Here is a 138,077-nt window from a genome sequence, read left to right as displayed (position 1 = left end):
GGTGTCTATTTGCTGCTGGGGTTTGTTTTCTCTCCCTCAGCCCATCCCATCACAGCCCAGCCTGGCCCAGCACGGCCCCGCAGTCTTTCTGTGAGGGTCTCTGTGTCTTCAGAAGGATGGTCTTCAAAGTGTTGGTCTTCAAAGTACCTTGCTCTTTCCACAGGTACCGCATGGCACCTCTTTACAGCTCTCCGGCCTCCTTCATACTCTGGGAAATGTCTCTTACAGCTTCACTGGCAATGTCCTTCTTTCAGTCTGGACGACCCCTACATGCACCACCTGAACCTGCAATACAACTGCCTGCATGACCCCCACCTTCAGGACTACCACAAGCGCAAGGACATCCTGCGGATGCTGAAGAAACAGGGCTGCAGCACCAGTGACAACAAGGTAGGTTTGGACATCAGGCTGATCAAGAACAGCCCTCTTCAAGCAGGGCTCCCACAGCCCCTGCTGCAGCCGCCTGCTGCTGCCAGAGGACAGAGACGTGCGCTGGTGTCTCTGGGAGCAGAAGCAGCGCCAACATCGCCCTGGCAAGCCCCAGTCCTGCCCTTCTCAGCCTGCCCCACGCTGCCTCTTCAGCCCTGGCTGGGGGGACATCAGTGGCCCCAACACCAGGGTATGGGGGGAGGGCTTGGGGGCAGCTCCTCTCCCACTGAGGTCAGGCTGTTTTGGGGAAGGCTGACAGCATGGCTTGACAGTTTCTGGGGGATTCTGTCCTCGTCCCTCCACAGGTGATTTGCACTGTGAAGGAGTTCAACGAGTGCAGGCAGTGCCTGACCAGGACCAAGCTGCAGTCGGAGCAGATCTTGGGGCGGCAAGAGGTAGGCAAAGCGTTGTGTTCAGGGCCATGGGACTGTGCAGGGCTGTGCTGCTGGGCTGGGTGCTGTGGTGTGGAAAGGACTCCACGGCTGGGAGCTGAGCCAGCGCAGGGCGCTGAGCTGGGCACGGGCAGCAGGGCCATGTGCAGGCACACCCCGTGCTGAGGGAAGCCCTTCTCTCCTGCCCTCGTGGCCTGGCTGAAGCAGAGTGCCGGCCTGGGCCCGCAGGAATCCTCAGCACGCAGGGGCTGAGTGCTTGTCCAGGCGCCATGACCCACAACCTGGTGTCACCTTTCTGGAAGGGCTTCTGCCACTTTTGGCCAAATTAAAGGATGGTCCCAAACTGTCAGGAACCACTGACACTTCCTGCAGGGCACAGCGGCAGCTGCAGCCTCAGAAACCTTCCTGCCCACCTCCACAGAAGAGCAAAGAGACCCCCCCTGAAATCAGGGAGATTCAGAAGAGTGAAAGCACCTTTAGACAAGGGCCAAACCCACTCCACAGCTGAGCTGGCTCAGAAAGATGCCAGCAGAGCCGCTGGCTCCCAGAGGAAGCCGGACAACACTGCCGATGGCCTCTTTAAAGCTGTCTTTGAGCAGCTGACCACAGCAGAAGGCCAGAAGCTCCAAGAGCTGGTTGAGACCATTGTGTACAAAGTGTTTGCGAGGCAGAAGGTTCCTTGGGACCAGCGTGTCAGTGTCTTAAGAAACACTGCTCAGGGGATCAGAGGAAGAGTTTTTGGCAGCTCTGTGAGAACAGAGCCTGCAGAGCCACCACTAGACCGCCAACAGGAAATAGAACTGGTGGCCAAGGAGCTTCCAGCGATGGTGTTGGAGATCTTGGGGGACCATCTGGAGTCCAAAGCTTCTGAGTCAGGGAGGGCAGCCAGGCAGAAGGAGCAGCTTGTTGATGGAGGAGCCACCCAAGCAGACACACCCAAGGAAGCTGAAACAGACAGAGGACGTTTACACGCTTGCCTTGACTATCTCACCATCCAAGTTGTCAAGAATATTCCCTGCCTCTAGAAATCCATGGTAGCTTCTCAGTTTGGAGGAGACTCCAGCTGTGACTACACCAAAATCCTGAAGCTTCCCAAGGGTAAGGTCTCCAGAGGACAGATGCCACCAGGATTCCCTGGAGCATCTGAAAAACAGAGCCAGGAAGAAAGCACGGGAGTAAAGCTGCCTGCCTTAGGAACACAGCTCCATGCAAAAGGGACAGGCTATGCCAAAACCATGGAGCCCGAGTATCCAGCAATGGTGAAGGGGAACTTGGTGAGAGAAAGGAATCCAGCAATCTCAGGCAACACTTGGGGCATAAGGACCATGGCAAATTGGATCGTTCAGTCTGTATTAGGGTGGGTTGTTCGGCATAGGCCTGCACCAACCTGCAGGCAGAATTTCCAATGGCCTGTCCCAAACCCAGCCACGTGCCAAGGCAGAGAGGAGAGCTGTGCTGCTGAGGACACTCTCCCCTCCTTGGACCCACAGTTTTCCCCACAGCCCATCCCTCCGGAGGGTCCAACGCCCCCTGCCCAGGACAGAGCACGGCACAGATCAGTGCACTCAAAGCTCGTCTGAGGCGAGCAAGGCGTGTGGCAGGAGAGCTGAAGGGCCTCTCGACAGCAAACTTCACACCCTTGTTCCATCAATAAAGAGTTTATCCATAAGGCCTTGCTTGTGCTTCCTCCAAACCAGGCCAAACTGCATCCACGCATTTTCCCTGTTCCCCCATCTCTCCCCCGCAGTCTGCTCCCACAACCTGCCCAGAAGCCCCCAGGATCTCCCAGGACCTCCCCAGAGCCACCCAGGACCCGACCATCTCCCCTCCTATATCTCCCACCCAGGACTCTGTACTACCCATCTGCCTCCCATATATCTCTTCCCAGCCTATCCAGGACTGCCTGAATCCCCTCAAGGAGTCCTCAGCTCCCTGTGCCTCTCATATCTCTCCTATGTCTCCCTTCCATGAGGCCCCCAGGACCCTGTACCCCCTGTATCCCCCCCCATTTCTCCAGCCATATCCCCACTCGGGACCCCATAGCTTCCTGTATTCCCTCATATTCCCCCCATATCTCCCCCTGTTTCCCCTACCAGACCCCTGAAGGACCCTCTCAGCCCCCTCCAGATAGCCAGAGATCCCCCGAGCCCTGCCCTAGGACTGCCCCAGGATGGCTTGTACCTGATGGTGGAGAGCCAGTGTCCCCCATATCTTCCCCCACAGAGCCCCCAGGATCCTCCCCAGATCCCCCCCGGCAGTGGAGTGCCACCCACCGAGGATGAGGGTGTGGGAGGGGGGTGGAAGACCATGGAGTAGCTGGTGGTGGGCAGGTGGAGGGCTTCCCCCTCCCCCAAGCCCCAACCACTCCCAAGGGCCCCCCCTCACAGCGGGAACTGGAACAGCTCTGAGGAGAAAACATCCTCAGATGTGCAGCCTGGGGAGGGGACCCCAAAATCAGGAAGGGACCCTGGACCCTAAGAAGTTGGGACCCCTAAAGCCCCCACCCAGATGAGAGGAGAAAATGGCCTGAGCTGTGTGGTCCCCGCCCAAAAATCAGGAGGGGCCCCAAAATCAGCCTCCCCAGCCCCCTCCACACCTCCGAAGATATAGAGCAAGTCGCCCACCAGCCACCCCAGCCCTCCCATATCTTCCCTATTCCAAATGTCCTCCAGCCCCCCCAGATCCCCTGAAGCTCTCCCAGCCCATTTAGCCCTGCCCAAAGTTCCCCAGAGCTCCCCTCAGACTCCCTGAAGCTCCTCCCCATCTCCAAACAAGGAGACCCAGTTGTCTCCCAGCCCTTCAAAAGCCCCCAACCACCCGTCCCCAAATTCCTCCAGCACCTCCAACCCCTCCAGCCCCGCCTCCATCCTGTAGAACCCCAAAACCTTCCCTAAACCCCCCTAGAACGCCCCTCAGGGCTCCTCCTGACCTCCAGTCATGTAGAGCTGCCAACCCCAGCCCCCCAGACGCCACCACCTTGCCCCCATTCTGAATTTTCCCTGACTCCCCCAAACTCCCCAGGCCCCCTTGTCTTGTAGCTGCCCCAAATCCCCCTAGGATTCACCCAGGACCCCCGAGCCCCCTCCCCACCTCCAAACACATAGAGCCATTCATCCACCAGTGCAGCAAGGGTTGGGGGGTCTCTGGGGAGGTTTTGGGGGTCTGGAGAAGGTGACATCACCTTCATCACCTTTATACAGTTACATCACCGAGATACATGCATATTCGTGTGTTTTGTACATTAGTCAAACATTCTTTTGAACTTTCTGAGGTTTCGGGAACTCCTTTGTTTGATTTCTTCACACTCCGGCTTGTCTGCATAACATCCTGGGTATCAGGTCAATATATTTTATTTCTTCTTGTGTCTCCATCCTGCTGTTTTACATCCTCTGTTAAGGATTTAGTGTGTCCTCCTTAAATGGAACATGGCATTCTCTAATTGTCCTCCGGTGCTCTGGTTTGTGTGACGGTTATCTTATCACTTGGACGGGTCGGTCAGTGGACGGCCTTACATTGTTCTTCTTAGTTACACAAAAGCCTTTTCTATTCTACAATACGTTCATCACACTCTTATTTCCATAACTGCTACACAGATATTATATTCATTACACTATTTCTATGAGCAATACAGTGCACACTTAAGCTGATAGATTCTATTATATTCACAAGCAGCTAAAAAGAGTTACAGTTGGTACTATTTCTAAATACTTATAATCACTGACCACATGCAAAAGCTAATACGTAAAGGTGAAAGCCAATATTATGTAGTCATTTTACACAGACTTTTGCTGCAATTTTGTTCAGGTTTAATAAACCTTTGGAATTTTAAAAGTGAGCATAATTTCTCACAAAGTTAATATTCAAAACCCTATTAAGTCTTTATTCTTCTTCCCTGAGAAGAAGTCCATGGCAATTAGTAAAGCTTTCTAAAATAAATTAATGGATTCAGCTGATTGCAATGATCATGGCTTGTGTGTCTTACAGAGGGCACATACTAAGGGGAACACGGATAGGCGGATCAGGAAGTCCCGAGTACCTCCCAAGTAGCTCAGCCAAAGGGGAAAGGGACTGAGGAGAAAATGCAGCCGGGAAAGGAGAAAAGAAGGCTGCTTGCTCCAGCTAATTGAGAGAGACCCTGATGGACTCCCTCCCTTTGTTCCAGCCAAGGGACTTTTACAGGACTCCTCTGTCTCCTTTGTGGACACGACCCTCGAGCCACGTGAATTTGACGCTCTGGGCGGTGGGGGGTGCTGGAACTCCACTACCTGGGCAGGGGGGAGAATAAACCAGCATAAACCAGTCCAGACTGGGGCAGCTGGGCAAAGTTCAGAGTCACAAGGGGCCACTGGCAGCGAGGCAGGGGAGCGGCGGCAGTGATGGGCAAGGGGAGGGCGGGGAGGAGTTCCGGCCTCAGCCCGACCCCCCTCAGTGAGTGACAACGGGGAAAAGTGCCCTCAGGGATTGGCTGGGAGGGTACGCAAAATGACCCCAAAAAGCCTCAAAACCTCCTCGAAATTTACACAAAACTGACCAAAATGGAATAAATTTGAATAAGTAGGAAATATTTAAGGCTATATTTTAGTTCCATTTAGACAATGGAGTGTGGGAAAGGCAGACTGTGCACTGAAACATGGCAAGACCAAGAAAAACCCCGAAGGCCCTTCAAGAATCCCTGAAAATTAAGTAAAATTGAGTAGAGGCATAATAAATATCAATAAATATAAATCGGTTAAAGCCATAATTAACATATCAGTATAAAAGGGGGACGTGTAATATGGGGCTTGGGGTGCTCAAATGCCTCAAGAAAGTACCAGGAAACCCCAAGCACCACATTCCCCTCATGCTTGGGCTGGCTGTTGAGCAGCTCAAGTAGAAGAGTCCTCCAGGAACTGAAGGGAGCAGCAGCCCTCGTGCTGAGGCACAGCCTGTGGAAAAAGGGCTCGGTGGCCCAAATGTGTGCTTTGGAAATCAGAGTTGGGTTCCTAAATCCCCTCGGAACTCTCTCTAACAGACCTGTGGTGGCTGAGGGATGTCCGTGGGAAGGCTTTGCCAGCCTTGAACTGGACCTGTTGATCATCTGAGCTCTGCTCTGTGTGGGAGCCTGTTCCCTTCCCCTTGCCCCAGGGCAGAGAGTTGGTGAGGGCTGGAGTTGGAGGCTGTGTCTGCCCCGAGAGCCGGTACCGTGGGGCTGCAGGTGCTCCTGCCAGCGTGGGCTTGTCTGAGCCGGGCCTTGTGCCTCTTTCAGGTGTCCCTGCTGCAGTCACAGCTGGCCCAAGACCGACAGGACCACCGGCAGAACTACACTGAGAGCTGTGCAAGGACCAGGCAGGAGCTGTCAGACCTTCAGCAGGAGCTGTCCTGCTCCTTTGCAGCTCTGCTCAAGGAGCCCAAAGCTGCTCTTGTGGAAGCAGACACTTGAAGCTGCATCGGTCTCTGAACCTTAACTTGGCAGTGACATCCAGGGGCTGTCCGTCTCTGGAGAGACAGGCCCTGCAGAAGGCAGGTGCAGCTCTTCTCTTCCACGCAGGATTTGTGCCCTGCTCAGAAGGCAATTCCTGTCAACTGGGGCACAAAATTCCTCCCTAGGTCACAGACGAACGCTATCGAAGATGAGGGCAAAAAATACCTGCCAAAGCTTTTACAAGCAGGCTCATTTAGTTCTTGAAGGTCTGTTCCTAGAGAGGAATCTCTGATGTAAGCAGCAAGACTTTTCTTCTGCCTAGAAAACCTAGTGATATATTGCCAAACAGAGAGCAGAGAAAAAAAATGCACCTGTGGTTGTCTCAGCATTCTTAATCACTTTTATGAGCCTTAAACACTGCAGCTCTTGGCATTTCTCTGTAGGAATTTGAAAAGCCCCTGAAACACCATTCTTCCTCCTCATGCGGCTGTTCTAAAGGCAAAGCTTTACTTTCATGAATATTTGTCAGCAGCAAGAACCTTTGCAGGCTTTTTCTTCCATCTCTCCTTTGTCAGGAAAGACAGAAGAATTCCTGTAACTCAGGAACCAAGCGCATCCCTAAAGAGCCTGCAGGTCTTGAGAACGCTGAGCCTTAAAACTGACACTGTCTGCACCAGCAACTTTGAACTCATGTTATGAGCCAGGTCCCTGCCCAGCTGCCCAACAGGGCTCTGGGGACACGGGGGAGGCAGGGCCCGTGCCAGTGGTATAAATAAATTTGTTTTAATAGGCCGGCTTAATAATAGTTCATCGTTTTAATGAGTTGTAATGAATTGCTAATTAATATAATTAATTGTTGGAATTGATGTAGTAAGTTACAAAGTTAAAGGTATTGTCGGTCAAGTGTGCGTGCATAGCTGTCAATCACGGAAAAGAGGGGTCGGAAAAGGTGTCAAGGCAAGAATCTTCTAGACGGGTTACATCATGGAGCGATGTCAGCAACTCAACCTATGACTGGGGGACTAACCAGCCAATAGTGCCTCAGAATTCCAGGATGATTGGCCAGGAATGCGCTGTCTTATGGAGCAACCAGCTACCAGGAGGTGGACCAATCAACAAGTGGATCAAAAGTGCACCAGTCTCGCACCTTTCAGAGACTTTAAAAACCCCTGGGTGCCGAGCACCCGGGTCTTTCTGCAGAATCAGTATCCACAGAAACTCCCTGTGTAGCACAGAGTTACTTGGATCTCTGACTTGCCCCTGAGGCCCTGGGCTTATCCTGGGGCCTCGTCTTCAGTTGTCTTTGTTTTTAATAAACAGGCCCAGGCCTTTTAAAATGTCTTGGCTCCAGTTCGCCTGCTTTTAACACCAGGACCGGCAGGAAGCTGGGATGGGGGGAGAGCCAGGGAGGGCCTCTCCAAGAGCCCCTGGAATGCTGGGCTATGGACCCTGGTAACCATCGCAAAAGCTGTGGAAAGTTGGGAGTTGGAGCCTGACAACTGTCACAAAGGCCATGGAATGTTGGGAGTTGGAGCCTGACAACTGTCACAAAGGCCATGGAATGTTGGGAGTTGGAGCCTGAGAACTGTCACAAAGGCCATGGAATGTTGGGAGTTGGAGCCTGACAACTGTCACAAAGGCCATGGAATGTTGGGGGTTGGAGCCCGAGAACTGTCACAAAGGCCATGGAATGTTGGGGCTTAGACCCTGGCGACAACCAACAGCTCCTGGCTATTGGGGTTTGGACCCTGGAGCTGTCAACAGCTCATGAGCTCTGGGGCTTGGACTTTGCAAAGGCCAAGGGCACGTGGATTGTGTGCTATTGACCCTGCAAAGGCCAAGAACCTTTGGATATTGGGGTTTAGACCCTGCAAAGGCCAAGGGCCTTTGGATATTGGGGTTTAGACCCTGCAAAGGCCAAGGGCCTTTGGATATTGGGGTTTAGACCCTGCTAAGGCCAAGGGCCTTTGGATATTGGGGTTTAGACCCTGCTAGGGCCAAGGGCCTTTGGGCATTGCTGTTTACTCTCTGCTCGTGCCAAGGGGAGGATGGAGACCCGGCGGGTGAGTGAGAAAGCCACTGCTCTCCTTGTGCCAAGCCCAGCAGGGACCTGGGAGGGCCTGGGCTGGGCCTCGGGGAACAGTTCCCTTTGGCAATAGCAAGGGATTAACAGTTGGCTGTTCCGGAGCTGGCAGCAGCTTTGGTGCTCGCTGTGGGGACAGGTGTGGGAGGGAATGGGTGGCTCCTGGCCATCCCAGAGCACAGCCACATCTCCTCCTCCATCCTTGTCCCACTGGAGGCTGTGGGCACAAACAAGGGAGCAGCTTTTCATTGCCTTCCCCTCACCCAAATTACAGCACAGCCTCAGTGCTTCCCAGAGTCCAGAATGAGTTTCTCCCAGACATCTCTGAAATGATCCCTAGTGGCCCAGAGGAGGTCACAAGCATGATAGGAAGATGCTCCAAGGGCTGGAGCACCAGTGGCAAGGGAAAAGGATGCAAGAGTTGGGGTTGTCCAGCCTGGAGAAGGTTCCAGGGTGACCTTAGAGCCCCTTCCAATGCATGAAAGGGCTGCATGAGAGCTGGAGATGGACTTAAGCCAGAGGCCTGCAGGGACAGGACAAATGACAAAAGCTTCCCACCAAGACAGGGCAGGGATGGATGGGATATTGGGAGGGAGTTCTGCCCTCTGAGGGTGCTGAGGCCCTGGCACCCAGGCTTGAGGTTTCCCAGAGAAGCTGTGGCTGCCCCTGGATCCCTGGGAGTGTTCAAGGCCAGACTGGCTGGGGCTCTGGGCAACTCCCCTTCTGGTGCTCTTAGAAGTGATGAAACACCTTCCAGCATGTTCATTTCTGCTGCTGTCAAACTACTGGGCTGAAAATATTCCCAAGGAGGGGAGGAAGAGCTCAGCTGGAATTGCTGTGCTCTGGGACAGGCTGGGAGGCACTCAGAGGCGACTGCCTCAGGGGCAGCCATGCAGTCTGAGTGTGCTCTTCCCCGTGCTCTTGCAGGGAGCTCAAGGGCTTTCTCAGCAGGGACGTTCCTCCGGAGCCCCTGAGGTGAGTAAAGTGTGCTGAGCTGGCTGGCATTTTGAAACTGGTTCTCCATGAATGGATGCTGGTTCTTGTGGGATCAGAAAAGAGGTATCTCAGTGCTGCTTTGGAATGGGAACAGAACACCTGACTAACAGCTGGATGTGGGCTTTCAGGCGCTGGTAGGCGACAGTGACAGCATGGCCAATTCCATCATCTGCACCGACAATCCTGGGAACATCCTCTCGACTCTGACATCCACTGATGAACAGCATCCTTTTGAATTGGTTCGGGAAGCTACAGAGAACTGGGGGCGCATGCAGCGGCATTTTGATCAAATGGAGGAGAGAACTCAGAGGATCAGAAGCCGCTGCCAGCTGATAGACTCTCTGCTAGAAGAAATCAGTAGGTGAGTCTTTCCTCCTCCTCCTCCTCCTCCTCCTGCATTCCAGAAACAATCTGCTTCCAGGCCGGGGAGTTCAGAGGAGTCCCTGGTGAAGAAGTCACCTGCCTACCATGTGTAGTCCTCAGTGTGGCCCTCGAGCATCGTCCTGTCTGGTTTTTCCATGCTCTTCTGTGACTCCCAAGGCTGTCTGGGAGCTGCAGAGCCATGTTGGAATAGGAGACTCCTTCTCGCCGTGCTGCTTCCCTGAATTCTGTTCTTTAAGTGCCCCTGCCCAGCCATAGCTTCTCACTGAAAGAAGGCAGCCTCTGGAGGATTTTCCTGGGAGGGAAAGAGCAAGGTCTTCCTTAGCCCACTGCCCCCAGCTCCATCCTGGAGAGCTGAAAATGGCATTGCTGACTCTTCAGGCCTCTTGATTCTTCTGACTGAGCCTTGTCTCTGCAGTGACTGTGCAAACCTTGAGAAGTCCAGGGAAATGCTGCTGCAATGCACTGGAATCCCGGAGACAGGAGCCTTGTGTCTGCATCTGAAGAACACCAAGCAGCGGAAGGAAGCATCAGCCCAGGCCGAACAGGCAGAGCAGCAGGACAGGATGGAGGTTGGTTTTGGAAATGAGACTGGTTTTCCCTTGAAAACTCGTCTTGCCCCTTCTTCTACACTGGAGGACTTGGCTGCACTCGAGGGAGAAGACCCATTGTTGCAGAGCGAGCTGGAAGTCAAGAGGCAGTCATTGGAGGAATTGCAGCTTCAGAGGGATCTGCTGCAGCAGGAGAGGGATGATGTTAGCACGGCTCTGAACACCTTATTGCTCGGCAGCACCTGTGGGAGGGGGAGTTGTGGCAGCCAGATCAGCCCAGATGCTGTTGCTGGCAGGAGAAGACGGGCACACTGCTGTGCACACCTGGCTCAAGACGGCACATGCGTTTATGAGCCAGGGATATGCGTGTTCATCAGCAAAGTGTTGCGTGCTTCTGCAAAATGTGTTGCTTTGGGCAGCCACAGAGCCTCTAAAACGGGGATCGGAGCTGGGGAAGGGTCTGGAGCACAGGTGTGACCAGGAGCAGCTGAGGGAGCTGGGGGGGCTCAGCCTGGAGAAAAGGAGGCTCAGGGGGCACCTTCTTGCCTTCTACAGCTCTCTGTGACAGGAAGCTGCAGCCAGGTGAGGGTCAGGCTCTGCTCCCAGGGAACAAGGGACAGGACAAGAGGAAACAGCCCCAAGCTGTGCCAGAGGAGGTTTAGATTGGGTGTTACAGGATAGCTGCAAGAGAAGGCTTTGTTTCTGATGGTCTCTGTCAGACAGTCTCAGTTCTGGGGAATGTGATAGGTTGGGCAAATGCACAGCAGACGTTCTGATTTGGCCACATCAGGCAGGCGTCCACAAGTCACAAAATGTCTGCTCAGCACAAGAGCCATTTCCCGGCGAGGCATCCTCTCCTTGCAGAGAGCTGCGTAGAATATGTGAGGAGGAGAAACTTAGACGAGAGTTTTGTTGTGGCAGGGGGAAATCCTGTATATTTCCCCTTGATTCAGCAAGCAAATTTGTTTTCACAAATCTTCCTGAAAATGTCCAGCAATGAAATATATCCAGATAATAATTGTGTTTCCCAAGTGGCAGTTGCAGAAGATGCAGTATTTTTGGGTGACAACACGGAGTTTGGAGTGGGGATGTTTGTTGGGAAGGAGCTGTCTGGTCCCAGGCAAGCCAGCAGGGCCTGACACAGCACTTCCAAGGTAACAGTGCCAGAGGCTTTTGGCAGCCCCGGCTATCAGAGCTGCATAGGGCAGATGCTGTGAAACTTTGAGCCCAGAGCACAGGTGCTCCTTGTCCTCTGGCTGCCTGTGAGGTGCCACTGGCTGGCTCTGCACAGGGCTCCCGAGGAAGGGCTCGAGCTGTACCTTGTCCCACTTCCAGGTTTCCCAGGAGCAAGATTCATCGAGCTGCTCTCTGGAGCAGCTGGGCCCGGAATCCTCTGGCCAAGGGCACGCACTGGCCCAGGTGTGCCGAGAGCAGGAGCTGCTGGGCCAGAAGGCTGACCTTGAGGGCCGACTGGCAGCCATGGAGTGGCTCCAACAAGACCTTTCCAGGCAGCTGGAGGAGACCAGGTAAAGGCAGGGAGCAGAACCTTTTCAGATCTATTTACATTCCATGGACAGAATATGGAAGAGTCCCAAGAACAAAAATATGCCACAATGTGAAGGTTCTTTTTCTGACACCTAAAGCCAGCAAAGCTCTCGTGAGCCTTGGGCTCCTGTTTGTGCTGCCGAGCACACTCCTGTGGGAAGTCCAAAGCAATCCACCCAGCCCTGAACTGAGTAGTAGGTAAACCATGCAGATGCTGAGTGAAACCTCAGGTTTCTCTTGGCTTTGGTTTCTTCTTCTGGGCATTGAACGTCCCTCATTCCTTAGCAAGTAGCTTGACATGATCCTGATCTTCAGAACTGAAGCTTCGTCTTCAGCATTCCAGGCTCCGACCTTGGCACGTTGGGGGTAGCACACTGCCATTCAGGGGGAAGCCAGAGGCTCCTGCTGAAAATCTTGAGGGCTTTCTGCTTCCAAGCACACTCTTGAGAAGTGTGGGACAGGCCCTAGAGCTGGCTGGAGAGCAGCAGGGAAAGCTCTTTGGAATTCTCAACAGCCTCTGGGGATTCTTGCTGATTGTTGATGGGCACCCAGCTGCCAAACCTGCCAACCTCCCTTTGGATGGTCCCTCTCACTCTGTAAAGAAGGACAAGTGCCTCGGGCTACTGCCTGCTTGCCCCGCAACACTAAAATAAAGGTGGCAAGTCTACTCCATGACCTTGCAAGAGTTTAAACTGCAGTCCCTGCATTCAGGTAGTTGTTGTTCAGACAAAAGGGTGTCCTGATTTTTTACAAGTGCTGCTATGAGATGACCATGAGATTTTACTGTGTCACGCAAAGTAGTTCTGAAGCCACATAAATACAGGGTGTCTGGAAGATGATGGACCTTTATGTCCATTATCAAGAGCATTAAAAAGTCAGCAGTCAGCAAGGACAAGAGTCTGTTGTGTCCCCCTGCAGAGAAGCTTGGAAGTGCTGATGAGAGAAGGGCTGTGAGCAGAGGCTGGGCTTTTGCTCGTCGCCCCAGCCTGTTTGGACACAGCTAGCCAGTGTCATAGGTCAGGATCAGCAACTGAAGGTTTGGCTGTTGAGGCCAAGTTGGGCTGGGCTGTCTGTGCTATGCCAGGCCATAGGGAAGGCCTGGGCAGTCCCTCAGAGGGCCCTGCTCTGCTGTTGAGATGGCACAAATGTGCCTTGCCTGGGCGAATTTCCACGTGGCCCATTTCCCATACTCAGGTGTGGGGATCTTGAGCCACGTCGTCCTGGAATACCCGGCTGTGGGTGTCTGGAGCAAGCAACTCATGTCTCTCCGTATGTGCAACTCATAGGTCAGCAAAGGAGAGCCTGGAATCCAGGCTGAGTGCTGCTCAGCAGCAGATATCTCAGCTGGAGACCACCAGGAACCATCTGGAGGCTCAAGTGCTCACAGTCACACAGGCCAAGGAGGTGATAGAAGGTGAGAACCTCGTGTGCTTTGTTTGTGGTGCTGCCCCTGCCTAGAGAACTAAGCACCCTGTAAAGCTGCCTCTGTCCACAGAGCTTCTGAGGAGTGGTGGGGCTGGTGGCACTGAAAGGGCCTGAGGTCAGTAAAGTCAGTAAAGACTCTGACTCTTGCTGTTGGTCGTGTTTGTAGGAGAAGTGAAGTGCCTGCAAGATGAGCTGGAAGCAGAGAGATCTCTCAGGAGGCAGGAACGGGAAGACACAGCTCAACAGCTCCTGCAGGCAGAGCAGCAGCATCACAAAGGCCTCAGGCTTCAGGGAACTGCTCAGCAACTGGAAATAAAGAAGCTCCTGCAAGACCTGGTAGGGGACAGTACACTTCTGGAGTGTCCAAGCCAGCCCTGTGGGTTGGTTTAGCACAAGCAGAGCCTGAGGGTGTGAAAGGGCAGCAATCCTCTGCCAAGGCCTCCCGCTGCTGGACCGGGCAGCAGAGGCAGCAGCTTGGACTTGGAGGTGCCTGAGAGCCCCCAGGATGGTGCTGGGACAGTAAATGCAGCCACAGCTTCAGTGAGGGCGTAAGAGGAGTTCCAGAGCAGGTTGGGCAGTGCCCACCCAAAGCGTGGCAGCCCAGGGCAGGATTGTCCCTGAGTCCCACCTGGCACGGAGCAGATGCCAGCGTGGAGCACTTGCCGGCATGGAGCAGATGCCAACAGTGCTGCTGGCTGCAGGCGTGGGAACTCGGTTCCTTTCTTGCTGTGCTTCCATGGTGGACAGAGGGATTAGCTTTGGGCTGGAAGCAAAGGGAACAGGCCCCTTGTCCCTGGTCCTTCAGTCCTTGTGACTGGGGTGTCAGGGAAGGGAAGGTGACACCTCCTTTTCTGAGCACTTGGACTCAACGCTTGGGAAGGTCTTTGCCAACAGAAGAGATTCCACGAGTCTGTGATTCTTGCACCTGCTGAGCCTCCTTTTGAATTCCATGACAGGACACGGTTTCTGGAGTGCTGTTGCCTTTTCCGGTTGGGGGTTGTGGGAGGGATGAAGCTTCACCTTTTTCAGCAGGGAGCTTGCCTGGGACTTCATCTTGCAAATTTCTCCTCCCCTCCTCAGGCAAGTGAGCGCGAAAGGCACCGTGCAGAGATGCAGGAGACGCTGGAGCAATGGGAAAAAGAGAAGGCAGAGAGAGAGCAGGAGCACAAGAAGGTGCTGTTTGAGATGAGGCAGAAAGATGCCACCCTGCTGGCCCAACAAGAAGAACTAAGGAGATTTGAAAATGCCAAGCGACAGGTAATGACTGAGAGAGGAGAACTGGTGTGATTTTTTGCAAGGCTGGAGCTGTGGGAGATGGCAGGACATGGGGCTGTGTGGAGCATGCCCTCCGTGTCTTCTACATTGAACTGGGGGAGGTGAAAGCTGAACGGGGCTGTCTTTGGGACCAGCAATGAGCCCTCTCATAGGAAGCCAGGCAGAAACATCAGCTATCAGCTGAGATCTTTGTGCTGCTCTTGTGCTCTGTTGTTCTAAGATGTACCTCAGGGTACCTTCGCTGTTCTCTTTCCGCTCCCCTTTTGGTGTGTACTGGTAGGTGTTCACAGCCAAAGTGAGTTTGTAGCTCTTTTCTTATGTGGAAACGGGGGGTGAGGGGGGTGCAGCAGCAACATTGACAAGAGAAAAATCTTTTTAAAGACTTGCTTGGAGTATTTCTGAACAGTAACCCAGAGATGTCTTCTGGGCTGTGTTTTAAGTCACTTCCTGGGAAGCTGTGTTGGCCCCGGGGCAGGCAGTGGCCCAGGGGAGCAGCAGCCGAGTGCTGTGAGAGCACGCGAGCCCATCAGTCTTTGCCTCTGCCACATGGATGCTGCAGGAGAAGTGTGAAGCCCTCTGCTCTTTCCTTCGGTGCAGGTGCTGCTGGAAGAGCAGAAGGAGAAGAGTGCTTTATCAGAGGCACTGCTCCAGACTCAGGGAGAGCTCAGCCGAGCCCACCAGCAGGTCCAGCAGCTCAGGCAGGAGGTGAAAGAGCTGCAAGAGAAGGGGCAGGTAAGTGTGAGTAGGCAGGCAACAGAGGGCAGGGCAGGGACAAGGGCACAAAAGGCAGCTCCTGGGACTGAGGAGGCAAGGGCTGCTTCAGGCCCTGGGAGCACAGAGCCTGGTAAGCTCCAGAGCTCAGCCCCAGGAAGGAAGGCTTGCAGTGGAAGCAGAGCTGGCTAGAGAAGCCAAAAGAAGCAGCTGAAGGAATGGGATTTTGAGGCAGCACGTGGAACAAGCTGAGCCTGAGGGCAGGTCCCAGGAAGTTGCTCTGCATTTTGTTGCCAGACCATCAAGGCAAATCTGCAAGCTGAGCTGCAGGAAGCTCGCAGTGAAGTCCAGGCAGTGCAGAGGAGGCACAAGGAAGAGCTACACGGCCTCAAAGAGGAAATGAATCTGCTCCTTGAGCAGAGGGAGGCTCTACAAAAGCAGGTGAGTGAAACAGCACTGGCATGGCAGCCATGCAGCGAGGGGTCTGTGGCCTTCTTGCTTTTCCATGGCAGAGCAGCAGCTGGTGGGGTGATCCCTGGGGCTGTCTCGGGCTCTGGGGGCTCCATGGCAGCTGCTCTGTAGGACACACAGTGCTCTGCTGAATCTCAGCTGCTGCTCTGGACAGCTGGGCTAGTCCTCTGGGCTGTTGGCCAGCAACCATCAGCATGGATTCCTGCTGGCCTCTCCTTGCCAGCCTTGGTTTGGGAGGTGCTTTTTCAGGTGCCCTTGGTGGTGGGCCTCTTAGAGACTGAAACAAGTTGTCCATATCCAGTGTGAATCTGGTGCTCTCAGGACAGGGAGAAATGGAAAGTCGTCCTTTGCCTTTCCTCTCAGCCTGTGCTGTGGCTGACAGTGACAAGCTGTGGCTGCAGCCCCTGACTGCTTTGTTCCCTTTGACTGGAGGTGGGAGAGTTGACATCTCAGCTGGCAGCCTCCCGAGAGTCCCGGGAAACGACTGTCCAGAGAGCCCAGCAAGAGGTGAGGGAGGCCCAGGAAGAGTCCAGGCAGAAGCTGTCGGAGGTTGAACACGTCCAGAAGATCCTGGAGGAGGCAGAAAATCTGAACAAGGAGCTGCAAGTGCATGTGGAGTCCTTGAAGAGGGAAAGGAATCGCTGGGAAGAAGTGGCTCAGCAAAATTCAGAATTGCAGGCTTCGGTGGATGTCCTAGAGAGTGAAAAAGCCAGGTAAATGAAAGCCTGTGGGACTCTGCATTGTGGTGAATGGATTCCCTCTTTGCCCTCTTTGCACCTGCCAGGGGCTCTGGCAGCATTTCCTAAGTGGCAGATTCTGAACTCTCCGTGCAGACACTTCTCCTTGTCTGGATGTTGTCTTTCATTTTCTTTACTTTTAAGACTTCAAACAGAGTTTTTCTGCAGAGAAAGGATTTGGGGGTAGCTCTTTCCCTCTAGGGGGTATTGTGTTTTTAGGTGGGTGTGTTGACACTGCCCGAGCTGCATTGTAAGGAGCTGGATACATCCATCAGCTCCACCTTGGGTCCTGTAACTTGAAGCCTCTGGGATGTGGATCAGCCTGGCCTCTGATGCTTTTTCTGGGCAGAACCATCTGAAGGCCCTGATTGCTGATCTAGGCCAGATTGCCCTCGGAGGCAGCCCAGCAACAAGAGCGGCTCTGTTGCATGGTTCCTCATAAAATGGGCCCCGGTGCCTGGAGGGCGTCTTCATTGCAAGACTTTGTTAGGTTTGTATTCACATTCCCACCTCAAAAAGAAGGTAGGGCATGTAGGCAGGAACTCCCTGTTCTTTTAGGGCCAAAAGCAGAGTAGGCACATGCTGGGCTTTGACTGCAGGGAGAACAAACAGCCAAGTTGTTTAGACAGACCTCATCAGACAGAGGAGTTTTTCCCTGAGGTGCTGCAAGTCCTGAGAGTTTATAAAATCTGATACCGTGTAGCAATGAGTTGCTTGCTTCCCTTCTAGGCTGATAGTGTCTCTGGAGGAGAAGAACCAGCGCCTCAGAACTCTGGAAAAACAGAACCTGCTGCTGAACAATCGCGTATCTCGGTTATTTTCTGCTCTTAAGCAGGCAGAGCAGCTCTGTTCTGAGCATAGAAGACAAAGGCAGGAGCTCAACACCCAGGTAAGCTGTGCAGTGGCATCCTCTTCTCCAGGGACACACAACAGCACCTTTGCCTTGGAGGCCCCAACCTCTTTCCCCTCCCAGCAGCACGCACAGCTGCCGTCTTCTGCCTGGGGCTGCTGCTGCACCCTGAGGCCGAGGCTGGATCTGCTGTCTGCTGCCCAAGTTTTGCACCGTTCTCTCCCGGCTCCCAGCAGGAAATCTGGGAGGGGAGCAGCAGCAGACTCCTCTGGAGCCTCTGTGTCCCTCAGTTAGCAGTGTTGTCCCAGACAGAGTTGGTGCCTGTGCCGGGCACTGAGCAATGTGGGGACACAGAGGTGGCTATGGCAGGCTGGGCAGGGCACTTCCAGCGCAGCCATCTCAGCTGCTGTTCAGAGCTGCAGCCTCAAGGATGCCCATTGCCTCCCTTTCCCTCTTTTCTCTACATTGGTCTCCTTTGGAATCCTTGCTTTTCTGCCTTTTGGTTTTGGCATGGTTTTTGCCTGAAATCATTTCTTCTTTGCTGCTCTCCCTGCGGCCCACTCTGCAGCCTCAGGAGCAGCCCTGTCCCTGAGGCTCTGTGCATCCATCTTCCAGATCCAGGCCAAGCTGCTGGCAGAGATAGAGCAGACAGCTCACCAGGCAACTCAAGAGAAGCAGCTGCTGGAAACTGAGGTGTCTGAGCTGCGTGTGAGGCTCCAGAGCTCTGAGGAAAGAGCAGAGGCCATGGCCATACAGTGTAAGGACGTGGAGCTGGAGCTGAGGAAGACACAGGCTCAGAGGGACCATCTCAGAGCCCACAATCAGGAGCTGCTGAAACAGCTGGAGCAAAGTGAGCAAGGTACAGCTTCTCCTCTCCCACTCACTGCCCCATCCTGCCTCACCTGCGGGGATCTCGCTGATGGCTCGCAGAGGAAAAGTGCCCAGAGATGGCAGAGGGGAAAAACAACCAGCAGGAGATTTATCCATCCAAGTGCCAGTGAAAGCTTTTTTTTGAGAAAGATGCTGTGGCTGGCAGTGCCATCCGGCTGTGCCATGGCTGATCCCGTGCACAGCTGGAGCCTTCCAGGTGCCGTGTCTGTGCTGAGGAGCTGTAGCTGGATGCTTTAGCTCGATTCCCCCAAACTCCAGGCCCTGCCAGAGCCTCCAGGCTACTGGCTTCTCTGGAGCAGAGCTGCACAGGCATCCCCTCTCCTTTGTCTCTCTTGGATTGCTCACTCTGCACAAGGCCTAGAGCAAACACACTTTCCCATCCCTCTGAACATTTCCCCTTTCATTCCTGCTTTTTTCTCTGCCTGCAAATTTCCTTCATTTCTGTCAGCTTTGGAGCCCTTGTGGGCTCAGGGCCTGACAAACTCAGGCAGGCAGAGAAGACACTGCTGTTGTCTCTGCAGGATGCACATCAGTTTGCCTTTGCTTTGCTTTTCCCCTTCTCCTTTCTCCTGTTCCTTCCCCCTCCCTGCTGCAGATTTGTGGGAGGCAGCAGTCAAGCACACCTCTCGAGAAACTGCCCTGGAGAAAGAGGCCTGTGAAAGGCAGGAAGAGGCTGTGACTCTTCGTCAGGAGGTGGCATCTCTGCAGAGGAAATTGGAGAGCCTGCAGAAGGAAAGGATGGATGTGCTGGTGAGATTGGCGGATGCCACAAAGGGCCATTTCCTAGCTGTGTTTGCACATTCAGTTAATAGTTCTAAGGAGCACCTTTTTCCAGTTAAACTTCTCCAACTGCGTTCTTCTGAATAAGGAGGAGAAGATGTTGTAGTCATGTCAAAGCCAGTTAATGCTGAGCCTGCTGATTTTCCTCCATGCTGGGCTTCTGTGCCCTAGAAGCTTTAGTCCTCAATGTCCACACTGCCTCTATGGACATTGCATGCTTTGGGGAATTCCTCGTGTCCAAACCCATGTCCAGATTCCTAAATATCTGGATCTGGAAGGAGGGGTGAGAAGACCAAGTTTGCTGTGAATAGAAAGGTGTTTGGCCTTGGCCATCTGAGAGCAGCCAGTGGGGAGAGAAGAGAGGAAAGCCAAGTGCTGATCCACACCAGGACGTGTGCCTGCAAGGGGAGAACTCGTCCTGAGTGGCAGCAGAGGATGACAGAGGGATCTGGCCATTGCTGCTCCAAGAGAGGGCAGTGGGGCTCTCGGGGATGGAGCCATGGAAACTCTACACAGCAGAGCTGGAAAACCACTGCTGTCAGCCCAAGCCCAGGGAAGGAAATGCTGGCGGTGTTTGCTCTTCCCTTCCTCCCTGATGGAGAGCACATCCTCGTGGCACTGCCTAAATCCTGCTTAGCATGGACTTGAAATCCTGGCTGCAGTTCTGGCAGCTCCTCCCCAGAGGAGCACTGGAGTGGGGCTGCAAGAGCTTGGGGAAGGGCAGAAAGGAAGCTGGGACAGGCTGAGGGAAGGAGCGGTATCAAGGGGGGAAGACCAGCAAAGGTCTGCAGCATCCCGAGGGGCAGAGAGAGAGGGGCAGCCAGTGCCTGCCCCTGCAGCAGGAGTCCAGATCTGGTCTGAAAAGCAAACCGAGGGGGCGAATGAGTGACCCTTTTTCTCCCTGTTTTGGCAGCATGGACAGGAATTGAACCAGCAGCACATGAGAGATGTGGAAGAGAAGAATGAAATGCATGCAGATGAGTTAAGATATCATAAGGAAAATACTCAAGAATGGGAAGTGGAGAGAGAAGGCGAGCAGGAAGAGTTGGAGCATGGGGCTGCTTCTTTGAAGAAATGGAGAGAGAACACCCAAGTACTGAGTGCTGCACTGAAGAAAAGTGAAATTGCCAAAGGGACTCTGATGAAACACTTGTACATCCTGATGGGAAAGTCTGGTATCCAGGCAGGCACTGGCATTGACCTTCAGTCCACTCCAGGGTCCCTGAATTATTCCAGTGCTGTTTCCCATGAAGAGGTGGGTCTCTATCCCTGTCAGTCCAGGCCTGCTTGGGTAAAGCAGCCCGGGCTGCAGCAGGCAGCCTTGTCTGTCTGCCTGGCTCCAGCCAGAGACCATTGACTGCCAGATTGTTTCCTGGCTCGCCCAGAAAGACTGCTCCAGCTCTGGAGCTTACTGTTCCAGTCTGCTCCAGGCCAAAAGCTAGGCATGGGGAGCTGCTTTTCCTGTGCCCATGCAACACATGGGGGTTTGGATTTGGTGTGGGAAGTAATGGAGCAGGTGAGCAGAGGGATGCACTAAACCCAGCTGAGTTTTGTACTGAGAGGGCTGAAGAGCAGCTGCACTGCTGGTGCTTCGAGGATGCTTCCTGAGATGGAGATTCCTGAGGGACAGCTTCTGTGGTGTTTGAAATATGGGCATCATCTCCTCTCTAAATACCCTGCAGGCTGTTGGAGCACAAGTGGAACAGCTGTTACGTGGCTCAGGGACCATCCTGGAATCCAAGCAACCAATTGCATCACTAGAAGAGGAGAAGAGAGAGAGGCCTGAATTAACCACTGAGCCCAGAAGTGGCGAGCGGGTAAATTGGGCTTTCACTGCCTCTGCCGAGCCTCAGGCTCCTCTGGAACTTGGCACGTTAGCCCAGGCAGTGCTTTGGAGACCTCTGCTTGTTTCCTTGCCTCTCCCTGTCCCTGCTGTGGGCACACCCTTTTGTTTGTCCTCTCTCTTGGGGCAGCCCATGGCTTTCACAAGGGCACCTTCACTCCGCTGCCTCCCTCCCTGGCCCTGTGTCCCCGCACACACACTGGCCTCTCTTGCACAGCCCCCAGCGAGAGCTTTTTGCCCCCAGTGTTGTCTAGTGCAATTCAGGGTCTCAGAGCAGAGATCTCCTTGCCATGATGTCCACAGGTCTTTTTGCTCCGTGTTTGCTGACAGGTTTCTGTGACCCTCTCTCCCATCCAACGTGCAGGTGGAACCTGAAAGGAGAAGAAACAGAACTTTTAGGAGAGTGTTCCCCCCAGATTGCTTTACGTTTCCTGTCCACAAGCCTGCCTATCGAAATCGTCGACTTCTACAACAGAAGACTCCTCCAGTAGCTCAGGGAAGCAGCAGCCCTCCTGCTGATGCACAGCCTGTGGAGAAAGGGGTCAGTGGCCCAAATTTGGAAATCAGAGTTGGGTTCCTAAATCCCGTGGGAACTCTCTCTAACAGACCTGTGGTGGCTGGGGGATGTCCGTGGGAAGGCTTTGCCAGCCTTGAACTGGACCTGTTGATCATCTGAGCTCTGCTCTGTGTGGGAGCCTTTTCCCTTCCCCTTGCCCCAGGGCAGAGAGTTGGTGAGGGCTGGAGTTGGAGGCTGTGTCTGCCCCGAGAGCCGGTACCGTGGGGCTGCAGGTGCTCCTGCCAGCGTGGGCTTGTCTGAGCCGGGCCTTGTGCCTCTTTCAGGTGTCCCTGCTGCAGTCACAGCTGGCCCAAGACCGACAGGACCACCTGGAGAGCTATGCAGGGAGCAGGCAGGAGACACAAGGTGCAGAAGGGACCTCCTTGCTTCCTGAACGACTCAGAGAGGAGCCAGGGTGCAGCTGGATGCAGTCTTAGACTTAGTCAGTAGTTTATGTTTAAAGGATAGTATAGGTGAAATTGAACCTTTACACAACTGTGTTCCATAGGATGAAAGATATATTTATAGAAAAATAAAGAGTTTATGATGATCATGATTAAACTAATAGATCTTTATCAGGGTTATTTACTACCCAGTACAGAGACCTATAACTTCCAGTATAGTGCATTATGTTTTGAAGCAACATTGTAGCAATTCTAGTCAAGCCAGCAAAACCAATTCTTGAAGATTGATGCTACTCACCCAAAGCAAGGACCACGGGCAAACATTTCTCTCAGCCTCAAGGCATGACCTTGAGAAGCATCCTCACTCCAGGGTGGAATCTGCAGAAGGGAGACATGTGACATGAACCACTTTGGTGAGAGCAGGAGAAACCTGCCATGTGTGGAGCTTTGTCATTTGTCCTTAGGAAACTGCAGCCTGATTATTCTCAGAGTCCCAGAATCTCAGGCCGGGGGAGGCTGGAAGCACCTCTGCAGGTCACCTTGCCCAGCCCCTGCTCCATCAGGGCCACCCAGAGCCAGCTGCCCAGGATGTGTCCAGGTGGCTTTTGAGTCTCTCCAGGGATGGAGACTCCACCACCTCCCTGGGCACCTGCACCAGTGCTCGGCCACCCTCCCAGTGCAGAAGTGCCTCCTGAGCTCAGAGAGCCCCTCCTGTGTGTCACTTGGTGCCCGAGGCCCCTGGAATGTCCCTGGCTCTGTCCCCTCTGCAGCCTCCCCCCGGGTATTTATCCCCAGGGATGAGATGCTCTGAGCCTGCTCTGCTCCAGGCTGGGCAGTGCCAGCTCTCTCAGCCTCTCCTCACGGCAGAGATGCTCCAGTCCCTCCGTCACCTTCATGGCCCTGTGCTGGACTCTGTCCAGTCTGTCCCTGTCTCCTGTACTGGGCAGCCCAGCTCTGGGCCCAGCACTCCAGGGCTGGCCTCACTGCTGTGGAGCAGAGGGAAAGGATCCCCTCCCTCCAGCAGCTGTGTCGCAGCTCCCGGTGCAGCCCAGGACGCTGTTCTGCATTGCTGCAGGAGCACATTGCTGGCCCGTGGGCATCCTGGTGTCCAGCAGGACCCTGCCAAACTTTCGTTTTTCAACCGGGTGGCCCCCAGCAGATACCGGTGCCTGTGGTTGTTCCTTCCCAAGGACAGGACTCAGCACCTGTCATAGAACTGTCACCCTTGTTGAACTGTCCCTCGGGATGGCAGCACTTCTCTCTGGCAGAGCAGCCACCGCTCCCGGTTTGTGGGAGGGCACCCCCTGGCCCCATCACCCAGTTTACTGACAAAGGTGTCAGCAAGGACTGGACTCAGCATTGTCCTCCAGGCTCCACCGCTAGACTTTGTGCCACTGATCTCCAGGGTTCCAAGAAGGTAGATTCTGTGCAAGGCGTCTTTGCTTGTATGCACAAATTCAGAAAGAATTGGCAGGATTTACAACAGGGATTTCTGCTCCATATCTTAAGTGGGAAAAAATGTAATGATCCATGCTCCCTCTCACTGGCAGTGGCTAAAGGAAAAGAGGTCCTGTTGTTGGTGACAGTGGAGGTCACCTGCAGAGGAACTGTGCCAGACTGGTGTGACATACAAGGTCAAGGGTTGAGGGCATAATTTAAAATAACTTAGCAAAGTGAAAAGCAGAATCACAACCCTGGGTGATAGGAGATCAAGTGAACCGGAAACTTCTGACCAACCTCATCTCAGAAAGGAGGGATGTGGAAGAAGAATCAAGTTATCCAGGGGGCGTGTACAGACATTGCTGTGGAAGCAGTTATGGAGTTAAGAGGAAGCCTGCCCTGCATCATGTGAGCAAGAATGCTGAGAAATGGGGAAGAAAGCTGATTACACACGATCTGAAAACTGGAAAGGCGTCCTGATTGTCAAGCCTGTAAACCTTGTGAGAAGAAGAACAAGCCGTCAAAAGGACGGATTTATTACAGGCCTGCAACCGCTTTTGAGCAAACTGCTGAGCACAGTTTCTCACAATAAAATGTATAAATAATGTCTTAACTTTGCAATAAACCCAATTCACTTGCTTCTAGCTTGTGTCTCTCACATTCATATGCCACAGCAGTAGGGAAGGGGGAGAATAGTTAGGGAGAATAGTTAGAATCTTAAGCCAGGCATACACCAGGTCTAAGGACTGGAGGAAGCTACGTCAGCTGTCCATTGTCTTCAGAAGAGCCTGGCCAGTGCAGGTGGTTCCTGAGAACTTCCTGAGAACTACAGCAGTCTTAAAGATGGGCACAAAGGAGGGTCTGAAGACCTACAGGCTAATCAGCTGCTTTGGAATCCCTGGGAAAGTGATGGAGCAAATCCTCCTGGACACCCTTTCAAGCAACTGAGAGAGAAGGGCATTGGGAACAGCCAGCACAGATTTAGCACAGGGACATGGTGCCTGGCCAACCTGAGCGACTCTGCAAATTACGGGAGACCAGGCATGGTGTTGCCCGACATTGCAAAACATTCAGCAGCCACGCAGTCCCCTTACAGCCCGACTGGTGAGATATGGACTGAGTGAATGGCCAAGGGAAAACCGCCCAAACCAGCGGGCTCAGTGCTGCTGGATCAGATGTATGAAGTGGCCAGGCTGTGGTGACACCACCCACTCCAGATCATCCCTGGAGCCAGCATTACTGTTGATTAATGACTAATATTTATATGCAGAGAATGTCTCCTCTAATCGAAGAAACTTTACAACAGGGGGTTTATTCCACCATGATCATACATATCACAAGGTAGTTCCTAGCTCATACATAAACATTACTTTTCATAGAACTATTTTACCCACCTCTGCCTCTTGCTGGAAGTCCCTTTATGGTCTTGGAGGGTCATCTAAAGAGGTCTCTGGTGGTCATATTCACAGTGAGCCCTCAAAACTGGAAGTGCCCTTGCCTTGAACTTCTCTTAGGGCATGCACTGTTGTTTCTTGTTACATAACTTTGCCACAAAACCCACTTGGGTGCCTTATAATCTGTTTTTCCACTGCTTCCAGCTCTGTTCAACATCCCGTCTGTCTACTTTTACATTCTTTTATCTCATTTGCTAGTTAGTCTTTAAGCTGTATTTTGCAACCAACACTTTCTGTTTTCCACGTTTTCTGTCACGGTGAGTGGCAGCAATGCGTCTTCCTGGCTGGAGCCACCCCCATTTCTGTGGTCCCTGCGGCTGACAGACATGCCACGCACTGATGTCATGTCCAGCCTCAGCTCAGCTCGCATCCCTTGCCCAGACAGGGGAGAACCACAGGCAGGAGAGGCAGAAGCCATGTGCTCAGGCTGCCCCGCCTTGAAGGCACAAGAGCCTCCAGCTTCTACCGGTCAAGGGTCAGGGCACCTGACAGTGAGCCTTCAGCACTGAGTGATGGCATCCCACTTCTGCAGCTTTGGCCCAGTCAGATGACCCTGTCTCCTCAGGAGCTGCCCTTTGACCTTGCCAGGGACCACTCAATGGACATGATGCCATGGCAGCTTGGCAACCCCTGGATTTGTCATCAACTATGGTGATGTTTCACCTCAGCATAGAATCCCCGACTGGTTTGGGCTGGAGAGACCTCAAAGCTCATCCTATTCCACCCCCCGCCATGGGCAGGGACACCTGCCACCAGACCAGGTTGCTCCAAGCCGCCTCCAACCTGGCCTCGGACACGTGCAGGGACGGGACAGCCACAGCTGCTCTGGGCAACCTGTGCCAGTGTCTTACCATCCCCACAGGGAAGAGTTTCTTCTAACCCTGCCCTCTGCCAGTGGAAAGCCATTCCCCTTGTCCTGGCGTTCCAAGCCCTTGTCCAAGGTCAGCCCTCAGCTCTCTTAGAGTCCCTTTAGGCATTGGAAATGTCTCTAAGGTCTGCCTGAAGCCTTCTCTTCTCCAGGCTGAACACTCCCAGCTCTCCCAGCTCGGCTCAGAGCAGAGGGGCTCCAGACCTTGGAGCATCTCTTTGGCCTCTCTGGACTCACTCCAGCAGCTCCACATCCTTCTGATGCTGGACCCGAGGGCTGGAGGCAGCTCTGCAGGTGGGGTCTCACCTGAGCAGGGCAGAGGTGCAGAATCCCCCTTGTCCCCTGCTGCCCACTCTGTGGGGCCAGCCCAGGACATGGGGCTTTCTGGGTGACAGCGCAAGGGGTTGGGGCACACTGGGACTTCTGTCCACCAACATGCCCCAGTCCTTCTGCTCAGAGCTGCTCTCAACCCCTGCCCTGCCCAGCCTGAGTCTGTGCTTGGGATTGCCCTGGCCCAGGGGCAGGCCATGTCCTTGGCCTCATACCAGCAGAGTCACACTGGGACTTTGGTGATGGTCTCTGGGCCTATGGCAATGACTCCAGCTCCTTGAAACTTTTAAGCTCCTCTTGCTGCTTCCCCTACCTCATGCTTTTCTTGAGAACCCCATGCTCCCTTTGGTACTGCCTCATCATCCTTGTCGCAGGTTTGCGTGGTCACATCCGGGTAGCAGGGGCCCGCAGGGTGACCCTCTATGAGAAGACACCAGAAGCTGCTCCCGTGTTGGGCAGAGCCGGCTCCAGAGGGCTCCAGGAGGGACCTGCCACTGGCTAAGGCTGAGCCAACCAGTGATGCTGGGAGGGCCTCTGGGATTAGGTACTAAAAAAGGGCTAAACACTGCTGTGCAACAACAGCTGGCAGGGAGGAAGAAGATGGGAGAGCAACAGTGGATTTTGACCCATAGCCCGTGTAGGTGAGCAGAGGAACAGATCCCCAGTGCAGCCCATGTGAGGAGCCCACAGCACAGCGGGTGGGGATGCCCTGAAGGGATCTGCAGCCTGGAAGGAGCCCACGCTCCAGCAGGTATTGTAAAGGCAGGCGAACCCAGTGGGAAGAATGATGATGTCTGACTCAGTTCAGAAGGCTGAACGATTTCTTTATTATAACTATGCTATAATACATTCATTGACTATATAAAGGAGGATACTAAAACTACATGCTACTTTCTCTAACACTACTAAATCTAACTAACCAACAGCTTGTGACCCTGTTCTCCAGAGTCCAGACACAGGTGGATCCGATTGGCATCAGGCCCAAACAATTCTGACCAGAATCCAATCCAGCAATCACCCCAGGTAAACAACTCTCCAAACACATTCCACAAGGAAAAACAAGGAGCAGAAATAGAAACTGTTTTCTCCTTCTCTCTCTCTGTGCACCTCTAAGAAAAATCCTGAGAGAGAGAGAAATGTGCTTGCCACAAGCGGGCTCCTGGCAGGGGCTATGCTCTGTGGAGAGGAGTCCATGCAGGAGCTGGCAGAACACTGGAGCAGGCTGTTCCTGAAGGACTGGACCCCAGGGAAAGGCACCTTGCTGGAGCAGTTCTTAGAGAACTGCAGCCCGTGGGAAGGACCCACATTGGGAAAGTTGGTGCAGGACTGTCTCCCATGGAGAGGGGAATCTATGAGGAGAAAGGAGCAGCAGAGACAAGTGTTATGAGCTGACAGCAATCCACGTTCCCCATCTTGCGCACTGCTCAAGGGGAGGAGGTAAAAGAGTTGGGAGTAAAGCTGAGTCTGGGAAGAAGGGAGGGTAGGGGGAGGTGGTTTTAGGTTTATTCTTAGTTCTCATTTTCCTACTCTGTTTAAGTGGTTATAAAATAAATTAATTTCCCCGAGGTGAGTCTGTTTTGACTGTGGCAGTAATTGGTGAGTGATCTCCCTGACCCGTGGGATTTTTATCACATTTTCTTCTCCTTTTCAGTCAAAGAGGGGAAGTAATGGAGTGGCTCAGTGAGCACCTGGCTAGCCAAAATTGACCAACCACAGTTCTCCAAACTCCTTCATCACCACCTCCACCTTCAACACCCATTGCCCATGACTTCTTCATGTCCCTGACTCCACTGTCAGTGAAGGGTCTTCCAGCATTGCAGCATTTATTTTGCACTTTATTTACTGCACACTCCAGACATGCCAATGGCACAGGCAACTCTGTGATGTCCAGTGCTCTGGGCCCGCGTCTGCCACCAGAACTCCCCTGCCAGGGCTGGACAGTCTGGAATTGGCTGTGGCAGGTCTGTGGCACGCCCACGGCAAGTCCACAACAGGTCCATGGTGGGTCTCTGATGGGCGCCTGATGGTCCTTTGGCCCAGGTGCCGTGCGCCTTGGTGGGGAGCTGTCACTTTCTGCCCACGTGGTCCTTCAGTGTTACCAGCACTTTTTGTGCCCGCTTCAGGACCTCCTCCTCATCCACGCTGGGGAAGGCCTCACTGGGGGTCATGGGAAAGGGATGGTAACTCGGGTACTGTGTGGCCTTGCCGTCCGTGCCACGGTCACACAACCACTGCACGTCCAGGACAAGGCCCCTCAGCTCCGGCTCCTCCGCCTCCAGCCTTTGGGCCGTACCCATCGGCCCCCTGTGGCCCGCAAAAGCTTCACCACGGCAAAGCACGGCCGCCACCAGTGCCTTCTCCAGGGCCTGGTGCACTTTGAAGGGCACCCAGTTGGGGCAGCAGTGCCGGATGTCATTGCGGGCTGCCTGCAGGTCACTCGTGGCCTGACACAGCCAACGCAGGGCCTCGGGGACGGATGGAGTCAGGGCCATGAGCTCCTCACTGCTCAGCCAGGAGCCACAGCCTCCCTGTCTGTGGTGCTGGGCAGCACTCACAGGTTTGTATTGGACCCACACCTTTGGCCCCCTGACACCATGCAGAGGCCTCAAGGCTGGCAGGCTGGGAGCCTTCCATGGATCAGCTTCAGCCTCCTCCTGCAGCCTTTTCTCTGGCTCTGGTGCAGCACCCACCAGGTCCACGTTGTTCGCCTCCAGAACCAAGGCCACGTCCTGTGGCTCCTGGCAGACCAGCATTTCACGCAGCACGGACAAAGCCTGTGCCTCCAGCTGCCCACCCAGGATGTTATTGATCTCCTGTGCCAGTGTCTCCACGACCCTCAGCTGCTGCCAGTTCAGCACCATCTCTGCATGCCGGATGTAGAGGAGCCGCTGGGCACCACCAGACGGGCACACATAGATAACTTGTGACTGGGAGCTGCCCTCCACCTTTGCCCCACTGTGCACCAGCACAGTGCAGATGTCCTTGCAGCACTGCACTTTCACCTGCTCCACTGCAAAGCCACCATCCCCCTCCATTCCCATCGTAGCCTTGGGGGTCTGCCACTGCAGCAGGGACTCCAGCCCCAGCCTAAACCACGGGGATACCAGCAGGGTCTGGAGACGCCTCTGCGCAGCGCACTGAGAGCCGTAATGACATGGCTGCGGACCACCCTCCTCCAGCTGCTTCTCTGTCACCTCTGAGAGTGCCCGCGGCCGCAGGTGCGGTGGCAGCCTTTGCAGCAGCCACCTGACATTACACCCAGACACTGGCAGCGCAGCCATGAGCACAAAGGTCTTCTCTAGGGCCCGAGCGGTCTCTGAGGGCACACAGTCATTGAAGCACAGTCTGTGGGATGGCTCCAGGCAGTCAGCAGTGCTCAGCAGGTACAGCTCAGCCACAGCAGAGCAATCGGGGGGCTCCGGTTCCTCCCGCAGCAGCTGGAAGAAATGCCGTGTGGCCAGCAGGACTGTCTTCTCCTGGCTACTGGAAAGGGTTCCACTGCCATGGCTCTCCTGGTAGATTTGGGCCAGGACACGGCTGTAGTGAGTCAGTGTGGGGACCAGGACGACACCAAGGTGTTGCAGGAGATCTCCAAAGGCAGCCACGTGGGGGTGAGGCGTGAGGAGGTAGGGGTAAAAGTCAGCCTCGTCTGGGAGTGATGTCACCACCTGCCGTGGCCTGGCCATGTCCCATGACTTGGCCAGCACCACGGGCAGCTCAGAGAGGTGCTCTGCGTCCACCTCCTTCAGACGGGTCTGCAGGAAGCTGTACATGCTATGGAGCACCCTGGCCCGTGTGCTTACCTGCAGTTCTGTCGAGCAGGCTGCCCTGCACACATGCTCCAGGTTGGCCACCACCAGGGCAGTGGGTATCTCTGCAAAGACTTCCATGGCCTCCAGGGACCGCTCCCCAAGTTCAAGGGATTCTGGCAGGATGGTGGCTGATGTCCACAGGAGCTCAGCCACATTTTTGCAGTAGGAAACGCTGCCTTTCAGAGCCACGGCCTTAGTGCAGTCTGTAAAAGGAGGGTGAAGGTTCATCAAGTTTGGGGGGATATCCAGTGGAGGCAGGAATTGGATTGAGGCAATTTTTCTCAGGAAATTTTCCTCAGGATTTTCCAACAGGATTGCAAGTTGCTTGAGCATCTCCTGCTGTCGCTCCAGCAGTTCTGCAGCATGGCATGTAGCCTGAGTGGCTTCACGCTCTATCTCCTCAGCCAGCGCCACAAAGTCCTCTACAGAGAGGCTGGTGCGGACACCTGCCTTAAGGAAGAAATCCACAATTACTATGCAGTTCGAAGGTAGCTTCTTAAAGAAAGATTTAGGCGCAAAGCGGTTTTGGAGCCGCATGTCATGGTAGAAGTAGGAGGCCAGGCGCAGTGTTCTGTGGGCATCTGGTATAAAGGTCGCCTTCCGAAATGCTGCCACAATGGCGTCCACGCTCTGAGTGGAACAGATGGGTCGCAGGACAAAGAACGAGCGTACAGCTTCCATGAGGTCTTGCTGTGTGAGCTGGGACAGCCGGGGAAGTACCACAGTCATGAAGAGCTCTTGGTCATCGGTGAACTCCCCCTTCAAACGCTTGGCCAGCCATTTGGGGTCCTGGCTTAGTGTGAGAAGCAGCATGCTTCTCCATGGAGGAGCTGCTCCAGTGCACGTGAATCCAGCTTTCCCTCCTGGACAAACCTTAGCAGGGCTGACACGTCCTGCTCCCCTAAATCCCCCCAGCAGAGATCAGCTCTTGTGTCTGCCAGATGGGCCACTACAGCCCTGGCATCTGTGACCTGCAGTGCCCTTGGCTTCAGGCAACAGTAGGCAAAACTCCAGGGCAGCAGGGACTGCTGGAGCACAGGGATGCCCAGTTTGTGCAGCACCTTTTCTACTTTAGAGTGACACTCAAAAAGAACCTTGGAGAGGGAGGATAGTGGCAGTAGGTGCTTTGAGTCTGTCTTACTCCCCTGAATAGGCAGCACTGCCGTATTCTGGAGATGATTCATGAACGACTTCATGTCCACATCTGAAGTCCTGGAGGGGACCATCCTGTCAAAGAAGGTCCACAGCCCCTCGAGCCACCTTTCTCCCTCTGTGGTCCACTCCAGCTGACCCAATACCTCCTGGATGAGTGGTGTGGCCTCTGGGAGGTCAAGCTCCTTCACAAAGCAAGGTGGCATCCATTCAGGAATACACTTCCCCAAACGCCTATCTCTTCCTGGGATGCTCCAGTGCACTGGTTTTGGCTGGGATAGAGTTAATTTTCTTCCCAGAAGTGTGTCCAGGGCTACATTCAGGATTTAGCATGAGAACAGTGTTGGTTGCACACTGATGTTTGAGTTGCAGCCCAGTCAAGGACTTTTCAGTGTCCCACGCTCTGCCAGCAAGGGGCAGCATGGCCAGGAGACCTGACCCCAACTGGCCAGAGGGATATTCTGGACCACAGAACCTCCTGCCCAGTACAGAAACTGGGAGGGGGTTGGCCAAAAGCCTCCCCCCCTCTGCCCCCCCCCCCCCCCCAGAAAGAAAACCCCCACAGCCCCCTTCCCGCAACCGGTTCGGGAAAAATTTCCTCAGAGAGAAGTGGAGAAAACCTGTTTATTTAACAGGCAAAGCACTGTCCCGTGCAAAAAAATGAACAATACCAGATGACAAAACTCATTTGCTGCTCTGAAGAGATGACAAATTCAGAAAGTCTCTCCTGTGGCTGCTCGCTCTGTTATCAGTCCCTCCGGCACTGGGAAAGGCTGCTGCCCAGAGTAGGCCACAAAGTGCGAGCTCTCGGTGCTCCCCGGGTCCTGGTCCAGAGCAGGTTCGAATGGTTCCAGGAAAAGGGAAAGAAAGAAAGACAGTCCAGGGAAAACTTCACTGCCTCAGCTAGCTAAACTAACTAAAAAGCAAAGGAGCGCTCTGTTCTGCTCCATTTGTGCCCAGACAACACAGTCAAGCAGAATGTGGAGGAGTGCGATCTGGTAACAAACTCCGTGCTTCGTCTTCTCCCCTCCTTTGCTCTCAGAACCAGTCTTGAAGGCACTGAATACAATATCCAGCATAAACAGAACAGACGACTGGGGATACAAGCATCATAACATCACCCTAGGACAGAAAGAGAAACAGCACAATGGACTACTTAAGACGAGACAAGGGGTCTTGAGAGAGTTATCCCACCAATTGGCAAGAACAAGCAATAGATAAGCTCTCGTGGCAGGGGAGATGCCCTGCCACACCAGGGAACCCTGCTGCACCTTGCCCGGTTTCTTACGGGCAGAGCCCAGCGGATGCACGGCCTGGGCTCTGCTCCAGCTCTCAGGCAGCCCTGTTGTTAAGGAAACTTCCCTGTCTGAGCATCCCCGAGGCACTCTGGCATTCACACTCCCATCACCAGACTGTTCCTGCGGGGACCAAATCCCCTTTGCAGTGGGTGGCTCAGGTGAGCCAAAGGGTGCCCCCATTGACTCCCTGCACTCCCCCCACTCTCACACAGTCAGGCCAGGTTTCCCACAGCAGAGTCTCACGTGTCTCATTCCAAAAAACAATTTATTTGCAGCACAGGAACACAGAAATAGCCCGAGCCGGTGCCTCCAGGGAGGGACCTCGAACCCCTGGGCTGTTACGCCTTCACGGTCAGAGCACATCAAAGTCTCAGCTCTTCCTCCCGAGGCTTGGCATCTGCCCTGTCTCTGAGCGGCCACTGTCTCTGGCTGTGCCACAGGTCCTTGGGCTCTTTGTCCTGCCAAGGGTCAGCAGGTCACGGGCTCTTCCCTTGGGCTCCTGCCAGCCAGAGCTCAGCCTGGAGCTGGCACTGCAGCTGCACCCCGAGCTACCTGCACCAGGTGTATTCCTCAGCACCTGTGCTTTGCAGCTGCCGAGGAACTGCACACAGGACCGCCCACTCGGCCTCCGGGACCGCACGCTGGAGCTGCTGGAGCTGCCTGAGCACTGCCCCAGCTGCGGGTGTGCGTGAACGCGCTGCGGGGCTCACGGCCCTCGTGGCTGAGCAGTTCACGTGGCCCAGGGAAGCTGGGGCACAGCCAATGCTGCTCCTCCCCTGGCCAAGCTGGAGAAGAGCTGCAGCTGGAGCGTGTGCCAGGAACTGCTTTGGGAGCAGAGGAACAGCGTCCCTGGGCTGCGCCCCTCGCTGTTTCCCAAGAGCCCCGTGGTGATCAATCACTGCACCTCCAACAGATTGCTCTGCCTGTCTCTTGCCTTTGTGCAAAGAGCGAGGCTGGCAGGGCTCTGTAGGGTGAAAGCTGCCCCAAGGAACCAGACAGGCTGGAGGAACGGGCGCCAGAGACCTCGCCACATCCAGCCAAGAAGGGGTAGGAACAGAGAGTGTCACCAAACAGGAAAAAGGGAACTTATCCAATACCAATTTGATGTGAATAAGCAGACACTTCTTTATTCAGGTGCTGGGAACACAGGGATAACTCCTCTGGAAGTGTGTTCCACTTAACAAACAAAACCCATCCATTTTATTTACTTTTTCTGCTGAATCATCATTATGTGCCTTCTTTTACATACTGCGCATACTATGCCCACTCTTAAATTTAACCTTTACATTGATTGGTTCTAAGAGTTAATAACTTCGCCAATATTCTAAACCAATCATTGCTCATCTCTCCTGAGGTCTACTGACTGGAATCCTTAATCTTAAAATCAAGATGGGAAGGATAGTGGGTTTCCAAGCAGTGTTACTGGTGAGCGTGACTGCAACAGAAGGGTCCAGTAACTTCCTGGGGAGGTTTCACCAGTTACATTCCAAACACAGCGCTCCTGACATTTCTATACCTTATACTTCACAACTGTCTACTTATAATCATAGTAACCCTTTTATATGATCTGATTATTTGATCAAAGCATTCATCACAAGAGCAGACAGGAACAGCAGAAGCCAGAGCAGGGGAGACTGGGAAGGTGGCAGAGAGGTGTCTGGGCTGAAGGGGATCCTGAGGAAAGGGGAGGAGAAGGCTTTCCCTCAGCCCGTGCTTCTCTTCTCTTTCTCAAAACATGACCAAGGAATCTCACGTTGCCAGGGATGGGCCAAATATCCAGTTTTCTGCAATTTCCCCAGCCGTTGCTGCTTGGCCATGACAGGGAAGAAGCCCTAAAAAGGGAAAGGAGGAAAAGCAGCCCCCAAACTGGGCATCTTTGGCGTGGCAATTCCTCCCATTCCTTCCTGTTGGTGAGGAAGCTTTGCCTGACAGAATGACACAACAGGGGAGGGGGGAAGGGGCCTGTGGACAGGAGCACCACAAGAGCTCTTGGAAGGAGCTGTGGAGCTCCATCTCACTGCTGGTGTCCTGCCAAAAGGCAGAGGCACTGCTGAGTGCACTGGGAATGACGGGGAGGAAAGCAGTGGGCTGATAGAGAGAGCTCAGCCGCTGAGCCTGGGGCTTGCGGGTCTGCTCTAGGCCTAAGGACCCTCAAGAGCCTCAGCTCCTTCTCCTGCACCTGCTGTGCAGGAGGATTCTTGAGCTACTGCCCAAGTGTCTGTGTCTTCACAGATTGGCCCCGGAACGCCACACCTGGGAGACTGAGCCACCGGGCTGATGGATTCTGACCTGCTGGACCTCCCACTCGGAGTCAAGATCTAGGTGAAGCCCAAGTCCAACTCTGTCTTCTGCAAGGGAAAGCTGGGGGAAAAGGTAAGGAAATAAAAGAGCGCAGAAAAGCTCTCCTCTTTCATGGGGTCCTCATCATGCACAGAAGTTCTTGTGGCCACCTCCTCTACAGCAGGAGCTGCAGCCCTACAGTCAGGCAGGGCTGGGCAGCAGAGGGAAGCTCCAGGCTGACACAGCCCTTGAGCCTGCCTAACCCGAGGAGACTGGTTTCATCCCCTCTCCACTGTCTGCATTTGAAGCACTGGGCCTGACCTTTTCAGCTGGAAGGTTCATTTGTGGGTGGGTCAGCAGTTCTTCCTGGTGGCCTAAGGTGTCTATTTGCTGCTGGGGTTTGTTTTCTCTCCCTCAGCCCATCCCATCACAGCCCAGCCTGGCCCAGCACGGCCCCGCAGTCTTTCTGTGAGGGTCTCTGTGTCTTCAGAAGGATGGTCTTCAAAGTGTTGGTCTTCAAAGTACCTTGCTCTTTCCACAGGTACCGCATGGCACCTCTTTACAGCTCTCCGGCCTCCTTCATACTCTGGGAAATGTCTCTTACAGCTTCACTGGCAATGTCCTTCTTTCAGTCTGGACGACCCCTACATGCACCACCTGAACCTGCAATACAACTGCCTGCATGACCCCCACCTTCAGGACTACCACAAGCGCAAGGACATCCTGCGGATGCTGAAGAAACAGGGCTGCAGCACCAGTGACAACAAGGTAGGTTTGGACATCAGGCTGATCAAGAACAGCCCTCTTCAAGCAGGGCTCCCACAGCCCCTGCTGCAGCCGCCTGCTGCTGCCAGAGGACAGAGACGTGCGCTGGTGTCTCTGGGAGCAGAAGCAGCGCCAACATCGCCCTGGCAAGCCCCAGTCCTGCCCTTCTCAGCCTGCCCCACGCTGCCTCTTCAGCCCTGGCTGGGGGGACATCAGTGGCCCCAACACCAGGGTATGGGGGGAGGGCTTGGGGGCAGCTCCTCTCCCACTGAGGTCAGGCTGTTTTGGGGAAGGCTGACAGCATGGCTTGACAGTTTCTGGGGGATTCTGTCCTCGTCCCTCCACAGGTGATTTGCACTGTGAAGGAGTTCAACGAGTGCAGGCAGTGCCTGACCAGGACCAAGCTGCAGTCGGAGCAGATCTTGGGGCGGCAAGAGGTAGGCAAAGCGTTGTGTTCAGGGCCATGGGACTGTGCAGGGCTGTGCTGCTGGGCTGGGTGCTGTGGTGTGGAAAGGACTCCACGGCTGGGAGCTGAGCCAGCGCAGGGCGCTGAGCTGGGCACGGGCAGCAGGGCCATGTGCAGGCACACCCCGTGCTGAGGGAAGCCCTTCTCTCCTGCCCTCGTGGCCTGGCTGAAGCAGAGTGCCGGCCTGGGCCCGCAGGAATCCTCAGCACGCAGGGGCTGAGTGCTTGTCCAGGCGCCATGACCCACAACCTGGTGTCACCTTTCTGGAAGGGGTTCTGCCACTTTTGGCCAAATTAAAGGATGGTCCCAAACTGTCAGGAACCACTGACACTTCCTGCAGGGCACAGCGGCAGCTGCAGCCTCAGAAACCTTCCTGCCCACCTCCACAGAAGAGCAAAGAGACCCCCCCTGAAATCAGGGAGATTCAGAAGAGTGAAAGCACCTTTAGACAAGGGCCAAACCCACTCCACAGCTGAGCTGGCTCAGAAAGATGCCAGCAGAGCCGCTTGCTCCCAGAGGAAGCCGGACAACACTGCCGATGGCCTCTTTAAAGCTGTCTTTGAGCAGCTGACCACAGCAGAAGGCCAGAAGCTCCAAGAGCTGGTTGAGACCATTGTGTACAAAGTGTTTGCGAGGCAGAAGGTTCCTTGGGACCAGCGTGTCAGTGTCTTAAGAAACACTGCTCAGGGGATCAGAGGAAGAGTTTTTGGCAGCTCTGTGAGAACAGAACCTGCAGAGCCACCACTAGACCGCCAACAGGAAATAGAACTGGTGGCCAAGGAGCTTCCAGCGATGGTGTTGGAGATCTTGGGGGACCATCTGGAGTCCAAAGCTTCTGAGTCAGGGAGGGCAGCCAGGCAGAAGGAGCAGCTTGTTGATGGAGGAGCCACCCAAGCAGACACACCCAAGGAAGCTGAAACAGACAGAGGACGTTTACACGCTTGCCTTGACTATCTCACCATCCAAGTTGTCAAGAATATTCCCTGCCTCTAGAAATCCATGGTAGCTTCTCAGTTTGGAGGAGACTCCAGCTGTGACTACACCAAAATCCTGAAGCTTCCCAAGGGTAAGGTCTCCAGAGGACAGATGCCACCAGGATTCCCTGGAGCATCTGAAAAACAGAGCCAGGAAGAAAGCACGGGAGTAAAGCTGCCTGCCTTAGGAACACAGCTCCATGCAAAAGGGACAGGCTATGCCAAAACCATGGAGCCCGAGTATCCAGCAATGGTGAAGGGGAACTTGGTGAGAGAAAGGAACCCAGCAATCTCAGGCAACACTTGGGACATAAGGACCATGGCAAATTGGATCGTTCAGTCTGTATTAGGGTGGGTTGTTCGGCATAGGCCTGCACCAACCTGCAGGCAGAATTTCCAATGGCCTGTCCCAAACCCAGCCACGTGCCAAGGCAGAGAGGAGAGCTGTGCTGCTGAGGACACTCTCCCCTCCTTGGACCCACAGTTTTCCCCACAGCCCATCCCTCCGGAGGGTCCAACGCCCCCTGCCCAGGACAGAGCACGGCACAGATCAGTGCACTCAAAGCTCGTCTGAGGCGAGCAAGGCGTGTGGCAGGAGAGCTGAAGGGCCTCTAGACAGCAAACTTCACACCCTTGTTCCATCAATAAAGAGTTTATCCATAAGGCCTTGCTTGTGCTTCCTCCAAACCAGGCCAAACTGCATCCACGCATTTTCCCTGTTCCCCCATCTCTCCCCCGCAGTCTGCTCCCACAACCTGCCCAGAAGCCCCCAGGATCTCCCAGGACCTCCCCAGAGCCACCCAGGACCCGACCATCTCCCCTCCTATATCTCCCACCCAGGACTCTGTACTACCCATCTGCCTCCCATATATCTCTTCCCAGCCCATCCAGGACTGCCTGAATCCCCTCAAGGAGTCCTCAGCTCCCTGTGCCTCTCATATCTCTCCTATGTCTCCCTTCCATGAGGCCCCCAGGACCCTGTACCCCCTGTATCCCCCCCCATTTCTCCAGCCATATCCCCACTCGGGACCCCATAGCTTCCTGTATTCCCTCATATTCCCCCCATATCTCCCCCTGTTTCCCCTACCAGACCCCTGAAGGACCCTCTCAGCCCCCTCCAGATAGCCAGAGATCCCCCGAGCCCTGCCCTAGGACTGCCCCAGGATGGCTTGTACCTGATGGTGGAGAGCCAGTGTCCCCCATATCTTCCCCCACAGAGCCCCCAGGATCCTCCCCAGATCCCCCCCGGCAGTGGAGTGCCACCCACAGAGGATGAGGGTGTGGGAGGGGGGTGGAAGACCATGGAGTAGCTGGTGGTGGGCAGGTGGAGGGCTTCCCCTTCCCCCAAGCCCCAACCACTCCCAAGGGCCCCCCCTCACAGCGGGAACTGGAACAGCTCTGAGGAGAAAACATCCTCAGATGTGCAGCCTGGGGAGGGGACCCCAAAATCAGGAAGGGACCCTGGACCCTAAGAAGTTGGGACCCCTAAAGCCCCCACCCAGATGAGAGGAGAAAATGGCCTGAGCTGTGTGGTCCCCGCCCAAAAATCAGGAGGGGCCCCAAAATCAGCCTCCCCAGCCCCCTCCACACCTCCGAAGATATAGAGCAAGTCGCCCACCAGCCACCCCAGCCCTCCCATATCTCCCCTATTCCAAATGTCCTCCAGCCCCCCCAGATCCCCTGAAGCTCTCCCAGCCCATTTAGCCCTGCCCAAAGTTCCCCAGAGCTCCCCTCAGACTCCCTGAAGCTCCTCCCCATCTCCAAACAAGGAGACCCAGTTGTCTCCCAGCCCTTCAAAAGCCCCCAACCACCCGTCCCCAAATTCCTCCAGCACCTCCAACCCCTCCAGCCCCCCCTCCATCCTGTAGAACCCCAAAACCTTCCCTAAACCCCCCTAGAACGCCCCTCAGGGCTCCTCCTGACCTCCAGTCATGTAGAGCTGCCAACCCCAGCCCCCCAGACGCCACCACCTTGCCCCCATTCTGAATTTTCCCTGACTCCCCCAAACTCCCCAGGCCCCCTTGTCTTGTAGCTGCCCCAAATCCCCCTAGGATTCACCCAGGACCCCCGAGCCCCCTCCCCACCTCCAAACACATAGAGCCATTCATCCACCAGTGCAGCAAGGGTTGGGGGGTCTGTGGGGAGGTTTTGGGGGTCTGGAGAAGGTGACATCACCTTCATCACCTTTATACAGTTACATCACCGAGATACATGCATATTCGTGTGTTTTGTACATTAGTCAAACATTCTTTTGAACTTTCTGAGGTTTCGGGAACTCCTTTGTTTGATTTCTTCACACTCTGGCTTGTCTGCATAACATCCTGGGTATCAGGTCAATATATTTTATTTCTTCTTGTGTCTCCATCCTGCTGTTTTACATCCTCTGTTAAGGATTTAGTGTGTCCTCCTTAAATGGAACATGGCATTCTCTAATTGTCCTCCGGTGCTCTGGTTTGTGTGACGGTTATCTTATCACTTGGACGGGTCGGTCAGTGGACAGCCTTACATTGTTCTTCTTAGTTACACAAAAGCCTTTTCTATTCTACAATACGTTCATCACACTCTTATTTCCATAACTGCTACACAGATATTATATTCATTACACTATTTCTATGAGCAATACAATGCACACTTAAGCTGATAGATTCTATTATATTCACAAGCAGCTAAAAAGAGTTACAGTTGGTACTATTTCTAAATACTTATAATCACTGACCACATGCAAAAGCTAATACGTAAAGGTGAAAGCCAATATTATGTAGTCATTTTACACAGACTTTTGCTGCAATTTTGTTCAGGTTTAATGAACCTTTGGAATTTTAAAAGTGAGCATAATTTCTCACAAAGTTAATATTCAAAACCCTATTAAGTCTTTATTCTTCTTCCCTGAGAAGAAGTCCATGGCAATTAGTAAAGCTTTCTAAAATAAATTAATGGATTCAGCTGATTGCAATGATCATGGCTTGTGTGTCTTACAGAGGGCACATACTAAGGGGGACACGGATAGGCGGATCAGGAAGTCCCGAGTACCTCCCAAGTAGCTCAGCCAAAGGGGAAAGGGACTGAGGAGAAAATGCAGCCGGGAAAGGAGAAAAGAAGGCTGCTTGCTCCAGCTAATTGAGAGAGACCCTGATGGACTCCCTCCCTTTGTTCCAGCCAAGGGACTTTTACAGGACTCCTCTGTCTCCTTTCTGGACACGACCCTCGAGCCACGTGAATTTGACGCTCTGGGCGGTGGGGGGTGCTGGAACTCCACTACCTGGGCAGGGGGGAGAATAAACCAGCATAAACCAGTCCAGACTGGGGCAGCTGGGCAAAGTTCAGAGTCACAAGGGGCCACTGGCAGCGAGGCAGGGGAGCGGCGGCAGTGATGGGCAAGGGGAGGGCGGGGAGGAGTTCCGGCCTCAGCCCGACCCCCCTCAGTGAGTGACAACGGGGAAAAGTGCCCTCAGGGATTGGCTGGGAGGGTACGCAAAATGACCCCAAAAAGCCTCAAAACCTCCTCGAAATTTACACAAAACTGACCAAAATGGAATAAATTTGAATAAGTAGGAAATATTTCAGGCTATATTTTAGTTCCATTTAGACAATGGAGTGTGGGAAAGGCAGACTGTGCACTGAAACATGGCAAGACCAAGAAAAACCCCAAAGGCCCTTTAAGAATCCCTGAAAATTAAGTAAAATCGAGTAGAGGCATAATAAATATCAATAAATATAAATCGGTTAAAGCCATAATTAACATATCAGTATAAAAGGGGGACGTGTAATATGGGGCTTGGGGTGCTCAAATGCCTCAAGAAAGTACCAGGAAACCCCAAGCACCACATTCCCCTCATGCTTGGGCTGGCTGTTGAGCAGCTCAAGTAGAAGAGTCCTCCAGGAACTGAAGGGAGCAGCAGCCCTCGTGCTGAGGCACAGCCTGTGGAAAAAGGGCTCGGTGGCCCAAATGTGTGCTTTGGAAATCAGAGTTGGGTTCCTAAATCCCCTCGGAACTCTCTCTAACAGACCTGTGGTGGCTGAGGGATGTCCGTGGGAAGGCTTTGCCAGCCTTGAACTGGACCTGTTGATCATCTGAGCTCTGCTCTGTGTGGGAGCCTGTTCCCTTCCCCTTGCCCCAGGGCAGAGAGTTGGTGAGGGCTGGAGTTGGAGGCTGTGTCTGCCCCGAGAGCCGGTACCGTGGGGCTGCAGGTGCTCCTGCCAGCGTGGGCTTGTCTGAGCCGGGCCTTGTGCCTCTTTCAGGTGTCCCTGCTGCAGTCACAGCTGGCCCAAGACCGACAGGACCACCGGCAGAACTACACTGAGAGCTGTGCAAGGACCAGGCAGGAGCTGTCAGACCTTCAGCAGGAGCTGTCCTGCTCCTTTGCAGCTCTGCTCAAGGAGCCCAAAGCTGCTCTTGTGGAAGCAGACACTTGAAGCTGCATCGGTCTCTGAACCTTAACTTGGCAGTGACATCCAGGGGCTGTCCGTCTCTGGAGAGACAGGCCCTGCAGAAGGCAGGTGCAGCTCTTCTCTTCCACGCAGGATTTGTGCCCTGCTCAGAAGCCAATTCCTGTCAACTGGGGAACAAAATTCCTCCCTAGGTCACAGATGAACGCTATCGAAGATGAGGGCAAAAAATACCTGCCAAAGCTTTTACAAGCAGGCTCATTTAGTTCTTGAAGGTCTGTTCCTAGAGAGGAATCTCTGATGTAAGCAGCAAGACTTTTCTTCTGCCTAGAAAACCTAGTGATATATTGCCAAACAGAGAGCAGAGAAAAAAAATGCACTTGTGGTTGTCTCAGCATTCTTAATCACTTTTATGAGCCTTAAACACTGCAGCTCTTGGCATTTCTCTGTAGGAATTTGAAAAGCCCCTGAAACACCATTCTTCCTCCTCATGCGGCTGTTCTAAAGGCAAAGCTTTACTTTCATGAATATTTGTCAGCAGCAAGAACCTGCCAAAGCTTTTACAAGCAGGCTCATTTAGTTCTTGAAGGTCTGTTCCTAGAGAGGAATCTCTGATGTAAGCAGCAAGACTTTTCTTCTGCCTAGAAAACCTAGTGATATATTGCCAAACAGAGAGCAGAGAAAAAAAATGCACTTGTGGTTGTCTCAGCATTCTTAATCACTTTTATGAGCCTTAAACACTGCAGCTCTTGGCATTTCTCTGTAGGAATTTGAAAAGCCCCTGAAACACCATTCTTCCTCCTCATGCGGCTGTTCTAAAGGCAAAGCTTTACTTTCATGAATATTTGTCAGCAGCAAGAACCTTTGCAGGCTTTTTCTTCCATCTCTCCTTTGTCAGGAAAGACAGAAGAATTCCTGTAACTCAGGAACCAAGCGCATCCCTAAAGAGCCTGCAGGTCTTGAGAACGCTGAGCCTTAAAACTGACACTGTCTGCACCAGCAACTTTGAACTCATGTTATGAGCCAGGTCCCTGCCCAGCTGCCCAACAGGGCTCTGGGGACACGGGGGAGGCAGGGCCCGTGCCAGTGGTATAAATAAATTTGTTTTAATAGGCCGGCTTAATAATAGTTCATCGTTTTAATGAGTTGTAATGAATTGCTAATTAATATAATTAATTGTTGGAATTGATGTAGTAAGTTACAAAGTTAAAGGTATTGTCGGTCAAGTGTGCGTGCATAGCTGTCAATCACGGAAAAGAGGGGTCGGAAAAGGTGTCAAGGCAAGAATCTTCTAGACGGGTTACATCATGGAGCGATGTCAGCAACTCAACCTATGACTGGGGGACTAACCAGCCAATAGTGCCTCAGAATTCCAGGATGATTGGCCAGGAATGCGCTGTCTTATGGAGCAACCAGCTACCAGGAGGTGGACCAATCAACAAGTGGATCAAAAGTGCACCAGTCTCGCACCTTTCAGAGACTTTAAAAACCCCTGGGTGCCGAGCACCCGGGTCTTTCTGCAGAATCAGTATCCACAGAAACTCCCTGTGTAGCACAGAGTTACTTGGATCTCTGACTTGCCCCTGAGGCCCTGGGCTTATCCCGGGGCCTCGTCTTCAGTTGTCTTTGTTTTTAATAAACAGGCCCAGGCCTTTTAAAATGTCTTGGCTCCAGTTCGCCTGCTTTTAACACCAGGACCGGCAGGAAGCTGGGATGGGGGGACAGCCAGGGAGGGCCTCTCCAAGAGCCCCTGGAATGCTGGGCTATGCTATGGACCCTGGTAACCATCGCAAAAGCTGTGGAAAGTTGGGAGTTGGAGCCTGACAACTGTCACAAAGGCCATGGAATGTTGGGAGTTGGAGCCTGACAACTGTCACAAAGGCCATGGAATGTTGGGGGTTGGAGCCCGAGAACTGTCACAAAGGCCATGGAATGTTGGGGCTTAGACCCTGGCGACAGCCAACAGCTCCTGGCTATTGGGGTTTGGACCCTGGAGCTGTCAACAGCTCATGAGCTTTGGGGCTTGGACTTTGCAAAGGCCAAGGGCACGTGGATTGTGTGCTATTGACCCTGCAAAGGCCAAGAACCTTTGGATATTAGGGTTTAGACCCTGCAAAGGCCAAGAGCCTTTGGATATTGGGGTTTAGACCCTGCAAAGGCCAAGGGCCTTTGGATATTGGGGTTTAGACCCTGCTAAGGCCAAGGGCCTTTGGATATTGGGGTTTACACCCTGCTAGGGCCAAGGGCCTGTGGGCATTGCTGTTTACTCTCTGCTCGTGCCAAGGGGAGGATGGAGACCCGGCGGGTGAGTGAGAAAGCCACTGCTCTCCTTGTGCCAAGCCCAGCAGGGACCTGGGAGGGCCTGGGCTGGGCCTCGGGGAACAGTTCCCTTTGGCAATAGCAAGGGATTAACAGTTGGCTGTTCCGGAGCTGGCAGCAGCTTTGGTGCTCGCTGTGGGGACAGGTGTGGGAGGGAATGGGTGGCTCCTGGCCATCCCAGAGCACAGCCACATCTCCTCCTCCATCCTTGTCCCACTGGAGGCTGTGGGCACAAACAAGGGAGCAGCTTTTCATTGCCTTCCCCTCACCCAAATTACAGCACAGCCTCAGTGCTTCCCAGAGTCCAGAATGAGTTTCTCCCAGACATCTCTGAAATGATCCCTAGTGGCCCAGAGGAGGTCACAAGCATGATAGGAAGATGCTCCAAGGGCTGGAGCACCAGTGGCAAGGGAAAAGGATGCAAGAGTTGGGGTTGTCCAGCCTGGAGAAGGTTCCAGGGTGACCTTAGAGCCCCTTCCAATGCATGAAAGGGCTGCATGAGAGCTGGAGATGGACTTAAGCCAGAGGCCTGCAGGGACAGGACAAATGACAAAAGCTTCCCACCAAGACAGGGCAGGGATGGATGGGATATTGGGAGGGAGTTCTGCCCTCTGAGGGTGCTGAGGCCCTGGCACCCAGGCTTGAGGTTTCCCAGAGAAGCTGTGGCTGCCCCTGGATCCCTGGGAGTGTTCAAGGCCAGACTGGCTGGGGCTCTGGGCAACTCCCCTTCTGGTGCTCTTAGAAGTGATGAAACACCTTCCAGCATGTTCATTTCTGCTGCTGTCAAACTACTGGGCTGAAAATATTCCCAAGGAGGGGAGGAAGAGCTCAGCTGGAATTGCTGTGCTCTGGGACAGGCTGGGAGGCACTCAGAGGCGACTGCCTCAGGGGCAGCCATGCAGTCTGAGTGTGCTCTTCCCCGTGCTCTTGCAGGGAGCTCGAGGGCTTTCTCAGCAGGGACGTTCCTCCGGAGCCCCTGAGGTGAGTAAAGTGTGCTGAGCTGGCTGGCATTTTGAAACTGGTTCTCCATGAATGGATGCTGGTTCTTGTGGGATCAGAAAAGAGGTATCTCAGTGCTGCTTTGGAATGGGAACAGAACACCTGACTAACAGCTGGATGTGGGCTTTCAGGCGCTGGTAGGCGACAGTGACAGCATGGCCAATTCCATCATCTGCACCGACAATCCTGGGAACATCCTCTCAACTCTGACATCCACTGATGAACAGCATCCTTTTGAATGGGTTCGGGAAGCTACAGAGAACTGGGGGCGCATGCAGCGGCATTTTGATCAAATGGAGGAGAGAACTCAGAGGATCAGAAGCCGCTGCCAGCTGATAGACTCTCTGCTAGAAGAAATCAGTAGGTGAGTCTTTCCTCCTCCTCCTCCTCCTCCTCCTCCTCCTGCATTCCAGAAACAATCTGCTTCCAGGCCGGGGAGTTCAGAGGAGTCCCTGGTGAAGAAGTCACCTGCCTACCATGTGTAGTCCTCAGTGTGGCCCTCGAGCATCGTCCGGTCTGGTTTTTCCATGCTCTTCTGTGACTCCCAAGGCTGTCTGGGAGCTGCAGAGCCATGTTGGAATAGGAGATTCCTTCTCCTCGCCGTGCTGCTTCCCTGAATTCTGTTCTTTAAGTGCCCCTGCCCAGCCATAGCTTCTCACTGAAAGAAGGCAGCCTCTGGAGGATTTTCCTGGGAGGGAAAGAGCAAGGTCTTCCTTAGCCCACTGCCCCCAGCTCCATCCTGGAGAGCTGAAAATGGCATTGCTGACTCTTCAGGCCTCTTGATTCTTCTGACTGAGCCTTGTCTCTGCAGTGACTGTGCAAACCTTGAGAAGTCCAGGGAAATGCTGCTGCAATGCACTGGAATCCCGGAGCCAGGAGCCTTGTGTCTGCATCTGAAGAACACCAAGCAGCGGAAGGAAGCATCAGCCCAGGCCGAACAGGCAGAGCAGCAGGACAGGATGGAGGTTGGTTTTGGAAATGAGACTGGTTTTCCCTTGAAAACTCGTCTTGCCCCTTCTTCTACACTGGAGGACTTGGCTGCACTCGAGGGAGAAGACCCATTGTTGCAGAGCGAGCTGGAAGTCAAGAGGCAGTCATTGGAGGAATTGCAGCTTCAGAGGGATCTGCTGCAGCAGGAGAGGGATGATGTTAGCACGGCTCTGAACACCTTATTGCTCGGCAGCACCTGTGGGAGGGGGAGTTGTGGCAGCCAGATCAGCCCAGATGCTGTTGCTGGCAGGAGAAGACGGGCACACTGCTGTGCACACCTGGCTCAAGACGGCACATGCGTTTATGAGCCAGGGATATGCGTGTTCATCAGCAAAGTGTTGCGTGCTTCTGCAAAATGTGTTGCTTTGGGCAGCCACAGAGCCTCTAAAACGGGGATCGGAGCTGGGGAAGGGTCTGGAGCACAGGTGTGACCAGGAGCAGCTGAGGGAGCTGGGGGGGCTCAGCCTGGAGAAAAGGAGGCTCAGGGGGCACCTTCTTGCCTTCTACAGCTCTCTGTGACAGGAAGCTGCAGCCAGGTGAGGGTCAGGCTCTGCTCCCAGGGAACAAGGGACAGGACAAGAGGAAACAGCCCCAAGCTGTGCCAGAGGAGGTTTAGATTGGGTGTTACAGGATAGCTGCAAGAGAAGGCTTTGTTTCTGATGGTCTCTGTCAGACAGTCTCAGTTCTGGGGAATGTGATAGGTTGGGCAAATGCACAGCAGACGTTCTGATTTGGCCACATCAGGCAGGCGTCCACAAGTCACAAAATGTCTGCTCAGCACAAGAGCCATTTCCCGGCGAGGCATCCTCTCCTTGCAGAGAGCTGCGTAGAATATGTGAGGAGGAGAAACTTAGACGAGAGTTTTGTTGTGGCAGGGGGAAATCCTGTATATTTCCCCTTGATTCAGCAAGCAAATTTGTTTTCACAAATCTTCCTGAAAATGTCCAGCAATGAAATATATCCAGATAATAATTTTGTTTCCCAAGTGGCAGTTGCAGAAGATGCAGTATTTTTGGGTGACAACACGGAGTTTGGAGTGGGGATGTTTGTTGGGAAGGAGCTGTCTGGTCCCAGGCAAGCCAGCAGGGCCTGACACAGCACTTCCAAGGTAACAGTGCCAGAGGCTTTTGGCAGCCCCGGCTATCAGAGCTGCATAGGGCAGATGCTGTGAAACTTTGAGCCCAGAGCACAGGTGCTCCTTGTCCTCTGGCTGCCTGCGAGGTGCCACTGGCTGGCTCTGCACAGGGCTCCTGAGGAAGGGCTCGAGCTGTACCTTGTCCCACTTCCAGGTTTCCCAGGAGCAAGATTCATCGAGCTGCTCTCTGGAGCAGCTGGGCCCGGAATCCTCTGGCCAAGGGCACGCACTGGCCCAGGTGTGCCGAGAGCAGGAGCTGCTGGGCCAGAAGGCTGACCTTGAGGGCCGACTGGCAGCCATGGAGTGGCTCCAACAAGACCTTTCCAGGCAGCTGGAGGAGACCAGGTAAAGGCAGGGAGCAGAACCTTTTCAGATCTATTTACATTCCATGGACAGAATATGGAAGAGTCCCAAGAACAAAAATATGCCACAATGTGAAGGTTCTTTTTCTGACACCTAAAGCCAGCAAAGCTCTCGTGAGCCTTGGGCTCCTGTTTGTGCTGCCGAGCACACTCCTGTGGGAAGTCCAAAGCAATCCACCCAGCCCTGAACTGAGTAGTAGTTAAACCATGCAGATGCTGAGTGAAACCTCAGGTTTCTCTTGGCTTTGGTTTCTTCTTCTGGGCATTGAACGTCCCTCATTCCTTAGCAAGTAGCTTGACATGATCCTGATCTTCAGAACTGAAGCTTCGTCTTCAGCATTCCAGGCTCCGACCTTGGCACGTTGGGGGTAGCACACTGCCATTCAGGGGGAAGCCAGAGGCTCCTGCTGAAAATCTTGAGGGCTTTCTGCTTCCAAGCACACTCTTGAGAAGTGTGGGACAGGCCCTAGAGCTGGCTGGAGAGCAGCAGGGAAAGCTCTTTGGAATTCTCAACAGCCTCTGGGGATTCTTGCTGATTGTTGATGGGCACCCAGCTGCCAAACCTGCCAACCTCCCTTTGGATGGTCCCTCTCACTCTGTAAAGAAGGACAAGTGCCTCGGGCTACTGCCTGCTTGCCCCGCAACACTAAAATAAAGGTGGCAAGTCTACTCCATGACCTTGCAAGAGTTTAAACTGCAGTCTCTGCATTCAGGTAGTTGTTCTTCAGACAAAAGGGTGGCCTGATTTTTTACAAGTGCTGCTATGAGATGACCATGAGATTTTACTGTGTCACGCAAAGTAGTTCTGAAGCCACATAAATACAGGGTGTCTGGAAGATGATGGACCTTTATGTCCATTATCAAGAGCATTAAAAAGTCAGCAGTCAGCAAGGACAAGAGTCTGTTGTGTCCCCCTGCAGAGAAGCTTGGAAGTGCTGATGAGAGAAGGGCTGTGAGCAGAGGCTGGGCTTTTGCTCGTCGCCCCAGCCTGTTTGGACACAGCTAGCCAGTGTCATAGATCAGGATCAGCAGCTGAAGGTTTGGCTGTTGAGGCCAAGTTGGGCTGGGCTGTCTGTGCTGTGCCAGGCCATAGGGAAGGCCTGGGCAGTCCCTCAGAGGGCCCTGCTCTGCTGTTGAGATGGCACAAATGTGCCTTGCCTGGGCGAATTTCCACGTGGCCCATTTCCCATACTCAGGTGTGGGGATCTTGAGCCACGTTGTCCTGGAATACCCGGCTGTGGGTGTCTGGAGCAAGCAACTCATGTCTCTCCGTATGTGCAACTCATAGGTCAGCAAAGGAGAGCCTGGAATCCAGGCTGATTGCTGCTCAGCAGCAGATATCTCAGCTGGAGACCACCAGGAACCATCTGGAGGCTCAAGTGCTCACAGTCACACAGGCCAAGGAGGTGATAGAAGGTGAGAACCTCGTGTGCTTTGTTTGTGGTGCTGCCCCTGCCTAGAGAACTAAGCACCCTGTAAAGCTGCCTCTGTCCACAGAGCTTCTGAGGAGTGGTGGGGCTTGGTGGCACTGAAAGGGCCTGAGGTCAGTAAAGTCAGTAAAGACTCTGACTCTTGCTGTTGGTCGTGTTTGTAGGAGAAGTGAAGTGCCTGCAAGATGAGCTGGAAGCAGAGAGATCTCTCAGGAGGCAGGAACGGGAAGACACAGCTCAACAGCTCCTGCAGGCAGAGCAGCAGCATCACGAAAGCCTCAGGCTTCAGGGAACTGCTCAGCAACTGGAAATAAAGAAGCTCCTGCAAGACCTGGTAGGGGACAGTACACTTCTGGAGTGTCCAAGCCAGCCCTGTGGGTTGGTTTAGCACAAGCAGAGCCTGAGGGTGTGAAAGGGCAGCAATCCTCTGCCAAGGCCTCCCGCTGCTGGACCGGGCAGCAGAGGCAGCAGCTTGGACTTGGAGGTGCCTGAGAGCCCCCAGGATGGTGCTGGGACAGTAAATGCAGCCACAGCTTCAGTGAGGGCGTAAGAGGAGTTCCAGAGCAGGTTGGGCAGTGCCCACCCAAAGCGTGGCAGCCCAGGGCAGGATTGTCCCTGAGTCCCACCTGGCACGGAGCAGATGCCAGCGTGGAGCACTTGCCGGCATGGAGCAGATGCCAACAGTGCTGCTGGCTGCAGGCGTGGGAACTCGGTTCCTTTCTTGCTGTGCTTCCATGGTGGACAGAGGGATTAGCTTTGGGCTGGAAGCAAAGGGAACAGGCCCCTTGTCCCTGGTCCTTCAGTCCTTGTGACTGGGGTGTCAGGGAAGGGAAGGTGACACCTCCTTTTCTGAGCACTTGGACTCAACGCTTGGGAAGGTCTTTGCCAACAGAAGAGATTCCACGAGTCTGTGATTCTTGCACCTGCTGAGCCTCCTTTTGAATTCCATGACAGGACACGGTTTCTGGAGTGCTGTTGTCTTTTCCGGTTGGGGGTTGTGGGAGGGATGAAGCTTCACCTTTTTCAGCAGGGAGCTTGCCTGGGACTTCATCTTGCAAATTTCTCCTCCCCTCCTCAGGCAAGTGAGCGCGAAAGGCACCGTGCAGAGATGCAGGAGACGCTGGAGCAATGGGAAAAAGAGAAGGCAGAGAGAGAGCAGGAGCACAAGAAGGTGCTGTTTGAGATGAGGCAGAAAGATGCCACCCTGCTGGCCCAACAAGAAGAACTAAGGAGATTTGAAAATGCCAAGCGACAGGTAATGACTGAGAGAGGAGAACTGGTGTGATTTTTTGCAAGGCTGGAGCTGTGGGAGATGGCAGGACATGGGGCTGTGTGGAGCATGCCCTCCGTGTCTTCTACATTGAACTGGGGGAGGTGAAAGCTGAACGGGGCTGTCTTTGGGACCAGCAATGAGCCCTCTCATAGGAAGCCAGGCAGAAACATCAGCTATCAGCTGAGATCTTTGTGCTGCTCTTGTGCTCTGTTGTTCTAAGATGTACCTCAGGGTACCTTCGCTGTTCTCTTTCCGCTCCCCTTTTGGTGTGTACTGGTAGGTGTTCACAGCCAAAGTGAGTTTGTAGCTCTTTTCTTATGTGGAAACGGGGGGGGAGGGGGGTGCAGCAGCAACATTGACAAGAGAAAAATCTTTTTAAAGACTTGCCTGGAGTATTTCTGAACAGTAACCCAGAGATGTCTTCTGGGCTGTGTTTTAAGTCACTTCCTGGGAAGCTGTGTTGGCCCCGGGGCAGGCAGTGGCCCAGGGGAGCAGCAGCCGAGTGCTGTGAGAGCACGTGAGCCCATCAGTCTTTGCCTCTGCCACACGGATGCTGCAGGAGAAGTGTGAAGCCCTCTGCTCTTTCCTTCGGTGCAGGTGCTGCTGGAAGAGCAGAAGGAGAAGAGTGCTTTATCAGAGGCACTGCTCCAGACTCAGGGAGAGCTCAGCCGAGCCCACCAGCAGGTCCAGCAGCTCAGGCAGGAGGTGAAAGAGCTGCAAGAGAAGGGGCAGGTAAGTGTGAGTAGGCAGGCAACAGAGGGCAGGGCAGGGACAAGGGCACAAAAGGCAGCTCCTGGGACTGAGGAGGCAAGGGCTGCTTCAGGCCCTGGGAGCACAGAGCCTGGTAAGCTCCAGAGCTCAGCCCCAGGAAGGAAGGCTTGCAGTGGAAGCAGAGCTGGCTAGAGAAGCCAAAAGAAGCAGCTGAAGGAATGGGATTTTGAGGCAGCACGTGGAACAAGCTGAGCCTGAGGGCAGGTCCCAGGAAGTTGCTCTGCATTTTGTTGCCAGACCATCAAGGCAAATCTGCAAGCTGAGCTGCAGGAAGCTCGCAGTGAAGTCCAGGCAGTGCAGAGGAGGCACAAGGAAGAGCTACACGGCCTCAAAGAGGAAATGAATCTGCTCCTTGAGCAGAGGGAGGCTCTACAAAAGCAGGTGAGTGAAACAGCACTGGCATGGCAGCCATGCAGCGAGGGGTCTGTGGCCTTCTTGCTTTTCCATGGCAGAGCAGCAGCTGGTGGGGTGATCCCTGGGGCTGTCTCGGGCTCTGGGGGCTCCATGGCAGCTGCTCTGTAGGACACACAGTGCTCTGCTGAATCTCAGCTGCTGCTCTGGACAGCTGGGCTAGTCCTCTGGGCTGTTGGCCAGCAACCATCAGCATGGATTCCTGCTGGCCTCTCCTTGCCAGCCTTGGTTTGGGAGGTGCTTTTTCAGGTGCCCTTGGTGGTGGGCCACTTAGAGACTGAAACAAGTTGTCCATATCCAGTGTGAATCTGGTGCTCTCAGGACAGGGAGAAATGGAAAGTTGTCCTTTGCCTTTCCTCTCAGCCTGTGCTGTGGCTGACAGTGACAAGCTGTGGCTGCAGCCCCTGACTGCTTTGTTCCCTTTGACTGGAGGTGGGAGAGTTGACATCTCAGCTGGCAGCCTCCCGAGAGTCCCAGGAAACAACTGTCCAGAGAGCCCAGCAAGAGGTGAGGGAGGCCCAGGAAGAGTCCAGGCAGAAGCTGTCGGAGGTTGAACACGTCCAGAAGATCCTGGAGGAGGCAGAAAATCTGAACAAGGAGCTGCAAGTGCATGTGGAGTCCTTGAAGAGGGAAAGGAATCGCTGGGAAGAAGTGGCTCAGGAAAATTCAGAATTGCAGGCTTCAGTGGATGTCCTAGAGAGTGAAAAAGCCAGGTAAATGAAAGCCTGTGGGACTCTGCATTGTGGTGAATGGATTCCCTCTTTGCCCTCTTTGCACCTGCCAGGGGCTCTGGCAGCATTTCCTAAGTGGCAGATTCTGAACTCTCCGTGCAGACACTTCTCCTTGTCTGGATGTTGTCTTTCATTTTCTTTACTTTTAAGACTTCAAACAGAGTTTTTCTGCAGAGAAAGGATTTGGGGGTAGCTCTTTCCCTCTAGGGGGTATTGTGTTTTTAGGTGGGTGTGTTGACACTGCCCGAGCTGCATTGTGAGGAGCTGGATACATCCATCAGCTCCACCTTGGGTCCTGTAACTTGAAGCCTCTGGGATGTGGATCAGCCTGGCCTCTGATGCTTTTTCTGGGCAGAACCATCTGAAGGCCCTGATTGCTGATCTAGGCCAGATTGCCCTCGGAGGCAGCCCAGCAACAAGAGCGGCTCTGTTGCATGGTTCCTCATAAAATGTGCCCCGGTGCCTGGAGGGCGTCTTCATTGCAAGACTTTGTTAGGTTTGTATTCACATTCCCACCTCAAAAAGAAGGTAGGGCATGTAGGCAGGAACTCCCTGTTCTTTTAGGGCCAAAAGCAGAGTAGGCACATGCTGGGCTTTGACTGCAGGGAGAACAAACAGCCAAGTTGTTTAGACAGACCTCATCAGACAGAGGAGTTTTTCCCTGAGGTGCTGCAAGTCCTGAGAGTTTATAAAATCTGATACCGTGTAGCAATGAGTTGCATATTCCCTTCTAGGCTGATAGTGTCTCTGGAGGAGAAGAACCAGCGCCTCAGAACTCTGGAAAAACAGAACCTGCTGCTGAACAATCGCGTATCTCGGTTATTTTCTGCTCTTAAGCAGGCAGAGCAGCTCTGTTCTGAGCATAGAAGACAAAGGCAGGAGCTCAACACCCAGGTAAGCTGTGCAGTGGCATCCTCTTCTCCAGGGACACACAACAGCACCTTTGCCTTGGAGGCCCCAACCTCTTTCCCCTCCCAGCAGTACGCACAGCTGCCGTCTTCTGCCCGGGGCTGCTGCTGCACCCTGAGGCCGAGGCTGGATCTGCTGTCTGCTGCCCAAGTTTTGCACCGTTCTCTCCCGGCTCCCAGCAGGAAATCTGGGAGGGGAGCAGCAGCAGACTCCTCTGGAGCCTCTGTGTCCCTCAGTTAGCAGTGTTGTCCCAGACAGAGTTGGTGCCTGTGCCGGGCACTGAGCAATGTGGGGACACAGAGGTGGCTATGGCAGGCTGGGCAGGGCACTTCCAGCGCAGCCATCTCAGCTGCTGTTCAGAGCTGCAGCCTCAAGGATGCCCATTGCCTCCCTTTCCCTCTTTTCTCTACATTGGTCTCCTTTGGAATCCTTGCTTTTCTGCCTTTTGGTTTTGGCATGGTTTTTGCCTGAAATCATTTCTTCTTTGCTGCTCTCCCTGCGGCCCACTCTGCAGCCTCAGGAGCAGCCCTGTCCCTGAGGCTCTGTGCATCCATCTTCCAGATCCAGGCCAAGCTGCTGGCAGAGATAGAGCAGACAGCTCACCAGGCAACTCAAGAGAAGCAGCTGCTGGAAACTGAGGTGTCTGAGCTGCGTGTGAGGCTCCAGAGCTCTGAGGAAAGAGCAGAGGCCATGGCCATACAGTGTAAGGACGTGGAGCTGGAGCTGAGGAAGACACAGGCTCAGAGGGACCATCTCAGAGCCCACAATCAGGAGCTGCTGAAACAGCTGGAGCAAAGTGAGCAAGGTACAGCTTCTCCTCTCCCACCCACTGCCCCATCCTGCCTCACCTGCGGGGATCTCGCTGATGGCTCGCAGAGGAAAAGTGCCCAGAGATGGCAGAGGGAAAAACAACCAGCAGGAGATTTATCCATCCAAGTGCCAGTGAAAGCTTTTTCTTGAGAAAGATGCTGTGGCTGGCAGTGCCATCCGGCTGTGCCATGGCTGATCCCGTGCACAGCTGGAGCCTTCCAGGTGCCGTGTCTGTGCTGAGGAGCTGTAGGAGGATGCCTCAGCTCGATTCCCCCAAACTCCAGGCCCTGCCAGAGCCTCCAGGCTACTGGCCTCTCTGGAGCAGGGCTGCACAGGCATCCCCTCTCCTTTGTCTCTCTTGGATTGCTCACTCAGCACAAGGCCAAGAGCAAACACACTTTCCCGTCCCTCTGAACATTTCCCCTTTCATTCCTGCTTTTTTCTCTGCCTGCAAATTTCCTTCATTTCTGTCAGCTTTGGAGCCCTTGTGGGCTCAGGGCCTGGCACACTGACGCAGGCAGAGAAGACACTGCTGTTGTCTCTGCAGGATGCACATCAGTTTGCCTTTGCTTTGCTTTTCCCCTTCTCCTTTCTCCTGTTCCTTCCCCCTCCCTGCTGCAGATTTGTGGGAGGCAGCAGTCAAGCACACCTCTCAAGAAACTGCCCTGGAGAAAGAGGCCTGTGAAAGGCAGGAAGAGGCTGTGACTCTTCGTCAGGAGGTGGCATCTCTGCAGAGGAAATTGGAGAGCCTGCAGAAGGAAAGGATGGATGTGCTGGTGAGATTGGCAGATGCCACAAAGGGCCATTTCCTAGCTGTGTTTGCACATTCAGTTAATAGTTCTAAGGAGCACCTTTTTCCAATTAAACTTCTCCAACTGCGTTCTTCTGAATAAGGAGGAGAAGATGTTGTAGTCATGTCAAAGCCAGTTAATGCTGAGCCTGCTGATTTTCCTCCATGCTGGGCTTCTGTGCCCTAGAAGCTTTAGTCCTCAATGTCCACACTGCCTCTATGGACATTGCATGCTTTGGGGAATTCCTCGTGTCCAAACCCACGTCCAGATTCCTAAATATCTGGATCTGGAAGGAGGGGTGAGAAGACCAAGTTTGCTGTGAATAGAAAGGTGTTTGGCCTTGGCCATCTGAGAGCAGCCAGTGGGGAGAGAAGAGAGGAAAGCCAAGTGCTGATCCACACCAGGACGTGTGCCTGCAAGGGGAGAACTCGTCCTGAGTGGCAGCAGAGGATGACAGAGGGATCTGGCCATTGCTGCTCCAAGAGAGGGCAGTGGGGCTCTCGGGGATGGAGCCATGGAAACTCTACACAGCAGAGCTGGAAAACCACTGCTGTCAGCCCAAGCCCAGGGAAGGAAATGCTGGCGGTGTTTGCTCTTCCCTTCCTCCCTGATGGAGAGCACATCCTCGTGGCACTGCCTAAATCCTGCTTAGCATGGACTTGAAATCCTGGCTGCAGTTCTGGCAGCTCCTCCCCAGAGGAGCACTGGAGTGGGGCTGCAAGAGCTTGGGGAAGGGCAGAAAGGAAGCTGGGACAGGCTGAGGGAAGGAGCGGTATCAAGGGGGGAAGACCAGCAAAGGTCTGCAGCATCCCGAGGGGCAGAGAGAGAGGGGCAGCCAGTGCCTGCCCCTGCAGCAGGAGTCCAGATCTGGTCTGAAAAGCAAACCGAGGGGGTGAATGAGTGACCCTTTTTCTCCCTGTTTTGGCAGCATGGACAGGAATTGAACCAGCAGCACATGAGAGATGTGGAAGAGAAGAATGAAATGCATGCAGCTGAGTTAAGATATCATAAGGAAAATACTCAAGAATGGGAAGTGGAGAGAGAAGGCGAGCAGGAAGAGTTGGAGCATGGGGCTGCTTCTTTGAAGAAATGGAGAGAGAACACCCAAGTACTGAGTGCTGCACTGAAGAAAAGTGAAATTGCCAAAGGGACTCTGATGAAACACTTGTACATCCTGAAGGGAAAGTCTGGTATCCAGGAAGGCACTGGCATTGACCTTCAGTCCACTCCAGGGTCCCTGAATTATTCCAGTGCTGTTTCCCATGAGGAGGTGGGTCTCTATCCCTGTCAGTCCAGGCCTGCTTGGGTAAAGCAGCCCGGGCTGCAGCAGGCAGCCTTGTCTGTCTGCCTGGCTCCAGCCAGAGACCATTGACTGCCAGATTGTTTCCTGGCTCGCCCAGAAAGACTGCTCCAGCTCTGGAGCTTACTGTTCCAATCTGCTCCAGGCCAAAAGCTGGGCATGGGGAGCTGCTTTTCCTGTGCCCATGCAACAAATGGGGCTTTGGATTTGGTGTGGGAAGTAATGGAGCAGGTGAGCAGAGGGATGGACTAAACTGAGTGATGGACTAAAGTGGACCAATGGCTGAAAATCAGCTGCACTCCTGGTGCTTAGAGTAAATGGTATTGCCAGTTGTAGAAGATGCAGTATTTTTGGGTGACAACACGGAGTTTGGAGTGGGGATGTTTGTTGGGAAGGAGCTGTCTGGTCCCAGGCAAGCCAGCAGGGCCTGACACAGCACTTCCAAGGTAACAGTGCCAGAGGCTTTTGGCAGCCCCGGCTATCAGAGCTGCATAGGGCAGATGCTGTGAAACTTTGAGCCCAGAGCACAGGTGCTCCTTGTCCTCTGGCTGCCTGTGAGGTGCCACTGGCTGGCTCTGCACAGGCCTCCCGAGGAAGGGCTCGAGCTGTACCTTGTCCCACTTCCAGGTTTCCCAGGAGCAAGATTCATCGAGCTGCTCTCTGGAGCAGCTGGGCCCGGAATCCTCTGGCCAAGGGCACGCACTGGCCCAGGTGTGCCGAGAGCAGGAGCTGCTGGGCCAGAAGGCTGACCTTGAGGGCCGACTGGCAGCCATGGAGTGGCTCCAACAAGACCTTTCCAGGCAGCTGGAGGAGACCAGGTAAAGGCAGGGAGCATAACCTTTTCAGATCTATTTACATTCCATGGACAGAATATGGAAGAGTCCCAAGAACAAAAATATGCCACAATGTGAAGGTTCTTTTTCTGACACCTAAAGCCAGCAAAGCTCTCTTGGGCTCCTGTTTGTGCTGCCGAGCACACTCCTGTGGGAAGTCCAAAGCAATCCACCCAGCCCTGAACTGAGTAGTAGTTAAACCATGCAGATGCTGAGTGAAACCTCAGGTTTCTCTTGGCTTTGGTTTCTTCTTCTGGGCATTGAACGTCCCTCATTCCTTAGCAAGTAGCTTGACATGATCCTGATCTTCAGAACTGAAGCTTCGTCTTCAGCATTCCAGGCTCCGACCTTGGCACGTTGGGGGTAGCACACTGCCATTCAGGGGGAAGCCAGAGGCTCCTGCTGAAAATCTTGAGGGCTTTCTGCTTCCAAGCACACTCTTGAGAAGTGTGGGACAGGCCCTAGAGCTGGCTGGAGAGCAGCAGGGAAAGCTCTTTGGAATTCTCAACAGCCTCTGGGGATTCTTGCTGATTGTTGATGGGCACCCAGCTGCCAAACCTGCCAACCTCCCTTTGGATGGTCCCTCTCACTCTGTAAAGAAGGACAAGTGCCTCGGGCTACTGCCTGCTTGGCCCACAACACTAAAATAAAGGTGGCAAGTCTACTCCATGACCTTGCAAGAGTTTAAACTGCAGTCTCTGCATTCAGGTAGTTGTTGTTCAGACAAAAGGGCGTCCTGATTTTTTACAAGTGCTGCTATGAGATGACCATGAGATTTTACCGTGTCACGCAAAGTAGTTCTGAAGCCACATAAATACAGGGTGTCTGGAAGATGATGGACCTTTATGTCCATTATCAAGAGCATTAAAAAGTCAGCAGTCAGCAAGGACAAGAGTCTGTTGTGTCCCCCTGCAGAGAAGCTTGGAAGTGCTGATGAGAGAAGGGCTGTGAGCAGAGGCTGGGCTTTTGCTCGTCGCCCCAGCCTGTTTGGACACAGCTAGCCAGTGTCATAGATCAGGATCAGCAACTGAAGGTTTGGCTGTTGAGGCCAAGTTGGGCTGGGCTGTCTGTGCTATGTCAGGCCATAGGGAAGGCCTGGGCAGTCCCTCAGAGGGCCCTGCTCTGCTGTTGAGATGGCACAAATGTGCCTTGTCTGGGCGAGTTTCCACGTGGCCCATTTCCCATACTCAGGTGTGGGGATCTTGAGCCACGTTGTCCTGGAATACCCAGCTGTGGGTGTCTGGAGCAAGCAACTCATGTCTCTCCGTATGTGCAACTCATAGGTCAGCAAAGGAGAGCCTGGAATCCAGGCTGAGTGCTGCTCAGCAGCAGATATCTCAGCTGGAGACCACCAGGAACCATCTGGAGGCTCAAGTGCTCACAGTCACACAGGCCAAGGAGGTGATAGAAGGTGAGAACCTCGTGTGCTTTGTTTGTGGTGCTGCCCCTGCCTAGAGAACTAAGCACCCTGTAAAGCTGCCTCTGTCCACAGAGCTTCTGAGGAGTGGTGGGGCTTGGTGGCACTGAAAGGGCCTGAGGTCAGTAAAGTCAGTAAAGACTCTGACTCTTGCTGTTGGTCGTGTTTGTAGGAGAAGTGAAGTGCCTGCAAGATGAGCTGGAAGCAGAGAGATCTCTCAGGAGGCAGGAACGGGAAGACACAGCTCAACAGCTCCTGCAGGCAGAGCAGCAGCATCATGAAAGCCTCAGGCTTCAGGGAACTGCTCAGCAACTGGAAATAAAGAAGCTCCTGCAAGACCTGGTAGGGGACAGTACACTTCTGGAGTGTCCAAGCCAGCCCTGTGGGTTGGTTTAGCACAAGCAGAGCCTGAGGGTGTGAAAGGGCAGCAATCCTCTGCCAAGGCCTCCCGCTGCTGGACCGGGCAGCAGAGGCAGCAGCTTGGACTTGGAGGTGCCTGAGAGCCCCCAGGATGGTGCTGGGACAGTAAATGCAGCCACAGCTTCAGTGAGGGCGTAAGAGGAGTTCCAGAGCAGGTTGGGCAGTGCCCACCCAAAGCGTGGCAGCCCAGGGCAGGATTGTCCCTGAGTCCCACCTGCCACGGAGCAGATGCCAGCGTGGAGCACTTGCCGGCATGGAGCAGATGCCAACAGTGCTGCTGGCTGCAGGCGTGGGAACTCGGTTCCTTTCTTGCTGTGCTTCCATGGTGGACAGAGGGATTAGCTTTGGGCTGGAAGCAAAGGGAACAGGCCCCTTGTCCCTGGTCCTTCAGTCCTTGTGACTGGGGTGTCAGGGAAGGGAAGGTGACACCTCCTTTTCTGAGCACTTGGACTCAACGCTTGGGAAGGTCTTTGCCAACAGAAGAGATTCCACGAGTCTGTGATTCTTGCACCTGCTGAGCCTCCTTTTGAATTCCATGACAGGACACGGTTTCTGGAGTGCTGTTGTCTTTTCCGGTTGGGGGTTGTGGGAGGGATGAAGCTTCACCTTTTTCAGCAGGGAGCTTGCCTGGGACTTCATCTTGCAAATTTCTCCTCCCCTCCTCAGGCAAGTGAGCGCGAAAGGCACCGTGCAGAGATGCAGGAGACGCTGGAGCAATGGGAAAAAGAGAAGGCAGAGAGAGAGCAGGAGCACAAGAAGGTGCTGTTTGAGATGAGGCAGAAAGATGCCACCCTGCTGGCCCAACAAGAAGAACTAAGGAGATTTGAAAATGCCAAGCGACAGGTAATGACTGAGAGAGGAGAACTGGTGTGATTTTTTGCAAGGCTGGAGCTGTGGGAGATGGCAGGACATGGGGCTGTGTGGAGCATGCCCTCCATGTCTTCTACATTGAACTGGGGGAGGTGAAAGCTGAACGGGGCTGTCTTTGGGACCAGCAATGAGCCCTTTCATAGGAAGCCAGGCAGAAACATCAGCTATCAGCTGAGATCTTTGTGCTGCTCTTGTGCTCTGTTGTTCTAAGATGTACCTCAGGGTACCTTCGCTGTTCTCTTTCCGCTCCCCTTTTGGTGTGTACTGGTAGGTGTTCACAGCCAAAGTGAGTTTGTAGCTCTTTTCTTATGTGGGAACGGGGAGGGTGCAGCAGCAACACTGACAAGAGAAAAATCTTTTTAAAGACTTGCCTGGAGTATTTCTGAACAGTAACCCAGAGATGTCTTCTGGGCTGTGTTTTAAGTCACTTCCTGGGAAGCTGTGTTGGCCCCGGGGCAGGCAGTGGCCCAGGGGAGCAGCAGCCGAGTGCTGTGAGAGCACGTGAACCCATCAGTCTGCCTCTGCCACATGGATGCTGCAGGAGAAGTGTGAAACCCTCTGCTCTTTCCCTCGGTGCAGGTGCTGCTGGAAGAGCAGAAGGAGAAGAGTGCTTTATCAGAGGCACTGCTCCAGACTCAGGGAGAGCTCAGCCGAGCCCACCAGCAGGTCCAGCAGCTCAGGCAGGAGGTGAAAGAGCTGCAAGAGAAGGGGCAGGTAAGTGTGAGTAGGCAGGCAACAGAGGGCAGGGCAGGGACAAGGGCACAAAAGGCAGCTCCTGGGACTGAGGAGGCAAGGGCTGCTTCAGGCCCTGGGAGCACAGAGCCTGGTAAGCTCCAGAGCTCAGCCCCAGGAAGGAAGGCTTGCAGTGGAAGCAGAGCTGGCTAGAGAAGCCAAAAGAAGCAGCTGAAGGAATGGGATTTTGAGGCAGCACGTGGAACAAGCTGAGCCTGAGGGCAGGTCCCAGGAAGTTGCTCTGCATTTTGTTGCCAGACCATCAAGGCAAATCTGCAAGCTGAGCTGCAGGAAGCTCGCAGTGAAGTCCAGGCAGTGCAGAGGAGGCACAAGGAAGAGCTACACGGCCTCAAAGAGGAAATGAATCTGCTCCTTGAGCAGAGGGAGGCTCTACAAAAGCAGGTGAGTGAAACAGCACTGGCACGGCAGCCATGCAGCGAGGGGTCTGTGGCCTTCTTGCAGCAGCTGGTGGGGTGATCCCTGGGGCTGTCTCGGGCTCTGGGGGCTCCATGGCAGCTGCTCTGTAGGACACACAGTGCTCTGCTGAATCTCAGCTGCTGCTCTGGACAGCTGGGCTAGTCCTCTGGGCTGTTGGCCAGCAACCATCAGCATGGATTCCTGCTGGCCTCTCCTTGCCAGCCTTGGTTTGGGAGGTGCTTTTTCAGGTGCCCTTGGTGGTGGGCCACTTAGAGACTGAAACAAGTTGTCCATATCCAGTGTGAATCTGGTGCTCTCAGGACAGGGAGAAATGGAAAGTTGTCCTTTGCCTTTCCTCTCAGCCTGTGCTGTGGCTGACAGTGACAAGCTGTGGCTGCAGCCCCTGACTGCTTTGTTCCCTTTGACTGGAGGTGGGAGAGTTGACATCTCAGCTGGCAGCCTCCCGAGAGTCCCGGGAAACGACTGTCCAGAGAGCCCAGCAAGAGGTGAGGGAGGCCCAGGAAGAGTCCAGGCAGAAGCTGTCGGAGGTTGAACACGTCCAGAAGATCCTGGAGGAGGCAGAAAATCTGAACAAGGAGCTGCAAGTGCATGTGGAGTCCTTGAAGAGGGAAAGGAATCGCTGGGAAGAAGTGGCTCAGCAAAATTCAGAATTGCAGGCTTCGGTGGATGTCCTAGAGAGTGAAAAAGCCAGGTAAATGAAAGCCTGTGGGACTCTGCATTGTGGTGAATGGATTCCCTCTTTGCCCTCTTTGCACCTGCCAGGGGCTCTGGCAGCATTTCCTAAGTGGCAGATTCTGAACTCTCCGTGCAGACACTTCTCCTTGTCTGGATGTTGTCTTTCATTTTCTTTACTTTTAAGACTTCAAACAGAGTTTTTCTGCAGAGAAAGGATTTGGGGGTAGCTCTTTCCCTCTAGGGGGTATTGTGTTTTTAGGTGGGCGTGTTGACACTGCCCGAGCTGCATTGTAAGGAGCTGGATACATCCATCAGCTCCACCTTGGGTCCTGTAACTTGAAGCCTCTGGGATGTGGATCAGCCTGGCCTCTGATGCTTTTTCTGGGCAGAACCATCTGAAGGCCCTGATTGCTGATCTAGGCCAGATTGCCCTCGGAGGCAGCCCAGCAACAAGAGCGGCTCTGTTGCATGGTTCCTCATAAAATGTGCCCCGGTGCCTGGAGGGCGTCTTCATTGCAAGACTTTGTTAGGTTTGTATTCACATTCCCACCTCAAAAAGAAGGTAGGGCATGTAGGCAGGAACTCCCTGTTCTTTTAGGGCCAAAAGCAGAGTAGGCACATGCTGGGCTTTGACTGCAGGGAGAACAAACAGCCAAGTTGTTTAGACAGACCTCATCAGACAGAGGAGTTTTTCCCTGAGGTGCTGCAAGTCCTGAGAGTTTATAAAATCTGATACCGTGTAGCAATGAGTTGCTTGCTTCCCTTCTAGGCTGATAGTGTCTCTGGAGGAGAAGAACCAGCACCTCAGAACTCTGGAAAAACAGAACCTGCTGCTGAACTATCAGGTGTCTCAGTATCACTCTGCTCTTCAGCAGGCAGAGCAGCTCTCTTCTCACCGCGCTGGACAACTGCGGGAGCTCAACACCCAGGTAAGCTGTGCAGTGGCATCCTCTTCTCCAGGGACACACAACAGCACCTTTGCCTTGGAGGCCCCAACCTCTTTCCCCTCCCAGCAGCACGCACAGCTGCCGTCTTCTGCCCGGGGCTGCTGCTGCACCCTGAGGCCGAGGCTGGATCTGCTGTCTGCTGCCCAAGTTTTGCACCGTTCTCTCCCGGCTCCCAGCAGGAAATCTGGGAGGGGAGCAGCAGCAGACTCCTCTGGAGCCTCTGTGTCCCTCAGTTAGCAGTGTTGTCCCAGACAGAGTTGGTGCCTGTGCCGGGCACTGAGCAATGTGGGGACACAGAGGTGGCTATGGCAGGCTGGGCAGGGCACTTCCAGCGCAGCCATCTCAGCTGCTGTTCAGAGCTGCAGCCTCAAGGATGCCCATTGCCTCCCTTTCCCTCTTTTCTCTACATTGGTCTCCTTTGGGATCCTTGCTTTTCTGCCTTTTGGTTTTGGCATGGTTTTTGCCTGAAATCATTTCTTCTTTGCTGCTCTCCCTGCGGCCCACTCTGCAGCCTCAGGAGCAGCCCTGTCCCTGAGGCTCTGTGCATCCATCCTCCAGATGCAGGCCCTGCAGGACACAGTGCTGCAGATGGAGGCTTCCCAAACAACTCGAAAGAAGCAGCTGCTGCAGACGTTTGAGGAGTCTCGAGCAGGCGAATGGGCTTTGAGGGACTCTGTGGACGTGCTGGAGGCTGAGGTGTCTGAGCTGCGTGTGAGGCTCCAGAGCTCTGAGGAAAGAGCAGAGGCCATGGCCATACAGTGTAAGGACGTGGAGCTGGAGCTGAGGAAGACACAGGCTCAGAGGGACCATCTCAGAGCCCACAATCAGGAGCTGCTGAAACAGCTGGAGCAAAGTGAGCAAGGTACAGCTTCTCCTCTCCCACCCACTGCCCCATCCTGCCTCACCTGCGGGGATCTCGCTGATGGCTCGCAGAGGAAAAGTGCCCAGAGATGGCAGAGGGGAAAAACAACCAGCAGGAGATTTATCCATCCAAGTGCCAGTGAAAGCTTTTTCTTGAGAAAGATGCTGTGGCTGGCAGTGCCATCCGGCTGTGCCATGGCTGATCCCGTGCACAGCTGGAGCCTTCCAGGTGCCGTGTCTGTGCTAAGGAGCTTTAGGAGGATGCCTCAGCTCGATTCCCCCAAACTCCAGGCCCTGCCAGAGCCTCCAGGCTACTGGCCTCTCTGGAGCAGGGCTGCACAGGCATCCCCTCACCTTTGTCTCTCTTGGATTGCTCACTCTGCACAAGGCCTAGAGCAAACACACTTTCCTGTCCCTCTGAACCTTGCCCCTTTCATTCCTGCTTTTTTCTCTGCCTGCAAATTTCCTTCATTTCTGTCAGATTTGGAGCCCTTGTGGGCTCAGGGCCTGGCACACTGAGGCAGGCAGAGAAGACAGTGCTGTTGTCTCTGCAGGATGCACATCAGTTTGCCTTTGCTTTGCTTTTCCCCTTCTCCTTTCTCCTGTTCCTTCCCCCTCCCTGCTGCAGATTTGTGGGAGGCAGCAGTCAAGCACACCTCTCGAGAAACTGCCCTGGAGAAAGAGGCCTGTGAAAGGCAGGAAGAGGCTGTGACTCTTCGTCAGGAGGTGGCATCTCTGCAGAGGAAATTGGAGAGCCTGCAGAAGGAAAGGATGGATGTGCTGGTGAGATTGGCGGATGCCACAAAGGGCCATTTCCTAGCTGTGTTTGCACATTCAGTTAATAGTTCTAAGGAGCACCTTTTTCCAGTTAAACTTCTCCAACTGCGTTCTTCTGAATAAGGAGGAGAAGATGTTGTAGTCATGTCAAAGCCAGTTAATGCTGAGCCTGCTGATTTTCCTCCATGCTGGGCTTCTGTGCCCTAGAAGCTTTAGTCCTCAATGTCCACACTGCCTCTATGGACATTGCATGCTTTGGGGAATTCCTCGTGTCCAAACCCACGTCCAGATTCCTAAATATCTGGATCTGGAAGGAGGGGTGAGAAGACCAAGTTTGCTGTGAATAGAAAGGTGTTTGGCCTTGGCCATCTGAGAGCAGCCAGTGGGGAGAGAAGAGAGGAAAGCCAAGTGCTGATCCACACCAGGACGTGTGCCTGCAAGGGGAGAACTCGTCCTGAGTGGCAGCAGAGGATGACAGAGGGATCTGGCCATTGCTGCTCCAAGAGAGGGCAGTGGGGCTCTCGGGGATGGAGCCATGGAAACTCTACACAGCAGAGCTGGAAAACCACTGCTGTCAGCCCAAGCCCAGGGAAGGAAATGCTGGCGGTGTTTGCTCTTCCCTTCCTCCCTGATGGAGAGCACATCCTCGTGGCACTGCCTAAATCCTGCTTAGCATGGACTTGAAATCCTGGCTGCAGTTCTGGCAGCTCCTCCCCAGAGGAGCACTGGAGTGGGGCTGCAAGAGCTTGGGGAAGGGCAGAAAGGAAGCTGGGACAGGCTGAGGGAAGGAGCGGTATCAAGGGGGGAAGACCAGCAAAGGTCTGCAGCATCCCGAGGGGCAGAGAGAGAGGGGCAGCCAGTGCCTGCCCCTGCAGCAGGAGTCCAGATCTGGTCTGAAAAGCAAACCGAGGGGGTGAATGAGTGACCCTTTTTCTCCCTGTTTTGGCAGCATGGACAGGAATTGAACCAGCAGCACATGAGAGATGTGGAAGAGAAGAATGAAATGCATGCAGATGAGTTAAGATATCATAAGGAAAATACTCAAGAATGGGAAGTGGAGAGAGAAGGCGAGCAGGAAGAGTTGGAGCATGGGGCTGCTTCTTTGAAGAAATGGAGAGAGAACACCCAAGTACTGAGTGCTGCACTGAAGAAAAGTGAAATTGCCAAAGGGACTCTGATGAAACACTTGTACATCCTGAAGGGAAAGTCTGGTATCCAGGCAGGCACTGGCATTGACCTTAAGTCCACTCCAGGGTCCCTGAATTATTCCAGTGCTGTTTCCCATGAAGAGGTGGGTCTCTATCCCTGTCAGTCCAGGCCTGCTTGGGTAAAGCAGCCCGGGCTGCAGCAGGCAGCCTTGTCTGTCTGCCTGGCTCCAGCCAGAGACCATTGACTGCCAGATTGTTTCCTGGCTCGCCCAGAAAGACTGCTCCAGCTCTGGAGCTTACTGTTCCAGTCTGCTCCAGGCCAAAAGCTAGGCATGGGGAGCTGCTTTTCCTGTGCCCATGCAACACATGGGGGTTTGGATTTGGTGTGGGAAGTAATGGAGCAGGTGAGCAGAGGGATGCACTAAACCCAGCTGAGTTTTGTACTGAGAGGGCTGAAGAGCAGCTGCACTGCTGGTGCTTCGAGGATGCTTCCTGAGATGGAGATTCCTGAGGGACAGCTTCTGTGGTGTTTGAAATATGGGCATCATCTCCTCTCTAAATACCCTGCAGGCTGTTGGAGCACAAGTGGAACAGCTGTTACGTGGCTCAGGGACCATCCTGGAATCCAAGCAACCAATTGCATCACTAGAAGAGGAGAAGAGAGAGAGGCCTGAATTAACCACTGAGCCCAGAAGTGGCGAGCGGGTAAATTGGGCTTTCACTGCCTCTGCCGAGCCTCAGGCTCCTCTGGAACTTGGCACGTTAGCCCAGGCAGTGCTTTGGAGACCTCTGCTTGTTTCCTTGCCTCTCCCTGTCCCTGCTGTGGGCACACCCTTTTGTTTGTCCTCTCTCTTGGGGCAGCCCATGGCTTTCACAAGGGCACCTTCACTCCGCTGCCTCCCTCCCTGGCCCTGTGTCCCCGCACACACACTGGCCTCTCTTGCACAGCCCCCAGCAAGAGCTTTTTGCCCCCAGTGTTGTCTAGTGCAATTCAGGGTCTCAGAGCAGAGATCTCCTTGCCATGATGTCCACAGGTCTTTTTGCTCCGTGTTTGCTGACAGGTTTCTGTGACCCTCTCTCCCATCCAACGTGCAGGTGGAACCTGAAAGGAGAAGAAACAGAACTTTTAGGAGAGTGTTCCCCCCAGATTGCTTTACGTTTCCTGTCCACAAGCCTGCCTATCGAAATCGTCGATTTCTACAACAGAAGACTCCTCCAGTAGCTCAGGGAAGCAGCAGCCCTCCTGCTGATGCACAGCCTGTGGAGAAAGGGGTCAGTGGCCCAAATTTGGAAATCAGAGTTGGGTTCCTAAATCCCCTCGGAACTCTCTCTAACAGACCTGTGGTGGCTGGGGGATGTCCGTGGGAAGGCTTTGCCAGCCTTGAACTGGACCTGTTGATCATCTGAGCTCTGCTCTGTGTGGGAGCCTTTTCCCTTCCCCTTGCCCCAGGGCAGAGAGTTGGTGAGGGCTGGAGTTGGAGGCTGTGTCTGCCCCGAGAGCCGGTACCGTGGGGCTGCAGGTGCTCCTGCCAGCGTGGGCTTGTCTGAGCCGGGCCTTGTGCCTCTTTCAGGTGTCCCTGCTGCAGTCACAGCTGGCCCAAGACCGACAGGACCACCTGGAGAGCTATGCAGGGAGCAGGCAGGAGACACAAGGTGCAGAAGGGACCTCCTTGCTTCCTGAACGACTCAGAGAGGAGCCAGGGTGCAGCTGGATGCAGTCTTAGACTTAGTCAGTAGTTTATGTTTAAAGGATAGTATAGGTGAAATTGAACCTTTACACAACTGTGTTCCATAGGATGAAAGATATATTTATAGAAAAATAAAGAGTTTATGATGATCATGATTAAACTAATAGATCTTTATCAGGGTTATTTACTACCCAGTACAGAGACCTATAACTTCCAGTATAGTGCATTATGTTTTGAAGCAACATTGTAGCAATTCTAGTCAAGCCAGCAAAACCAATTCTTGAAGATTGATGCTACTCACCCAAAGCAAGGACCACGGGCAAACATTTCTCTCAGCCTCAAGGCATGACCTTGAGAAGCATCCTCACTCCAGGGTGGAATCTGCAGAAGGGAGACATGTGACATGAACCACTTTGGTGAGAGCAGGAGAAACCTGCCATGTGTGGAGCTTTGTCATTTGTCCTTAGGAAACTGCAGCCTGATTATTCTCAGAGTCCCAGAATCTCAGGCCGGGGGAGGCTGGAAGCACCTCTGCAGGTCACCTTGCCCAGCCCCTGCTCCATCAGGGCCACCCAGAGCCAGCTGCCCAGGATGTGTCCAGGTGGCTTTTGAGTCTCTCCAGGGATGGAGACTCCACCACCTCCCTGGGCACCTGCACCAGTGCTCGGCCACCCTCCCAGTGCAGAAGTGCCTCCTGAGCTCAGAGAGCCCCTCCTGTGTGTCACTTGGTGCCCGAGGCCCCTGGAATGTCCCTGGCTCTGTCCCCTCTGCAGCCTCCCCCCGGGTATTTATCCCCAGGGATGAGATGCTCTGAGCCTGCTCTGCTCCAGGCTGGGCAGTGCCAGCTCTCTCAGCCTCTCCTCACGGCAGAGATGCTCCAGTCCCTCCGTCACCTTCATGGCCCTGTGCTGGACTCTGTCCAGTCTGTCCCTGTCTCCTGTACTGGGCAGCCCAGCTCTGGGCCCAGCACTCCAGGGCTGGCCTCACTGTTGTGGAGCAGAGGGAAAGGATCCCCTCCCTCCAGCAGCTGTGTCGCAGCTCCCGGTGCAGCCCAGGACGCTGTTCTGCATTGCTGCAGGAGCACATTGCTGGCCCGTGGGCATCCTGGTGTCCAGCAGGACCCTGCCAAACTTTAGTTTTTCAACCGGGTGGCCCCCAGCAGATACCGGTGCCTGTGGTTGTTCCTTCCCAAGGACAGGACTCAGCACCTGTCATAGAACTGTCACCCTTGTTGAACTGTCCCTCGGGATGGCAGCACTTCTCTCTGGCAGAGCAGCCACCGCTCCCGGTTTGTGGGAGGGCACCCCCTGGCCCCATCACCCAGTTTACTGACAAAGGTGTCAGCAAGGACTGGACTCAGCATTGTCCTCCAGGCTCCACCGCTAGACTTTGTGCCACTGACCTCCAGGGTTCCAAGAAGGTAGATTCTGTGCAAGGCATCTTTGCTTGTATGCACAAATTCAGAAAGAATTGGCAGGATTTACAACAGGGATTTCTGCTCCATATCTTAAGTGGGAAAAAATGTAATGATCCATGCTCCCTCTCACTGGCAGTGGCTAAAGGAAAAGAGGTCCTGTTGTTGGTGACAGTGGAGGTCACCTGCAGAGGAACTGTGCCAGACTGGTGTGACATACAAGGTCAAGGGTTGAGGGCATAATTTAAAATAACTTAGCGAAGTGAAAAGCAGAATCACAACCCTGGGTGATAGGAGATCAAGTGAACCGGAAACTTCTGACCAACCTCATCTCAGAAAGGAGGGATGTGGAAGAAGAATCAAGTTATCCAGGGGGCGTGTACAGACATTGCTGTGGAAGCAGTTATGGAGTTAAGAGGAAGCCTGCCCTGCATCATGTGAGCAAGAATGCTGAGAAATGGGGAAGAAAGCTGATTACACACGATCTGAAAACTGGAAAGGCGTCCTGATTGTCAAGCCTGTAAACCTTGTGAGAAGAAGAACAAGCCGTCAAAAGGACGGATTTATTACAGGCCTGCAACCGCTTTTGAGCAAACTGCTGAGCACAGTTTCTCACAATAAAATGTATAAATAATGTCTTAACTTTGCAATAAACCCAATTCACTTGCTTCTAGCTTGTGTCTCTCACATTCATATGCCACAGCAGTAGGGAAGGGGGAGAATAGTTAGGGAGAATAGTTAGAATCTTAAGCCAGGCATACACCAGGTCTAAGGACTGGAGGAAGCTACGTCAGCTGTCCATTGTCTTCAGAAGAGCCTGGCCAGTGCAGGTGGTTCCTGAGAACTTCCTGAGAACTACAGCAGTCTTAAAGATGGGCACAAAGGAGGGTCTGAAGACCTACAGGCTAATCAGCTGCTTTGGAATCCCTGGGAAAGTGATGGAGCAAATCCTCCTGGACACCCTTTCAAGCAACTGAGAGAGAAGGGCATTGGGAACAGCCAGCACAGATTTAGCACAGGGACATGGTGCCTGGCCAACCTGAGCGACTCTGCAAATTACGGGAGACCAGGCATGGTGTTGCCCGACATTGCAAAACATTCAGCAGCCACGCAGTCCCCTTACAGCCCGACTGGTGAGATATGGACTGAGTGAATGGCCAAGGGAAAACCGCCCAAACCAGCGGGCTCAGTGCTGCTGGATCAGATGTATGAAGTGGCCAGGCTGTGGTGACACCACCCACTCCAGATCATCCCTGGAGCCAGCATTACTGTTGATTAATGACTAATATTTATATGCAGAGAATGTCTCCTCTAATCGAAGAAACTTTACAACAGGGGGTTTATTCCACCATGATCATACATATCACAAGGTAGTTCCTAGCTCATACATAAACATTACTTTTCATAGAACTATTTTACCCACCTCTGCCTCTTGCTGGAAGTCCCTTTATGGTCTTGGAGGGTCATCTAAAGAGGTCTCTGGTGGTCATATTCACAGTGAGCCCTCAAAACTGGAAGTGCCCTTGCCTTGAACTTCTCTTAGGGCATGCACTGTTGTTTCTTGTTACATAACTTTGCCACAAAACCCACTTGGGTGCCTTATAATCTGTTTTTCCACTGCTTCCAGCTCTGTTCAACATCCCGTCTGTCTACTTTTACATTCTTTTATCTCATTTGCTAGTTAGTCTTTAAGCTGTATTTTGCAACCAACACTTTCTGTTTTCCACGTTTTCTGTCACGGTGAGTGGCAGCAATGCGTCTTCCTGGCTGGAGCCACCCCCATTTCTGTGGTCCCTGCGGCTGACAGACATGCCACGCACTGATGTCATGTCCAGCCTCAGCTCAGCTTGCATCCCTTGCCCAGACAGGGGAGAACCACAGGCAGGAGAGGCAGAAGCCATGTGCTCAGGCTGCCCCGCCTTGAAGGCACAAGAGCCTCCAGCTTCTACCGGTCAAGGGTCAGGGCACCTGACAGTGAGCCTTCAGCACTGAGTGATGGCATCCCACTTCTGCAGCTTTGGCCCAGTCAGATGACCCTGTCTCCTCAGGAGCTGCCCTTTGACCTTGCCAGGGACCACTCAATGGACATGATGCCATGGCAGCTTGGCAACCCCTGGATTTGTCATCAACTATGGTGATGTTTCACCTCAGCATAGAATCCCCGACTGGTTTGGGCTGGAGAGACCTCAAAGCTCATCCTATTCCACCCCCCGCCATGGGCAGGGACACCTGCCACCAGACCAGGTTGCTCCAAGCCGCCTCCAACCTGGCCTCGGACACGTGCAGGGACGGGACAGCCACAGCTGCTCTGGGCAACCTGTGCCAGTGTCTTACCATCCCCACAGGGAAGAGTTTCTTCTAACCCTGCCCTCTGCCAGTGGAAAGCCATTCCCCTTGTCCTGGCGTTCCAAGCCCTTGTCCAAGGTCAGCCCTCAGCTCTCTTAGAGTCCCTTTAGGCATTGGAAATGTCTCTAAGGTCTCCCTGAAGCCTTCTCTTCTCCAGGCTGAACACTCCCAGCTCTCCCAGCTCGGCTCAGAGCAGAGGGGCTCCAGACCTTGGAGCATCTCTTTGGCCTCTCTGGACTCACTCCAGCAGCTCCACATCCTTCTGATGCTGGACCCGAGGGCTGGAGGCAGCTCTGCAGGTGGGGTCTCACCTGAGCAGGGCAGAGGTGCAGAATCCCCCTTGTCCCCTGCTGCCCACTCTGTGGGGCCAGCCCAGGACATGGGGCTTTCTGGGTGACAGCGCAAGGGGTTGGGGCACACTGGGACTTCTGTCCACCAACATGCCCCAGTCCTTCTGCTCAGAGCTGCTCTCAACCCCTGCCCTGCCCAGCCTGAGTCTGTGCTTGGGATTGCCCTGGCCCAGGGGCAGGCCATGTCCTTGGCCTCATACCAGCAGAGTCACACTGGGACTTTGGTGATGGTCTCTGGGCCTATGGCAATGACTCCAGCTCCTTGAAACTTTTAAGCTCCTCTTGCTGCTTCCCCTACCTCATGCTTTTCTTGAGAACCCCATGCTCCCTTTGGTACTGCCTCATCATCCTTGTCGCAGGTTTGCGTGGTCACATCCGGGTAGCAGGGGCCCGCAGGGTGACCCTCTATGAGAAGACACCAGAAGCTGCTCCCGTGTTGGGCAGAGCCGGCTCCAGAGGGCTCCAGGAGGGACCTGCCACTGGCTAAGGCTGAGCCAACCAGTGATGCTGGGAGGGCCTCTGGGATTAGGTACTAAAAAAGGGCTAAACACTGCTGTGCAACAGCAGCTGGCAGGGAGGAAGAAGATGGGAGAGCAACAGTGGATTTTGACCCATAGCCCGTGTAGGTGAGCAGAGGAACAGATCCCCAGTGCAGCCCATGTGAGGAGCCCACAGCACAGCGGGTGGGGATGCCCTGAAGGGATCTGCAGCCTGGAAGGAGCCCACGCTCCAGCAGGTATTGTAAAGGCAGGCGAACCCAGTGGGAAGAATGATGATGTCTGACTCAGTTCAGAAGGCTGAACGATTTCTTTATTATAACTATGCTATAATACATTCATTGACTATATAAAGGAGGATACTAAAACTACATGCTACTTTCTCTAACACTACTAAATCTAACTAACCAACAGCTTGTGACCCTGTTCTCCAGAGTCCAGACACAGGTGGATCCGATTGGCATCAGGCCCAAACAATTCTGACCAGAATCCAATCCAGCAATCACCCCAGGTAAACAACTCTCCAAACACATTCCACAAGGAAAAACAAGGAGCAGAAATAGAAACTGTTTTCTCCTTCTCTCTCTCTGTGCACCTCTAAGAAAAATCCTGAGAGAGAGAGAAATGTGCTTGCCACAAGCGGGCTCCTGGCAGGGGCTATGCTCTGTGGAGAGGAGTCCATGCAGGAGCTGGCAGAACACTGGAGCAGGCTGTTCCTGAAGGACTGGACCCCAGGGAAAGGCACCTTGCTGGAGCAGTTCTTAGAGAACTGCAGCCCGTGGGAAGGACCCACATTGGGAAAGTTGGTGCAGGACTGTCTCCCATGGAGAGGGGAATCTATGAGGAGAAAGGAGCAGCAGAGACAAGTGTTATGAGCTGACAGCAATCCACGTTCCCCATCTTGCGCACTGCTCAAGGGGAGGAGGTAAAAGAGTTGGGAGTAAAGCTGAGTCTGGGAAGAAGGGAGGGTAGGGGGAGGTGGTTTTAGGTTTATTCTTAGTTCTCATTTTCCTACTCTGTTTAAGTGGTTATAAAATAAATTAATTTCCCTGAGGTGAGTCTGTTTTGACTGTGGCAGTAATTGGTGAGTGATCTCCCTGACCCGTGGGATTTTTATCACATTTTCTTCTCCTTTTCAGTCAAAGAGGGGAAGTAATGGAGTGGCTCAGTGAGCACCTGGCTAGCCAAAATTGACCAACCACAGTTCTCCAAACTCCTTCATCACCACCTCCACCTTCAACACCCATTGCCCATGACTTCTTCATGTCCCTGACTCCACTGTCAGTGAAGGGTCTTCCAGCATTGCAGCATTTATTTTGCACTTTATTTACTGCACACTCCAGACATGCCAATGGCACAGGCAACTCTGTGATGTCCAGTGCTCTGGGCCCGCGTCTGCCACCAGAACTCCCCTGCCAGGGCTGGACAGTCTGGAATTGGCTGTGGCAGGTCTGTGGCACGCCCACGGCAAGTCCACAACAGGTCCATGGTGGGTCTCTGATGGGCGCCTGATGGTCCTTTGGCCCAGGTGCCGTGCGCCTTGGTGGGGAGCTGTCACTTTCTGCCCACGTGGTCCTTCAGTGTTACCAGCACTTTTTGTGCCCGCTTCAGGACCTCCTCCTCATCCACGCTGGGGAAGGCCTCACTGGGGGTCATGGGAAAGGGATGGTAACTCGGGTACTGTGTGGCCTTGCCGTCCGTGCCACGGTCACACAACCACTGCACGTCCAGGACAAGGCCCCTCAGCTCCGGCTCCTCCGCCTCCAGCCTTTGGGCCGTACCCATCGGCCCCCTGTGGCCCGCAAAAGCTTCACCACGGCAAAGCACGGCCGCCACCAGTGCCCTCTCCAGGGCCTGGTGCACTTTGAAGAGCACCCAGTTGGGGCAGCAGTGCCGGATGTCATTGCGGGCTGCCTGCAGGTCACTCGTGGCCTGACACAGCCAACGCAGGGCCTCGGGGACGGATGGAGTCAGGGCCATGAGCTCCTCACTGCTCAGCCAGGAGCCACAGCCTCCCTGTCTGTGGTGCTGGGCAGCACTCACAGGTTTGTATTGGACCCACACCTTTGGCCCCCTGACACCATGCAGAGGCCTCAAGGCTGGCAGGCTGGGATCCTTCCATGGATCAGCTTCAGCCTCCTCCTGCAGCCTTTTCTCTGGCTCTGGTGCAGCACCCACCAGGTCCACGTTGTTCGCCTCCAGAACCAAGGCCACGTCCTGTGGCTCCTGGCAGACCAGCATTTCACGCAGCACGGACAAAGCCTGTGCCTCCAGCTGCCCACCCAGGATGTTATTGATCTCCTGTGCCAGTGTCTCCACGACCCTCAGCTGCTGCCAGTTCAGCACCATCTCTGCATGCCGGATGTAGAGGAGCCGCTGGGCACCACCAGACGGGCACACATAGATAACTTGTGACTGGGAGCTGCCCTCCACCTTTGCCCCACTGTGCACCAGCACAGTGCAGATGTCCTTGCAGCACTGCACTTTCACCTGCTCCACTGCAAAGCCACCATCCCCCTCCATTCCCATCGTAGCCTTGGGGGTCTGCCACTGCAGCAGGGACTCCAGCCCCAGCCTAAACCACGGGGATACCAGCAGGGTCTGGAGACGCCTCTGCGTTGCGCACTGAGAGCCGTAATGACATGGCTGCGGACCACCCTCCTCCAGCTGCTTCTCTGTCACCTCTGAGAGTGCCCGCGGCCGCAGGTGCGGTGGCAGCCTTTGCAGCAGCCACCTGACATTACACCCAGACACTGGCAGCGCAGCCATGAGCACAAAGGTCTTCTCTAGGGCCCGAGCGGTCTCTGAGGGCACACAGTCATTGAAGCACAGTCTGTGGGATGGCTCCAGGCAGTCAGCAGTGCTCAGCAGGTACAGCTCAGCCACAGCAGAGCAATCGGGGGGGCTCCGGTTTCTCCCGCAGCAGCTGGAAGAAATGCCGTGTGGCCAGCAGGACTGTCTTCTCCTGGCTACTGGAAAGGGTTCCACTGCCATGGCTCTCCTGGTAGATTTGGGCCAGGACACGGCTGTAGTGAGTCAGTGTGGGGACCAGGACGACACCAAGGTGTTGCAGGAGATCTCCAAAGGCAGCCACGTGGGGGTGAGGCGTGAGGAGGTAGGGGTAAAAGTCAGCCTCGTCCGGGAGTGATGTCACCACCTGCCGTGGCCTGGCCATGTCCCATGACTTGGCCAGCACCACGGGCAGCTCAGAGAGGTGCTCTGCGTCCACCTCCTTCAGACGGGTCTGCAGGAAGCTGTACATGCTATGGAGCACCCTGGCCCGTGTGCTTACCTGCAGTTCTGTCGAGCAGGCTGCCCTGCACACATGCTCCAGGTTGGCCACCACCAGGGCAGTGGGTATCTCTGCAAAGACTTCCATGGCCTCCAGGGACCGCTCCCCAAGTTCAAGGGATTCTGGCAGGATGGTGGCTGATGTCCACAGGAGCTCAGCCACATTTTTGCAGTAGGAAACGCTGCCTTTCAGAGCCACGGCCTTAGTGCAGTCTGCAAAAGGAGGGATCATCAAGTTTAGGGGGATATCCAGTGGAGGCAGGAATTGGATTGAGGCAATTTTTCTCAGGAAATTTTCCTCAGGATTTTCCAACAGGATTGCAAGTTGCTTGAGCATCTCCTGCTGTCGCTCCAGCAGTTCTGCAGCATGGCATGTAGCCTGAGTGGCTTCACGCTCTATCTCCTCAGCCAGCGCCACAAAGTCCTCTACAGAGAGGCTGGTGCGGACACCTGCCTTAAGGAAGAAATCCACAATTACTATGCAGTTCGAAGGTAGCTTCTTAAAGAAAGATTTAGGCGCAAAGCGGTTTTGGAGCCGCATGTCATGGTAGAAGTAGGAGGCCAGGCGCAGTGTTCTGTGGGCATCTGGTATAAAGGTCGCCTTCCGAAATGCTGCCACAATGGCGTCCACGCTCTGAGTGGAACAGATGGGTCGCAGGACAAAGAACGAGCGTACAGCTTCCATGAGGTCTTGCTGTGTGAGCTGGGACAGCCGGGGAAGTACCACAGTCATGAAGAGCTCTTGGTCATCGGTGAACTCCCCCTTCAAACGCTTGGCCAGCCATTTGGGGTCCTGGCTTAGTGTGAGAAGCAGCATGCTTCTCCATGGAGGAGCTGCTCCAGTGCACGAGAATCCAGCTTTCCCTCCTGGACAAACCTTAGCAGGGCTGACACGTCCTGCTCCCCTAAATCCCCCCAGCAGAGATCAGCTCTTGTGTCTGCCAGATGGGCCACTACAGCCCTGGCATCTGTGACCTGCAGTGCCCTTGGCTTCAGGCAACAGTAGGCAAAACTCCAGGGCAGCAGGGACTGCTGGAGCACAGGGATGCCCAGTTTGTGCAGCACCTTTTCTACTTTAGAGTGACACTCAAAAAGAACCTTGGAGAGGGAGGATAGTGGCAGTAGGTGCTTTGAGTCTGTCTTACTCCCCTGAATAGGCAGCACTGCCGTATTCTGGAGATGATTCATGAACGACTTCATGTCCACATCTGAAGTCCTGGAGGGGACCATCCTGTCAAAGAAGGTCCACAGCCCCTCGAGCCACCTTTCTCCCTCTGTGGTCCACTCCAGCTGACCCAATACCTCCTGGATGAGTGGTGTGGCCTCTGGGAGGTCAAGCTCCTTCACAAAGCAAGGTGGCATCCATTCAGGAATACACTTCCCCAAACGCCTATCTCTTCCTGGGATGCTCCAGTGCACTGGTTTTGGCTGGGATAGAGTTAATTTTCTTCCCAGAAGTGTGTCCAGGGCTACATTCAGGATTTAGCATGAGAACAGTGTTGGTTGCACACTGATGTTTGAGTTGCAGCCCAGTCAAGGACTTTTCAGTGTCCCACGCTCTGCCAGCAAGGGGCAGCATGGCCAGGAGACCTGACCCCAACTGGCCAGAGGGATATTCTGGACCACAGAACCTCCTGCCCAGTACAGAAACTGGGAGGGGGTTGGCCAAAAGCCTCCCCCCCTCTGCCCCCCCCCCCCCCCCCAGCCCCCAGAAAGAAAACCCCCACAGCCCCCTTCCCGCAACCGGTTCGGGAAAAATTTCCTCAGAGAGAAGTGGAGAAAACCTGTTTATTTAACAGGCAAAGCACTGTCCCGTGCAAAAAAATGAACAATACCAGATGACAAAACTCATTTGCTGCTCTGAAGAGATGACAAATTCAGAAAGTCTCTCCTGTGGCTGCTCGCTCTGTTATCAGTCCCTCCGGCACTGGGAAAGGCTGCTGCCCAGAGTAGGCCACAAAGTGCGAGCTCTCGGTGCTCCCCGGGTCCTGGTCCAGAGCAGGTTCGAATGGTTCCAGGAAAAGGGAAAGAAAGAAAGACAGTCCAGGGAAAACTTCACTGCCTCAGCTAGCTAAACTAACTAAAAAGCAAAGGAGCGCTCTGTTCTGCTCCATTTGTGCCCAGACAACACAGTCAAGCAGAATGTGGAGGAGTGCGATCTGGTAACAAACTCCGTGCTTCGTCTTCTCCCCTCCTTTGCTCTCAGAACCAGTCTTGAAGGCACTGAATACAATATCCAGCATAAACAGAACAGACGACTGGGGATACAAGCATCATAACATCACCCTAGGACAGAAAGAGAAACAGCACAATGGACTACTTAAGACGAGACAAGGGGTCTTGAGAGAGTTATCCCACCAATTGGCAAGAACAAGCAATAGATAAGCTCTCGTGGCAGGGGAGATGCCCTGCCACACCAGGGAACCCTGCTGCACCTTGCCCGGTTTCTTACGGGCAGAGCCCAGCGGATGCACGGCCTGGGCTCTGCTCCAGCTCTCAGGCAGCCCTGTTGTTAAGGAAACTTCCCTGTCTGAGCATCCCCGAGGCACTCTGGCATTCACACTCCCATCACCAGACTGTTCCTGCGGGGACCAAATCCCCTTTGCAGTGGGTGGCTCAGGTGAGCCAAAGGGTGCCCCCATTGACTCCCTGCACTCCCCCCACTCTCACACAGTCAGGCCAGGTTTCCCACAGCAGAGTCTCAGGTGTCTCATTCCACAAAACAATTTATTTGCAGCACAGGAACACAGAAATAGCCCGAGCCGGTGCCTCCAGGGAGGGACCTCGAACCCCTGGGCTGTTACGCCTTCACGGTCAGAGCACATCAAAGTCTCAGCTCTTCCTCCCGAGGCTTGGCATCTGCCCTGTCTCTGAGCGGCCACTGTCTCTGTCCTGCCAAGGGTCAGCAGGTCACGGGCTCTTCCCTTGGGCTCCTGCCAGCCAGAGCTCAGCCTGGAGCTGGCACTGCAGCTGCACCCTGAGCTACCTGCACCAGGTGTATTCCTCAGCACCTGTGCTTTGCAGCTGCTGAGGAACTGCACACAGGACCGCCCACTCGGCCTCCGGGACCGCACGCTGGAGCTGCTGGAGCTGCCTGAGCACTGCCCCAGCTGCGGATGTGCGTGAACGCGCTGCGGGGCTCACGGCCCTCGTGGCTGAGCAGTTCACGTGGCCCAGGGAAGCTGGGGCACAGCCAATGCTGCTCCTCCCCTGGCCAAGCTGGAGAAGAGCTGCAGCTGGAGCGTGTGCCAGGAACTGCTTTGGGAGCAGAGGAACAGCGTCCCTGGGCTGCGCCCCTCGCTGTTTCCCAAGAGCCCCGTGGTGATCAATCACTGCACCTCCAACAGATTGCTCTGCCTGTCTCTTGCCTTTGTGCAAAGAGCGAGGCTGGCAGGGCTCTGTAGGGTGAAAGCTGCCCCAAGGAACCAGACAGGCTGGAGGAACGGGCGCCAGAGACCTCGCCACATCCAGCCAAGAAGGGGTAGGAACAGAGAGTGTCACCAAACAGGAAAAAGGGAACTTATCCAATACCAATTTGATGTGAATAAGCAGACACTTCTTTATTCAGGTGCTGGGAACACAGGGATAACTCCTCTGGAAGTGTGTTCCACTTAACAAACAAAACCCATCCATTTTATTTACTTTTTCTGCTGAATCATCATTATGTGCCTTCTTTTACATACTGCGCATACTATGCCCACTCTTAAATTTAACCTTTACATTGATTGGTTCTAAGAGTTAATAACTTCGCCAATATTCTAAACCAATCATTGCTCATCTCTCCTGAGGTCTACTGACTGGAATCCTTAATCTTAAAATCAAGATGGGAAGGATAGTGGGTTTCCAAGCAGTGTTACTGGTGAGCGTGACTGCAACAGAAGGGTCCAGTAACTTCCTGGGGAGGTTTCACCAGTTACATTCCAAACACAGCGCTCCTGACATTTCTATACCTTATACTTCACAACTGTCTACTTATAATCATAGTAACCCTTTTATATGATCTGATTATTTGATCAAAGCATTCATCACAAGAGCAGACAGGAACAGCAGAAGCCAGAGCAGGGGAGACTGGGAAGGTGGCAGAGAGGTGTCTGGGCTGAAGGGGATCCTGAGGAAAGGGGAGGAGAAGGCTTTCCCTCAGCCCGTGCTTCTCTTCTCTTTCTCAAAACATGACCAAGGAATCTCACGTTGCCAGGGATGGGCCAAATATCCAGTTTTCTGCAATTTCCCCAACCGTTGCTGCTTGGCCATGACAGGGAAGAAGCCCTAAAAAGGGAAAGGAGGAAAAGCAGCCCCCAGACTGGGCATCTTTGGCGTGGCAATTCCTCCCATTCCTTCCTGTTGGTGAGGAAGCTTTGCCTGACAGAATGACACAACAGGGGAGGGGGGAAGGGGCCTGTGGACAGGAGCACCACAAGAGCTCTTGGAAGGAGCTGTGGAGCTCCATCTCACTGCTGGTGTCCTGCCAAAAGGCAGAGGCACTGCTGAGTGCACTGGGAATGACGGGGAGGAAAGCAGTGGGCTGATAGAGAGAGCTCAGCCGCTGAGCCTGGGGCATGCGGGTCTGCTCTAGGCCTAAGGACCCTCAAGAGCCTCAGCTCCTTCTCCTGCACCTGCTGTGCAGGAGGCTTCTTGAGCTACTGCCCAAGTGTCTGTGTCTTCACAGATTGGCCCCGGAACGCCACACCTGGGAGACTGAGCCACCGGGCTGATGGATTCTGACCTGCTGGACCTCCCACTCGGAGTCAAGATCTAGGTGAAGCCCAAGTCCAACTCTGTCTTCTGCAAGGGAAAGCTGGGGGAAAAGGTAAGGAAATAAAAGAGCGCAGAAAAGCTCTCCTCTTTCATGGGGTCCTCATCATGCACAGAAGTTCTTGTGGCCACCTCCTCTACAGCAGGAGCCGCAGCCCTACAGTCAGGCAGGGCTGGGCAGCAGAGGGAAGCTCCAGGCTGACACAGCCCTTGAGCCTGCCTAACCCGAGGAGACTGGTTTCATCCCCTCTCCACTGTCTGCATTTGAAGCACTGGGCCTGACCTTTTCAGCTGGAAGGTTCATTTGTGGGTGGGTCAGCAGTTCTTCCTGGTGGCCTAAGGTGTCTATTTGCTGCTGGGGTTTGTTTTCTCTCCCTCAGCCCATCCCATCACAGCCCAGCCTGGCCCAGCACGGCCCCGCAGTCTTTCTGTGAGGGTCTCTGTGTCTTCAGAAGGATGGTCTTCAAAGTGTTGGTCTTCAAAGTACCTTGCTCTTTCCACAGGTACCGCATGGCACCTCTTTACAGCTCTCCGGCCTCCTTCAAACTCTGGGAAATGTCTCTTACAGCTTCACTGGCAATGTCCTTCTTTCAGTCTGGACGACCCCTACATGCACCACCTGAACCTGCAATACAACTGCCTGCATGACCCCCACCTTCAGGACTACCACAAGCACAAGGACATCCTGCGGATGCTGAAGAAACAGGGCTGCAGCACCAGTGACAACAAGGTAGGTTTGGACATCAGGCTGATCAAGAACAGCCCTCTTCAAGCAGGGCTCCCACAGCCCCTGCTGCAGCCGCCTGCTGCTGCCAGAGGACAGAGCCGTGCGCTGGTGTCTCTGGGAGCAGAAGCAGCGCCAACATCGCCCTGGCAAGCCCCAGTCCTGCCCTTCTCAGCCTGCCCCACGCTGCCTCTTCAGCCCTGGCTGGGGGGACATCACTGGCCCCAACACCAGGGTATGGGGGGAGGGCTTGGGGGCAGCTCCTCTCCCACTGAGGTCAGGCTGTTTTGGGGAAGGCTGACAGCATGGCTTGACAGTTTCTGGGGGATTCTGTCCTCATCCCTCCACAGGTGATTTGCACTGTGAAGGAGTTCAACGAGTGCAGGCAGTGCCTGACCAGGACCAAGCTGCAGTCGGAGCAGATCTTGGGGCGGCAAGAGGTAGGCAAAGCGTTGTGTTCAGGGCCATGGGACTGTGCAGGGCTGTGCTGCTGGGCTGGGTGCTGTGGTGTGGAAAGGACTCCACGGCTGGGAGCTGAGCCAGCGCAGGGCGCTGAGCTGGGCACGGGCAGCAGGGCCATGTGCAGGCACACTCCGTGCTGAGGGAAGCCCTTCTCTCCTGCCCTCGTGGCCTGGCTGAAGCAGAGTGCCGGCCTGGGCCCGCAGGAATCCTCAGCACGCAGGGGCTGAGTGCTTGTCCAGGCGCCATGACCCACAACCTGGTGTCACCTTTCTGGAAGGGCTTCTGCCACTTTTGGCCAAATTAAAGGATGGTCCCAAACTGTCAGGAACCACTGACACTTCCTGCAGGGCACAGCGGCAGCTGCAGCCTCAGAAACCTTCCTGCCCACCTCCACAGAAGAGCAAAGAGACCCCCCCTGAAATCAGGGAGATTCAGAAGAGTGAAAGCACCTTTAGACAAGGGCCAAACCCACTCCACAGCTGAGCTGGCTCAGGAAGATGCCAGCAGAGCCGCTGGCTCCCAGAGGAAGCCGGACAACACTGCCGATGGCCTCTTTAAAGCTGTCTTTGAGCAGCTGACCACAGCAGAAGGCCAGAAGCTCCAAGAGCTGGTTGAGACCATTGTGTACAAAGTGTTTGCGAGGCGGAAGGTTCCTTGGGACCAGCGTGTCAGTGTCTTAAGAAACACTGCTCAGGGGATCAGAGGAAGAGTTTTTGGCAGCTCTGTGAGAACAGAGCCTGCAGAGCCACCACTAGACCGCCAACAGGAAATAGAACTGGTGGCCAAGGAGCTTCCAGCGATGGTGTTGGAGATCTTGGGGGACCATCTGGAGTCCAAAGCTTCTGAGTCAGGGAGGGCAGCCAGGCAGAAGGAGCAGCTTGTTGATGGAGGAGCCACCCAAGCAGACACACCCAAGGAAGCTGAAACAGACAGAGGACGTTTACACGCTTGCCTTGACTATCTCACCATCCAAGTTGTCAAGAATATTCCCTGCCTCTAGAAATCCATGGTAGCTTCTCAGTTTGGAGGAGACTCCAGCTGTGACTACACCAAAATCCTGAAGCTTCCCAAGGGTAAGGTCTCCAGAGGACAGATGCCACCAGGATTCCCTGGAGCATCTGAAAAACAGAGCCAGGAAGAAAGCACGGGAGTAAAGCTGCCTGCCTTAGGAACACAGCTCCATGCAAAAGGGACAGGCTATGCCAAAACCATGGAGCCCGAGTATCCAGCAATGGTGAAGGGGAACTTGGTGAGAGAAAGGAATCCAGCAATCTCAGGCAACACTTGGGACATAAGGACCATGGCAAATTGGATCGTTCAGTCTGTATTAGGGTGGGTTGTTCGGCATAGGCCTGCACCAACCTGCAGGCAGAATTTCCAATGGCCTGTCCCAAACCCAGCCACGTGCCAAGGCAGAGAGGAGAGCTGTGCTGCTGAGGACACTCTCCCCTCCTTGGACCCACAGTTTTCCCCACAGCCCATCCCTCCGGAGGGTCCAACGCCCCCTGCCCAGGACAGAGCACGGCACAGATCAGTGCACTCAAAGCTCGTCTGAGGCGAGCAAGGCGTGTGGCAGGAGAGCTGAAGGGCCTCTAGACAGCAAACTTCACACCCTTGTTCCATCAATAAAGAGTTTATCCATAAGGCCTTGCTTGTGCTTCCTCCAAACCAGGCCAAACTGCATCCACGCATTTTCCCTGTTCCCCCATCTCTCCCCCGCAGTCTGCTCCCACAACCTGCCCAGAAGCCCCCAGGATCTCCCAGGACCTCCCCAGAGCCACCCAGGACCCGACCATCTCCCCTCCTATATCTCCCACCCAGGACTCTGTACTACCCATCTGCCTCCCATATATCTCTTCCCAGCCCATCCAGGACTGCCTGAATCCCCTCAAGGAGTCCTCAGCTCCCTGTGCCTCTCATATCTCTCCTATGTCTCCCTTCCATGAGGCCCCCAGGACCCTGTACCCCCTGTATCCCCCCCCATTTCTCCAGCCATATCCCCACTCGGGACCCCATAGCTTCCTGTATTCCCTCATATTCCCCCCATATCTCCCCCTATTTCCCCTACCAGACCCCTGAAGGACCCTCTCAGCCCCCTCCAGATAGCCAGAGATCCCCCGAGCCCTGCCCTAGGACTGCCCCAGGATGGCTTGTACCTGATGGTGGAGAGCCAGTGTCCCCCATATCTTCCCCCACAGAGCCCCCAGGATCCTCCCCAGATCCCCCCCGGCAGTGGAGTGCCACCCACAGAGGATGAGGGTGTGGGAGGGGGGTGGAAGACCATGGAGTAGCTGGTGGTGGGCAGGTGGAGGGCTTCCCCTTCCCCCAAGCCCCAACCACTCCCAAGGGCCCCCCCTCACAGCGGGAACTGGAACAGCTCTGAGGAGAAAACATCCTCAGATGTGCAGCCTGGGGAGGGGACCCCAAAATCAGGAAGGGACCCTGGACCCTAAGAAGTTGGGACCCCTAAAGCCCCCACCCAGATGAGAGGAGAAAATGGCCTGAGCTGTGTGGTCCCCGCCCAAAAATCAGGAGGGGCCCCAAAATCAGCCTCCCCAGCCCCCTCCACACCTCCGAAGATATAGAGCAAGTCACCCACCAGCCACCCCAGCCCTCCCATATCTCCCCTATTCCAAATGTCCTCCAGCCCCCCCAGATCCCCTGAAGCTCTCCCAGCCCATTTAGCCCTGCCCAAAGTTCCCCAGAGCTCCCCTCAGACTCCCTGAAGCTCCTCCCCATCTCCAAACAAGTAGACCCAGTTGTCTCCCAGCCCTTCAAAAGCCCCCAACCACCCGTCCCCAAATTCCTCCAGCACCTCCAACCCCTCCAGCCCCCCCTCCATCCTGTAGAACCCCAAAACCTTCCCTAAACCCCCCTAGAACGCCCCTCAGGGCTCCTCCTGACCTCCAGTCATGTAGAGCTGCCAACCCCAGCCCCCCAGACACCACCACCTTGCCCCCATTCTGAATTTTCCCTGACTCCCCCAAACTCCCCAGGCCCCCTTGTCTTGTAGCTGCCCCAAATCCCCCTAGGATTCACCCAGGACCCCCGAGCCCCCTCCCCACCTCCAAACACATAGAGCCATTCATCCACCAGTGCAGCAAGGGTTGGGGGGTCTCTGGGGAGGTTTTGGGGGTCTGGAGAAGGTGACATCACCTTCATCACCTTTATACAGTTACATCACCGAGATACATGCATATTCGTGTGTTTTGTACATTAGTCAAACATTCTTTTGAACTTTCTGAGGTTTCGGGAACTCCTTTGTTTGATTTCTTCACACTCCGGCTTGTCTGCATAACATCCTGGGTATCAGGTCAATATATTTTATTTCTTCTTGTGTCTCCATCCTGCTGTTTTACATCCTCTGTTAAGGATTTAGTGTGTCCTCCTTAAATGGAACATGGCATTCTCTAATTGTCCTCCGGTGCTCTGGTTTGTGTGACGGTTATCTTATCACTTGGACGGGTCGGTCAGTGGACGGCCTTACATTGTTCTTCTTAGTTACACAAAAGCCTTTTCTATTCTACAATACGTTCATTACACTCTTATTTCCATAACTGCTACACAGATATTATATTCATTACACTATTTCTATGAGCAATACAGTGCACACTTAAGCTGATAGATTCTATTATATTCACAAGCAGCTAAAAAGAGTTACAGTTGGTACTATTTCTAAATACTTATAATCACTGACCACATGCAAAAGCTAATACGTAAAGGTGAAAGCCAATATTATGTAGTCATTTTACACAGACTTTTGCTGCAATTTTGTTCAGGTTTAATGAACCTTTGGAATTTTAAAAGTGAGCATAATTTCTCACAAAGTTAATATTCAAAACCCTATTAAGTCTTTATTCTTCTTCCCTGAGAAGAAGTCCATGGCAATTAGTAAAGCTTTCTAAAATAAATTAATGGATTCAGCTGATTGCAATGATCATGGCTTGTGTGTCTTACAGAGGGCACATACTAAGGGGGACACGGATAGGCGGATCAGGAAGTCCCGAGTACCTCCCAAGTAGCTCAGCCAAAGGGGAAAGGGACTGAGGAGAAAATGCAGCCGGGAAAGGAGAAAAGAAGGCTGCTTGCTCCAGCTAATTGAGAGAGACCCTGATGGACTCCCTCCCTTTGTTCCAGCCAAGGGACTTTTACAGGACTCCTCTGTCTCCTTTCTGGACACGACCCTCAAGCCACATGAATTTGACGCTCTGGGCGGTGGGGGGTGCTGGAACTCCACTACCTGGGCAGGGGGGAGAATAAACCAGCATAAACCAGTCCAGACTGGGGCAGCTGGGCAAAGTTCAGAGTCACAAGGGGCCACTGGCAGCGAGGCAGGGGAGCGGCGGCAGTGATGGGCAAGGGGAGGGCGGGGAGGAGTTCCGGCCTCAGCCCGACCCCCCTCAGTGAGTGACAACGGGGAAAAGTGCCCTCAGGGATTGGCTGGGAGGGTACGCAAAATGACCCCAAAAAGCCTCAAAACCTCCTCGAAATTTACACAAAACTGACCAAAATGGAATAAATTTGAATAAGTAGGAAATATTTAAGGCTATATTTTAGTTCCATTTAGACAATGGAGTGTGGGAAAGGCAGACTGTGCACTGAAACATGGCAAGACCAAGAAAAACCCCAAAGGCCCTTTAAGAATCCCTGAAAATTAAGTAAAATTGAGTAGAGGCATAATAAATATCAATAAATATAAATCGGTTAAAGCCATAATTAACATATCAGTATAAAAGGGGGACGTGTAATATGGGGCTTGGGGTGCTCAAATGCCTCAAGAAAGTACCAGGAAACCCCAAGCACCACATTCCCCTCATGCTTGGGCTGGCTGTTGAGCAGCTCAAGTAGAAGAGTCCTCCAGGAACTGAAGGGAGCAGCAGCCCTCGTGCTGAGGCACAGCCTGTGGAAAAAGGGCTCGGTGGCCCAAATGTGTGCTTTGGAAATCAGAGTTGGGTTCCTAAATCCCCTCGGAACTCTCTCTAACAGACCTGTGGTGGCTGAGGGATGTCCGTGGGAAGGCTTTGCCAGCCTTGAACTGGACCTGTTGATCATCTGAGCTCTGCTCTGTGTGGGAGCCTGTTCCCTTCCCCTTGCCCCAGGGCAGAGAGTTGGTGAGGGCTGGAGTTGGAGGCTGTGTCTGCCCCGAGAGCCGGTACCGTGGGGCTGCAGGTGCTCCTGCCAGCGTGGGCTTGTCTGAGCCGGGCCTTGTGCCTCTTTCAGGTGTCCCTGCTGCAGTCACAGCTGGCCCAAGACCGACAGGACCACCGGCAGAACTACACTGAGAGCTGTGCAAGGACCAGGCAGGAGCTGTCAGACCTTCAGCAGGAGCTGTCCTGCTCCTTTGCAGCTCTGCTCAAGGAGCCCAAAGCTGCTCTTGTGGAAGCAGACACTTGAAGCTGCATCGGTCTCTGAACCTTAACTTGGCAGTGACATCCAGGGGCTGTCCGTCTCTGGAGAGACAGGCCCTGCAGAAGGCAGGTGCAGCTCTTCTCTTCCACGCAGGATTTGTGCCCTGCTCAGAAGCCAATTCCTGTCAACTGGGGAACAAAATTCCTCCCTAGGTCACAGATGAACGCTATCGAAGATGAGGGCAAAAAATACCTGCCAAAGCTTTTACAAGCAGGCTCATTTAGTTCTTGAAGGTCTGTTCCTAGAGAGGAATCTCTGATGTAAGCAGCAAGACTTTTCTTCTGCCTAGAAAACCTAGTGATATATTGCCAAACAGAGAGCAGAGAAAAAAAATGCACTTGTGGTTGTCTCAGCATTCTTAATCACTTTTATGAGCCTTAAACACTGCAGCTCTTGGCATTTCTCTGTAGGAATTTGAAAAGCCCCTGAAACACCATTCTTCCTCCTCATGCGGCTGTTCTAAAGGCAAAGCTTTACTTTCATGAATATTTGTCAGCAGCAAGAACCTTTGCAGGCTTTTTCTTCCATCTCTCCTTTGTCAGGAAAGACAGAAGAATTCCTGTAACTCAGGAACCAAGCGCATCCCTAAAGAGCCTGCAGGTCTTGAGAACGCTGAGCCTTAAAACTGACACTGTCTGCACCAGCAACTTTGAACTCATGTTATGAGCCAGGTCCCTGCCCAGCTGCCCAACAGGGCTCTGGGGACACGGGGGAGGCAGGGCCCGTGCCAGTGGTATAAATAAATTTGTTTTAATAGGCCGGCTTAATAATAGTTCATCGTTTTAATGAGTTGTAATGAATTGCTAATTAATATAATTAATTGTTGGAATTGATGTAGTAAGTTACAAAGTTAAAGGTATTGTCGGTCAAGTGTGCGTGCATAGCTGTCAATCACGGAAAAGAGGGGTCGGAAAAGGTGTCAAGGCAAGAATCTTCTAGACGGGTTACATCATGGAGCGATGTCAGCAACTCAACCTATGACTGGGGGACTAACCAGCCAATAGTGCCTCAGAATTCCAGGATGATTGGCCAGGAATGCGCTGTCTTATGGAGCAACCAGCTACCAGGAGGTGGACCAATCAACAAGTGGATCAAAAGTGCACCAGTCTCGCACCTTTCAGAGACTTTAAAAACCCCTGGGTGCCGAGCACCCGGGTCTTTCTGCAGAATCAGTATCCACAGAAACTCCCTGTGTAGCACAGAGTTACTTGGATCTCTGACTTGCCCCTGAGGCCCTGGGCTTATCCTGGGGCCTCGTCTTCAGTTGTCTTTGTTTTTAATAAACAGGCCCAGGCCTTTTAAAATGTCTTGGCTCCAATTTGCCTGTTTTTAACACCAGGACGGGCAGGAAGCTGGGATGGGGGGAGAGCCAGGGAGGGCCTCTCCAAGAGCCCCTGGAATGCTGGGCTATGGACCCTGGTAACCATCGCAAAAGCTGTGGAAAGTTGGGAGTTGGAGCCTGACAACTGTCACAAAGGCCATGGAATGTTGGGAGTTGGAGCCTGACAACTGTCACAAAGGCCATGGAATGTTGGGGGTTGGAGCCCGAGAACTGTCACAAAGGCCATGGAATGTTGGGGCTTAGACCCTGGCGACAACCAACAGCTCCTGGCTATTGGGGTTTGGACCCTGGAGCTGTCAACAGCTCATGAGCTTTGGGGCTTGGACTTTGCAAAGGCCAAGGGCACGTGGATTGTGTGCTATTGACCCTGCAAAGGCCAAGAACCTTTGGATATTGGGGTTTAGACCCTGCAAAGGCCAAGAGCCTTTGGATATTGGGGTGTAGACCCTGCAAAGGCCAAGGGCCTTTGGATATTGGGGTTTAGACCCTGCTAAGGCCAAGGGCCTTTGGATATTGGGGTTTAGACCCTGCTAGGGCCAAGGGCCTTTGGGCATTGCTGTTTACTCTCTGCTCGTGCCAAGGGGAGGATGGAGACCCGGCGGGTGAGTGAGAAAGCCACTGCTCTCCTTGTGCCAAGCCCAGCAGGGACCTGGGAGGGCCTGGGCTGGGCCTCGGGGAACAGTTCCCTTTGGGAATAGCAAGGGATTAACAGTTGGCTGTTCCGGAGCTGGCAGCAGCTTTGGTGCTCGCTGTGGGGACAGGTGTGGGAGGGAATGGGTGGCTCCTGGCCATCCCAGAGCACAGCCACATCTCCTCCTCCATCCTTGTCCCACTGGAGGCTGTGGGCACAAACAAGGGAGCAGCTTTTCATTGCCTTCCCCTCACCCAAATTACAGCACAGCCTCAGTGCTTCCCAGAGTCCAGAATGAGTTTCTCCCAGACATCTCTGAAATGATCCCTAGTGGCCCAGAGGAGGTCACAAGCATGATAGGAAGATGCTCCAAGGGCTGGAGCACCAGTGGCAAGGGAAAAGGATGCAAGAGTTGGGGTTGTCCAGCCTGGAGAAGGTTCCAGGGTGACCTTAGAGCCCCTTCCAATGCATGAAAGGGCTGCATGAGAGCTGGAGATGGACTTAAGCCAGTGGCCTGCAGGGACAGGACAAATGACAAAAGCTTCCCACCAAGACAGGGCAGGGATGGATGGGATATTGGGAGGGAGTTCTGCCCTCTGAGGGTGCTGAGGCCCTGGCACCCAGGCTTGAGGTTTCCCAGAGAAGCTGTGGCTGCCCCTGGATCCCTGGGAGTGTTCAAGGCCAGACTGGCTGGGGCTCTGGGCAACTCCCCTTCTGGTGCTCTTAGAAGTGATGAAACACCTTCCAGCATGTTCATTTCTGCTGCTGTCAAACTACTGGGCTGAAAATATTCCCAAGGAGGGGAGGAAGAGCTCAGCTGGAATTGCTGTGCTCTGGGACAGGCTGGGAGGCACTCAGAGGCGACTGCCTCAGGGGCAGCCATGCAGTCTGAGTGTGCTCTTCCCCGTGCTCTTGCAGGGAGCTCGAGGGCTTTCTCAGCAGGGACGTTCCTCCGGAGCCCCTGAGGTGAGTAAAGTGTGCTGAGCTGGCTGGCATTTTGAAACTGGTTCTCCATGAATGGATGCTGGTTCTTGTGGGATCAGAAAAGAGGTATCTCAGTGCTGCTTTGGAATGGGAACAGAACACCTGACTAACAGCTGGATGTGGGCTTTCAGGCGCTGGTAGGCGACAGTGACAGCATGGCCAATTCCATCATCTGCACCGACAATCCTGGGAACATCCTCTCAACTCTGACATCCACTGATGAACAGCATCCTTTTGAATTGGTTCGGGAAGCTACAGAGAACTGGGGGCGCATGCAGCGGCATTTTGATCAAATGGAGGAGAGAACTCAGAGGATCAGAAGCCGCTGCCAGCTGATAGACTCTCTGCTAGAAGAAATCAGTAGGTGAGTCTTTCCTCCTCCTCCTCCTCCTCCTCCTCCTCCTGCATTCCAGAAACAATCTGCTTCCAGGCCGGGGAGTTCAGAGGAGTCCCTGGTGAAGAAGTCACCTGCCTACCATGTGTAGTCCTCAGTGTGGCCCTCGAGCATCGTCCGGTCTGGTTTTTCCATGCTCTTCTGTGACTCCCAAGGCTGTCTGGGAGCTGCAGAGCCATGTTGCAATAGGAGACTCCTTCTCGCCGTGCTGCTTCCCTGAATTCTGTTCTTTAAGTGCCCCTGCCCAGCCATAGCTTCTCACTGAAAGAAGGCAGCCTCTGGAGGATTTTCCTGGGAGGGAAAGAGCAAGGTCTTCCTTAGCCCACTGCCCCCAGCTCCATCCTGGAGAGCTGAAAATGGCATTGCTGACTCTTCAGGCCTCTTGATTCTTCTGACTGAGCCTTGTCTCTGCAGTGACTGTGCAAACCTTGAGAAGTCCAGGGAAATGCTGCTGCAATGCACTGGAATCCCGGAGACAGGAGCCTTGTGTCTGCATCTGAAGAACACCAAGCAGCGGAAGGAAGCATCAGCCCAGGCCGAACAGGCAGAGCAGCAGGACAGGATGGAGGTTGGTTTTGGAAATGAGACTGGTTTTCCCTTGAAAACTCGTCTTGCCCCTTCTTCTACACTGGAGGACTTGGCTGCACTCGAGGGAGAAGACCCATTGTTGCAGAGCGAGCTGGAAGTCAAGAGGCAGTCATTGGAGGAATTGCAGCTTCAGAGGGATCTGCTGCAGCAGGAGAGGGATGATGTTAGCACGGCTCTGAACACCTTATTGCTCGGCAGCACCTGTGGGAGGGGGAGTTGTGGCAGCCAGATCAGCCCAGATGCTGTTGCTGGCAGGAGAAGACGGGCACACTGCTGTGCACACCTGGCTCAAGACGGCACATGCGTTTATGAGCCAGGGATATGCGTGTTCATCAGCAAAGTGTTGCATGCTTCTGCAAAATGTGTTGCTTTGGGCAGCCACAGAGCCTCTAAAACGGGGATCGGAGCTGGGGAAGGGTCTGGAGCACAGGTGTGACCAGGAGCAGCTGAGGGAGCTGGGGGGGCTCAGCCTGGAGAAAAGGAGGCTCAGGGGGCACCTTCTTGCCTTCTACAGCTCTCTGTGACAGGAAGCTGCAGCCAGGTGAGGGTCAGGCTCTGCTCCCAGGGAACAAGGGACAGGACAAGAGGAAACAGCCCCAAGCTGTGCCAGAGGAGGTTTAGATTGGGTGTTACAGGATAGCTGCAAGAGAAGGCTTTGTTTCTGATGGTCTCTGTCAGACAGTCTCAGTTCTGGGGAATGTGATAGGTTGGGCAAATGCACAGCAGACGTTCTGATTTGGCCACATCAGGCAGGCGTCCACAAGTCACAAAATGTCTGCTCAGCACAAGAGCCATTTCCCGGCGAGGCATCCTCTCCTTGCAGAGAGCTGCGTAGAATATGTGAGGAGGAGAAACTTAGACGAGAGTTTTGATGTGGCAGGGGGAAATCCTGTATATTTCCCCTTGATTCAGCAAGCAAATTTGTTTTCACAAATCTTCCTGAAAATGTCCAGCAATGAAATATATCCAGATAATAACTGTGTTTCCCAAGTGGCAGTTGCAGAAGATGCAGTATTTTTGGGTGACAACACGGAGTTTGGAGTGGGGATGTTTGTTGGGAAGGAGCTGTCTGGTCCCAGGCAAGCCAGCAGGGCCTGACACAGCACTTCCAAGGTAACAGTGCCAGAGGCTTTTGGCAGCCCCGGCTATCAGAGCTGCATAGGGCAGATGCTGTGAAACTTTGAGCCCAGAGCACAGGTGCTCCTTGTCCTCTGGCTGCCTGCGAGGTGCCACTGGCTGGCTCTGCACAGGGCTCCCGAGGAAGGGCTCGAGCTGTACCTTGTCCCACTTCCAGGTTTCCCAGGAGCAAGATTCATCGAGCTGCTCTCTGGAGCAGCTGGGCCCGGAATCCTCTGGCCAAGGGCACGCACTGGCCCAGGTGTGCCGAGAGCAGGAGCTGCTGGGCCAGAAGGCTGACCTTGAGGGCCGACTGGCAGCCATGGAGTGGCTCCAACAAGACCTTTCCAGGCAGCTGGAGGAGACCAGGTAAAGGCAGGGAGCAGAACCTTTTCAGATCTATTTACATTCCATGGACAGAATATGGAAGAGTCCCAAGAACAAAAATATGCCACAATGTGAAGGTTCTTTTTCTGACACCTAAAGCCAGCAAAGCTCTCGTGAGCCCTGGGCTCCTGTTTGTGCTGCCGAGCACACTCCTGTGGGAAGTCCAAAGCAATCCACCCAGCCCTGAACTGAGTAGTAGGTAAACCATGCAGATGCTGAGTGAAACCTCAGGTTTCTCTTGGCTTTGGTTTCTTCTTCTGGGCATTGAACGTCCCTCATTCCTTAGCAAGTAGCTTGACATGATCCTGATCTTCAGAACTGAAGCTTCGTCTTCAGCATTCCAGGCTCCGACCTTGGCACGTTGGGAGTAGCACACTGCCATTCAGGGGGAAGCCAGAGGCTCCTGCTGAAAATCTTGAGGGCTTTCTGCTTCCAAGCACACGCTTGAGAAGTGTGGGACAGGCCCTAGAGCTGGCTGGAGAGCAGCAGGGAAAGCTCTTTGGAATTCTCAACAGCCTCTGGGGATTCTTGCTGATTGTTGATGGGCACCCAGCTGCCAAACCTGCCAACCTCCCTTTGGATGGTCCCTCTCACTCTGTAAAGGAGGACAAGTGCCTCGGGCTACTGCCTGCTTGGCCCACAACACTAAAATAAAGGTGGCAAGTCTACTCCATGACCTTGCAAGAGTTTAAACTGCAGTCTCTGCATTCAGGTAGTTGTTGTTCAGACAAAAGGGTGGCCTGATTTTTTACAAGTGCTGCTATGAGATGACCATGAGATTTTACTGTGTCACGCAAAGTAGTTCTGAAGCCACATAAATACAGGGTGTCTGGAAGATGATGGACCTTTATGTCCATTATCAAGAGCATTAAAAAGTCAGCAGTCAGCAAGGACAAGAGTCTGTTGTGTCCCCCTGCAGAGAAGCTTGGAAGTGCTGATGAGAGAAGGGCTGTGAGCAGAGGCTGGGCTTTTGCTCGTCGCCCCAGCCTGTTTGGACACAGCTAGCCAGTGTCATAGGTCAGGATCAGCAACTGAAGGTTTGGCTGTTGAGGCCAAGTTGGGCTGGGCTGTCTGTGCTATGTCAGGCCATAGGGAAGGCCTGGGCAGTCCCTCAGAGGGCCCTGCTCTGCTGTTGAGATGGCACAAATGTGCCTTGCCTGGGCGAGTTTCCACGTGGCCCATTTCCCATACTCAGGTGTGGGGATCTTGAGCCACGTTGTCCTGGAATACCCGGCTGTGGGTGTCTGGAGCAAGCAACTCATGTCTCTCCGTATGTGCAACTCATAGGTCAGCAAAGGAGAGCCTGGAATCCAGGCTGATTGCTGCTCAGCAGCAGATATCTCAGCTGGAGACCACCAGGAACCATCTGGAGGCTCAAGTGCTCACAGTCACACAGGCCAAGGAGGTGATAGAAGGTGAGAACCTCGTGTGCTTTGTTTGTGGTGCTGCCCCTGCCTAGAGAACTAAGCACCCTGTAAAGCTGCCTCTGTCCACAGAGCTTCTGAGGAGTGGTGGGGCTTGGTGGCACTGAAAGGGCCTGAGGTCAGTAAAGTCAGTAAAGACTCTGACTCTTGCTGTTGGTCGTGTTTGTAGGAGAAGTGAAGTGCCTGCAAGATGAGCTGGAAGCAGAGAGATCTCTCAGGAGGCAGGAACGGGAAGACACAGCTCAACAGCTCCTGCAGGCAGAGCAGCAGCATCATGAAAGCCTCAGGCTTCAGGGAACTGCTCAGCAACTGGAAATAAAGAAGCTCCTGCAAGACCTGGTAGGGGACAGTACACTTCTGGAGTGTCCAAGCCAGCCCTGTGGGTTGGTTTAGCACAATCAGAGCCTGAGGGTGTGAAAGGGCAGCAATCCTCTGCCAAGGCCTCCCGCTGCTGGGCCGGGCAGCAGAGGCAGCAGCTTGGACTTGGAGGTGCCTGAGAGCCCCCAGGATGGTGCTGGGACAGTAAATGCAGCCACAGCTTCAGTGAGGGCGTAAGAGGAGTTCCAGAGCAGGTTGGGCAGTGCCCACCCAAAGCGTGGCAGCCCAGGGCAGGATTGTCCCTGAGTCCCACCTGCCACGGAGCAGATGCCAGCGTGGAGCACTTGCCGGCATGGAGCAGATGCCAACAGTGCTGCTGGCTGCAGGCGTGGGAACTCGGTTCCTTTCTTGCTGTGCTTCCATGGTGGACAGAGGGATTAGCTTTGGGCTGGAAGCAAAGGGAACAGGCCCCTTGTCCCTGGTCCTTCAGTCCTTGTGACTGGGGTGTCAGGGAAGGGAAGGTGACACCTCCTTTTCTGAGCACTTGGACTCGACGCTTGGGAAGGTCTTTGCCAACAGAAGAGATTCCACGAGTCTGTGATTCTTGCACCTGCTGAGCCTCCTTTTGAATTCCATGACAGGACACGGTTTCTGGAGTGCTGTTGTCTTTTCCGGTTGGGGGTTGTGGGAGGGATGAAGCTTCACCTTTTTCAGCAGGGAGCTTGCCTGGGACTTCATCTTGCAAATTTCTCCTCCCCTCCTCAGGCAAGTGAGCGTGAAAGGCACCGTGCAGAGATGCAGGAGACGCTGGAGCAATGGGAAAAAGAGAAGGCAGAGAGAGAGCAGGAGCACAAGAAGGTGCTGTTTGAGATGAGGCAGAAAGATGCCACCCTGCTGGCCCAACAAGAAGAACTAAGGAGATTTGAAAATGCCAAGCGACAGGTAATGACTGAGAGAGGAGAACTGGTGTGATTTTTTGCAAGGCTGGAGCTGTGGGAGATGGCAGGACATGGGGCTGTGTGGAGCATGCCCTCCGTGTCTTCTACATTGAACTGGGGGAGGTGAAAGCTGAACGGGGCTGTCTTTGGGACCAGCAATGAGCCCTCTCATAGGAAGCCAGGCAGAAACATCAGCTATCAGCTGAGATCTTTGTGCTGCTCTTGTGCTCTGTTGTTCTAAGATGTACCTCAGGGTACCTTCGCTGTTCTCTTTCCGCTCCCCTTTTGGTGTGTACTGGTAGGTGTTCACAGCCAAAGTGAGTTTGTAGCTCTTTTCTTATGTGGAAACGGGGGGTGAGGGGGGTGCAGCAGCAACATTGACAAGAGAAAAATCTTTTTAAAGACTTGCCTGGAGTATTTCTGAACAGTAACCCAGAGATGTCTTCTGGGCTGTGTTTTAAGTCACTTCCTGGGAAGCTGTGTTGGCCCCGGGGCAGGCAGTGGCCCAGGGGAGCAGCAGCCGAGTGCTGTGAGAGCACGTGAGCCCATCAGTCTTTGCCTCTGCCACACGGATGCTGCAGGAGAAGTGTGAAGCCCTCTGCTCTTTCCTTCGGTGCAGGTGCTGCTGGAAGAGCAGAAGGAGAAGAGTGCTTTATCAGAGGCACTGCTCCAGACTCAGGGAGAGCTCAGCCGAGCCCACCAGCAGGTCCAGCAGCTCAGGCAGGAGGTGAAAGAGCTGCAAGAGAAGGGGCAGGTAAGTGTGAGTAGGCAGGCAACAGAGGGCAGGGCAGGGACAAGGGCACAAAAGGCAGCTCCTGGGACTGAGGAGGCAAGGGCTGCTTCAGGCCCTGGGAGCACAGAGCCTGGTAAGCTCCAGAGCTCAGCCCCAGGAAGGAAGGCTTGCAGTGGAAGCAGAGCTGGCTAGAGAAGCCAAAAGAAGCAGCTGAAGGAATGGGATTTTGAGGCAGCACGTGGAACAAGCTGAGCCTGAGGGCAGGTCCCAGGAAGTTGCTTTGCATTTTGTTGCCAGACCATCAAGGCAAATCTGCAAGCTGAGCTGCAGGAAGCTCGCAGTGAAGTCCAGGCAGTGCAGAGGAGGCACAAGGAAGAGCTACACGGCCTCAAAGAGGAAATGAATCTGCTCCTTGAGCAGAGGGAGGCTCTACAAAAGCAGGTGAGTGAAACAGCACTGGCATGGCAGCCATGCAGCGAGGGGTCTGTGGCCTTCTTGCTTTTCCATGGCAGAGCAGCAGCTGGTGGGGTGATCCCTGGGGCTGTCTCGGGCTCTGGGGGCTCCATGGCAGCTGCTCTGTAGGACACACAGTGCTCTGCTGAATCTCAGCTGCTGCTCTGGACAGCTGGGCTAGTCCTCTGGGCTGTTGGCCAGCAACCATCAGCATGGATTCCTGCTGGCCTCTCCTTGCCAGCCTTGGTTTGGGAGGTGCTTTTTCAGGTGCCCTTGGTGGTGGGCCACTTAGAGACTGAAACAAGTTGTCCATATCCAGTGTGAATCTGGTGCTCTCAGGACAGGGAGAAATGGAAAGTTGTCCTTTGCCTTTCCTCTCAGCCTGTGCTGTGGCTGACAGTGACAAGCTGTGGCTGCAGCCCCTGACTGCTTTGTTCCCTTTGACTGGAGGTGGGAGAGTTGACATCTCAGCTGGCAGCCTCCCGAGAGTCCCGGGAAACGACTGTCCAGAGAGCCCAGCAAGAGGTGAGGGAGGCCCAGGAAGAGTCCAGGCAGAAGCTGTCGGAGGTTGAACACGTCCAGAAGATCCTGGAGGAGGCAGAAAATCTGAACAAGGAGCTGCAAGTGCATGTGGAGTCCTTGAAGAGGGAAAGGAATCGCTGGGAAGAAGTGGCTCAGCAAAATTCAGAATTGCAGGCTTCGGTGGATGTCCTAGAGAGTGAAAAAGCCAGGTAAATGAAAGCCTGTGGGACTCTGCATTGTGGTGAATGGATTCCCTCTTTGCCCTCTTTGCACCTGCCAGGGGCTCTGGCAGCATTTCCTAAGTGGCAGATTCTGAACTCTCCATGCAGACACTTCTCCTTGTCTGGATGTTGTCTTTCATTTTCTTTACTTTTAAGACTTCAAACAGAGTTTTTCTGCAGAGAAAGGATTTGGGGGTAGCTCTTTCCCTCTAGGGGGTATTGTGTTTTTAGGTGGGTGTGTTGACACTGCCCGAGCTGCATTGTAAGGAGCTGGATACATCCATCAGCTCCACCTTAGGTCCTGTAACTTGAGGCCTCTGGGATTTGGATCAGCCTGGCCTCTGATGCTTTTTCTGGGCAGAACCATCTGAAGGCCCTGATTGCTGATCTAGGCCAGATTGCCCTCGGAGGCAGCCCAGCAACAAGAGCGGCTCTGTTGCATGGTTCCTCATAAAATGTGCCCCGGTGCCTGGAGGGCGTCTTCATTGCAAGACTTTGTTAGGTTTGTATTCACATTCCCACCTCAAAAAGAAGGTAGGGCATGTAGGCAGGAACTCCCTGTTCTTTTAGGGCCAAAAGCAGAGTAGGCACATGCTGGGCTTTGACTGCAGGGAGAACAAACAGCCAAGTTGTTTAGACAGACCTCATCAGACAGAGGAGTTTTTCCCTGAGGTGCTGCAAGTCCTGAGAGTTTATAAAATCTGATACCGTGTAGCAATGAGTTGCTTGCTTCCCTTCTAGGCTGATAGTGTCTCTGGAGGAGAAGAACCAGCGCCTCAGAACTCTGGAAAAACAGAACCTGCTGCTGAACAATCGCGTATCTCGGTTATTTTCTGCTCTTAAGCAGGCAGAGCAGCTCTGTTCTGAGCATAGAAGACAAAGGCAGGAGCTCAACACCCAGGTAAGCTGTGCAGTGGCATCCTCTTCTCCAGGGACACACAACAGCACCTTTGCCTTGGAGGCCCCAACCTCTTTCCCCTCCCAGCAGCACGCACAGCTGCCGTCTTCTGCCCGGGGCTGCTGCTGCACCCTGAGGCCGAGGCTGGATCTGCTGTCTGCTGCCCAAGTTTTGCACCGTTCTCTCCCGGCTCCCAGCAGGAAATCTGGGAGGGGAGCAGCAGCAGACTCCTCTGGAGCCTCTGTGTCCCTCAGTTAGCAGTGTTGTCCCAGACAGAGTTGGTGCCTGTGCCGGGCACTGAGCAATGTGGGGACACAGAGGTGGCTATGGCAGGCTGGGCAGGGCACTTCCAGCGCAGCCATCTCAGCTGCTGTTCAGAGCTGCAGCCTCAAGGATGCCCATTGCCTCCCTTTCCCTCTTTTCTCTACATTGGTCTCCTTTGGAATCCTTGCTTTTCTGCCTTTTGGTTTTGGCATGGTTTTTGCCTGAAATCATTTCTTCTTTGCTGCTCTCCCTGCGGCCCACTCTGCAGCCTCAGGAGCAGCCCTGTCCCTGAGGCTCTGTGCATCCATCTTCCAGATCCAGGCCAAGCTGCTGGCAGAGATAGAGCAGACAGCTCACCAGGCAACTCAAGAGAAGCAGCTGCTGGAAACTGAGGTGTCTGAGCTGCGTGTGAGGCTCCAGAGCTCTGAGGAAAGAGCAGAGGCCATGGCCATACAGTGTAAGGACGTGGAGCTGGAGCTGAGGAAGACACAAGCTCAGAGGGACCATCTCAGAGCCCACAATCAGGAGCTGCTGAAACAGCTGGAGCAAAGTGAGCAAGGTACAGCTTCTCCTCTCCCACCCACTGCCCCATCCTGCCTCACCTGCGGGGATCTCGCTGATGGCTCGCAGAGGAAAAGTGCCCAGAGATGGCAGAGGGAAAAACAACCAGCAGGAGATTTATCCATCCAAGTGCCAGTGAAAGCTTTTTCTTGAGAAAGATGCTGTGGCTGCCAGTGCCATCCGGCTGTGCCATGGCTGATCCCGTGCACAGCTGGAGCCTTCCAGGTGCCGTGTCTGTGCTGAGGAGCTGTAGGAGGATGCCTCAGCTCGATTCCCCCAAACTCCAGGCCCTGCCAGAGCCTCCAGGCTACTGGCTTCTCTGGAGCAGAGCTGCACAGGCATCCCCTCTCCTTTGTCTCTCTTGGATTGCTCACTCTGCACAAGGCCAAGAGCAAACACACTTTCCCGTCCCTCTGAACATTTCCCCTTTCATTCCTGCTTTTTTCTCTGCCTGCAAATTTCCTTCATTTCTGTCAGCTTTGGAGCCCTTGTGGGCTCAGGGCCTGACAAACTCAGCCAGGCAGAGAAGACACTGCTGTTGTCTCTGCAGGATGCACATCAGTTTGCCTTTGCTTTGCTTTTCCCCTTCTCCTTTCTCCTGTTCCTTCCCCCTCCCTGCTGCAGATTTGTGGGAGGCAGCAGTCAAGCACACCTCTCGAGAAACTGCCCTGGAGAAAGAGGCCTGTGAAAGGCAGGAAGAGGCTGTGACTCTTCGTCAGGAGGTGGCATCTCTGCAGAGGAAATTGGAGAGCCTGCAGAAGGAAAGGATGGATGTGCTGGTGAGATTGGCGGATGCCACAAAGGGCCATTTCCTAGCTGTGTTTGCACATTCAGTTAATAGTTCTAAGGAGCACCTTTTTCCAGTTAAACTTCTCCAACTGCGTTCTTCTGAATAAGGAGGAGAAGATGTTGTAGTCATGTCAAAGCCAGTTAATGCTGAGCCTGCTGATTTTCCTCCATGCTGGGCTTCTGTGCCCTAGAAGCTTTAGTCCTCAATGTCCACACTGCCTCTATGGACATTGCATGCTTTGGGGAATTCCTCGTGTCCAAACCCATGTCCAGATTCCTAAATATCTGGATCTGGAAGGAGGGGTGAGAAGACCAAGTTTGCTGTGAATAGAAAGGTGTTTGGCCTTGGCCATCTGAGAGCAGCCAGTGGGGAGAGAAGAGAGGAAAGCCAAGTGCTGATCCACACCAGGACGTGTGCCTGCAAGGGGAGAACTCGTCCTGAGTGGCAGCAGAGGATGACAGAGGGATCTGGCCATTGCTGCTCCAAGAGAGGGCAGTGGGGCTCTCGGGGATGGAGCCATGGAAACTCTACACAGCAGAGCTGGAAAACCACTGCTGTCAGCCCAAGCCCAGGGAAGGAAATGCTGGCGGTGTTTGCTCTTCCCTTCCTCCCTGATGGAGAGCACATCCTCGTGGCACTGCCTAAATCCTGCTTAGCATGGACTTGAAATCCTGGCTGCAGTTCTGGCAGCTCCTCCCCAGAGGAGCACTGGAGTGGGGCTGCAAGAGCTTGGGGAAGGGCAGAAAGGAAGCTGGGACAGGCTGAGGGAAGGAGCGGTATCAAGGGGGGAAGACCAGCAAAGGTCTGCAGCATCCCGAGGGGCAGAGAGAGAGGGGCAGCCAGTGCCTGCCCCTGCAGCAGGAGTCCAGATCTGGTCTGAAAAGCAAACCGAGGGGGCGAATGAGTGACCCTTTTTCTCCCTGTTTTGGCAGCATGGACAGGAATTGAACCAGCAGCACATGAGAGATGTGGAAGAGAAGAATGAAATGCATGCAGCTGAGTTAAGATATCATAAGGAAAATACTCAAGAATGGGAAGTGGAGAGAGAAGGCGAGCAGGAAGAGTTGGAGCATGGGGCTGCTTCTTTGAAGAAATGGAGAGAGAACACCCAAGTACTGAGTGCTGCACTGAAGAAAAGTGAAATTGCCAAAGGGACTCTGATGAAACACTTGTACATCCTGATGGGAAAGTCTGGTATCCAGGAAGGCACTGGCATTGACCTTCAGTCCACTCCAGGGTCCCTGAATTATTCCAGTGCTGTTTCCCATGAGGAGGTGGGTCTCTATCCCTGTCAGTCCAGGCCTGCTTGGGTAAAGCAGCCCGGGCTGCAGCAGGCAGCCTTGTCTGTCTGCCTGGCTCCAGCCAGAGACCATTGACTGCCAGATTGTTTCCTGGCTCACCCAGAAAGACTGCTCCAGCTCTGGAGCTTACTGTTCCAATCTGCTCCAGGCCAAAAGCTGGGCATGGGGAGCTGCTTTTCCTGTGCCCATGCAACAAATGGGGGTTTGGATTTGGTGTGGGAAGTAATGGAGCAGGTGAGCAGAGGGATGGACTAAACTGAGTGATGGACTAAAGTGGACCAATGGCTGAAAATCAGCTGCACTCCTGGTGCTTAGAGTAAATGGTATTGCCAGTTGTAGAAGATGCAGTATTTTTGGGTGACAACACGGAGTTTGGAGTGGGGATGTTTGTTGGGAAAGAGCTGTCTGGTCCCAGGCAAGCTAGCAGGGCCTGACACAGCACTTCCAAGGTAACAGTGCCAGAGGCTTTTGGCAGCCCCGGCTATCAGAGCTGCATAGGGCAGATGCTGTGAAACTTTGAGCCCAGAGCACAGGTGCTCCTTGTCCTCTGGCTGCCTGTGAGGTGCCACTGGCTGGCTCTGCACAGGCCTCCCGAGGAAGGGCTCGAGCTGTACCTTGTCCCACTTCCAGGTTTCCCAGGAGCAAGATTCATCGAGCTGCTCTCTGGAGCAGCTGGGCCCGGAATCCTCTGGCCAAGGGCACGCACTGGCCCAGGTGTGCCGAGAGCAGGAGCTGCTGGGCCAGAAGGCTGACCTTGAGGGCCGACTGGCAGCCATGGAGTGGCTCCAACAAGACCTTTCCAGGCAGCTGGAGGAGACCAGGTAAAGGCAGGGAGCAGAACCTTTTCAGATCTATTTACATTCCATGGACAGAATATGGAAGAGTCCCAAGAACAAAAATATGCCACAATGTGAAGGTTCTTTTTCTGACACCTAAAGCCAGCAAAGCTCTCTTGGGCTCCTGTTTGTGCTGCCGAGCACACTCCTGTGGGAAGTCCAAAGCAATCCACCCAGCCCTGAACTGAGTAGTAGATAAACCATGCAGATGCTGAGTGAAACCTCAGGTTTCTCTTGGCTTTGGTTTCTTCTTCTGGGCATTGAACGTCCCTCATTCCTTAGCAAGTAGCTTGACATGATCCTGATCTTCAGAACTGAAGCTTCGTCTTCAGCATTCCAGGCTCCGACCTTGGCACGTTGGGGGTAGCACACTGCCATTCAGGGGGAAGCCAGAGGCTCCTGCTGAAAATCTTGAGGGCTTTCTGCTTCCAAGCACACTCTTGAGAAGTGTGGGACAGGCCCTAGAGCTGGCTGGAGAGCAGCAGGGAAAGCTCTTTGGAATTCTCAACAGCCTCTGGGGATTCTTGCTGATTGTTGATGGGCACCCGGCTGCCAAACCTGCCAACCTCCCTTTGGATGGTCCCTCTCACTCTGTAAAGAAGGACAAGTGCCTCGGGCTACTGCCTGCTTGGCCCGCAACACTAAAATAAAGGTGGCAAGTCTACTCCATGACCTTGCAAGAGTTTAAACTGCAGTCTCTGCATTCAGGTAGTTGTTGTTCAGACAAAAGGGTGGCCTGATTTTTTACAAGTGCTGCTATGAGATGACCATGAGATTTTACTGTGTCACGCAAAGTAGTTCTGAAGCCACATAAATACAGGGTGTCTGGAAGATGATGGACCTTTATGTCCATTATCAAGAGCATTAAAAAGTCAGCAGTCAGCAAGGACAAGAGTCTGTTGTGTCCCCCTGCAGAGAAGCTTGGAAGTGCTGATGAGAGAAGGGCTGTGAGCAGAGGCTGGGCTTTTGCTTGTCGCCCCAGCCTGTTTGGACACAGCTAGCCAGTGTCATAGGTCAGGATCAGCAACTGAAGGTTTGGCTGTTGAGGCCAAGTTGGGCTGGGCTGTCTATGCTCTGCCAGGCCATAGGGAAGGCCTGGGCAGTCCCTCAGAGGGCCCTGCTCTGCTGTTGAGATGGCACAAATATGCCTTGCCTGGGCGAGTTTCCACGTGGCCCATTTCCCATACTCAGGTGTGGGGATCTTGAGCCACGTCGTCCTGGAATACCCAGCTGTGGGTGTCTGGAGCAAGCAACTCATGTCTCTCCGTATGTGCAACTCATAGGTCAGCAAAGGAGAGCCTGGAATCCAGGCTGAGTGCTGCTCAGCAGCAGATATCTCAGCTGGAGACCACCAGGAACCATCTGGAGGCTCAAGTGCTCACAGTCACACAGGCCAAGGAGGTGATAGAAGGTGAGAACCTCGTGTGCTTTGTTTGTGGTGCTGCCCCTGCCTAGAGAACTAAGCACCCTGTAAAGCTGCCTCTGTCCACAGAGCTTCTGAGGAGTGGTGGGGCTTGGTGGCACTGAAAGGGCCTGAGGTCAGTAAAGTCAGTAAAGACTCTGACTCTTGCTGTTGGTCGTGTTTGTAGGAGAAGTGAAGTGCCTGCAAGATGAGCTGGAAGCAGAGAGATCTCTCAGGAGGCAGGAACGGGAAGACACAGCTCAACAGCTCCTGCAGGCAGAGCAGCAGCATCATGAAAGCCTCAGGCTTCAGGGAACTGCTCAGCAACTGGAAATAAAGAAGCTCCTGCAAGACCTGGTAGGGGACAGTACACTTCTGGAGTGTCCAAGCCAGCCCTGTGGGTTGGTTTAGCACAAGCAGAGCCTGAGGGTGTGAAAGGGCAGCAATCCTCTGCCAAGGCCTCCCACTGCTGGACCGGGCAGCAGAGGCAGCAGCTTGGACTTGGAGGTGCCTGAGAGCCCCCAGGATGGTGCTGGGACAGTAAATGCAGCCACAGCTTCAGTGAGGGCGTAAGAGGAGTTCCAGAGCAGGTTGGGCAGTGCCCACCCAAAGCGTGGCAGCCCAGGGCAGGATTGTCCCTGAGTCCCACCTGCCACGGAGCAGATGCCAGCGTGGAGCACTTGCCGGCATGGAGCAGATGCCAACAGTGCTGCTGGCTGCAGGCGTGGGAACTCGGTTCCTTTCTTGCTGTGCTTCCATGGTGGACAGAGGGATTAGCTTTGGGCTGGAAGCAAAGGGAACAGGCCCCTTGTCCCTGGTCCTTCAGTCCTTGTGACTGGGGTGTCAGGGAAGGGAAGGTGACACCTCCTTTTCTGAGCACTTGGACTCGACGCTTGGGAAGGTCTTTGCCAACAGAAGAGATTCCACGAGTCTGTGATTCTTGCACCTGCTGAGCCTCCTTTTGAATTCCATGACAGGACACGGTTTCTGGAGTGCTGTTGTCTTTTCCGGTTGGGGGTTGTGGGAGGGATGAAGCTTCACCTTTTTCAGCAGGGAGCTTGCCTGGGACTTCATCTTGCAAATTTCTCCTCCCCTCCTCAGGCAAGTGAGCGCGAAAGGCACCGTGCAGAGATGCAGGAGACGCTGGAGCAATGGGAAAAAGAGAAGGCAGAGAGAGAGCAGGAGCACAAGAAGGTGCTGTTTGAGATGAGGCAGAAAGATGCCACCCTGCTGGCCCAACAAGAAGAACTAAGGAGATTTGAAAATGCCAAGCGACAGGTAATGACTGAGAGAGGAGAACTGGTGTGATTTTTTGCAAGGCTGGAGCTGTGGGAGATGGCAGGACATGGGGCTGTGTGGAGCATGCCCTCCGTGTCTTCTACATTGAACTGGGGGAGGTGAAAGCTGAACGGGGCTGTCTTTGGGACCAGCAATGAGCCCTCTCATAGGAAGCCAGGCAGAAACATCAGCTATCAGCTGAGATCTTTGTGCTGCTCTTGTGCTCTGTTGTTCTAAGATGTACCTCAGGGTACCTTCGCTGTTCTCTTTCCGCTCCCCTTTTGGTGTGTACTGGTAGGTGTTCACAGCCAAAGTGAGTTTGTAGCTCTTTTCTTATGTGGAAACGGGGGGTGAGGGGGGTGCAGCAGCAACATTGACAAGAGAAAAATCTTTTTAAAGACTTGCCTGGAGTATTTCTGAACAGTAACCCAGAGATGTCTTCTGGGCTGTGTTTTAAGTCACTTCCTGGGAAGCTGTGTTGGCCCCGGGGCAGGCAGTGGCCCAGGGGAGCAGCAGCTGAGTGCTGTGAGAGCACGTGAGCCCATCAGTCTTTGCCTCTGCCACACGGATGCTGCAGGAGAAGTGTGAAGCCCTCTGCTCTTTCCTTCGGTGCAGGTGCTGCTGGAAGAGCAGAAGGAGAAGAGTGCTTTATCAGAGGCACTGCTCCAGACTCAGGGAGAGCTCAGCCGAGCCCACCAGCAGGTCCAGCAGCTCAGGCAGGAGGTGAAAGAGCTGCAAGAGAAGGGGCAGGTAAGTGTGAGTAGGCAGGCAACAGAGGGCAGGGCAGGGACAAGGGCACAAAAGGCAGCTCCTGGGACTGAGGAGGCAAGGGCTGCTTCAGGCCCTGGGAGCACAGAGCCTGGTAAGCTCCAGAGCTCAGCCCCAGGAAGGAAGGCTTGCAGTGGAAGCAGAGCTGGCTAGAGAAGCCAAAAGAAGCAGCTGAAGGAATGGGATTTTGAGGCAGCACGTGGAACAAGCTGAGCCTGAGGGCAGGTCCCAGGAAGTTGCTCTGCATTTTGTTGCCAGACCATCAAGGCAAATCTGCAAGCTGAGCTGCAGGAAGCTCGCAGTGAAGTCCAGGCAGTGCAGAGGAGGCACAAGGAAGAGCTACACGGCCTCAAAGAGGAAATGAATCTGCTCCTTGAGCAGAGGGAGGCTCTACAAAAGCAGGTGAGTGAAACAGCACTGGCATGGCAGCCATGCAGCGAGGGGTCTGTGGCCTTCTTGCTTTTCCATGGCAGAGCAGCAGCTGGTGGGGTGATCCCTGGGGCTGTCTCGGGCTCTGGGGGCTCCATGGCAGCTGCTCTGTAGGACACACAGTGCTCTGCTGAATCTCAGCTGCTGCTCTGGACAGCTGGGCTAGTCCTCTGGGCTGTTGGCCAGCAACCATCAGCATGGATTCCTGCTGGCCTCTCCTTGCCAGCCTTGGTTTGGGAGGTGCTTTTTCAGGTGCCCTTGGTGGTGGGCCTCTTAGAGACTGAAACAAGTTGTCCATATCCAGTGTGAATCTGGTGCTCTCAGGACAGGGAGAAATGGAAAGTTGTCCTTTGCCTTTCCTCTCAGCCTGTGCTGTGGCTGACAGTGACAAGCTGTGGCTGCAGCCCCTGACTGCTTTGTTCCCTTTGACTGGAGGTGGGAGAGTTGACATCTCAGCTGGCAGCCTCCCGAGAGTCCCGGGAAACGACTGTCCAGAGAGCCCAGCAAGAGGTGAGGGAGGCCCAGGAAGAGTCCAGGCAGAAGCTGTCGGAGGTTGAACACGTCCAGAAGATCCTGGAGGAGGCAGAAAATCTGAACAAGGAGCTGCAAGTGCATGTGGAGTCCTTGAAGAGGGAAAGGAATCGCTGGGAAGAAGTGGCTCAGCAAAATTCAGAATTGCAGGCTTCGGTGGATGTCCTAGAGAGTGAAAAAGCCAGGTAAATGAAAGCCTGTGGGACTCTGCATTGTGGTGAATGGATTCCCTCTTTGCCCTCTTTGCACCTGCCAGGGGCTCTGGCAGCATTTCCTAAGTGGCAGATTCTGAACTCTCCGTGCAGACACTTCTCCTTGTCTGGATGTTGTCTTTCATTTTCTTTACTTTTAAGACTTCAAACAGAGTTTTTCTGCAGAGAAAGGATTTGGGGGTAGCTCTTTCCCTCTAGGGGTTATTGTGTTTTTAGGTGGGTGTGTTGACACTGCCCGAGCTGCATTGTAAGGAGCTGGATACATCCATCAGCTCCACCTTGGGTCCTGTAACTTGAAGCCTCTGGGATGTGGATCAGCCTGGCCTCTGATGCTTTTTCTGGGCAGAACCATCTGAAGGCCCTGATTGCTGATCTAGGCCAGATTGCCCTCGGAGGCAGCCCAGCAACAAGAGCGGCTCTGTTGCATGGTTCCTCATAAAATGTGCCCCGGTGCCTGGAGGGCGTCTTCATTGCAAGACTTTGTTAGGTTTGTATTCACATTCCCACCTCAAAAAGAAGGTAGGGCATGTAGGCAGGAACTCCCTGTTCTCTTAGGGCCAAAAGCAGAGTAGGCACATGCTGGGCTTTGACTGCAGGGAGAACAAACAGCCAAGTTGTTTAGACAGACCTCATCAGACAGAGGAGTTTTTCCCTGAGGTGCTGCAAGTCCTGAGAGTTTATAAAATCTGATACCGTGTAGCAATGAGTTGCTTGCTTCCCTTCTAGGCTGATAGTGTCTCTGGAGGAGAAGAACCAGCGCCTCAGAACTCTGGAAAAACAGAACCTGCTGCTGAACTATCAGGTGTCTCAGTATCACTCTGCTCTTCAGCAGGCAGAGCAGCTCTCTTCTCACCGCGCTGGACAACTGCGGGAGCTCAACACCCAGGTAAGCTGTGCAGTGGCATCCTCTTCTCCAGGGACACACAACAGCACCTTTGCCTTGGAGGCCCCAACCTCTTTCCCCTCCCAGCAGCACGCACAGCTGCCGTCTTCTGCCCGGGGCTGCTGCTGCACCCTGAGGCCGAGGCTGGATCTGCTGTCTGCTGCCCAAGTTTTGCACCGTTCTCTCCCGGCTCCCAGCAGGAAATCTGGGAGGGGAGCAGCAGCAGACTCCTCTGGAGCCTCTGTGTCCCTCAGTTAGCAGTGTTGTCCCAGACAGAGTTGGTGCCTGTGCCGGGCACTGAGCAATGTGGGGACACAGAGGTGGCTATGGCAGGCTGGGCAGGGCACTTCCAGCGCAGCCATCTCAGCTGCTGTTCAGAGCTGCAGCCTCAAGGATGCCCATTGCCTCCCTTTCCCTCTTTTCTCTACATTGGTCTCCTTTGGAATCCTTGCTTTTCTGCCTTTTGGTTTTGGCAAGGTTTTTGCCTGAAATAATTTCTTCTTTGCTGCTCTCCCTGCGGCCCACTCTGCAGCCTCAGGAGCAGCCCTGTCCCTGAGGCTCTGTGCATCCATCTTCCAGATCCAGGCCCTGCAGGACACAGTGCTGCAGATGGAGGCTTCCCAAACAACTCGAAAGAAGCAGCTGCTGCAGACGTTTGAGGAGTCTCGAGCAGGAGAATGGGCTTTGAGGGACTCTGTGGACGTGCTGGAAACTGAGGTGTCTGAGCTGCGTGTGAGGCTCCAGAGCTCTGAGGAAAGAGCAGAGGCCATGGCCATACAGTGTAAGGACGTGGAGCTGGAGCTGAGGAAGACACAAGCTCAGAGGGACCATCTCAGAGCCCACAATCAGGAGCTGCTGAAACAGCTGGAGCAAAGTGAGCAAGGTACAGCTTCTCCTCTCCCACCCACTGCCCCATCCTGCCTCACCTGCGGGGATCTCGCTGATGGCTCACAGAGGAAAAGTGCCCAGAGATGGCAGAGGGAAAAACAACCAGCAGGAGATTTATCCATCCAAGTGCCAGTGAAAGCTTTTTCTTGAGAAAGATGCTGTGGCTGCCAGTGCCATCCAGCTGTGCCATGGCTGATCCCGTGCACAGCTGGAGCCTTCCAGGTGCCGTGTCTGTGCTAAGGAGCTTTAGGAGGATGCCTCAGCTCGATTCCCCCAAACTCCAGGCCCTGCCAGAGCCTCCAGGCTACTGGCCTCTCTGGAGCAGGGCTGCACAGGCATCCCCTCTCCTTTGTCTCTCTTGGATTGCTCACTCTGCACAAGGCCAAGAGCAAACACCCTTTCCTGTCCCTCTGAACCTTGCCCCTTTCATTCCTGCTTTTTTCTCTGCCTGCAAATTTCCTTCATTTCTGTCAGCTTTGGAGCCCTTGTGGGCTCAGGGCCTGGCACACTGAGGCAGGCAGAGAAGACACTGCTGTTGTCTCTGCAGGATGCACATCAGTTTGCCTTTGCTTTGCTTTTCCCCTTCTCCTTTCTCCTGTTCCTTCCCCCTCCCTGCTGCAGATTTGTGGGAGGCAGCAGTCAAGCACACCTCTCGAGAAACTGCCCTGGAGAAAGAGGCCTGTGAAAGGCAGGAAGAGGTTGTGACTCTTCGTCAGGAGGTGGCATCTCTGCAGAGGAAATTGGAGAGCCTGCAGAAGGAAAGGATGGATGTGCTGGTGAGATTGGCGGATGCCACAAAGGGCCATTTCCTAGCTGTGTTTGCACATTCAGTTAATAGTTCTAAGGAGCACCTTTTTCCAGTTAAACTTCTCCAACTGCGTTCTTCTGAATAAGGAGGAGAAGATGTTGTAGTCATGTCAAAGCCAGTTAATGCTGAGCCTGCTGATTTTCCTCCATGCTGGGCTTCTGTGCCCTAGAAGCTTTAGTCCTCAATGTCCACACTGCCTCTATGGACATTGCATGCTTTGGGGAATTCCTCGTGTCCAAACCCATGTCCAGATTCCTAAATATCTGGATCTGGAAGGAGGGGTGAGAAGACCAAGTTTGCTGTGAATAGAAATGTGTTTGGCCTTGGCCATCTGAGAGCAGCCAGTGGGGAGAGAAGAGAGGAAAGCCAAGTGCTGATCCACACCAGGACGTGTGCCTGCAAGGGGAGAACTCGTCCTGAGTGGCAGCAGAGGATGACAGAGGGATCTGGCCATTGCTGCTCCAAGAGAGGGCAGTGGGGCTCTCGGGGATGGAGCCATGGAAACTCTACACAGCAGAGCTGGAAAACCACTGCTGTCAGCCCAAGCCCAGGAAAGGAAATGCTGGCGGTGTTTGCTCTTCCCTTCCTCCCTGATGGAGAGCACATCCTCGTGGCACTGCCTAAATCCTGCTTAGCATGGACTTGAAATCCTGGCTGCAGTTCTGGCAGCTCCTCCCCAGAGGAGCACTGGAGTGGGGCTGCAAGAGCTTGGGGAAGGGCAGAAAGGAAGCTGGGACAGGCTGAGGGAAGGAGCGGTATCAAGGGGGGAAGACCAGCAAAGGTCTGCAGCATCCCGAGGGGCAGAGAGAGAGGGGCAGCCAGTGCCTGCCCCTGCAGCAGGAGTCCAGATCTGGTCTGAAAAGCAAACCGAGGGGGCGAATGAGTGACCCTTTTTCTCCCTGTTTTGGCAGCATGGACAGGAATTGAACCAGCAGCACATTAGAGATGTGGAAGAGAAGAATGAAATGCATGCAGCTGAGTTAAGATATCATAAGGAAAATACTCAAGAATGGGAAGTGGAGAGAGAAGGCGAGCAGGAAGAGTTGGAGCATGGGGCTGCTTCTTTGAAGAAATGGAGAGAGAACACCCAAGTACTGAGTGCTGCACTGAAGAAAAGTGAAATTGCCAAAGGGACTCTGATGAAACACTTGTACATCCTGAAGGGAAAGTCTGGTATCCAGGCAGGCACTGGCATTGACCTTAAGTCCACTCCAGGGTCCCTGAATTATTCCAGTGCTGTTTCCCATGAAGAGGTGGGTCTCTATCCCTGTCAGTCCAGGCCTGCTTGGGTAAAGCAGCCCGGGCTGCAGCAGGCAGCCTTGTCTGTCTGCCTGGCTCCAGCCAGAGACCATTGACTGCCAGATTGTTTCCTGGCTCGCCCAGAAAGACTGCTCCAGCTCTGGAGCTTACTGTTCCAGTCTGCTCCAGGCCAAAAGCTAGGCATGGGGAGCTGCTTTTCCTGTGCCCATGCAACACATGGGGGTTTGGATTTGGTGTGGGAAGTAATGGAGCAGGTGAGCAGAGGGATGCACTAAACCCAGCTGAGTTTTGTACTGAGAGGGCTGAAGAGCAGCTGCACTGCTGGTGCTTCGAGGATGCTTCCTGAGATGGAGATTCCTGAGGGACAGCTTCTGTGGTGTTTGAAATATGGGCATCATCTCCTCTCTAAATACCCTGCAGGCTGTTGGAGCACAAGTGGAACAGCTGTTACGTGGCTCAGGGACCATCCTGGAATCCAAGCAACCAATTGCATCACTAGAAGAGGAGAAGAGAGAGAGGCCTGAATTAACCACTGAGCCCAGAAGTGGCGAGCGGGTAAATTGGGCTTTCACTGCCTCTGCCGAGCCTCAGGCTCCTCTGGAACTTGGCACGTTAGCCCAGGCAGTGCTTTGGAGACCTCTGCTTGTTTCCTTGCCTCTCCCTGTCCCTGCTGTGGGCACACCCTTTTGTTTGTCCTCTCTCTTGGAGCAGCCCATGGCTTTCACAAGGGCACCTTCACTCCGCTGCCTCCCTCCCTGGCCCTGTGTCCCCGCACACACACTGGCCTCTCTTGCACAGCCCCCAGCAAGAGCTTTTTGCCCCCAGTGTTGTCTAGTGCAATTCAGGGTCTCAGAGCAGAGATCTCCTTGCCATGATGTCCACAGGTCTTTTTGCTCCGTGTTTGCTGACAGGTTTCTGTGACCCTCTCTCCCATCCAACGTGCAGGTGGAACCTGAAAGGAGAAGAAACAGAACTTTTAGGAGAGTGTTCCCCCCAGATTGCTTTACGTTTCCTGTCCACAAGCCTGCCTATCGAAATCGTCGACTTCTACAACAGAAGACTCCTCCAGTAGCTCAGGGAAGCAGCAGCCCTCCTGCTGATGCACAGCCTGTGGAGAAAGGGGTCAGTGGCCCAAATTTGGAAATCAGAGTTGGGTTCCTAAATCCCCTCGGAACTCTCTCTAACAGACCTGTGGTGGCTGGGGGATGTCCGTGGGAAGGCTTTGCCAGCCTTGAACTGGACCTGTTGATCATCTGAGCTCTGCTCTGTGTGGGAGCCTGTTCCCTTGCCCTTGCCCCAGGGCAGAGTGTTGGTGAGGGCTGGAGTTGGAGGCTGTGTCTGCCCCGAGAGCCAGTACCGTGGGGCTGCAGGTGCTCCTGCCAGCGTGGGCTTGTCTGAGCCGGGCCTTGTGCCTCTTTCAGGTGTCCCTGCTGCAGTCACAGCTGGCCCAAGACCGACAGGACCACCTGGAGAGCTGTGCAGGGAGCAGGCAGGAGACACAAGGTGCAGAAGGGACCTCCTTGCTTCCTGAACGACTCAGAGAGCAGCCAGGGTGCAGCTGGATGCAGTCTTAGACTTAGTCAGTAGTTTATGTTTAAAGGATAGTATAGGTGAAATTGAACCTTTACACAACTGTGTTCCATAGGATGAAAGATATATTTATAGAAAAATAAAGAGTTTATGATGATCATGATTAAACTAATAGATCTTTATCAGGGTTATTTACTACCCAGTACAGAGACCTATAACTTCCAGTATAGTGCATTATGTTTTGAAGCAACATTGTAGCAATTCTAGTCAAGCCAGCAAAACCAATTCTTGAAGATTGATGCTACTCACCCAAAGCAAGGACCACGGGCAAACATTTCTCTCAGCCTCAAGGCGTGACCTTGAGAAGCATCCTCACTCCAGGGTGGAATCTGCAGAAGGGAGACATGTGACATGAACCACTTTGGTGAGAGCAGGAGAAACCTGCCATGTGTGGAGCTTTGTCATTTGTCCTTAGGAAACTGCAGCCTGATTATTCTCAGAGTCCCAGAATCTCAGGCTGGGTGAGGCTGGAGGCACCTCTGCAGGTCACCTTGCCCAGCCCCTGCTCCATCAGGGCCACCCAGAGCCAGCTGCCCAGGATGTGTCCAGGTGGCTTTTGAGTCTCTCCAGGGATGGAGACTCCACCACCTCCCTGGGCACCTGCACCAGTGCTCGGCCACCCTCCCAGTGCAGAAGTGCCTCCTGAGCTCAGAGAGCCCCTCCTGTGTGTCACTTGGTGCCCGAGGCCCCTGGAATGTCCCTGGCTCTGTCCCCTCTGCAGCCTCCCCCCGGGTATTTATCCCCAGGGATGAGATGCTCTGAGCCTGCTCTGCTCCAGGCTGGGCAGTGCCAGCTCTCTCAGCCTCTCCTCACGGCAGAGATGCTCCAGTCCCTCCGTCACCTTCATGGCCCTGTGCTGGACTCTGTCCAGTCTGTCCCTGTCTCCTGTACTGGGCAGCCCAGCTCTGGGCCCAGCACTCCAGGGCTGGCCTCACTGCTGTGGAGCAGAGGGAAAGGATCCCCTCCCTCCAGCAGCTGTGTCGCATCCTCCCGGTGCAGCCCAGGACGCTGTTCTGCATTGCTGCAGGAGCACATTGCTGGCCCGTGGGCATCCTGGTGTCCAGCAGGACCCTGCCAAACTTTCGTTTTTCAACCGGGTGGCCCCCAGCAGATACCGGTGCCTGTGGTTGTTCCTTCCCAAGGACAGGACTCAGCACCTGTCATAGAACTGTCACCCTTGTTGAACTGTCCCTCGGGATGGCAGCACTTCTCTCTGGCAGAGCAGCCACCACTCCCGGTTTGTGGGAGGGCACCCCCTGGCCCCATCACCCAGTTTACTGACAAAGGTGTCAGCAAGGACTGGACTCAGCATTGTCCTCCAGGCTCCACCGCTAGACTTTGTGCCACTGACCTCCAGGGTTCCAAGAAGGTAGATTCTGTGCAAGGCGTCTTTGCTTGTATGTACAAATTCAGAAAGAATTGGCAGGATTTACAACAGGGATTTCTGCTCCATATCTTAAGTGGGAAAAAATGTAATGATCCATGCTCCCTCTCACTGGCAGTGGCTAAAGGAAAAGAGGTCCTGTTGTTGGTGACAGTGGATGTCACCTGCAGAGGAACTGTGCCAGACTGGTGTGACATACAAGGTCAAGGGTTGAGGGCATAATTTAAAATAACTTAGCAAAGTGAAAAGCAGAATCACAACCCTGGGTGATAGGAGATCAAGTGAACCGGAAACTTCTGACCAACCTCATCTCAGAAAGGAGCAATGTGGAAGAAGAATCAAGTTATCCAGGGGGCGTGTACAGACATTGCTGTGGAAGCAGTTATGGAGTTAAGAGGAAGCCTGCCCTGCATCATGTGAGCAAGAATGCTGAGAAATGGGGAAGAAAGCTGATTACACACGATCTGAAAACTGGAAAGGCGTCCTGATTGTCAAGCCTGTAAACCTTGTGAGAAGAAGAACAAGCCGTCAAAAGGATGGATTTATTACAGGCCTGCAACCGCTTTTGAGCAAACTGCTGAGCACAGTTTCTCACAATAAAATGTATAAATAATGTCTTAACTTTGCAATAAACCCAATTCACTTGCTTCTAGCTTGTGTCTCTCACATTCATATGCCACAGCAGTAGGGAAGGGGGAGAATAGTTAGGGAGAATAGTTAGAATCTTAAGCCAGGCATACACGAGGTCTAAGGACTGGAGGAAGCTACGTCAGCTGTCCATTGTCTTCAGAAGAGCCTGGCCAGTGCAGGTGGTTCCTGAGAACTTCCTGAGAACTACAGCAGTCTTAAAGATGGGCACAAAGGAGGGTCTGAAGACCTACAGGCTAATCAGCTGCTTTGGAATCCCTGGGAAAGTGATGGAGCAAATCCTCCTGGACACCCTTTCAAGCAACTGAGAGAGAAGGGCATTGGGAACAGCCAGCACAGATTTAGCACAGGGACATGGTGCCTGGCCAACCTGAGCGACTCTGCAAATTACGGGAGACCAGGCATGGTGTTGCCCGACATTGCAAAACATTCAGCAGCCATGCAGTCCCCTTACAGCCCGACTGGTGAGATATGGACTGAGTGAATGGCCAAGGGAAAACCGCCCAAACCAGCGGGCTCAGTGCTGCTGGATCAGATGTATGAAGTGGCCAGGCTGTGGTGACACCACCCACTCCAGATCATCCCTGGAGCCAGCATTACTGTTGATTAATGACTAATATTTATATGCAGAGAATGTCTCCTCTAATCGAAGAAACTTTACAACAGGGGGTTTATTCCCCTTGTCCTGGCGTTCCAAGCCCTTGTCCAAGGTCAGCCCTCAGCTCTCTTAGAGTCCCTTTAGGCATTGGAAATGTCTCTAAGGTCTCCCTGAAGCCTTCTCTTCTCCAGGCTGAACACTCCCAGCTCTCCCAGCTCGGCTCAGAGCAGAGGGGCTCCAGACCTTGGAGCATCTCTTTGGCCTCTCTGGACTCACTCCAGCAGCTCCACATCCTTCTGATGCTGGACCCGAGGGCTGGAGGCAGCTCTGCAGGTGGGGTCTCACCTGAGCAGGGCAGAGGTGCAGAATCCCCCTTGTCCCCTGCTGCCCACTCTGTGGGGCCAGCCCAGGACATGGGGCTTTCTGGGTGACAGCGCAAGGGGTTGGGGCACACTGGGACTTCTGTCCACCAACATGCCCCAGTCCTTCTGCTCAGAGCTGCTCTCAACCCCTGCCCTGCCCAGCCTGAGTCTGTGCTTGGGATTGCCCTGGCCCAGGGGCAGGCCATGTCCTTGGCCTCATACCAGCAGAGTCACACTGGGACTTTGGTGATGGTCTCTGGGCCTATGGCAATGACTCCAGCTCCTTGAAACTTTTAAGCTCCTCTTGCTGCTTCCCCTACCTCATGCTTTTCTTGAGAACCCCATGCTCCCTTTGGTACTGCCTCATCATCCTTGTCGCAGGTTTGCGTGGTCACATCCGGGTAGCAGGGGCCCGCAGGGTGACCCTCTATGAGAAGACACCAGAAGCTGCTCCCGTGTTGGGCAGAGCCGGCTCCAGAGGGCTCCAGGAGGGACCTGCCACTGGCTAAGGCTGAGCCAACCAGTGATGCTGGGAGGGCCTCTGGGATTAGGTACTAAAAAAGGGCTAAACACTGCTGTGCAACAGCAGCTGGCAGGGAGGAAGAAGATGGGAGAGCAACAGTGGATTTTGACCCATAGCCCGTGTAGGTGAGCAGAGGAACAGATCCCCAGTGCAGCCCATGTGAGGAGCCCACAGCACAGCGGGTGGGGATGCCCTGAAGGGATCTGCAGCCTGGAAGGAGCCCACGCTCCAGCAGGTATTGTAAAGGCAGGCGAACCCAGTGGGAAGAATGATGATGTCTGACTCAGTTCAGAAGGCTGAACGATTTCTTTATTATAACTATGCTATAATACATTCATTGACTATATAAAGGAGGATACTAAAACTACATGCTACTTTCTCTAACACTACTAAATCTAACTAACCAACAGCTTGTGACCCTGTTCTCCAGAGTCCAGACACAGGTGGATCCGATTGGCATCAGGCCCAGACAATTCTGACCAGAATCCAATCCAGCAATCACCCCAGGTAAACAACTCTCCAAACACATTCCACAAGGAAAAACAAGGAGCAGAAATAGAAACTGTTTTCTCCTTCTCTCTCTCTGTGCACCTCTAAGAAAAATCCTGAGAGAGAGAGAAATGTGCTTGCCACAAGCGGGCTCCTGGCAGGGGCTATGCTCTGTGGAGAGGAGTCCATGCAGGAGCTGGCAGAACACTGGAGCAGGCTGTTCCTGAAGGACTGGACCCCAGGGAAAGGCACCTTGCTGGAGCAGTTCTTAGAGAACTGCAGCCCGTGGGAAGGACCCACATTGGGAAAGTTGGTGCAGGACTGTCTCCCATGGAGAGGGGAATCTATGAGGAGAAAGGAGCAGCAGAGACAAGTGTTATGAGCTGACAGCAATCCACGTTCCCCATCTTGCGCACTGCTCAAGGGGAGGAGGTAAAAGAGTTGGGAGTAAAGCTGAGTCTGGGAAGAAGGGAGGGTAGGGGGAGGTGGTTTTAGGTTTATTCTTAGTTCTCATTTTCCTACTCTGTTTAAGTGGTTATAAAATAAATTAATTTCCCCGAGGTGAGTCTGTTTTGACTGTGGCAGTAATTGGTGAGTGATCTCCCTGACCCGTGGGATTTTTATCACATTTTCTTCTCCTTTTCAGTCAAAGAGGGGAAGTAATGGAGTGGCTCAGTGAGCACCTGGCTAGCCAAAATTGACCAACCACAGTTCTCCAAACTCCTTCATCACCACCTCCACCTTCAACACCCATTGCCCATGACTTCTTCATGTCCCTGACTCCACTGTCAGTGAAGGGTCTTCCAGCATTGCAGCATTTATTTTGCACTTTATTTACTGCACACTCCAGACATGCCAATGGCACAGGCAACTCTGTGATGTCCAGTGCTCTGGGCCCACGTCTGCCACCAGAACTCCCCTGCCAGGGCTGGACAGTCTGGAATTGGCTGTGGCAGGTCTGTGGCACGCCCACGGCAAGTCCACAACAGGTCCATGGTGGGTCTCTGATGGGCGCCTGATGGTCCTTTGGCCCAGGTGCCGTGCGCCTTGGTGGGGAGCTGTCACTTTCTGCCCACGTGGTCCTTCAGTGTTACCAGCACTTTTTGTGCCCGCTTCAGGACCTCCTCCTCATCCACGCTGGGGAAGGCCTCACTGGGGGTCACGGGAAAGGGATGGTAACTCGGGTACTGTGTGGCCTTGCCGTCCGTGCCACGGTCACACAACCACTGCACGTCCAGGACAAGGCCCCTCAGCTCCGGCTCCTCTGCCTCCAGCCTTTGGGCCGTACCCATCGGCCCCCTGTGGCCCGCAAAAGCTTCACCACGGCAAAGCACGGCCGCCACCAGTGCCTTCTCCAGGGCCTGGTGCACTTTGAAGAGCACCCAGTTGGGGCAGCAGTGCCGGATGTCATTGCGGGCTGCCTGCAGGTCACTCGTGGCCTGACACAGCCAACGCAGGGCCTCGGGGACGGATGGAGTCAGGGCCATGAGCTCCTCACTGCTCAGCCAGGAGCCACAGCCTCCCTGTCTGTGGTGCTGGGCAGCACTCACAGGTTTGTATTGGACCCACACCTTTGGCCCCCTGACACCATGCAGAGGCCTCAAGGCTGGCAGGCTGGGAGCCTTCCATGGATCAGCTTCAGCCTCCTCCTGCAGCCTTTTCTCTGGCTCTGGCTCTGGTGCAGCACCCACCAGGTCCACGTTGTTCGCCTCCAGAACCAAGGCCACGTCCTGTGGCTCCTGGCAGACCAGCATTTCACGCAGCACGGACAAAGCCTGTGCCTCCAGCTGCCCACCCAGGATGTTATTGATCTCCTGTGCCAGTGTCTCCACGACCCTCAGCTGCTGCCAGTTCAGCACCATCTCTGCATGCCGGATGTAGAGGAGCCGCTGGGCACCACCAGACGGGCACACATAGATAACTTGTGACTGGGAGCTGCCCTCCACCTTTGCCCCACTGTGCACCAGCACAGTGCAGATGTCCTTGCAGCACTGCACTTTCACCTGCTCCACTGCAAAGCCACCATCCCCCTCCATTCCCATCGTAGCCTTGGGGGTCTGCCACTGCAGCAGGGACTCCAGCCCCAGCCTAAACCACGGGGATACCAGCAGGGTCTGGAGACGCCTCTGCGCAGCGCACTGAGAGCCGTAATGACATGGCTGCGGACCACCCTCCTCCAGCTGCTTCTCTGTCACCTCTGAGAGTGCCCGCGGCCGCAGGTGCGGTGGCAGCCTTTGCAGCAGCCACCTGACATTACACCCAGACACTGGCAGCGCAGCCATGAGCACAAAGGTCTTCTCTAGGGCCCGAGCGGTCTCTGAGGGCACACAGTCATTGAAGCACAGTCTGTGGGATGGCTCCAGGCAGTCAGCAGTGCTCAGCAGGTACAGCTCAGCCACAGCAGAGCAATCGGGGGGCTCCGGTTCCTCCCGCAGCAGCTGGAAGAAATGCCGTGTGGCCAGCAGGACTGTCTTCTCCTGGCTACTGGAAAGGGTTCCACTGCCATGGCTCTCCTGGTAGATTTGGGCCAGGACACGGCTGTAGTGAGTCAGTGTGGGGACCAGGACGACACCAAGGTGTTGCAGGAGATCTCCAAAGGCAGCCACGTGGGGGTGAGGCGTGAGGAGGTAGGGGTAAAAGTCAGCCTCGTCCGGGAGTGATGTCACCACCTGCCGTGGCCTGGCCATGTCCCATGACTTGGCCAGCACCACGGGCAGCTCAGAGAGGTGCTCTGCGTCCACCTCCTTCAGACGGGTCTGCAGGAAGCTGTACATGCTATGGAGCACCCTGGCCCGTGTGCTTACCTGCAGTTCTGTCGAGCAGGCTGCCCTGCACACATGCTCCAGGTTGGCCACCACCAGGGCAGTGGGTATCTCTGCAAAGACTTCCATGGCCTCCAGGGACCGCTCCCCAAGTTCAAGGGATTCTGGCAGGATGGTGGCTGATGTCCACAGGAGCTCAGCCACATTTTTGCAGTAGGAAACGCTGCCTTTCAGAGCCACGGTCTTAGTGCAGTCTGTAAAAGGAGGGTGAAGGTTCATCAAGTTTGGGGGGATATCCAGTGAAGGCAGGAATTGGATTGAGGCAATTTTCCTCAGGAAATTTTCCTCAGGATTTTCCAACAGGATTGCAAGTTGCTTGAGCATCTCCTGCTGTCGCTCCAGCAGTTCTGCAGCATGGCATGTAGCCTGAGTGGCTTCACGCTCTATCTCCTCAGCCAGCGCCACAAAGTCCTCTACAGAGAGGCTGGTGCGGACACCTGCCTTAAGGAAGAAATCCACAATTACTATGCAGTTCGAAGGTAGCTTCTTAAAGAAAGATTTAGGCGCAAAGCGGTTTTGGAGCCGCATGTCATGGTAGAAGTAGGAGGCCAGGCGCAGTGTTCTGTGGGCATCTGGTATAAAGGCCGCCTTCCGAAATGCTGCCACAATGGCGTCCACGCTCTGAGTGGAACAGATGGGTCACAGGACAAAGAACGAGCGTACAGCTTCCATGAGGTCTTGCTGTGTGAGCTGGGACAGCCGGGGAAGTACCACAGTCATGAAGAGCTCTTGGTCATCGGTGAACTCCCCCTTCAAACGCTTGGCCAGCCATTTGGGGTCCTGGCTTAGTGTGAGAAGCAGCATGCTTCTCCATGGAGGAGCTGCTCCAGTGCACGTGAATCCAGCTTTCCCTCCTGGACAAACCTTAGCAGGGCTGACACATCCTGCTCCCCTAAATCCCCCCAGCAGAGATCAGCTCTTGTGTCTGCCAGATGGGCCACTACAGCCCTGGCATCTGTGACCTGCAGTGCCCTTGGCTTCAGGCAACAGTAGGCAAAACTCCAGGGCAGCAGGGACTGCTGGAGCACAGGGATGCCCAGTTTGTGCAGCACCTTTTCTACTTTAGAGTGACACTCAAAAAGAACCTTGGAGAGGGAGGATAGTGGCAGTAGGTGCTTTGAGTCTGTCTTACTCCCCTGAATAGGCAGCACTGCCGTATTCTGGAGATGATTCATGAATGACTTCATGTCCACATCTGAAGTCCTGGAGGGGACCATCCTGTCAAAGAAGGTCCACAGCCCCTCGAGCCACCTTTCTCCCTCTGTGGTCCACTCCAGCTGACCCAATACCTCCTGGATGAGTGGTGTGGCCTCTGGGAGGTCAAGCTCCTTCACAAAGCAAGGTGGCATCCATTCAGGAATACACTTCCCCAAACGCCTATCTCTTCCTGGGATGCTCCAGTGCACTGGTTTTGGCTGGGATAGAGTTAATTTTCTTCCCAGAAGTGTGTCCAGGGCTACATTCAGGATTTAGCATGAGAACAGTGTTGGTTGCACACTGATGTTTGAGTTGCAGCCCAGTCAAGGACTTTTCAGTGTCCCACGCTCTGCCAGCAAGGGGCAGCATGGCCAGGAGACCTGACCCCAACTGGCCAGAGGGATATTCTGGACCACAGAACCTCCTGCTCAGTACAGAAACTGGGAGGGGGTTGGCCAAAAGCCTCCCCCCCTCTGCCCCCCAGAAAGAAAACCCCCACAGCCCCCTTCCCGCAACCGGTTTGGGAAAAATTTCCTCAGAGAGAAGTGGAGAAAACCGTTTATTTAACAGGCAAAGCACTCTCCCACGCAAAAAAATGAACAATACCAGATGACAAAACTCATTTGCTGCTCTGAAGAGATGACAAATTCAGAAAGTCTCTCCTGTGGCTGCTCGCTCTGTTATCAGTCCCTCCGGCACTGGGAAAGGCTGCTGCCCAGAGTAGGCCACAAAGTGCGAGCTCTCGGTGCTCCCCGGGTCCTGGTCCAGAGCAGGTTCGAATGGTTCCAGGAAAAGGGAAAGAAAGAAAGACAGTCCAGGGAAAACTTCACTGCCTCAGCTAGCTAAACTAACTAAAAAGCAAAGGAGCGCTCTGTTCTGCTCCATTTGTGCCCAGACAACACAGTCAAGCAGAATGTGGAGGAGTGCGATCTGGTAACAAACTCCGTGCTTCGTCTTCTCCCCTCCTTTGCTCTCAGAACCAGTCTTGAAGGCACTGAATACAATATCCAGCATAAACAGAACAGACGACTGGGGATACAAGCATCATAACATCACCCTAGGACAGAAAGAGAAACAGCACAATGGACTACTTAAGACGAGCCAAGGGGTCTTGAGAGAGTTATCCCACCAATTGGCAAGAACAAGCAATAGATAAGCTCTCGTGGCAGGGGAGATGCCCTGCCACACCAGGGAACCCTGCTGCACCTTGCCCGGTTTCTTACGGGCAGAGCCCAGCGGATGCACGGCCTGGGCTCTGCTCCAGCTCTCAGGCAGCCCTGTTGTTAAGGAAACTTCCCTGTCTGAGCATCCCCGAGGCACTCTGGCATTCACACTCCCATCACCAGACTGTTCCTGCGGGGACCAAATCCCCTTTGCAGTGGGTGGCTCAGGTGAGCCAAAGGGTGCCCCCATTGACTCCCTGCACTCCCCCCACTCTCACACAGTCAGGCCAGGTTTCCCACAGCAGAGTCTCACGTGTCTCATTCCACAAAACAATTTATTTGCAGCACAGGAACACAGAAATAGCCCGAGCCGGTGCCTCCAGGGAGGGACCTCGAACCCCTGGGCTGTTACGCCTTCACGGTCAGAGCACATCAAAGTCTCAGCTCTTCCTCCCGAGGCTTGGCATCTGCCCTGTCTCTGAGCGGCCACTGTCTCTGGCTGTGCCACAGGTCCTTGGGCTCTTTGTCCTGCCAAGGGTCAGCAGGTCACGGGCTCTTCCCTTGGGCTCCTGCCAGCCAGAGCTCAGCCTGGAGCTGGCACTGCAGCTGCACCCCGAGCTACCTGCACCAGGTGTATTCCTCAGCACCTGTGCTTTGCAGCTGCCGAGGAACTGCACACAGGACCGCCCACTCGGCCTCCGGGACCGCACGCTGGAGCTGCTGGAGCTGCCTGAGCACTGCCCCAGCTGCGGGTGTGCGTGAACGCGCTGCGGGGCTCACGGCCCTCGTGGCTGAGCAGTCCACGTGTCCCAGGGAAGCTGGGGCACAGCCAATGCTGCTCCTCCCCTGGCCAAGCTGGAGAAGAGCTGCAGCTGGAGCGTGTGCCAGGAACTGCTTTGGGAGCAGAGGAACAGCGTCCCTGGGCTGCGCCCCTCGCTGTTTCCCAAGAGCCCCGTGGTGATCAATCACTGCACCTCCAACAGATTGCTCTGCCTGTCTCTTGCCTTTGTGCAAAGAGCGAGGCTGGCAGGGCTCTGTAGGGTGAAAGCTGCCCCAAGGAACCAGACAGGCTGGAGGAACGGGCGCCAGAGACCTCGCCACATCCAGCCAAGAAGGGGTAGGAACAGAGAGTGTCACCAAACAGGAAAAAGGGAACTTATCCAATACCAATTTGATGTGAATAAGCAGACACTTCTTTATTCAGGTGCTGGGAACACAGGGATAACTCCTCTGGAAGTGTGTTCCACTTAACAAACAAAACCCATCCATTTTATTTACTTTTTCTGCTGAATCATCATTATGTGCCTTCTTTTACATACTGCGCATACTATGCCCACTCTTAAATTTAACCTTTACATTGATTGGTTCTAAGAGTTAATAACTTCGCCAATATTCTAAACCAATCATTGCTCATCTCTCCTGAGGTCTACTGACTGGAATCCTTAATCTTAAAATCAAGATGGGAAGGATAGTGGGTTTCCAAGCAGTGTTACTGGTGAGCGTGACTGCAACAGAAGGGTCCAGTAACTTCCTGGGGAGGTTTCACCAGTTACATTCCAAACACAGCGCTCCTGACATTTCTATACCTTATACTTCACAACTGTCTACCTATAATCATAGTAACCCTTTTATATGATCTGATTATTTGATCAAAGCATTCATCACAAGAGCAGACAGGAACAGCAGAAGCCAGAGCAGGGGAGACTGGGAAGGCGGCAGAGAGGTGTCTGGGCTGAAGGGGATCCTGAGGAAAGGGGAGGAGAAGGCTTTCCCTCAGCCCGTGCTTCTCTTCTCTTTCTCAAAACATGACCAAGGAATCTCATGTTGCCAGGGATGGGCCAAATATCCAGTTTGCTGCAATTTCCCCAGACGTTGCTGCTTGGCCATGACAGGGAAGAAGCCCTAAAAAGGGAAAGGAGGAAAAGCAGCCCCCAAACTGGGCATCTTTGGCGTGGCAATTCCTCCCATTCCTTCCTGTTGGTGAGGAAGCTTTGCCTGGCAGAATGACACAACAGGGGAGGGGGGAAGGGGCCTGTGGACAGGAGCACCACAAGAGCTCTTGGAAGGAGCTGTGGAGCTCCATCTCACTGCTGGTGTCCTGCCAAAAGGCAGAGGCACTGCTGAGTGCACTGGGAATGACGGGGAGGAAAGCAGTGGGCTGATAGAGAGAGCTCAGCCGCTGAGCCTGGGGCTTGCGGGTCTGCTCTAGGCCTAAGGACCCTCAAGAGCCTCAGCTCCTTCTCCTGCACCTGCTGTGCAGGAGGCTTCTTGAGCTACTGCCCAAGTGTCTGTGTCTTCACAGATTGGCCCCGGAACGCCACACCTGGGAGACTGAGCCACCGGGCTGATGGATTCTGACCTGCTGGACCTCCCACTCGGAGTCAAGATCTAGGTGAAGCCCAAGTCCAACTCTGTCTTCTGCAAGGGAAAGCTGGGGGAAAAGGTAAGGAAATAAAAGAGCGCAGAAAAGCTCTCCTCTTTCATGGGGTCCTCATCATGCACAGAAGTTCTTGTGGCCACCTCCTCTACAGCAGGAGCTGCAGCCCTACAGTCAGGCAGGGCTGGGCAGCAGAGGGAAGCTCCAGGCTGACACAGCCCTTGAGCCTGCCTAACCCGAGGAGACTGGTTTCATCCCCTCTCCACTGTCTGCATTTGAAGCACTGGGCCTGACCTTTTCAGCTGGAAGGTTCATTTGTGGGTGAGTCAGCAGTTCTTCCTGGTGGCCTAAGGTGTCTATTTGCTGCTGGGGTTTGTTTTCTCTCCCTCAGCCCATCCCATCACAGCCCAGCCTGGCCCAGCACGGCCCCGCAGTCTTTCTGTGAGGGTCTCTGTGTCTTCAGAAGGATGGTCTTCAAAGTGTTGGTCTTCAAAGTACCTTGCTCTTTCCACAGGTACCGCATGGCACCTCTTTACAGCTCTCCGGCCTCCTTCATACTCTGGGAAATGTCTCTTACAGCTTCACTGGCAATGTCCTTCTTTCAGTCTGGACGACCCCTACATGCACCACCTGAACCTGCAATACAACTGCCTGCATGACCCCCACCTTCAGGACTACCACAAGCGCAAGGACATCCTGCGGATGCTGAAGAAACAGGGCTGCAGCACCAGTGACAACAAGGTAGGTTTGGACATCAGGCTGATCAAGAACAGCCCTCTTCAAGCAGGGCTCCCACAGCCCCTGCTGCAGCCGCCTGCTGCTGCCAGAGGACAGAGCCGTGCGCTGGTGTCTCTGGGAGCAGAAGCAGCGCCAACATCGCCCTGGCAAGCCCCAGTCCTGCCCTTCTCAGCCTGCCCCACGCTGCCTCTTCAGCCCTGGCTGGGGGGACATCAGTGGCCCCAACACCAGGGTATGGGGGGAGGGCTTGGGGGCAGCTCCTCTCCCACTGAGGTCAGGCTGTTTTGGGGAAGGCCGACAGCATGGCTTGACAGTTTCTGGGGGATTCTGTCCTCGTCCCTCCACAGGTGATTTGCACTGTGAAGGAGTTCAACGAGTGCAGGCAGTGCCTGACCAGGACCAAGCTGCAGTCGGAGCAGATCTTGGGGCGGCAAGAGGTAGGCAAAGCGTTGTGTTCAGGGCCATGGGACTGTGCAGGGCTGTGCTGCTGGGCTGGGTGCTGTGGTGTGGAAAGGACTCCACGGCTGGGAGCTGAGCCAGCGCAGGGCGCTGAGCTGGGCACGGGCAGCAGGGCCATGTGCAGGCACACCCCGTGCTGAGGGAAGCCCTTCTCTCCTGCCCTCGTGGCCTGGCTGAAGCAGAGTGCCGGCCTGGGCCCGCAGGAATCCTCAGCACGCAGGGGCTGAGTGCTTGTCCAGGCGCCATGACCCACAACCTGGTGTCACCTTTCTGGAAGGGCTTCTGCCACTTTTGGCCAAATTAAAGGATGGTCCCAAACTGTCAGGAACCACTGACACTTCCTGCAGGGCACAGCGGCAGCTGCAGCCTCAGAAACCTTCCTGCCCACCTCCACAGAAGAGCAAAGAGACCCCCCCTGAAATCAGGGAGATTCAGAAGAGTGAAAGCACCTTTAGACAAGGGCCAAACCCACTCCACAGCTGAGCTGGCTCAGAAAGATGCCAGCAGAGCCGCTGGCTCCCAGAGGAAGCCGGACAACACTGCCGATGGCCTCTTTAAAGCTGTCTTTGAGCAGCTGACCACAGCAGAAGGCCAGAAGCTCCAAGAGCTGGTTGAGACCATTGTGTACAAAGTGTTTGCGAGGCGGAAGGTTCCTTGGGACCAGCGTGTCAGTGTCTTAAGAAACACTGCTCAGGGGATCAGAGGAAGAGTTTTTGGCAGCTCTGTGAGAACAGAGCCTGCAGAGCCACCACTAGACCGCCAACAGGAAATAGAACTGGTGGCCAAGGAGCTTCTAGCGATGGTGTTGGAGATCTTGGGGGACCATCTGGAGTCCAAAGCTTCTGAGTCAGGGAGGGCAGCCAGGCAGAAGGAGCAGCTTGTTGATGGAGGAGCCACCCAAGCAGACACACCCAAGGAAGCTGAAACAGACAGAGGACGTTTACACGCTTGCCTTGACTATCTCACCATCCAAGTTGTCAAGAATATTCCCTGCCTCTAGAAATCCATGGTAGCTTCTCAGTTTGGAGGAGACTCCAGCTGTGACTACACCAAAATCCTGAAGCTTCCCAAGGGTAAGGTCTCCAGAGGACAGATGCCACCAGGATTCCCTGGAGCATCTGAAAAACAGAGCCAGGAAGAAAGCACGGGAGTAAAGCTGCCTGCCTTAGGAACACAGCTCCATGCAAAAGGGACAGGCTATGCCAAAACCATGGAGCCCGAGTATCCAGCAATGGTGAAGGGGAACTTGGTGAGAGAAAGGAATCCAGCAATCTCAGGCAACACTTGGGACATAAGGACCATGGCAAATTGGATCGTTCAGTCTGTATTAGGGTGGGTTGTTCGGCATAGGCCTGCACCAACCTGCAGGCAGAATTTCCAATGGCCTGTCCCAAACCCAGCCACGTGCCAAGGCAGAGAGGAGAGCTGTGCTGCTGAGGACACTCTCCCCTCCTTGGACCCACAGTTTTCCCCACAGCCCATCCCTCCGGAGGGTCCAACGCCCCCTGCCCAGGACAGAGCACGGCACAGATCAGTGCACTCAAAGCTCGTCTGAGGCGAGCAAGGCGTGTGGCAGGAGAGCTGAAGGGCCTCTAGACAGCAAACTTCACACCCTTGTTCCATCAATAAAGAGTTTATCCATAAGGCCTTGCTTGTGCTTCCTCCAAACCAGGCCAAACTGCATCCACGCATTTTCCCTGTTCCCCCATCTCTCCCCCGCAGTCTGCTCCCACAACCTGCCCAGAAGCCCCCAGGATCTCCCAGGACCTCCCCAGAGTCACCCAGGACCCGACCATCTCCCCTCCTATATCTCCCACCCAGGACTCTGTACTACCCATCTGCCTCCCATATATCTCTTCCCAGCCCATCCAGGACTACCTGAATCCCCTCAAGGAGTCCTCAGCTCCCTGTGCCTCTCATATCTCTCCTATGTCTCCCTTCCATGAGGCCCCCAGGACCCTGTACCCCCTGTATCCCCCCCCATTTCTCCAGCCATATCCCCACTCGGGACCCCATAGCTTCCTGTATTCCCTCATATTCCCCCCATATCTCCCCCTATTTCCCCTACCAGACCCCTGAAGGACCCTCTCAGCCCCCTCCAGATAGCCAGAGATCCCCCGAGCCCTGCCCTAGGACTGCCCCAGGATGGCTTGTACCTGATGGTGGAGAGCCAGTGTCCCCCATATCTTCCCCCACAGAGCCCCCAGGATCCTCCCCAGATCCCCCCCGGCAGTGGAGTGCCACCCACAGAGGATGAGGGTGTGGGAGGGGGGTGGAAGACCATGGAGTAGCTGGTGGTGGGCAGGTGGAGGGCTTCCCCCTCCCCCAAGCCCCAACCACTCCCAAGGGGCCCCCCTCACAGCGGGAACTGGAACAGCTCTGAGGAGAAAACATCCTCAGATGTGCAGCCTGGGGAGGGGACCCCAAAATCAGGAAGGGACCCTGGACCCTAAGAAGTTGGGACCCCTAAAGCCCCCACCCAGATGAGAGGAGAAAATGGCCTGAGCTGTGTGGTCCCCGCCCAAAAATCAGGAGGGGCCCCAAAATCAGCCTCCCCAGCCCCCTCCACACCTCCGAAGATATAGAGCAAGTCGCCCACCAGCCACCCCAGCCCTCCCATATCTCCCCTATTCCAAATGTCCTCCAGCCCCCCCAGATCCCCTGAAGCTCTCCCAGCCCATTTAGCCCTGCCCAAAGTTCCCCAGAGCTCCCCTCAGACTCCCTGAAGCTCCTCCCCATCTCCAAACAAGGAGACCCAGTTGTCTCCCAGCCCTTCAAAAGCCCCCAACCACCCGTCCCCAAATTCCTCCAGCACCTCCAACCCCTCCAGCCCCCCCTCCATCCTGTAGAACCCCAAAACCTTCCCTAAACCCCCCTAGAATGCCCCTCAGGGCTCCTCCTGACCTCCAGTCATGTAGAGCTGCCAACCCCAGCCCCCCAGACGCCACCACCTTGCCCCCATTCTGAATTTTCCCTGACTCCCCCAAACTCCCCAGGCCCCCTTGTCTTGTAGCTGCCCCAAATCCCCCTAGGATTCACCCAGGACCCCCGAGCCCCCTCCCCACCTCCAAACACATAGAGCCATTCATCCACCAGTGCAGCAAGGGTTGGGGGGTCTCTGGGGAGGTTTTGGGGGTCTGGAGAAGGTGACATCACCTTCATCACCTTTATACAGTTACATCACCGAGATACATGCATATTCGTGTGTTTTGTACATTAGTCAAACATTCTTTTGAACTTTCTGAGGTTTCGGGAACTCCTTTGTTTGATTTCTTCACACTCCGGCTTGTCTGCATAACATCCTGGGTATCAGGTCAATATATTTTATTTCTTCTTGTGTCTCCATCCTGCTGTTTTACATCCTCTGTTAAGGATTTAGTGTGTCCTCCTTAAATGGAACATGGCATTCTCTAATTGTCCTCCGGTGCTCTGGTTTGTGTGACGGTTATCTTATCACTTGGACGGGTCGGTCAGTGGACGGCCTTACATTGTTCTTCTTAGTTACACAAAAGCCTTTTCTATTCTACAATACGTTCATCACACTCTTATTTCCATAACTGCTACACAGATATTATATTCATTACACTATTTCTATGAGCAATACAGTGCACACTTAAGCTGATAGATTCTATTATATTCACAAGCAGCTAAAAAGAGTTACAGTTGGTACTATTTCTAAATACTTATAATCACTGACCACATGCAAAAGCTAATACGTAAAGGTGAAAGCCAATATTATGTAGTCATTTTACACAGACTTTTGCTGCAATTTTGTTCAGGTTTAATGAACCTTTGGAATTTTAAAAGTGAGCATAATTTCTCACAAAGTTAATATTCAAAACCCTATTAAGTCTTTATTCTTCTTCCCTGAGAAGAAGTCCATGGCAATTAGTAAAGCTTTCTAAAATAAATTAATGGATTCAGCTGATTGCAATGATCATGGCTTGTGTGTCTTACAGAGGGCACATACTAAGGGGGACACGGATAGGCGGATCGGGAAGTCCCGAGTACCTCCCAAGTAGCTCAGCCAAAGGGGAAAGGGACTGAGGAGAAAATGCAGCCGGGAAAGGAGAAAAGAAGGCTGCTTGCTCCAGCTAATTGAGAGAGACCCTGATGGACTCCCTCCCTTTGTTCCAGCCAAGGGACTTTTACAGGACTCCTCTGTCTCCTTTCTGGACACGACCCTCGAGCCACGTGAATTTGACGCTCTGGGCGGTGGGGGGTGCTGGAACTCCACTACCTGGGCAGGGGGGAGAATAAACCAGCATAAACCAGTCCAGACTGGGGCAGCTGGGCAAAGTTCAGAGTCACAAGGGGCCACTGGCAGCGAGGCAGGGGAGTGGCGGCAGTGATGGGCAAGGGGAGGGCGGGGAGGAGTTCCGGCCTCAGCCCAACCCCCCTCAGTGAGTGACAACGGGGAAAAGTGCCCTCAGGAATTGGCTGGGAGGGTACGCAAAATGACCCCAAAAAGCCTCAAAACCTCCTCGAAATTTACACAAAACTGACCAAAATGGAATAAATTTGAATAAGTAGGAAATATTTCAGGCTATATTTTAGTTCCATTTAGACAATGGAGTGTGGGAAAGGCAGACTGTGCACTGAAACATGGCAAGACCAAGAAAAACCCCGAAGGCCCTTCAAGAATCCCTGAAAATTAAGTAAAATTGAGTAGAGGCATAATAAATATCAATAAATATAAATCGGTTAAAGCCATAATTAACATATCAGTATAAAAGGGGGACGTGTAATATGGGGCTTGGGGTGCTCAAATGCCTCAAGAAAGTACCAGGAAACCCCAAGCACCACATTCCCCTCATGCTTGGGCTGGCTGTTGAGCAGCTCAAGTAGAAGAGTCCTCCAGGAACTGAAGGGAGCAGCAGCCCTCGTGCTGAGGCACAGCCTGTGGAAAAAGGGCTCGGTGGCCCAAATGTGTGCTTTGGAAATCAGAGTTGGGTTCCTAAATCCCGTGAGAACTCTCTCTAACAGACCTGTGGTGGCTGAGGGATGTCCGTGGGAAGGCTTTGCCAGCCTTGAACTGGACCTGTTGATCATCTGAGCTCTGCTCTGTGTGGGAGCCTGTTCCCTTCCCCTTGCCCCAGGGCAGAGAGTTGGTGAGGGCTGGAGTTGGAGGCTGTGTCTGCCCCGAGAGCCGGTATCGTGGGGCTGCAGGTGCTCCTGCCAGCGTGGGCTTGTCTGAGCCGGGCCTTGTGCCTCTTTCAGGTGTCCCTGCTGCAGTCACAGCTGGCCCAAGACCGACAGGACCACCGGCAGAACTACACTGAGAGCTGTGCAAGGACCAGGCAGGAGATGTCAGACCTTCAGCAGGAGCTGTCCTGCTCCTTTGCAGCTCTGCTCAAGGAGCCCAAAGCTGCTCTTGTGGAAGCAGACACTTGAAGCTGCATCGGTCTCTGAACCTTAACTTGGCAGTGACATCCAGGGGCTGTCCGTCTCTGGAGAGACAGGCCCTGCAGAAGGCAGGTGCAGCTCTTCTCTTCCACGCAGGGTTTGTGCCCTGCTCAGAAGCCAATTCCTGTCAACTGGGGCACAAAATTCCTCCCTAGGTCACAGATGAACGCTATCGAAGATGAGGGCAAAAAATACCTGCCAAAGCTTTTACAAGCAGGCTCATTTAGTTCTTGAAGGTCTGTTCCTAGAGAGGAATCTCTGATGTAAGCAGCAAGACTTTTCTTCTGCCTAGAAAACCTAGTGATATATTGCCAAACAGAGAGCAGAGAAAAAAAATGCCCTTGTGGTTGTCTCAGCATTCTTAATCACTTTTATGAGCCTTAAACACTGCAGCTCTTGGCATTTCTCTGTAGGAATTTGAAAAGCCCCTGAAACACCATTCTTCCTCCTCATGTGGCTTTTCTAAAGGCAAAGCTTTACTTTCATGAATATTTGTCAGCAGCAAGAACCTTTGCAGGCTTTTTCTTCCATCTCTCCTTTGTCAGGAAAGACAGAAGAATTCCTGTGACTCAGGAACCAAGCGCATCCCTAAAGAGCCTGCAGGTCTTGAGAACGCTGAGCCTTAAAACTGACACTGTCTGCACCAGCAACTTTGAACTCATGTTATGAGCCAGGTCCCTGCCCAGCTGCCCAACAGGGCTCTGGGGACACGGGGGAGGCAGGGCCCGTGCCAGTGGTATAAATAAATTTGTTTTAATAGGCCGGCTTAATAATAGTTCATCGTTTTAATGAGTTGTAATGAATTGCTAATTAATATAATTAATTGTTGGAATTGATGTAGTAAGTTACAAAGTTAAAGGTATTGTCGGTCAAGTGTGCGTGCATAGCTGTCAATCACGGAAAAGAGGGGTCGGAAAAGGTGTCAAGGCAAGAATCTTCTAGACGGGTTACATCATGGAGCGATGTCAGCAACTCAACCTATGACTGGGGGACTAACCAGCCAATAGTGCCTCAGAATTCCAGGATGATAGGCCAGGAATGCGCTGTCTTATGGAGCAACCAGCTACCAGGAGGTGGACCAATCAACAAGTGGATCAAAAGTGCACCAGTCTTGCACCTTTCAGAGACTTTAAAAACCCCTGGGTGCTGAGCACCCGGGTCTTTCTGCAGAACTAGTATCCAAAGAAACTCCCTGTGTAGCACAGAGTTACTTGGATCTCTGACTTGCCCCTGAGGCCCTGGGCTTATCCTGGAGCCTCGTCTTCAGTTGTCTTGGTTTTTAATAAACAGGCCCAGACCTTTAAAATGTCTTGGCTCCAATTTGCCTGTTTTTAACACCAGGACCGGCAGGAAACTGGGATGGGTGGAGAGCCAGGGAGGGCATCTCCAAGAGCCCCTGGAATGCTGGGCTATGGACCCTGGTAACCATCGCAAAAGCTGTGGAATGCTGGGAGTCGGAGCCTGACAACTGTCACAAAGGCCATGGAATGTTGGGGGTTGGAGCCTGAGAACTGTCACAAAGGTTGTGGAATGTTGGGGGTTGGAGCCTGACAACTGTCACAAAGGCCATGGAATGTTGGGGGTTGGAGCCTGACAACTGTCACAAAGGCCATGGAATGTTGGGGCTTAGACCCTGGCGACAACCAACAGCTCCTGGCTATTGGGGTTTGGACCCTGGAGCTGTCAACAGCTCATGAGCTTTGGGGCTTGGACTTTGCAAAGGCCAAGGGCACTTGGATTGTGTGCTATTGACCCTGCAAAGGCCAAGAACCTTTGGATATTGGGGTTTACACCCTGCAAAGGCCAAGAGCCTTTGGATATTGGGTTTTAGACCCTGCAAAGGCCAAGGGCCTTTGGATATTGGGGTTTAGACCCTGCAAAGGCCAAGGGCCTTTGGATATTCGGGTTTACACCCTGCTAAGGCCAAGGGCCTTTGGATATTGGGGTTTAGACCCTGCTAAGGCCAAGGGCCTTTGGATATTGGGGTTTAGACCCTGCAAAGGCCAAGGGCCTTTGGATATTGGGGTTTAGACCCTGCTAAGGCCAAGGGCCTTTGGATATTGGGGTTTAGACCCTGCTAAGGCCAAGGGCCTTTGGATATTGGGGTTTAGACCCTGCAAAGGCCAAGAGCCTTTGGATATTGGGGTTTAGACCCTGCAAAGGCCAAGAGCCTTTGGATATTGGGGTTTAGACCCTGCAAAGGCCAAGGGCCTTTGGATATTGGGGTTTAGACCCTGCTAAGTCCAAGGGCCTTTGGATATTGGGGTTTAGACCCTGCAAAGGCCAAGGGCCTTTGGATATTGGGGTTTAGACCCTGCTAAGGCCAAGGGCCTTTGGATATTGGGGTTTAGACCCTGCAAAGGCCAAGGGCCTTTGGATATTGGGGTTTAGACCCTGCTAAGTCCAAGGGCCTTTGGTCATTGCTTTTTACTCTCTGCTCGTGCCAAGGGGAGGATGGAGACCCGGCGGGTGAGTGAGAAAGCCACTGCTCTCCTTGTGCCAAGCCCAGCAGGGACCTGGGAGGGCCTGGGCTGGGCCTCGGGGAACAGTTCCCTTTGGCAATAGCAAGGGATTAACAGTTGGCTGTTCCGGAGCTGGCAGCAGCTTTGGTGCTCGCTGTGGGGACAGGTGTGGGAGGGAATGGGTGGCTCCTGGCCATCCCAGAGCACAGCCACATCTCCTCCTCCATCCTTGTCCCACTGGAGGCTGTGGGCACAAACAAGGGAGCAGCTTTTCATTGCCTTCCCCTCACCCAAATTACAGCACAGCCTCAGTGCTTCCCAGAGTCCAGAATGAGTTTCTCCCAGACATCTCTGAAATGATCCCTAGTGGCCCAGAGGAGGTCACAAGCATGATAGGAAGATGCTCCAAGGGCTGGAGCACCAGTGGCAAGGGAAAAGGATGCAAGAGTTGGGGTTGTCCAGCCTGGAGAAGGTTCCAGGGTGACCTTAGAGCCCCTTCCAATGCATGAAAGGGCTGCATGAGAGCTGGAGATGGACTTAAGCCAGAGGCCTGCAGGGACAGGACAAATGACAAAAGCTTCCCACCAAGACAGGGCAGGGATGGATGGGATATTGGGAGGGAATTCTGCCCTCTGAGGGTGCTGAGGCCCTGGCACCCAGGCTTGAGGTTTCCCAGAGAAGCTGTGGCTGCCCCTGGATCCCTGGGAGTGTTCAAGGCCAGACTGGCTAGGGCTCTGGGCAACTCCCCTTCTGGTGTTCTTAGAAGTGATGAAACACCTTCCAGCATGTTCATTTCTGCTGCTGTCAAACTACTGGGCTGAAAATATTCCCAAGGAGGGGAGGAAGAGCTCAGCTGGAATTGCTGTGCTCTGGGACAGGCTGGGAGGCACTCAGAGGCGACTGCCTCAGGGGCAGCCATGCAGTCTGAGTGTGCTCTTCCCCGTGCTCTTGCAGGGAGCTCGAGGGCTTTCTCAGCAGGGACGTTCCTCCGGAGCCCCTGAGGTGAGTAAAGTGTGCTGAGCTGGCTGGCATTTTGAAACTGGTTCTCCATGAATGGACACTGGTTCTTGTGGGATCAGAAAAGAGGTATCTCAGTGCTGCTTTGGAATGGGAACAGAACACCTGACTAACAGCTGGATGTGGGCTTTCAGGCGCTGGTAGACGACAGTGACAGCATGGCCAATTCCATCATCTGCACCGACAATCCTGGGAACATCCTCTCGACTCTGACATCCACTGATGAACAGCATCCTTTTGAATTGGTTCGGGAAGCTACAGAGAACTGGGGGCGCATGCAGCGGCATTTTGATCAAATGGAGGAGAGAACCCAGAGGATCAGAAGCCGCTGCCAGCTGATAGACTCTCTGCTAGAAGAAATCAGTAGGTGAGTCTTTCCTCCTCCTCCTCCTCCTCCTGCATTCCAGAAACAATCTGCTTCCAGGCCGGGGAGTTCAGAGGAATCCCTGGTGAAGAAGTCACCTGCCTACCATGTGTAGTCCTCAGTGTGGCCCTCGAGCATCGTCCTGTCTGGTTTTTCCATGCTCTTCTGTGACTCCCAAGGCTGTCTGGGAGCTGCAGAGCCATGTTGGAATAGGAGACTCCTTCTCGCCGTGCTGCTTCCCTGAATTCTGTTCTTTAAGTGCCCCTGCCCAGCCATAGCTTCTCACTGAAAGAAGGCAGCCTCTGGAGGATTTTCCTGGGAGGGAAAGAGCAAGGTCTTCCTTAGCCCACTGCCCCCAGCTCCATCCTGGAGAGCTGAAAATGGCATTGCTGACTCTTCAGGCCTCTTGATTCTTCTGACTGAGCCTTGTCTCTGCAGTGACTGTGCAAACCTTGAGAAGTCCAGGGAAATGCTGCTGCAATGCACTGGAATCCCGGAGACAGGAGCCTTGTGTCTGCATCTGAAGAACACCAAGCAGCGGAAGGAAGCATCAGCCCAGGCCGAACAGGCAGAGCAGCAGGACAGGATGGAGGTTGGTTTTGGAAATGAGACTGGTTTTCCCTTGAAAACTCGTCTTGCCCCTTCTTCTACACTGGAGGACTTGGCTGCACTTGAGGGAGAAGACCCATTGTTGCAGAGCGAGCTGGAAGTCAAGAGGCAGTCATTGGAGGAATTGCAGCTTCAGAGGGATCTGCTGCAGCAGGAGAGTGATGATGTTAGCACGGCTCTGAACACCTTATTGCTCGGCAGCACCTGTGGGAGGGGGAGTTGTGGCAGCCAGATCAGCCCAGATGCTGTTGCTGGCAGGAGAAGACGGGCACACTGCTGTGCACACCTGGCTCAAGACGGCACATGCGTTTATGAGCCAGGGATATGCGTGTTCATCAGCAAAGTGTTGCATGCTTCTGCAAAATGTGTTGCTTTGGGCAGCCACAGAGCCTCTAAAACGGGGATCGGAGCTGGGGAAGGGTCTGGAGCACAGGTGTGACCAGGAGCAGCTGAGGGAGCTGGGGGGGCTCAGCCTGGAGAAAAGGAGGCTCAGGGGGCACCTTCTTGCCTTCTACAGCTCTCTGTGACAGGAAGCTGCAGCCAGGTGAGGGTCAGGCTCTGCTCCCAGGGAACAAGGGACAGGACAAGAGGAAACAGCCCCAAGCTGTGCCAGAGGAGGTTTAGATTGGGTGTTACAGGATAGCTGCAAGAGAAGGCTTTGTTTCTGATGGTCTCTGTCAGACAGTCTCAGTTCTGGGGAATGTGATAGGTTGGGCAAATGCACAGCAGACGTTCTGATTTGGCCACATCAGGCAGGCGTCCACAAGTCACAAAATGTCTGCTCAGCACAAGAGCCATTTCCCGGCGAGGCATCCTCTCCTTGCAGAGAGCTGCGTAGAATATGTGAGGAGGAGAAACTTAGACGAGAGTTTTGTTGTGGCAGGGGGAAATCCTGTATATTTCCCCTTGATTCAGCAAGCAAATTTGTTTTCACAAATCTTCCTGAAAATGTCCAGCAATGAAATATATCCAGATAATAATTGTGTTTCCCAAGTGGCAGTTGCAGAAGATGCAGTATTTTTGGGTGACAACACGGAGTTTGGAGTGGGGATGTTTGTTGGGAAGGAGCTGTCTGGTCCCAGGCAAGCCAGCAGGGCCTGACACAGCACTTCCAAGGTAACAGTGCCAGAGGCTTTTGGCAGCCCCGGCTATCAGAGCTGCATAGGGCAGATGCTGTGAAACTTTGAGCCCAGAGCACAGGTGCTCCTTGTCCTCTGGCTGCCTGCGAGGTGCCACTGGCTGGCTCTGCACAGGGCTCCCGAGGAAGGGCTCGAGCTGTACCTTGTCCCACTTCCAGGTTTCCCAGGAGCAAGATTCATCGAGCTGCTCTCTGGAGCAGCTGAGCCCGGAATCCTCTGGCCAAGGGCACGCACTGGCCCAGGTGTGCCGAGAGCAGGAGCTGCTGGGCCAGAAGGCTGACCTTGAGGGCCGACTGGCAGCCATGGAGTGGCTCCAACAAGACCTTTCCAGGCAGCTGGAGGAGACCAGGTAAAGGCAGGGAGTAGAATCTTTTGTGGTATTTTAATATTCCCTGGTCAGAATATGGAAGAGTCCCAAGAACAAAAATATGCCACAATGTGAAGGTTCTTTTTCTGACACCTAAAGCCAGCAAAGCTCTCGGGAGCCTCGAGCTCCTGTTTGTGCCACCGAGCACACTCCTGTGGGAAGTCCAAAGCAATCCACCCAGCCCTGAATTGAGTAGTAGTTAAACATGCAGATGCTGAGTGAAACCTCAAGTTTCTCTTGGCTTTGGTTTCTTCTTCTGGGCATTGAACGTCCCTCATTCCTTAGCACGTAGCCTGACATGATCCTGATCTTCAGAACTGAAGCTTCGTCTTCAGCATTCCAGGCTCCGACCTTGGCACGTTGGGGGTAGCACACTGCCATTCAGGGGGAAGCCAGAGGCTCCTGCTGAAAATCTTGAGGGCTTTCTGCTTCCAAGCACACTCTTGAGAAGTGTGGGACAGGCCCTAGAGCTGGCTGGAGAGCAGCAGGGAAAGCTCTTTGGAATTCTCAACAGCCTCTGGGGATTCTTGCTGATTGTTGATGGGCACCCAGCTGCCAAACCTGCCAACCTCCCTTTGGATGGTCCCTCTCACTCTGTAAAGAAGGACAAGTGCCTCGGGCTACTGCCTGCTTGGCCCGCAACACTAAAATAAGGGTGGCAAGTCTACTCCATGACCTTGCAAGAGTTTAAACTGCAGTCTCTGCATTCGGGTAGTTGTTGTTCAGACAAAAGGGTGTCCTGATTTTTTACAAGTGCTGCTATGAGATGACCATGAGATTTTACCGTGTCACGCAAAGTAGTTCTGAAGCCACATAAATACAGGGTGTCTGGAAGATGATGGACCTTTATGTCCATTATCAAGAGCATTAAAAAGTCAGCAGTCAGCAAGGACAAGAGTCTGTTGTGTCCCCCTGCAGAGCAGCTTGGAAGTGCTGATAAGAGAAGGGCTGTGAGCAGGGGCTGGGCTTTTGCTCGTCGCCCCAGCCTGTTTGGACACAGCTAGCCAGTGTCATAGGTCAGGATCAGCAACTGAAGGTTTGGCTGTTGAGGCCAAGTTGGGCTGGGCTGTCTGTGCTATGCCAGGCCATAGGGAAGGCCTGGGCAGTCCCACAGAGGGCCCTGCTCTGCCGTTGAGATGGCACAAATGTGCCTTGTCTGGGCGAGTTTCCACGTGGCCCATTTCCCATACTCAGGTGTGGGGATCTTGAGCCACGTCGTCCTGGAATAACCGGCTGTGGGTGTCTGGAGCAAGCAACTCATGTCTCTCCGTATGTGCAACTCGTAGGTCAGCAAAGGAGAGCCTGGAATCCAGGCTGAGTGCTGCTCAGCAGCAGATATCTCAGATGCAGATGACCAGGAACTATGTGGAGGTAGAGCTGGATGCTGAGCTGCAGGAAGCTCACAGTGAAATCCAGGCAGCGAAGAGGAGGCACAAGGAAGAGCTACATGGCCTCAAAGAGGAAATGAATCTGCTCCTTGAGCAGAGGGAGGCCCTACAAAAGCAGGTGAGTGAAACAGCACTGGCACTGCAGCCATGCAGCGAGGGGTCTGTGGCCTTCTTGCTTTTCCATGGCAGAGCAGCAGCTGGTGGGGTGATCCCTGGGGCTGTCTCAGGCTCGGGGGACTCCATGGCAGCTGCTCTGCAGGACACACAGTGCTCTGCTGAAGTTCAGCTGCTGCTCTGGACAGCTGGGCTAGTCCTCTGGGCTGTTGGCCAGCAACCATCAGCATGGATTCCTGCTGGCCTCTCCTTGCCAGCCTTGGTTTGGGAGGTGCTTTTTCAGGTGCCCTTGGTGGTGGGCCACTTAGAGACTGAAACAAGTTGTCCATATCCAGTGTGAATCTGGTGCTCTCAGGACAGGGAGAAATGGAAAGTTGTCCTTTGCCTTTCCTCTCAGCCTGTGCTGTGGCTGACAGTGACAAGCTGTGGCTGCAGCCCCTGACTGCTTTGTTCCCTTTGACTGGAGGTGGGAGAGTTGACATCTCAGCTGGCAGCCTCCCGAGAGTCCCGGGAAACGACTGTCCAGAGAGCCCAGCAAGAGGTGAGGGAGGCCCAGGAAGAGTCCAGGCAGAAGCTGTCGGAGGTTGAACACGTCCAGAAGATGCTGGAGGAGGCAGAAAATCAGAACAAGGAGCTGCAAGTGCATCTGGAGTCCTTGGAGAAGGAAAGGAATTGCTGGGAAGAAGTGGCTCAGCAAAATTCAGAATTGCGGGCTTCGGTGAATGTCCTAGAGAGTGAAAAAGCCAGGTAAATGAAAGCCTGTGGGACTCTGCATTGTGGTGAATGGATTCCCTCTTTGCCCTCTTTGCACCTGCCAGGGGCTCTGGCAGCATTTCCTAAGTGGCAGATTCTGAACTCTCCGTGCAGACACTTCTCCTTGTCTGGATGTTGTCTTTCATTTTCTTTACTTTTAAGACTTCAAACAGAGTTTTTCTGCAGAGAAAGGATTTGGGGGTAGCTCTTTCCCTCTAGGGGTTATTGTGTCTTTAGGTGGGTGTGTTGACACTGCCCGAGCTGCATTGTGAGGAGCTGGATACATCCATCAGCTCCACCTTGGGTCCTGTAACTTGAAGCCTTTGAGATCTGCATCAGCCTGGTATCTCATGCTTTTTGTTGACATAAGACGTGTTAAACCCATGATTTTTTGTCTAAGCCAGACAAAAAGAATCGCAGAATGGGTAAGGTTGGAGGCACCACAGTGGCTCATCTAGTCCCACCTCCCTGCTCACGCAGGGTCATCCCAGGGCACATGGAAGAGGATTGCATCTAGATCGTTCTGGAATGTCTCCAGAGCTGGCGATTCCACAGCCTCTCTGGACAATCTGTTCAGGGCTCGGTCTCTGCACAGGAAAGAATTTCTTCCTCTTGTCCAGGTGGAACTGCCTGGGCATCAATCCCTGCCCGTTCCTCTGGTGCCATTGCTGGGCCCCAGGGAGCAGAGCCTGGGCCCTGCTCTGACCCTCCCTTCACACAGGACACCCAGGGCTGAGGGCCCCTCTCTGACTGGGGCTGCTCTCCAGGCTGAGCAGCCCCAGCTCCCTCAGCCTTTCCTGGGCACCGAGATGCTCCAGGCCCTTGCTCAGCTGCGCAGCCTCCGCTGGCCCTGCTCCGGGAGCTCCCTGTGCCTGCTGTGCTGAGGAGCCAGAGCTGGACACAGCACTCCAGATGTGCCTCACAGGGCTGAGCAGAGGGACTGAATCCCCTGCCTGACCTGCTGGCAATGCTGTTCCCAGTGCTTTCCAGGATCCCAGTGGCCCCTTGGCCACAAGAACACACTGCTGGCTTGTGGAGCGTTTCTTGTCCACCAGGACCCCCAGGTCCTTCTCCACAAAGCTGCTGCCCAGCAGGTTGGCCCCAGCCTGTGCAGGTTCCTGGGGCTGTTCCTCCCCAGGTGCAGGACCCTGCCTTGGCCCTTGCTGGATTTCAGAAGGTTCCTCTGCCCATCCCCAGCCTGCTGAGATCCCTCTGAGGGGATGCACAGTGACCCTACTGGGGAGAGATCGACCCCCTCATCCAAGTCATTGATGAGCAAGTTCAACAATAGTGTGCCCAGGAGTGAGCCCTGGGGGACACCACTAATGACAGGCCTCTAACGAGCCCCTGTGCCACTAATTGCAGTCCACTCCTCCAGCCACCAATGTCTGAGTTTCCCAAGGAGGATGTTGTGAGAGACTGTGTCAAAAGCCTTGCTGAAATCAAGGTAGACAATGTCCACTGCTCTCCCTTTGTCCACCCAGGTAGATGTTTCATTGTAGAAGGCAATCAGGTTGGTCAGGCATGATTTATCTTTAGTGTATCCGTGCTTACCATTCCTGATCACCTTTTTGTCCTTCCATGTGGGGAAGAGGGGACCTCCAACATGAGGTACTCCATCACCTTTCCAGGGATTGAGGTGATTCTGACAGGCCCATAGTTCTCTGGGTCCTCCTCCATGCCCTTTCTGAAGAGCAGAATGACATTTGCTTTCTTCCAG

At 54.0% G+C, this 138,077-nt stretch overlaps 3 protein-coding genes across 3 annotated transcripts; all 3 read left to right on the top strand.

Annotated features, from left to right (window-relative positions):
• The first annotated feature begins 8,270 nt into the window (after positions 1 to 8,270).
• On the top strand, positions 8,271 to 19,024 carry LOC137484408 (centrosome-associated protein CEP250-like). The gene is made up of 16 exons (XM_068208282.1): positions 8,271 to 8,285; positions 9,233 to 9,280; positions 9,430 to 9,662; positions 10,101 to 10,254; positions 11,569 to 11,759; positions 13,065 to 13,192; positions 13,370 to 13,539; positions 14,284 to 14,460; positions 14,759 to 14,773; positions 15,076 to 15,210; positions 15,487 to 15,630; positions 16,093 to 16,373; positions 17,127 to 17,286; positions 17,863 to 18,106; positions 18,734 to 18,888; positions 18,944 to 19,024. Exons 1-16 carry the CDS (start codon positions 8,271 to 8,273, stop codon positions 19,022 to 19,024), a joined length of 2,331 nt encoding a protein of 776 aa, XP_068064383.1.
• A 24,212-nt stretch (positions 19,025 to 43,236) lies between these two features.
• On the top strand, positions 43,237 to 70,580 carry LOC137484407 (centrosome-associated protein CEP250-like). Its single transcript, XM_068208281.1, has 30 exons — positions 43,237 to 43,251; positions 44,199 to 44,246; positions 44,396 to 44,628; positions 45,076 to 45,229; positions 46,544 to 46,734; positions 48,040 to 48,167; positions 48,346 to 48,515; positions 49,260 to 49,436; positions 49,735 to 49,749; positions 50,052 to 50,186; positions 50,463 to 50,606; positions 51,069 to 51,349; positions 52,102 to 52,261; positions 52,838 to 53,081; positions 53,708 to 53,862; positions 54,806 to 55,147; positions 55,805 to 55,995; positions 57,294 to 57,421; positions 57,600 to 57,769; positions 58,514 to 58,690; positions 58,989 to 59,003; positions 59,297 to 59,431; positions 59,708 to 59,851; positions 60,298 to 60,578; positions 61,332 to 61,491; positions 62,068 to 62,371; positions 62,999 to 63,153; positions 64,097 to 64,438; positions 65,867 to 65,948; positions 70,453 to 70,580. Exons 1-30 carry the CDS (start codon positions 43,237 to 43,239, stop codon positions 70,578 to 70,580), a joined length of 5,004 nt encoding a protein of 1,667 aa, XP_068064382.1.
• Positions 70,581 to 87,157: 16,577 nt separating this feature from the next.
• On the top strand, positions 87,158 to 107,232 carry LOC137484406 (centrosome-associated protein CEP250-like). The gene is made up of 28 exons (XM_068208280.1): positions 87,158 to 87,172; positions 88,120 to 88,167; positions 88,317 to 88,549; positions 88,994 to 89,147; positions 90,462 to 90,652; positions 91,958 to 92,085; positions 92,264 to 92,433; positions 93,178 to 93,354; positions 93,653 to 93,667; positions 93,970 to 94,104; positions 94,381 to 94,524; positions 94,987 to 95,267; positions 96,021 to 96,180; positions 96,757 to 97,000; positions 97,627 to 97,781; positions 98,725 to 99,066; positions 99,724 to 99,914; positions 101,213 to 101,340; positions 101,519 to 101,688; positions 102,433 to 102,609; positions 102,908 to 102,922; positions 103,225 to 103,359; positions 103,636 to 103,779; positions 104,242 to 104,522; positions 105,276 to 105,435; positions 106,012 to 106,315; positions 106,942 to 107,096; positions 107,152 to 107,232. Exons 1-28 carry the CDS (start codon positions 87,158 to 87,160, stop codon positions 107,230 to 107,232), a joined length of 4,533 nt encoding a protein of 1,510 aa, XP_068064381.1.
• The last annotated feature ends 30,845 nt before the right edge of the window (positions 107,233 to 138,077 follow it).

The sequence above is a fragment of the Anomalospiza imberbis genome, chromosome 17 (assembly GCF_031753505.1).
Source record: "Anomalospiza imberbis isolate Cuckoo-Finch-1a 21T00152 chromosome 17, ASM3175350v1, whole genome shotgun sequence".
In the NCBI taxonomy this organism is placed as follows: domain Eukaryota; kingdom Metazoa; phylum Chordata; class Aves; order Passeriformes; family Viduidae; genus Anomalospiza; species Anomalospiza imberbis.
The sequence above is the reverse complement of the archived record's forward strand: the minus strand, read 5'-3'. Positions and strand labels throughout refer to the sequence as shown.

What these genes read in the sequence shown, in the direction of transcription:
- LOC137484408 (XM_068208282.1), top strand. An exon ending in AGCAGCAGGACAGGATGGAG is followed by an intron (nt 10,255 to 11,568) that starts GTTGGTTTTGGA and finishes TCCCACTTCCAG; the next exon opens with GTTTCCCAGGAGCAAGATTC. An exon ending in CTAGAGAGTGAAAAAGCCAG is followed by an intron (nt 16,374 to 17,126) that starts GTAAATGAAAGC and finishes CTTCCCTTCTAG; the next exon opens with GCTGATAGTGTCTCTGGAGG.
- LOC137484407 (XM_068208281.1), top strand. An exon ending in AGAAGCTCCTGCAAGACCTG is followed by an intron (nt 48,516 to 49,259) that starts GTAGGGGACAGT and finishes TCCCCTCCTCAG; the next exon opens with GCAAGTGAGCGCGAAAGGCA. An exon ending in AGAAGCTCCTGCAAGACCTG is followed by an intron (nt 57,770 to 58,513) that starts GTAGGGGACAGT and finishes TCCCCTCCTCAG; the next exon opens with GCAAGTGAGCGCGAAAGGCA.
- LOC137484406 (XM_068208280.1), top strand. An exon ending in GTGCTGTTTCCCATGAGGAG is followed by an intron (nt 99,067 to 99,723) that starts GTGGGTCTCTAT and finishes TCCCACTTCCAG; the next exon opens with GTTTCCCAGGAGCAAGATTC. An exon ending in AGCTGCAAGAGAAGGGGCAG is followed by an intron (nt 103,360 to 103,635) that starts GTAAGTGTGAGT and finishes TTTTGTTGCCAG; the next exon opens with ACCATCAAGGCAAATCTGCA.